At 36.5% G+C, this 136,748-nt stretch overlaps 22 protein-coding genes, 1 long non-coding RNA gene and 1 other non-coding gene across 36 annotated transcripts in view; 10 read left to right on the plus strand and 14 right to left on the minus strand.

Moving 5' to 3' along the window:
• Positions 1 to 1,993, plus strand: part of LOC125214935 (DUF581 family protein, putative (DUF581)) — a 2,551-nt gene extending 558 nt beyond the window's left edge. Inside the window, exons 2-3 of the mRNA XM_089067516.1 lie at positions 445 to 1,458; positions 1,554 to 1,993. Coding sequence (XP_088923642.1) covers positions 494 to 1,458; positions 1,554 to 1,656 — 1,068 coding nt within the window. The 5' untranslated portion in view covers positions 445 to 493 and the 3' untranslated portion in view covers positions 1,657 to 1,993. The remainder of the gene's footprint in view (positions 1 to 444; positions 1,459 to 1,553) is intronic.
• A 1,688-nt stretch (positions 1,994 to 3,681) lies between these two features.
• On the minus strand, positions 3,682 to 7,905 carry LOC125214922 (uncharacterized). Of its 3 annotated transcripts, XM_048116153.2 has the most exons (4): positions 7,695 to 7,905; positions 7,520 to 7,583; positions 3,992 to 7,117; positions 3,682 to 3,880 (listed from the first exon to the last, which is right to left on the minus strand). In XM_048116153.2, the coding sequence occupies exon 3, from the start codon at positions 7,077 to 7,079 to the stop codon at positions 3,993 to 3,995; it is 3,087 nt and encodes a 1,028-aa protein (XP_047972110.2). In that variant the 5' UTR covers positions 7,080 to 7,117; positions 7,520 to 7,583; positions 7,695 to 7,905; the 3' UTR covers positions 3,682 to 3,880; position 3,992. The 3 variants fall into 3 exon arrangements, with proteins under 3 accessions (XP_047972110.2, XP_088923579.1, XP_088923578.1); XM_089067453.1 differs by having other exon boundaries at positions 3,682 to 7,082; XM_089067452.1 differs by having other exon boundaries at positions 3,682 to 7,117; positions 7,695 to 7,904.
• A 1,428-nt stretch (positions 7,906 to 9,333) lies between these two features.
• On the minus strand, positions 9,334 to 13,928 carry LOC125209047 (CHY-type/CTCHY-type/RING-type Zinc finger protein). Of its 3 annotated transcripts, none has more exons than XM_048108634.2 (12): positions 13,591 to 13,928; positions 12,082 to 12,336; positions 11,914 to 12,001; positions 11,626 to 11,685; positions 11,453 to 11,485; positions 10,826 to 10,903; positions 10,636 to 10,679; positions 10,348 to 10,388; positions 10,172 to 10,254; positions 9,998 to 10,089; positions 9,806 to 9,917; positions 9,334 to 9,643 (listed from the first exon to the last, which is right to left on the minus strand). In XM_048108634.2, the coding sequence occupies exons 2-12, from the start codon at positions 12,300 to 12,302 to the stop codon at positions 9,524 to 9,526; spliced, it is 972 nt and encodes a 323-aa protein (XP_047964591.2). In that variant the 5' UTR covers positions 12,303 to 12,336; positions 13,591 to 13,928; the 3' UTR covers positions 9,334 to 9,523. The 3 variants fall into 3 exon arrangements, with proteins under 3 accessions (XP_047964591.2, XP_047964589.2, XP_047964590.2); XM_048108632.2 differs by having other exon boundaries at positions 12,082 to 12,356; positions 13,591 to 13,927; XM_048108633.2 differs by having other exon boundaries at positions 12,082 to 12,518; positions 13,591 to 13,927.
• A 1,154-nt stretch (positions 13,929 to 15,082) lies between these two features.
• LOC125214938 (uncharacterized) lies at positions 15,083 to 21,097 on the minus strand. 5 transcript variants are annotated; one of them, XR_016137209.1, is made up of 9 exons: positions 20,909 to 21,097; positions 20,678 to 20,752; positions 20,178 to 20,449; positions 19,433 to 20,093; positions 18,562 to 18,764; positions 18,226 to 18,470; positions 17,419 to 18,129; positions 16,234 to 16,880; positions 15,083 to 16,086 (listed from the first exon to the last, which is right to left on the minus strand). XR_016137209.1 is itself a non-coding variant. In XM_048116176.2 (8 exons), the coding sequence occupies exons 2-7, from the start codon at positions 20,696 to 20,698 to the stop codon at positions 17,438 to 17,440; spliced, it is 2,094 nt and encodes a 697-aa protein (XP_047972133.2). In that variant the 5' UTR covers positions 20,699 to 20,752; positions 20,909 to 21,097; the 3' UTR covers positions 15,083 to 16,880; positions 17,419 to 17,437. The 5 variants fall into 5 exon arrangements, 2 of the variants coding, with proteins under 2 accessions (XP_047972133.2, XP_088924912.1); XR_016137210.1 differs by having other exon boundaries at positions 15,083 to 16,880; positions 17,363 to 18,129; XR_016137208.1 differs by having other exon boundaries at positions 15,083 to 16,880; positions 17,325 to 18,129.
• LOC125210988 (Leucine-rich repeat (LRR) family protein) lies at positions 15,318 to 17,098 on the plus strand. The gene has a single exon (XM_048110656.2). It carries the CDS (start codon positions 15,318 to 15,320, stop codon positions 16,815 to 16,817), a length of 1,500 nt encoding a protein of 499 aa, XP_047966613.2. The 3' UTR covers positions 16,818 to 17,098.
• A 5,397-nt stretch (positions 21,098 to 26,494) lies between the features above and the next one.
• Positions 26,495 to 28,180, plus strand: MOT1 (molybdate transporter 1). The gene has a single exon (XM_048112306.2). The coding sequence runs from the start codon at positions 26,515 to 26,517 to the stop codon at positions 27,907 to 27,909; it is 1,395 nt and encodes a 464-aa protein (XP_047968263.2). The 5' UTR covers positions 26,495 to 26,514; the 3' UTR covers positions 27,910 to 28,180.
• Positions 28,181 to 28,255: 75 nt separating this feature from the next.
• Positions 28,256 to 28,866, minus strand: LOC125212211 (uncharacterized). Its single transcript, XM_048112307.2, has 2 exons — positions 28,582 to 28,866; positions 28,256 to 28,422 (listed from the first exon to the last, which is right to left on the minus strand). The coding sequence occupies exons 1-2, from the start codon at positions 28,832 to 28,834 to the stop codon at positions 28,352 to 28,354; spliced, it is 324 nt and encodes a 107-aa protein (XP_047968264.2). The 5' UTR covers positions 28,835 to 28,866; the 3' UTR covers positions 28,256 to 28,351.
• Positions 28,867 to 29,876: 1,010 nt separating this feature from the next.
• LOC148929958 (uncharacterized) lies at positions 29,877 to 36,614 on the minus strand. Of its 2 annotated transcripts, none has more exons than XM_089068033.1 (5): positions 36,463 to 36,614; positions 33,706 to 36,266; positions 31,797 to 33,536; positions 30,997 to 31,246; positions 29,877 to 30,900 (listed from the first exon to the last, which is right to left on the minus strand). In XM_089068033.1, exons 2-5 carry the CDS (start codon positions 36,202 to 36,204, stop codon positions 30,374 to 30,376), a joined length of 5,016 nt encoding a protein of 1,671 aa, XP_088924159.1. In that variant the 5' UTR covers positions 36,205 to 36,266; positions 36,463 to 36,614; the 3' UTR covers positions 29,877 to 30,373. The 2 variants fall into 2 exon arrangements, with proteins under 2 accessions (XP_088924159.1, XP_088924160.1); XM_089068034.1 differs by lacking the exon at positions 29,877 to 30,900 and adding an exon at positions 31,479 to 31,530 and having other exon boundaries at positions 31,155 to 31,246.
• A 1,925-nt stretch (positions 36,615 to 38,539) lies between these two features.
• Positions 38,540 to 40,202, minus strand: LOC125208962 (large ribosomal subunit protein uL5-like). 2 transcript variants are annotated; one of them, XM_048108508.2, is made up of 5 exons: positions 40,065 to 40,202; positions 39,847 to 39,954; positions 39,713 to 39,755; positions 39,173 to 39,368; positions 38,540 to 38,925 (listed from the first exon to the last, which is right to left on the minus strand). In XM_048108508.2, exons 1-5 carry the CDS (start codon positions 40,065 to 40,067, stop codon positions 38,727 to 38,729), a joined length of 549 nt encoding a protein of 182 aa, XP_047964465.1. In that variant the 5' UTR covers positions 40,068 to 40,202; the 3' UTR covers positions 38,540 to 38,726. The 2 variants fall into 2 exon arrangements, with proteins under 2 accessions (XP_047964465.1, XP_047964464.1); XM_048108507.2 differs by lacking the exon at positions 40,065 to 40,202 and having other exon boundaries at positions 39,847 to 39,963.
• A 2,219-nt stretch (positions 40,203 to 42,421) lies between these two features.
• LOC125210955 (syntaxin-32-like) lies at positions 42,422 to 45,212 on the plus strand. Its single transcript, XM_048110606.2, has 5 exons — positions 42,422 to 42,889; positions 43,748 to 43,992; positions 44,087 to 44,262; positions 44,517 to 44,720; positions 44,843 to 45,212. The coding sequence occupies exons 1-5, from the start codon at positions 42,658 to 42,660 to the stop codon at positions 45,000 to 45,002; spliced, it is 1,017 nt and encodes a 338-aa protein (XP_047966563.2). The 5' UTR covers positions 42,422 to 42,657; the 3' UTR covers positions 45,003 to 45,212.
• Positions 45,213 to 45,411: 199 nt separating this feature from the next.
• On the plus strand, positions 45,412 to 48,847 carry LOC125210956 (uncharacterized). Its single transcript, XM_048110607.2, has 4 exons — positions 45,412 to 45,732; positions 45,851 to 46,272; positions 47,730 to 47,982; positions 48,191 to 48,847. Exons 2-4 carry the CDS (start codon positions 45,952 to 45,954, stop codon positions 48,565 to 48,567), a joined length of 951 nt encoding a protein of 316 aa, XP_047966564.2. The 5' UTR covers positions 45,412 to 45,732; positions 45,851 to 45,951; the 3' UTR covers positions 48,568 to 48,847.
• A 1,228-nt stretch (positions 48,848 to 50,075) lies between these two features.
• LOC148929959 (expansin-like B1) lies at positions 50,076 to 51,637 on the minus strand. Its single transcript, XM_089066247.1, has 5 exons — positions 51,271 to 51,637; positions 51,052 to 51,158; positions 50,788 to 50,969; positions 50,540 to 50,672; positions 50,076 to 50,448 (listed from the first exon to the last, which is right to left on the minus strand). Exons 1-5 carry the CDS (start codon positions 51,407 to 51,409, stop codon positions 50,245 to 50,247), a joined length of 765 nt encoding a protein of 254 aa, XP_088922373.1. The 5' UTR covers positions 51,410 to 51,637; the 3' UTR covers positions 50,076 to 50,244.
• A 1,195-nt stretch (positions 51,638 to 52,832) lies between these two features.
• On the plus strand, positions 52,833 to 57,646 carry LOC148929960 (uncharacterized). Its single transcript, XM_089066943.1, has 12 exons — positions 52,833 to 52,993; positions 53,152 to 53,371; positions 54,281 to 54,481; positions 54,562 to 54,632; positions 54,720 to 54,867; positions 55,149 to 55,727; positions 55,872 to 56,252; positions 56,331 to 56,406; positions 56,484 to 56,547; positions 56,762 to 56,879; positions 57,088 to 57,204; positions 57,297 to 57,646. Exons 1-12 carry the CDS (start codon positions 52,884 to 52,886, stop codon positions 57,360 to 57,362), a joined length of 2,151 nt encoding a protein of 716 aa, XP_088923069.1. The 5' UTR covers positions 52,833 to 52,883; the 3' UTR covers positions 57,363 to 57,646.
• Positions 57,647 to 57,675: 29 nt separating this feature from the next.
• LOC125216103 (uncharacterized) lies at positions 57,676 to 62,559 on the minus strand. 3 transcript variants are annotated; one of them, XM_089066941.1, is made up of 6 exons: positions 62,413 to 62,559; positions 60,935 to 61,830; positions 59,731 to 60,793; positions 59,532 to 59,652; positions 58,654 to 58,713; positions 57,676 to 58,581 (listed from the first exon to the last, which is right to left on the minus strand). In XM_089066941.1, exons 2-6 carry the CDS (start codon positions 61,743 to 61,745, stop codon positions 57,844 to 57,846), a joined length of 2,793 nt encoding a protein of 930 aa, XP_088923067.1. In that variant the 5' UTR covers positions 61,746 to 61,830; positions 62,413 to 62,559; the 3' UTR covers positions 57,676 to 57,843. The 3 variants fall into 3 exon arrangements, with proteins under 3 accessions (XP_088923067.1, XP_088923066.1, XP_088923068.1); XM_089066940.1 differs by having other exon boundaries at positions 59,731 to 61,830; XM_089066942.1 differs by lacking the exon at positions 62,413 to 62,559 and having other exon boundaries at positions 59,731 to 61,507; positions 61,641 to 61,803.
• Positions 62,560 to 62,998: 439 nt separating this feature from the next.
• Positions 62,999 to 66,286, minus strand: LOC125216105 (C3H4 type zinc finger protein). Its single transcript, XM_048117730.2, has 5 exons — positions 66,119 to 66,286; positions 64,756 to 65,547; positions 63,969 to 64,094; positions 63,584 to 63,869; positions 62,999 to 63,444 (listed from the first exon to the last, which is right to left on the minus strand). The coding sequence occupies exons 2-5, from the start codon at positions 65,409 to 65,411 to the stop codon at positions 63,235 to 63,237; spliced, it is 1,278 nt and encodes a 425-aa protein (XP_047973687.1). The 5' UTR covers positions 65,412 to 65,547; positions 66,119 to 66,286; the 3' UTR covers positions 62,999 to 63,234.
• Positions 66,287 to 67,865: 1,579 nt separating this feature from the next.
• LOC125216104 (serine/threonine protein phosphatase 2A 57 kDa regulatory subunit B' kappa isoform-like) lies at positions 67,866 to 70,756 on the plus strand. Its single transcript, XM_048117729.2, has 2 exons — positions 67,866 to 69,814; positions 70,108 to 70,756. Exons 1-2 carry the CDS (start codon positions 68,699 to 68,701, stop codon positions 70,444 to 70,446), a joined length of 1,455 nt encoding a protein of 484 aa, XP_047973686.2. The 5' UTR covers positions 67,866 to 68,698; the 3' UTR covers positions 70,447 to 70,756.
• A 514-nt stretch (positions 70,757 to 71,270) lies between these two features.
• Positions 71,271 to 75,926, minus strand: LOC125212642 (cyclin-A2-1-like). Its single transcript, XM_048112858.2, has 12 exons — positions 75,745 to 75,926; positions 74,469 to 74,815; positions 74,077 to 74,353; positions 73,570 to 73,703; positions 73,293 to 73,385; positions 72,957 to 73,090; positions 72,634 to 72,709; positions 72,327 to 72,403; positions 72,197 to 72,230; positions 71,964 to 72,113; positions 71,743 to 71,877; positions 71,271 to 71,660 (listed from the first exon to the last, which is right to left on the minus strand). The coding sequence occupies exons 2-12, from the start codon at positions 74,769 to 74,771 to the stop codon at positions 71,607 to 71,609; spliced, it is 1,467 nt and encodes a 488-aa protein (XP_047968815.2). The 5' UTR covers positions 74,772 to 74,815; positions 75,745 to 75,926; the 3' UTR covers positions 71,271 to 71,606.
• A 4,337-nt stretch (positions 75,927 to 80,263) lies between these two features.
• Positions 80,264 to 82,475, minus strand: LOC125216471 (uncharacterized). Its single transcript, XR_007175421.2, has 2 exons — positions 81,735 to 82,475; positions 80,264 to 80,649 (listed from the first exon to the last, which is right to left on the minus strand). It is a non-coding gene; the product is annotated as an uncharacterized LOC125216471 (long non-coding RNA).
• A 2,663-nt stretch (positions 82,476 to 85,138) lies between these two features.
• LOC125217224 (U11 spliceosomal RNA) lies at positions 85,139 to 85,266 on the plus strand. The gene has a single exon (XR_007175642.1). It is a non-coding gene; the product is annotated as a U11 spliceosomal RNA (small nuclear RNA).
• A 4,616-nt stretch (positions 85,267 to 89,882) lies between these two features.
• On the plus strand, positions 89,883 to 94,205 carry TIFY8 (TIFY domain protein 8). Its single transcript, XM_048110534.2, has 5 exons — positions 89,883 to 90,366; positions 91,490 to 91,677; positions 91,814 to 92,268; positions 92,348 to 92,435; positions 93,684 to 94,205. The coding sequence occupies exons 1-5, from the start codon at positions 90,165 to 90,167 to the stop codon at positions 93,885 to 93,887; spliced, it is 1,137 nt and encodes a 378-aa protein (XP_047966491.1). The 5' UTR covers positions 89,883 to 90,164; the 3' UTR covers positions 93,888 to 94,205.
• A 5,952-nt stretch (positions 94,206 to 100,157) lies between these two features.
• Positions 100,158 to 102,382, plus strand: LOC125216049 (gibberellin 3-beta-dioxygenase 1-like). The gene is made up of 2 exons (XM_048117656.2): positions 100,158 to 100,741; positions 101,668 to 102,382. The coding sequence occupies exons 1-2, from the start codon at positions 100,239 to 100,241 to the stop codon at positions 102,227 to 102,229; spliced, it is 1,065 nt and encodes a 354-aa protein (XP_047973613.1). The 5' UTR covers positions 100,158 to 100,238; the 3' UTR covers positions 102,230 to 102,382.
• A 1,066-nt stretch (positions 102,383 to 103,448) lies between these two features.
• LOC125212333 (paramyosin-like protein) lies at positions 103,449 to 107,807 on the minus strand. The gene is made up of 9 exons (XM_048112466.2): positions 107,656 to 107,807; positions 107,130 to 107,234; positions 106,723 to 106,899; positions 106,222 to 106,301; positions 106,077 to 106,116; positions 105,863 to 105,970; positions 105,036 to 105,116; positions 104,103 to 104,225; positions 103,449 to 103,624 (listed from the first exon to the last, which is right to left on the minus strand). The coding sequence occupies exons 1-9, from the start codon at positions 107,668 to 107,670 to the stop codon at positions 103,565 to 103,567; spliced, it is 789 nt and encodes a 262-aa protein (XP_047968423.1). The 5' UTR covers positions 107,671 to 107,807; the 3' UTR covers positions 103,449 to 103,564.
• Positions 107,808 to 111,306: 3,499 nt separating this feature from the next.
• On the minus strand, positions 111,307 to 117,078 carry LUG (transcriptional corepressor LEUNIG). Its single transcript, XM_048114491.2, has 19 exons — positions 116,836 to 117,078; positions 116,442 to 116,556; positions 115,885 to 115,982; positions 115,697 to 115,806; positions 114,991 to 115,449; positions 114,826 to 114,914; positions 114,675 to 114,753; positions 114,519 to 114,594; positions 114,285 to 114,334; positions 113,861 to 114,169; positions 113,579 to 113,776; positions 113,179 to 113,424; positions 112,964 to 113,099; positions 112,743 to 112,852; positions 112,490 to 112,639; positions 112,260 to 112,415; positions 112,020 to 112,136; positions 111,743 to 111,949; positions 111,307 to 111,657 (listed from the first exon to the last, which is right to left on the minus strand). The coding sequence occupies exons 2-19, from the start codon at positions 116,471 to 116,473 to the stop codon at positions 111,514 to 111,516; spliced, it is 2,766 nt and encodes a 921-aa protein (XP_047970448.1). The 5' UTR covers positions 116,474 to 116,556; positions 116,836 to 117,078; the 3' UTR covers positions 111,307 to 111,513.
• Positions 117,079 to 123,987: 6,909 nt separating this feature from the next.
• Positions 123,988 to 127,056, minus strand: LOC125214754 (auxin efflux carrier component 7-like). Its single transcript, XM_048115893.2, has 6 exons — positions 125,655 to 127,056; positions 125,208 to 125,520; positions 125,039 to 125,124; positions 124,744 to 124,901; positions 124,588 to 124,664; positions 123,988 to 124,498 (listed from the first exon to the last, which is right to left on the minus strand). The coding sequence occupies exons 1-6, from the start codon at positions 126,907 to 126,909 to the stop codon at positions 124,432 to 124,434; spliced, it is 1,956 nt and encodes a 651-aa protein (XP_047971850.1). The 5' UTR covers positions 126,910 to 127,056; the 3' UTR covers positions 123,988 to 124,431.
• Positions 127,057 to 136,748: the final 9,692 nt, after the last annotated feature.

Genomic DNA, 136,748 nt, shown 5'->3' on the forward strand with positions numbered 1-136,748 from the left:
CATTTGGATTCATTTTCTTTCTTTGACTCCTCATTACTGTATCTGATTATCAAGTTGACTCTCTCTTTTTCTCTATTATTTCTCACTATTTGTCTGACTTAGTATTTTCTGGGTGAACTGTTGATTATTTTTAATTCAAATCAATAAATCATTGTTCTATTTGATTCTGGAAATATCCATTATCTTGAGCTAAAGTCTATTTAAATTCCTTTATTTTTCTAGTTTTGATATTTAAAAATTGTGCCGATTGATTGGTAATTTAAACTGAGTTAGGGTTGTTGTCTTCTTGCCATTATTATTTGTTTGTTGGGTTGATCCTACAATGCAGCTTTTGATTATCATATTATAATTTCCTGTTGTATTTCTGTCTTGGTTTAATGCTGCATTTATTTATTCATTCGAGAATGGACTAATTTGAGGTGGATTCTTGAAATGTGGATACAGGGAGTTGGTCATTTGGTGCATTTGGGAGGTCTAATTTTTTTTCACAAAAATGCTGAGGAAGAGAACTAGATCACAGCAAAAAGTTGATTCTACATCGGAGTCGTATTTCCCCTCTGATGGATCAAATCAGAAACATAAAGATACCTCCCTTTTGAAGGTTCCTGGCTTGTTTGTGGGATTCAATGCTAAGAGCTCAGATTCTGATGCAGTAAGAAGCCCCACATCGACGTTAGATTTTAGGATTTTTTCGAGTTTAGGCAATCCCTTTAGGTGTCTAAAAGCACAGAACGAGTGCCACCACAAGAGCTGGGACTGTACCAAAGTAGGTCTAAGCATTATAGATTCCCTCGACCATGAGCTTAATCAGAGTGTTACTCGAACATCTGATAATAAGAATATTCTTTTTGGGAGACAGATGAGTGTTAGAAGTCCAACTTTTTGTAGTTCTTTGGAGGCACCTAAGTCACTGCCTAAAGATGTTGCTATTTTTGCTAAGCCAGCCAATGCCCAGAAGCGCGATTCTGATGTTGTGTTTGAGATTGGGGAGGTCCCGTTCAAGCACGAGGAGGGTTCTGGAAGCATCCGTGCTCGTTCAGTGGATTCTGGAAGGTATGGATCTCACCTGACAGATTTCAGAAACCTCAAGTCCAAGCTTGGGTCCGGCAGCTTTGGTGCTGAGAACTCTGTTCATTCAGAGTCTGGAGGAGCTGGCGTGAGCCCTAAATTAGGCAACCTAAGTGGGGAGAGGCTGAGTCGGGCTGCTCCACCGGGAAATAGTTTTATTAGTTCCATTCCCGCGAGTGAGATTGAGCTGTCTGAGGATTATACCTGTGTTAGGACTCATGGCCCCAACCCTAAGGTTACACATATCTTTGGTGACTGCATTTTAGAATGTCACAATGATTTTTTGAAGAACAGCGAAGACGTTCTTCCTCCTTATCCATCCGAGGATTTCTTGAAATTCTGTTTTTCTTGCAAGAAGAGGTTGGATGGTGAAGATATCTTCATGTATAGGTTAGCCAGCCTCAACATTCCTTACCATCTTTGCGTTTCTTGTTGGTTATATCTGCATTGCATGATTTTGATGAACCGCATGATGTTTTGTGCAGAGGCGAGAAGGCATTTTGCAGCTCAGCTTGCCGCTCACAGGAGATGGAGATTGATGAGGAGCTGGAGGAAACCAACAACCACTCGTCTGAAAACCTTTTCTAGCAGCAGCTTGTTCGTGTGGAAACACTGTGGCCATGAATGATTAAACTGCAGCGCAGGTGCTCTTGTCCGTATCTGTAACTTTAGAGCTGTTTCTGTATTTGTTTGCGGCCTTGGATGATCATCGAGCACGTGTGGCCTCGTGCTGGATCGTGTTTAATCTCTCATGGTGATAGTATTTGTGCAAGAAGCTCTTTTGGACTGGAATTTTTCTGTAATAGGAGAAGAAAAGCTGTATTTTGGTGATGTTGTCAAGGGTAGTAGCCCTGTGTGGCTCCCCCAATTTTATCACCTGCCTGATGAATTTTGAATCCATATAAATGGCTTTTCTGATCATAAATTTTGAATTTTACAAACTGTGATGGTTTTTTTCTATTGAATTTTGTGAACTCTCTGCACCTAAATACATCTCACTTTCGGCTAGCAACTAATGACGTAATTCCCTAATTTTGGGTGGTTGTTATATATAGGTTTTAAAAATAAATATAGTACTAGACGCCTGATAGGGTGTCACCACCCCTTAAAATAACATCATACCACTATTTCTAGCTAATCATTTGTACACGTGGACGAATAATAAGCTGCCAAATGACAAAAAAAAAGTTGAAAAACTCGGCTAGCAATTTATTGCTCTTTATACAACAATTTTTCTTGTCCAGCAATATCCAACACGCTATACAACTATCTATAGATTGTTGCGTAGTGTTTGTAATATTGTTGTGTAACGTTTATAATATGACTGTATATATGGTGTCACGGTGTGTGTCACTTTAAGAAGTGTTGTCATTTTAATACAAACCTATGATACTATAAATTATTTCTTATTTAAAATAATCATTTTGTCATGGATTTTAGATGGAATTATTTACTGTACAGCTGTACCCCTTCCGTTCCAAGATAATTGAGATATTTTTGGGGCAAAAGATTTTAAAATATTGATATTTAAAACTAAATTTCGGTAAAGATTTTGCATTCAACTACATCATTTCAATTACATTTTATTATAAAATTAATAGAGTATGTTCATTAATTTTTTTCACTCATAAAAGTTAAATTCTATAACAAAAATGGACTACTAATAAAGAAGAAATTTTAGCTAGGCGATGCGTGTGGTCACCCCATCTCTTATCTCCAACAATATTTTATCTCTGTGTTTTACCATCATTAATCCAAACAATTCTTCTCAAACATTATTTCGGTCTCCTGTATTACTGTTAGCAATACAATTTACTAGACTAGGAGATGGGGATCAAATTTACGAGGCAGCACATGAAAGAAAACGACTTGTTTAAATAATGTAAATAAGGTTGGTACAACTCTTAACATTATTACATGCTACTATTATTGTTGTATTCTTGACCAGGAACTTGACTCGAGTTATCAGAATTTACCTTCTTGCCCCTCAAGTTGCACAATTTTGGCTAGAATTAATTCTACCAATTAATGGAGTACTATAATTTAATCATGCAGTGGGAATTCTATCTCATGGATATAAGGTACGTGTGATATATAGGAAGGCGTGGGCAGAGAAATAAATGAGCAACTACTTCGATGAATTGACTAATACTACTTCACCCGTCCACAAAATAATTGTCATATTTGGTCATTAATGTAGTAGTACTATTATTTTTTTTTTTCTTTTGGGACAAATGAATCACATACTCACCTAATGCATTATAATTCACTTTTTCCTCAACTTTTATTCACATTTCTTAAAATCTTCATTGAGTCAAAGTTGAACTATAAATCGTGGAGGGGGATGTGTATATGTCTATTTTGACTCACCAACTCACTTTATACTGTTTCAGCACACACTGACATACATATACGATTATATGAAATACACACATATGCATGTATTTTCATTTTTCAAGACAATATGATCAGCTCAGGTTGCAAAAATTAGCTTGAAATGTGACAAAATTATCTTAGAATGAAAGCAAAACTAAAACCGAGAGAAACCTAAGATTTATGCATATTTTCAGTTATGGCTTCAACTCTTCAAGCAAAATGCTTAAAAACAGGTGCTAATCATCAAACCTTAAGCAAGGTATTTGCGCCATGCATCAAAATGTACAATGTTTACAGAGGATTCAGTATTTGAGACCATAACTATGCATCAAAATGTACAATGCTTACAGAGAATTCATGCTGCCAAAGTCCTTCGATCTTCCGAGAATGTACATCCTACAAGTCAGGTAGCGTAGCCAAGCACATAAAAATTGTGCTGCAGTTAGGTATAGGCAATTCATTCATTTAGAACTTGGAGCCACAAACACATGTTAGCAACATAGAAATCGAAGAAAGATATAGGCATGAACAGCATAATCCCAAACACCTTAGTATAACCTGCCGGTACACCCTGCAGCACCGCAGTAACAGTTCTTCACCTTGACGTTTCCCGCAGAGTCGCGGATCTGACCCAGAGAGTAGTTGTAACAATAGGTGAGCTCCTGGAGAGGCGGAATGTTCTCCATCGCGAAAAGCATCACATGGGGCATTCTCTTGTCTTTATTGTCATAAATCACATTTTGCGCCCATAGGTTGGGTGCACAGCTGTGATTAATGAACCTCCCAACATTCCCATATGTCAATGCATCAACTGTGAAACCTCCTCCTTTAACCTCAGCAACTGTTTCATCATCATCAGAATTGGTGGGGGAAGAATCTTGAAGATTCTGGCCGATGTCAAAGAGATACTCATCATTGCCAATTCTTTTCTCAGCTTCTTTATCTTCAAGAAGTTCTCCTGCGTACTCACATATGAAGCTTCCGGAAGGTATAGAAGTCAGGGCCCTCACACCCCAGCCTCTCCACTCTGTCTTGAAGATCTCGAGCTGAAACTTGATGCCGCGTTGTGTGGCCCTATTGTAGCAGGAAGGGGGGCATTTACAATGAGGACCACACTCGTATACTAGAGTCTTAGTTTCAACTAGAGCGCCATTATGATTGTATGGGATTGCGCCCCCATTTCTATCTGCACATGCACATTTTTCCATGGCAGAACATCGCCCGACACAATTGCAACCTTCTGGGGGGACTGGATGGTACCAATCAGGGTACATCATCTTTGAGATGTAGTTGAATGGAGGCGGTTTTCCATTGTCTATATTGTTCACCGCGCAAATAGGAATGCGCTCTTTTCCATAAGAAATGTCAGCGACACACACTCCTAGGCGGGTCTTGCACTTACTCGACTTCTTCAATTCTTTCCAAGCAAGATCAGGCTGACCAGGGTTCCTCCTCAGATCAAACATAAAAACCTTCTTACCATGTGGCCCTTTTTCTGTAAAGCAATCTGTCACAGTGTATAGGCCATCATAAACATAAGTAGTGACCAATTTAGGCTTGGAATCCAGAGGGTCAACATATTTCATTTCTCTCCAACCGCGAACAACACGCACTGGTGTCTTTGTATCAATACAATTCTTTAAAGCCAAATTCCCCCCTCTGAGCTTCTGATCCTCAGGTTGTTTAGACTTACTGTTACCAACGACATTTCCACCTTGCCCACTGTATCTTAAAACATCAGCATTCTCCACGTCATCGTTATAAGCACCGGAAGTAACTATACTGGTAGCAAGTAGAAGTTCATTAACCTTCATACTATCTATACCAGACTGGAATGGGAAGTGAATGCCAACAACAGCAAGCTCCACTCTGTATTGAAATTCGTCGCCCACTTCAACACCCGGAACTGCTCCAATCCTTTTAGTTGTATTTACGTATTTTTTGTTCCTCTTGAGCGCCGTTGCAGCCTTTAGATCAATCCTATTTTTGCCTTTTCGGCCCTGCAGCTTTGATCTTCCTTCCTCTCCTCCAGTCGGGTTCGCTTCTTCTTCTTCTTCTAGTTGCAAGAGCTTTCTACAAGTAACATTGAACAACCGAAGAGTTTCTCTCACTCTGTTACGGTCATCACCACGAGAAGAATTCTTGGGACCAAAGCGAGGGCCAAAGCGAGGGAAGTTTATTTCATATTCTTTTAGGTTGCGGCTGGAAGAAAAAGTTGTAGCAGAATCTCCATCATGACCACCATCATCTTTAAGTGTCAAAGAACCAGACCCGTTAATTATATCATTGAACATACGAACCTTTTTCTTCTTCTTAGAAGACAAGCCCGGAGATTTAATTTCAGGTTTACTTTTTCTGGCAACAGCATTGCCCTTCTGTTGCCAAAACAAAATATGCTTCCTCTTTTTTGCTCCACTTGTCCCTCCATGTGAGTTAGATATTGTTGTCTCCTTCTTCCCCCTTACACCATGAACAACCTTCCTATCAACATCATCCTTTGAGCCATCTGGGCTGCTTATAGCAGCTTTTGATTTCCTCCATGAGCCAAGTGGAGCAGCAATCAAACCATGTACAAGCTCCCTGTTTAAGTCATTCCTGGAGCTAAAATCACTAGGTGGAGTTATATCTTTATCATTTCTATCTGGTGAAAAAGTGGCAATTTCTTTCCCAACTGAAGCTCTGGCATCCTCAATCCTGATATTCACCATTGCCTTAGACATAGTATATGATCCTGTGGACGCTCCATTTGTTTCAGTGATGTCGTGCTCTAAATCTCTGCTGTACTCTTCAAATTCCATCACGCCCCCTTCTGCTGTGGCCACTGTCATTTCTCCTAGCAATCCCCTTCCCGCGTTAGCATCCAATGTTTCGCTTTCTTCAATTTCAACACGAACATTGTGAAGCCCATCAAGACATTCATCAAAGGTCCTGAGCATCTCACTTGTTATCTCCATCTCTGAGACATCGGTCAGCATAATTGGTTCTGGCATCAATTCTGGGGTAGCCATCCTCTTTTCTTCCTCAATCAATGTAGAAACATATATGCCACATTGTGGAGGGAAATCGCGAACAGCAGATACTCTTCTAGGACGGTATTTGTCTTTGTGCTGAATACTACCACAAATGGCAGAAGATTCCCGAGGACCACCTAAGGACTTATCCACCTCAACACTAGAGTTCTGAAATGAAGCTACACCATGATCCTCCTTTAACTCTTCCACCACTAGTTGAGATCCAGAATGATCAAGAGTATCTATGTTCTTCACAATGTCAACTCCAACAAGATCTGGTTCTAGCATCGCTTCCTGAACTTCATCTGTGAGGCCGTGTATTATCGTTTTTTCCCCATTTCCCACATTCTCATTTGCCTTTTCGATTAGTTTATCAAACATCATAGCCAGGCGTACGTCTATGCTACTGCTTGCGGCACCTAGAACCTCTCTACTCCCAGCCACCTCACCAGTAAAACTTTCTTCTGATCTCGAATTCACTGGCACTGCATTGGGCCCACACCCAGGCGGAAAATCACGGATCGCAGATACTTTCCTGGGCTTATATTTAGGCATAAAACCATTCTCCAAGGGCCGCTTATATGAGACCTCATTAGACAAGCCACCATTTGTAAATGAAATCATTCTCTGAGGTCAATAGCTACAAGAAGTCAAGTTCGAACCTGAAAATTTAGATAGAAATTTTTACAATGACACAGTAAAACTAAGACTGGAACCCCCATACAGCAGACACGCCCCAAAAGGAATAATAGTAAAGAAGAAATTGCTAGGTTTGCTAAAAAAATTAGGGATCACTTGAACAACAGATATACAAAAATATTCTTCCATCTACCAAAACACGCGTCCACAGAACAACATATACCAACTTTAGAACATAAATTTAGGGCAAAAATTGCAAAAGCTAAAAAAAATGAAAAAAATGGTGACTCCTAAGTCCTAAACGCAACCGCAACACGGTAACAATGAAAAACGGGAAAATAAACAAGTAACCGACAAGACGCACAATGATCAAAACACGAATCCAGACGTGCAACCACACATACAAAACAAGCATGCAGAAATACCTGAAGCAGTCTCTCCGATCAATCGAATGCGAACGCGAATCGCAGGAATCGGTCACCGCAGAAGCTGCATTAACGCAACAAACATTATTTTCCAGAAATCAGCAACAAATCAACGCGAATTGCAGATACAGAAATCGCAAAAAAATATAAAATGAAACCGATAACTTAATACTACCAAGGAGTCGTCGTCGCCGCCGCGGTGGAGATACCGGAGCCTTCGGAGTCCTGCTTCAGGTGACCATGGTGCATACATACACACAGAGTAGTGGCGGATGATTGTCTGTGAAGGATTGGGAATTGAAGAAATCTGCAGCGAGCAGAGAGTGTGCGAGTGGAAAGGAAAATGGAAGTTTGGGTAGTGGAGCAGTGCAAAGGGTGTGAAATGACAGTTTTAGCCCTTCTATTTTGGGGGAACGTTGTCTTTGGCTGGCGCCGACGCGATTCTGAGACGGATAGTGGGCGAATTACCGAATTTAGGCTCGTGACACAAGGATCCAAGGTTCGGGTCGTTTGTCTCATTCCATTATCTTATTTTAAAATTAAACTGTGATTCACAAACTTTTATTTAAATGGTAAAATATGAGAGGAAAAGAAAAAACATTACTCACTAGTCTAATTTTGATAGACAAACAAAACAAAGCAAGATAACTTTTTTGGGGGGCGTAGGAATATATAATTGTCATCCAAAATAGTTATGGAGCAATATGCAAGACAGGAAGAATATCTATCATTCTTGTTTTATAAAAAATTATTATCAATAATGGTGCCTCGTATGTTCTAATAATGAGTTGAACATACTACAATTTATTATCTAATCAATTGAGTTGTTATTGATTGACATGTCACGTGAGTATAATTCTTGTTGAGTTCATTGTATTCCATTTGTATCATTATTACACTTTGCGTTGTTGGATAAATATATAAATTTTTTTCATTTTGGATAAATAGATTTTATTATTTAATTAAATTATTACACTGACATAATAATAATTACGGGAAAGAAAAAGTAAATACTGTGTAAATATATTGGGGATGATTTATGAAACATGAGATTTTTTGGATAAAGAGGAAAGCATGACAAATTATCTAACCGAACGGGGAAATGGATACGTGGCATGTTTTGAAAAAAAAAGAAGAGGAAACGTGGCGAAAATGTTCCTAATTATAATTCTTTAATTACATCCCCCCACATGAAGCAGGTGCAGTTGAACCCACTGAATATAGCAAATTTCCATTTTTCATTTTTATACTGTACACAACAAAACCCACGAATGCAACAAATTTCCCACTTTCAATTTTATATACAACAAATTGGAAACATATTACTCCTATTTCAATAATATCTTTAAAACTTCCTAACCTAACTAATATCATCACTGCTAGAAGAGCGAGGTTTAATGATTGAAAAGCGATCGTATAAATGATCATTAATTTAACGATCGAATTTCGATCATTAAACTATTTATCAAAATCAATCAAAATCACCAAATCATTAATATACTTAATTTTGATGTAATGATCACTAACTTGTCAGTCATGGAAAATGATCATTAATTTAACGATCGAATATAACTATTTTATTTATGCATTTTTAATTCATATTCAGTCGTTAATTTACATAAAATTCATTGTTAACCTCCAATTTTTTAGTGCGTAGGCGTTAGAATTGCAAAAAAAAACTCATTCAACAGTGGCCTAATGGTACAATATGAAAACTTGCTACTGTTTTTTTTCATCACAAATCTGAGTTGTATCAACAATATTATCCCATGTGGTTTGCAAAAAAACGAGATTTACCTAGAACAATGCCATCCAAAACCAAAAAACTCATGAACACATTTATTGAAATACTACTAAAAAACACGCTTATTGAGATGGGAAGAGAAGAATAGTAAGGAAGATAGACACAAACACATTATGCACTCAGCATCCAACTACAAGATGAGCTGAGAAAACAAAAAGAATATTAGGATTTGTTTACTTAAATTACTGTAGAAGTTATTTCTATCTGCCAAGGCCTCTTGTTTGCCGGGTGTTGTAAGATTTGCAGTCGTTGCATTTCTGGCCGACAACGTGATATTTCACTTCAGAGTTACTTCCACAGTCATTGCAAAGAATCCAAACCTGTAGTTGAAGGACCATCATTCAAATTATGCATGCTTCAAGCTCAAGCTTGAATGTGTGTGTGGGTGTGTAGCTTCTCCCACATGCTTATTAAAGTTGAATGTGTAGCTTGACTGTGTGTGTGAGTGTGTCTGTGTGTGCAAGAGGGAGGGAATTGGAGACCATCTTATCTTCGTAATATGGTGGCATAGGAGTAGCTGCAATCTCCAAGTCATACTTCTCCCACACTTTCGACATATTGCGAACTGACTTTGAACAGATGGGGCAAGCGTACCTGTCACGGAATTATGCCAGTTTACATAGTGTATGAAACAAAGAAGAAATTAGCCACACACTTCGATATTGATCACTCACCGATAGTAATCCTGCATTTGTTCCAAGCATGTTCGATGTATGGTGTGCCCGCATGGCATAGAAACTACATCGTTTCTCGACTCAAACAGATACTGTATGGGATGGTACTTCACATCAGTTGGGCTATTCTATTACAAGGGTGTTTGAAAAAGAGGAATATAGTGAAGTTAGAACCTCAAAGCAAACAGGACAGTTTTGGTGCATTGCCCTCTCAATGCATGGGTGGCTGCTTTTCAAAAGCATGGAATAGCAGCATTCTGAGTCACACATAAAATATCAGAATCAAGACGTGAGATACACACAAATTAGCTTCTAATCAGTGTATAAACAAAAAAAGAGAGACAACTTACCACATTTATTGCAATGAAAGAAATTATTGGAGCCTCCGACCCTACAATAGTGTTCTATCCAAGCATGAGTAAATGTCATGAAAAGCCAAACAAGTCATTTCTACCAGATTATAAGTCTACATATAGATCAGAATGATCAGTTGGCAAAGAACTTGACTTATGGTGTTTGTTACATTAACATATTTTTTATGAGAGAACAACTTTCGAGTAGAAGCTGAAATCTACCACTAAAGAAACTTAAGGCAAACCAAAGAGTGTAATTGAATACTGTAAAGAAATGTAATGTACCTGCAAATACCACAGCCATCACAATGATACTGGTCTTTAGATATCTGCAAATTGAGAGATATTGCATTGTCAACCACCCATCACATGTTTACAGATGTGCAGTTTCACAAAATTATGTGCAAAATATTTCGGTGATTCAAACCATTCAACAAAAGCTCAGCATGCAATCAAGAAGGTACTTATAACTCACATCATCATCATACAGCTTGCAAGTTCCACAATAGTATCTTCCCATGCACACCCCACAATTTCTGCAAACTTGTTGAGCCTAAGAGTAACACCCCAAATCAGCAAAATAAGAGATTGATGCCATGGTCAAACCCAAAACTCCATAAAACACATCAAGAAAAATTGACTTTTAAGATCATTTGCCATCATACTAGAGCTAAAACATTATTAATACAGGCAACCTCCACAACTGATAAGGCTAATCTTGCCTAGCTCATTTGAACTGGACACACATGAACCATTTGTAAGTGCAGACAAGACTATGCATCGCTAACTTTCCCAGACACATTTTTTTATATTATGTTTTGAACTATATACATATATATGTGTGAGATCAGAGCTTACGATAAAATAACTGTACTCTGTCTAAGAGACAGAACAGTTCTAGCAGTGGTGATTATATATATGTGTGAGATCAGAGCTTACGATATAAAAAAACTGTACTCAGTCTAAGAGACAGACCAGTTCTAGCAGTGGTGATTTGTTGCAGGTAATGTGGAGGTTTCCAAATTCTTGTCCAGGCTTACCCTATTGATAGCTGTATAGACATGGAGATGCATGTATATAAAGAAAAATGAGTAAAACTAACCTCCTGTTCAGTGTGACAAAGCGCGCATATGACCTGCGTGACATAAAACGATGGTTTTTAGAGGATTATCAGGAATAACTAGAAAGAGGGGCGCACAAAATGAAAAGGATAGAAAACTGGATATAGCTTAGGAAGAAACTGAAAGACAAATCCTCCAGATTAAGCTGGCGTACCTTCATAATTAAGTGGCGAGTGATATCATGCCTGAGCTTTTGGTCAACGCAAATATTGTTCTGTTGCCAGAATGTAAATAACTAAGCATCAATTTCCAATCCTCAACAGAGAGTATATCAAATCAAACAAGGAAAATCCCTCTCACGTCCACCCTATCTTAGAGGCTGAGTTGATGAGTAGATGCTTCAATTATGTCTAGATACACTAAAATATTCTGCCCCCATCTGACATGCTTAAGATATAAGCTCAGACAAGCAGGGAAAACCTTAGAAAAGAATGACTCATACCTTTGCCTCATTGTGACAGTGATGGCAATCAAATATCTCATTGCAACAAGGTGCTCTGATTTGACACCTCCGACGATAATGGGAACAACTGCCAGTATACAAACATGAGCACATAATCAATAAGGGAAGAACAAACCAGAGTAAGGTACACAAAGCTAGAAGCCATACCCATAGTTCAGGTATCCTTTATTGTATGTTTCGGTGCTAGCAACTTCTTCATCACATATTCCTCCAGTAGGAATTTGCTCTTCATGTGAAGACTCCAAAGGTGATTCACAAACCTCAATGCAATTTGTAACCACACTATCTCCAGCCAACCCTTTTTCTGTGAAGTTGGACTCAACTTGTAGACTGCTCGAAAGATCGTGATTAACAGCAACAGACACCATTGGAATGTGGTATGAAAATAGGAATATCTAGCAGCTATGCAATACACCAAAAACCTGCATTAAGAAATCAATGCCTAAATCTATTCATGCATTTCTAATATAGCTGCCCTCCAATGAGGAACACCTCTAGACAATGAAGCTTATCTTTTGCATTCACTGCATATCGACTCAATCAGCAACAATAAATCCAAGGTTAAAGGCTCCATTCATAAAAACCTAAATGAGCGATTCATCCACGTAAGCAAACATACAAGAAAGGTAACAAACAAATCAAGCATTCCCAAACTTCAAAGCTTTGTAGCTACCTATGATGACTATTGCATGGAATTTGATTCTTGACGTGCAAACACTGTTGGCACGAAATTTGAGAATTTTATGCATTTCATATGCATCATCTTCTCCCAAACCAAATTTCTAGCCAAAATATTCTTTTAACCATTCCAAATAAATCCTAATATATTCTCATAGTGACATTCTTACCGAACTATCTGAGCAAGCGGCACTAGAATCAGGACAGAAACAACCCAACTAAAGAAAAGAATAGCATATATCACCTATCTAGGAGTTGAGTCACCCTGTCTCATATCCAGACAGACATATCACTATAATCGAATGATAATGCGAGGAACACTATTTGGAATCAAGTTGTTTGTATTTGGATGGAGCACAAAATTCCCATAAAGAATGACAACCGCTAGTGTGTTAACATTAATTCAGTCCAAAAGGTGAGAAGTGGACAAAATGTTCAGTGTCCACGGAGAGAGTTGCTAGGTGAAAAAGCACTTTCCAACTTCACTCCTCGACAAGAAAACAACCAAATATAAATAAGACCACCGAAAAACTTGCAGCCAGCAAAAAGGTTCCCCCATTCAGATACCCTCAAATTATTACGGACGTCATTTTCCACATTAAACTTATCGCTGTCGCAAACTAAGCAATAAATAAGTATTTATAACTTCAATTTAGCGCTGAAACAGTGATTTAGTTGAGCTGTCGACATCTAACCACTGGTTTATCTTAATCAAACGGCTAAGGCTTAGATTCTCATCTCCATCGTCGCATATATAAAAAAATGCACTGAGAATAATATCACTCATTTAAATATTAAAAAAAACCTCACGAACACTCGAGCAATATTTCTGACAGAGAATTCACTACGATAGAAGAAAAAAAGAACAAAAATGAGCGCAAAGCTACCAAAAATTAAGAACACGATAAAAACATGAACGGAACCAAAATATACAAACGGAAAAACGAAATCAACATTAACACATTCAGGAAAACGAACTTTAGAAAGCGATACTCCTTGGCGGCAATGAATTCCTCCCGCCAAAATCTCCAGCAGCCTACACAGAGAGATCAGAGACTGGAGCAGAAATACAAGCAAAAATCACACAATGCAGATATTAAGACGCGGATCACAGCAAGCTTCTTTCATGTATGAGGAAGTAGCTTAACGAGGTCGAGAATTTTGAGAGCACGAATCTAAGAGAGAGAGAGGGGAAAAAAGTTGCGTTGTGATTTTCACATCGGAGGTGTCAATATCTGAATCAGGGGCATAGGAGGCGACCGCCGACCCGAGGAAGTTAGTTGAGCGATTGTGACAGCTCTGCGTCAATTTACATTACTGCCCCTGTAGTCGCTTGCCAGACTGCCGGATATTAATTTTTTGAAGGAGAAGATATTAATGTATTGAGATCAGCTTATCTTACAACTTTTAATAATATTAAGTTGAATATATTCTAATAAAAATAATGTACGTACATTAGTTTTCATACATATTGCGGGAAATATATTGTATTTTATTTGATAGATTGTATTGCTAATTAGTAGTATGTGTTGTTAATATAAGTATAGTATGGATAAAAGAAAAAAAAATTGTATAAGAAAACGACATAGAAACAAATGTTCAAGAGTATATACTGGACTGTATATGTAACAGATGAGCTAGTTTAGTTTCATTCTCAACGAAAATTAAGTTTGTCTTTTTTATTTTCTTAGCATTGTGTTGGCCAACAATTTCTCCATATTAGGTTAATTCTATAGTAATATTCTTACCATCACTCTAAGTTTCATGCGATAATATAAAATTGGGCAAAATGTTAGAAAAAATATAATAATTTGATTAATTTTTTATAATCCCGCAATTTTTTAAACGACTAATTATATCATAATTTTGACCTGTTTTTCAATTATCCCATCATATTATAATTTTGACATGAGTATAATATTATAAACGATTTAAACGTAGAAATTTATCCAACACGTTCACACTTGCTTTGCATGGAAATAGTGTGATTTGCAAAAAATAACAATTGAATAAGCAGAGTATTTTACACAATAAGAATTATTATGACTAATTCAATGTGACTAATTAATTGCCAATATAGTGCAAATTCATGTCAACGGTACTGCGATTTGGCAGACAATTAGATCTGTCTAACAGGATATCGAGTATTGGGTACATGATAATATATCATGTGCCGGATGTCCAATAGGACATTGAGTATTAGGTATCTGATATCCAATATATCGGGTGTTGGGTACCCGGTACAATTTCTGGATCGAGTTCAGGTTTTTGGATTTTGGGATCGAGTTTCAGAAAAATTCAGGACCCGGTTGGGCCAGTGTTAAGAGAAAAAACATGTTAAAATTTAAATCTAAATCGCTTAACTAATGAATATAATTACACATATAAACAATTTCTATGATGAGAGGAGAAATATACAAACTGAATGCTATTTTGCAGGCGCTCAATGACTAAGTACTGACACATTCCCTAATAAAAACATACTAATAGCATATGAAATCCATTAAACAAATATATTTGTGGTGGACATTACAGCAAAAGGCAAACATAGAGTAACAAAATGCACAAAAATCTCATCTAAACTAACTTGTTAGCAACAGAACAATCAAAATTCATGCTCCATCTCAGTTATTCACAACAGCAGATCTACATCAAAGCCCCACTCAATGCAGCTCCAAAACTCATAACTGAACAATCACAACACAATGAAGGGAGATGCTTACCATTTTCGTCGTTTTCATGCCTCGAAAATCTTGTTTCTCTGCACCATATTTCTCCTCCCCAACGTCTCCACCTCGGTGGAGACTGACAAATATCATGCCCCCATTGCAGCAAACGACGATCCTCACCAACAGAGCCGGCTCCAGTCCTACGAGGGAGAACGTCTAGCAGTTGAGCCCGAGGTCGAGATTGAGAACCCTAGGTTGCGGAATGGCTACATTGCATTGCAAGCTTGGAAAGAATCCATGCTCTCTGATCCAAAGAACATCACTGCCAACTGGGTCGGAAAAGACGTATGTAACTACACCGGTGTGTTCTGTTGGCCCACGCCTGAGTATCCACACGAGCTCACGGTTGCGGGCATTGATCTCAACCACGGAGACATCGCGGGGAGCCTCCCCAATGAGCTGGGCCTGCTGTATGATCTTGCTATGGTTCACATAAACTCGAATAGATTTTGTGGGGCGATTCCCAAAGGTTTTGTCAACATGAAGCGCCTCTACGAGCTGGATCTCAGCAACAATCGCTTTGCAGGCAAGTTTCCTCAGGTTTTAGTCCAGCTACCAAGCCTGAGGTACCTAGACATTCGTTTCAACGAATTCGAAGGCGAGCTCCCAAGGAAACTCTTTGAGATAGATCTTGATGCTATATTTGTCAACAACAACAGATTTTCCTCCGCCTTACCTGACAACATCGGCAAGTCACGCGTCTCTGTCATCGTCCTGGCTAACAACAATTTCGGCGGATGTATTCCTGCAGGTTTAGGTGAGATGGGAGAAACGTTGAACGAACTGATTCTCATAAACACTGGTATATCATCGTGTTTCCCAAGTGAAATCTCTAAGCTGAAGAACTTGACCGTGTTAGATTTGAGCGAAAACAAGATCGTCGGTCCATTACCTAATAGTATCGGGGAAATGAACAGCTTAGAACAGCTGAATCTGGCACACAACATGATGTCTGGAAAGATTGGTGATCGGTTATGTGAACTTCCGAATTTGGTGAACTTTGAATACGGTTTCAATTTCTTCTCCAATGAGTCTTCTTCATGCCCAAAACTGCACAAGTTTGATGATGGAATGAATTGTTTAAAAGACAGGCCAAACCAAAGATCTTCATTGGAGTGTCAAAGGTTCTTGGCTCGGACGGTTGATTGTAGCAGCTACAAATGTAATCATTCTGACCCAGAAACACCACCAAAGGTGCTGCCTTGCCCGCCCCGACAACCACCCCCAATGTCTCCAACCCCTGCTGAGCCATCTCCATCCCCATCTCCATCTCCATCTCCATCTCCATCTCCATCTCCTCAGCCCTCCGTTTCTCCTCCACCTACCATGCCACAGCCCGTGCCACCACCACAACCATCATCACCACCACAAGTTCAGCCTGACATCCCTCCTAGCCCAACCTCACCTCCTGCTCCAAACTCTACAACACCATTGTGTCCGTGTCAACAACCATCAAATCCACCACCGAAGCCTTGATTACCTCCATTTTCAGACTCCACACATTCCCCGAGACAATGAGATTTAATCTTCAGATCGTTCCTGCACATCAAGTGGAGTATGAAACAGTGTTAGATACAATTCAAACACAAGGTTCCAGCATCTCATTGTACAAAAGCTGATCAGGGAACTTATAGAAGATGATGAAAAAGGTAAAAAGAAAAAGAAGGTTTTTTCAGTTGTTCAAGTAATAATGTAATTTTATGAGCTTCTACCTTTGAATAATGTAAAGTTATGTTCAGCGAATGCGACAGTTGCAATTTTCAGAGTCATTGTCTTCTCCAGCCATTTTATTTCTCATGTAAAACTATAAATCAACATTCATATGAATCACAATGTTGAGTTTTGGTTTATAATAGTAGTTCCTTATTATCAATGTGAAGCATAGAGCAAAAGCACCCTGGTGAAAATTTTATGATCAGGCAATATCAGCAATTACAGCAAGTAGACATACACATCTAAAAGACCAAGGTTTCATTAAGATACCATTTAAAAGCTAGAATCTACCAAAGGGGGAATCACACATTTTACGCTTCAGTTTCAGCCAAAAATTTATGGAATTGGAACTTGGAAGCAAGACCTGCATAATTTAATCCAGATCAATTGATCCGTGGCAAAGGCTGAATATTTTCTGCCAATATGGAGTTTGTCCCTGAAGACACTGGCTGTAACAACCCACTATTCGACAAATCCTCCAAGATTTTGATGTCTTGTTTCATGCGATTCACGAGTGAAATTGCATGTCCAAGAACTAGAGGGTCATCTGGAAGATTCTGTAGCAGGCTAAGCAAGGTTTGCCTATAAACTTGAGCGGACAATAACGGCCTCGCAATCTGCCGAGTACGGCAGTAAACTGCCACCTTGATTGTGTGTTTGCACATATTACCCTCCATTGACCAGGAGCAATCACACAGCCCGAACTCAGAACCAGGATTCCATAACGTATAAGCCATGCTACTATCTGCCTGAGACGCAACTTTTGCAAACTGGAGATTTTCCTCATCCAGCAGGACATCCATATCCGAGATATGCTCTGCCTGATACCATGGGTTGGTTAAACTGAATCTATCCCTTAGATTTTCAAAATACCCCGTATCCACTATATATGTGTCGAACCAGTAGAAGGAGTGAAATTGGGTTGTCAACGCGTGAATCAACAAGTCATTTCTGTGTGACTTTTCCACCAACAGAGAGAGGACCCTCGATTTTAATCGCAGGTGATAGGATTCTATTGAAGCATAATGCTCTAATCCTGCCACTGGGAGAGTCCTGACACAATTGAACCATAAATCTGCAACATAACATTATCATATTGTAGTCTGCATTCCATGATTAAGAGCAAGGAACAAGTATCCTCGTCTAACAGAATAATTAGGAAAAACTGTACCTAATTTTGGCAGCCATTTACTTCTGAAATACTCTACAAATTCAGACTGATCAACATATATTTGCAGGAACTCTTCAACCGCAACTGCAGTGCTCGACACATTCCCTGTGCAATACAATATCCGGCCTAGGTGCTTAAACATCTCTCTTTGAGCATCAAAATTGTGACAGTGTTTTAATAGGCTTTTAAGCCAACCACGACGAACATGCCAGAGGCACAATAGAATTCGACATTGGAAAGCTTCACTGAGAGAATAAATTGCAGAGTTAGATGATGGATGATACTACATCAACTTCTACAATAGAATGGCATAACAATTCCATATTAACCACATACCGAATAACTGAGAGCTGAAGAGAGGGATCATCCACTATAATTGCATGAGGTCTCCAGCTTGTGTCCTTGCCACGTAGTCTCTCAACGAGGGACAGCATCCATTTGTGCGTATTACTATTACCATGAGAAGAGGAAGTAATAATCCAGGCAACTGGAACGGCATTATGTGACGAATCGAATGCCAGTAGAGAGCATAAAGTATCCTGCACAAGTCCAAAGATATGGTAAAAGTCAAAAGAGTGAGGTAAATTAACAAAAACTCTAATTTGAAAAACTCAAGATAATGCTTTCATCATTAAGGTACCAAAATAAGTACTGAATCTAATAGCATATGCAAGCGTATTGTTAATTTCTATCTCGCTGTTTGAAGTTTTTGTCTACCTAACAAATGATATGTAAATAAGATACACAAACACCCAATTATATGAGGAAACCAAAGAATAAACCCCAAAACACAAAAAAGAAAACAATGTTGAATACTCCATCTATATATCAAAGTCCAAGCAAAACATAATAGAAATTCTACACAAAAAGAAAACAATGTTGAATACTCCAAATATCAAAGTGCAGGCAAAACATAATAGCAATTCTACACAAAAAGAAAACAATGTTGAATACTCCATATATCAAAGTGCAAGCAAAACATTATCTAACCCCTATTTGTATCCAACGGAAAATTGAGGTATACCTTACAAGTTCATACCCAATATTAATGTTTTCACATGGTAAATCGACAGAACTTGAAGAATCGTGTATTTGCTTTTAAATGAGTGATTCTAAGAAAATTTTGTAAAGGTCCAAATTAGAACTACTTGGGGTGACACTCTATCCTTTACCGGATAAACAAGGAAAGTAACAAATCATACAGAACCTTAAGTCTCTTAGATCCAGATGCAGTATGAAAAGCTATGGATCCACTATGTCCATAGCGAAGCATCTGCTGCAGCTGCCAATCGGTTTGTAACCCTAATACAAAAGTTTCAGAACCAGAACTCTCCTCGAAGTAAAACACATGCTTATGGTGGCGTTGTACCCACATCTTCACACTGCATTCAACATTGGAATGCAACTCATGGGAGGCATTGCGTATAAGCCTTTCCATATTACGGACATCATTGCGTGTCAGGAAATCATCACGGATATGGGGACCCCCATGCCTCTGCACCTCTTCCATGTGATGCTGGACTATTGTATCCAAGGATACTCCAACATGAAGCATGGCCATCACCTTTTGACGAAGTTCCTCTGATATTCGAGGAGCATACATAGCTCTAGTTCCCACAGATTCTTGATCAAGTATCCCATGGCAGGGAGCTCCTGTTTTATCCACATGATTCCTCTGATTGTATATGATGAGAGCAAGTAGAGGCCGGGTGTATAAACGTTTAACAGTGAAGTGACAAAGACATCCCCGCATCATGTGCCTTCTCCCTGGCCTACTTCCCTTACCCGAAGCAGGTTTGATGCTTGAGTTTTCACCTACATGAGGTTCGACATCCCTGTAGTCTTCAGGACCATAAGAGCACCAATACCTAGACACAGAAATAGTCAATACCTCTACAATCTCTAATGTGATATCAAATTAAGCAATACAAAGTAGTACTCTACTTACATACAATGTATACTCAAGATAGCCATCGACTCTTGGTCTGCTAAGACTCCCCTCGGGTCTCTTCCTTCTTGATTCGACACGAAAGCTAGCAGGGCAGTCAGCATTGCTGGATTCACCTTTCACAAAATCATCCACTCTAGAAAAGGGAATCAGTGCAATATCATCACCACCTTGTCGACCACCTTCGACTTTAAACCAATTGATATGAGCTGCAGAAAACTCGGAATAAGGAGGATCTTGAACCGGTAGGTTTAGTATGTCTTCCATCCTCGCCATCTAACACAATTGAATGAATTGTAGAAATACAAGCAAGTAAGCATTCATCAAAATGCTATGTAACATCAATAAACAAGCTATGATTTTTCTCTATATAGTTCAATTTTAACAGGACTAATGTTGATTCAACAGTTAAACACTGAAATTAGCATAAAGATGGCATGATGAACAATTTTTTTTAAAAATAGATTAAAAAAAAAGCAGACAAAGAGTGGAGAGTGATTGTACCTTTGCTTCATCACCCTTCATCCTTTCCCCCTCCACGCTTATGTTCGTTGATTGAATTCAAGCAATCTGTATTTTCTGCAAACAAGGTACGAAACTTAACCTTATCATTCAAGGCTGTGAAAATTACTGGATTTTCAACGCTTATCTTCGGTGATTGAATTAAAAATTCTGTGTTTTCTGCAGAGAGCGAGATGCCAAACTTCAACTCGGCATTCAATGCTGTGAACTTACCGGAATTTCAAAGCTTAGCTGATTGACTTAAAAAAGTTGTGTATTTTCTGCAAAGTGAGGTTACAAAACTTCAACTTGACATTCGAGGATGCAAAATCACTGGATTTTCAATGATTCAATTATCACAAACTTCAAAGTGTTTTGTTTTCTCGGGTTTTTGCTATTTTATTTTGCTCCCCTCTTTTTTCCATTTTTCATTTTCAATGCCATTCATATACTCTTTTTTTTTTCTTTCTTTCTTTTTCCTGTCAGACAAATACACTCTCTTCGTTCTATAGTAATAGAAACATTTCATTTTGTACACTTATTTTGAAAAAATAATTATAAATGGTTCAAATGGAGAAAAAATGAAGTAAAAGAGATAATATTATAGATAAGACTTTTCTCTACATTATTCTCTCTTTTTTTACTTTTTCTCCACTTTAACTATTTATAATTATTTATTCAAAACGAGTGCGCAAAATGAAATGCCTCTATTACTATGGAACGGAGGAAGTAGTATATTAAATCTATGGATAAAGAGATTTTCATGATTTGGTTTTCAAAAAATATTTACTGTAATTAGAACATTTATCAAAATTAGTTTTTAATAAATGTTTTCATATCTTTCATACTTACTATTTTTGTATCAAAACAGTACTATTACTAGTATTAAAATTCATATCAGTATTAAAATTCATACTGCTATTTACTAGTAGTATTAAAATTAGTTTTCATGGATGGACGCAGTGTCATGGAGAATTTTGTCTGGCTAAATAGATTTTTCATGATTTTATTTTCTATTTGATTTACGAATTAAATTATCAACATGGCCCGTAATAGATTCTCAATTCGGATGGGCATGGACTGATTTTCTTGTTTGATGAATTGTTTTAAGCCACTAACAAATTACTCCCTCTGTCCCGACTAAGATGACACATTGCTTAGCCGGCACGAGATTTTATGAGTTATTGGTTAAAGTGTTTAATTGAAGAAATAGAAGGTGAGTGTAAGTATTAAAGTAGAGAGATAAAAAAAGAATGATATTTTAATAGAAGTGAGAAAAAATGGTTGAGTGTATTAATTGGAGAGATAAAATTACCAAAAAATGAAATGTGTCATCTTAGTTGGGACAAACTAAAAAGGAAAACATGTCATCTTGAGCGGGACGGAGGGAGTAGTACATTAACCATTACTTTATGCCGATTGAAATTTCGACTTGGCTAACACTATTAAATTATGCCGATTGAAATTTCGACTTAGGCCAACACTATCAAAGTGTAATTGCATTCATCTAGAAAAATATATATAGATTTTCACGATACAAAAACTGGAAATAATTTTACAAAAAAAAGTTAAGTACTCTTTTCGATACTTATTATTTTCTATCTTATTTTATTTTTTCTTCACTTTAACTATTTATTTTATTATTATTTTTAAAAAAAGCGAATGTAAAAATGAAATGTCTATATTGAGGCGGAACAGACCATCAATTCATACGTAGCTTTCTCTCAGTCATAACTCGTAATAGAGGGAACAGATTAATTTTGGGCTTCTATTCTAATGAGACTATAGAGTTAAAAGAATGGGCCATTATTTTGATCCAATAATCACCATATGGATATAAAAAGAAAAAAAAGAATGGGGAGAAGGGAGGAGATATAAATGAATTTATGGTCCAACCCAATTTTGATACACAATTTTGAGAGCAAAGAAGAAAATATTTCCATAAAAAGAGAGAAAAATACAGAAAAAGGAAAAATTTATTCACTTCGAAAGTAAATGGGAATTAAAGGGAGTAGTTGCCACTTTTCTATTTTTGTTTGACATTGTTTTCAATTTAGGAACACTTTTAATTTAAACACTCACAAACACTGTTAGATTCAGTTATACTTATGGATTTTAATTGCAACTTTAGAAATCATTCCTAAAATAAAAAAAGGTCAGCTTTGAGTATTTGAAAATTAGAAAGAAAAAAAAGCATACAAACAATTATTAATATCGTAAATATAGTGGTGATATTGGAGTTATTAGTTATAAATGGCGTGTGGTTTTGAAGTATAAGCATGATCATCAATAGTGGGCTAATTATTCCAAAGAACATTGTACAGAAGATTATGCTCTATGCCTCATTAAGAGGCTATTACTCAATCTTTTCACAAACGGCCCCTCAAACTTTTTAGGGGTACTGTGTACATATATTTGGCCCCTCTTCATTATTCTATGTTTATTCTCTCTCTTGCTCATATTTTATTTTTCATATAAAATTGCTCATATAAAATTTTATTTGTCATATAAAATTGAAGTCAAACGTATATTTAACTTACAAAGTCAAATTTGACTGACGTATAAATATTCTATCCGCATAAAACACGAGTGAACGCAGAAGACGCTGTTCGGGAGATGATGACATGAAAACAACCAAAGACAAGCAACCCCTCCAAGCTACATGTGCATCAAAAAACATCTCATAAAGTAGGATTGAAAAGGAGTAAATTTTAGAAAATAAAAAACATATTGGAAGAAAATTCCGATTATATAACATAAATATAAATAAAGAAAAGGAAACGTTCTATAAATTCTTTCTAGAATAGTGAAAACATGAAAGAAAAATCTATAAATATTTTCATGATAAATTTAACTTAGGTGGTAATGTTCGTAGATAAAAAATTGTGTTGATGAGATCAAGTCATTAATTTCAAACATATCAGCTATAAATAATTCGGGTTTAGCTATAGTGAAAGCACTATCCAAATGGCCCAATAAGCATCTACAACATTTATGATTCAACGATAGTTAAGATAGTACCTTACTTTGTGTTTGTGCTTCAATATTAGATTAACTCAAAAGAAAGAATACATTAAAGTGCAAATTAATTTATAAATACAAACTGAAATCTAACCTCTCTCGAAATCTCCACATTTGACCGCAAATTGATGCCTGAGAAATTGTGCTCACCAAATGTGATCGTAAGAATCTCATAATTAAAGAGAAAGTTAAACGATCGCAGGAGCTTGGAAAGGATTTAATTACTTTTTTTTTAATTAGTATTTTTATTTAACTTAATTTTATATAAGGATGAAATATCATAATATTGGCCAAATTTGTTCAAATCAAAGTGTTTCGAGGGTGCAAAACAAATTTTTTTTGTACCAGTGGAAAAAACACGGTTTACCTTACGGAATAAGTGCACCGATGTATCTATACTATGCACTCGCTATTAGACATATTACACACCCAGTGAATATTAGTACTTTTAAACTTATAGCCTGAAATTGTTATTCACAATTTTATTTTTGATGTTTTTAACTTTTGTTTTGCAGATTTTAAACTCCCAAGTGGAGTTATATTACGTGTCAAATCAATTACAAATATTGTATTTTGGGAGAAGTTTATTTGGGAAACTTTTGAATAAAATGTTGTGTTGATTTACATTTGAATTCATATGCAACTATATATTTGCATTACAGTGTACTATCATTTTTTTCTCATTGATTCAAGCTAATAATAAAATCATGAATCTCATTAGTTTATTTTTTTTAACTTTGGTTAGGGATTATAATCAATGGCTAACTAATTAATAATTCAAAAATAAGATCAATTGTTAGTCATTAAATAAAAAGATCTAATGATTAAAATAATGACAAGTGTCTCAAATTCTAAATTTAAATAATTAGTAAATAAATTTAAAGGTATTAACATCAATTCTCTCTCATTAAAATCATCTCAAAACTTTAAATTAACATAATTCTCTTGATTTAAATTATTTTTTTTGCAAAAAATATACTCCCCTCGTCCCACATTTGGAGTCACATTTAGTTACGACATGAGTTTTAAGGAATTGGTGGAGTATATAATTAATGAAGTGAGATGATGGAGTGTGTAATAAATGAATTGAGATGATGAAGTGTGTAATAAATGAAGGAAGTTGGTTGAAGGTGTGTCCCTTTTTGACTTTTTGATTTTTGATTTTTGTTTGGTTTATTTTAATGTAGATAATGACATTTTGATGAACAGTGGGGTAAAATTGTATGACCAAATATAGAAAATTCTAAATGTCACTCTAAAACTGAGACGGACTTTTATGGCAAAATGTGACTCCAAAACTGGGACAGAGGGGGTATCAAATTAAAGGTAATTTTATAAGGATTCCAATGAGATCTCAATTACATATATTCCAACGTCGGATGATAAAATTTGATAATTTATATTTTAATTTTTTGTATATGTTGATAAACAGATTTTATCAACAAATGCACAAAGAAATCTCAATATAGTGTATTTAAATCTAGTGTATGTAAAATATTAATAAAATTGTGTTGATATCCCCACGTCATATTATTGATATTTGTAATACATTATGTTAATATAAAAATTATCATATGATAACATAATGATGATATTACCCGTTGATATTTGATGTTATAAGCATTAGAAGAGGACCTTTTACTGGTAATAATTTTTTTACTACTAATTGGGTGCATATAGGCCTGTCAAAATGGATATCGGATATTGGATACCCGATATCCAAACCCGAAAAAATCGGGTAATTGGATACCCGAAACCCGATTTTTCGGATTTCGGATCGGGATCGGGTAGTGAAAATTTGGATTATCGGGTATACCCGAATTATCCGATTTGTTTTTTAAAATTAATAAATTATGATTTTATTCTAATTAAATGTAATTATCTTTCTTAATTATAGTACATTTTAGTAAATAATTAGCGTAGGTCCCAAAATTCATAAGGCCTCCCTCTCCTTCCCCTCTCCTGCTCTTCTCTCTCGCCTACGCCTCCCTCCGCCGCCGCCGCCCGCCGCCGTGTCGTCTCCTCTCCCAGCGCCGCGTGCTCTCCTCCCGGTCGCCGCCCTCCATTTCTTCTGCCATCCGCGACTGCCAAAGCCATGGAAGACGCCGGAATAGTAGGATCCCGTCACTGCCTCTTTGGCTCTTATTGACAGTGTATTAAATCCCCAGGTCAAATAAAAGTTGCTGCCATCTCCACATTATTTGAGTTGGGTTTCTTAGATTATGTTTGAAGAGAAAATTTAATGTCTTGAGAATTACAATAAGTTTATAATTCAAAGCCTTAATTCTAAAACACACTAAAAATGGTGTATTGATTCTAAAAACACAAGAAAATTGGATCTTCATTCTAAATCAGAAGAAAAATGGTGTCTGGATTCTGAACACTAAAGAAAAAGGTGTCTTGATTTTGTATAGTTTAATTTCTTATAGTACATATATTTAATATCCAACTAACAGTAAAAATAATATGTATATGGAAGAGGGTGAGGATTCAACTTTGTATTAAATTTGTCAATCGGGATAAATAAGAATATTAAATAAATTCCTAAAGTTTGTAACTAATTTTTTTTTAAAATCAAAATCACAATCGGGATTGGATACCCGATTTTTCGGGACTGGATACCCGAGTCGGGTATCCGGGTATCCGAAATCAAATTCGGATCGGGTATCGGGTATTGATTTTTGAGAATTTCGGGATCGGGTACCCGAAAATTTCGGATCGGGTATCCACGGGTACCCGATTTGACAGGCCTAGGTGCATATATACACATGTCATCGTTTCACATGCAAAATTCAAGCACCTCACTGCAACTGACAACAATGGAGTCGCAGCCCCAAAACTCCGGCGCCGGCGCCACCTCTCCATCCCCATCCCCATCTCACCTCGCGCAAAAACTCCGCCGCAACCTAGAATTCCCATCAAAATGGGGCGAGCTCAACGGCGCCATGGGCGACCTCGGCACCTACATACCCATCATCCTAGCCCTAACCCTCTCCCAAAACCTCGACCTCGGCACCACCCTCATCTTCACCGGCCTCTACAACTTCCTCACCGGCGCCCTCTACGGCGTCCCCATGCCCGTCCAGCCGATGAAATCCATCGCCGCCGTCGCCATCTCCAACCCCTCCTTCGCCATCCCCGAAGTCATGGCCGCCGGCATCCTCACCTCCGCCGCCCTCCTCCTCCTCGGCGCCACCGGCCTCATGCACCTCGCCTACAACCTCATCCCCCTCGCCGTCGTCCGCGGCATCCAGCTCGCCCAGGGCCTCTCCTTCGCCATCACCGCCGTCAAATACATCAAATCCGAGCAAAACTTCGCCAAATCCAAATCCGCCGGCGACCGCCCCTGGCTCGGCCTCGACGGCCTCATCCTCGCCCTCGCCTGCGCCTCCTTCATCCTCCTCATCAACGGCTCCGGCGACCAAACCGAAACAGAAACAGAAACCAACCAAATCGACGGAATCGAAATCGAAATCGATCGGCCAAATCGAAGGAGAAGTAGAAAATTCCTAAAATTCATCACATCGATTCCATCCGCATTCCTAATTTTTTTGTTAGGGCTAATCCTCGCCATCGCGAGAGGACCTCAAGCAATCAATCACTTCAAATTCGGGCCGTCGAAAATCAGTGTAATCAAAATCTCGAAGCATTCATGGAAGGAAGGGTTCATAAAAGGCACAATTCCACAGCTTCCGTTATCGATCCTCAACTCCGTGATCGCCGTTTGCAAGCTCTCCACCGATCTCTTCCCGGAAAAGGACGTCTCGGCGACGTCGGTGTCGATCACCGTCGGTCTAATGAACCTGACCGGGTGCTGGTTCGGGGCAATGCCGTGCTGCCACGGGGCGGGCGGGCTGGCCGGGCAGTATAAATTCGGGGGCCGGTCAGGGGGCTGCGTGGCGCTGCTAGGGGTGGCTAAGTTGGTGCTAGGGTTGGCTTTGGGAGGCTCGTTGGTGAAGGTTTTGGTGCAGTTTCCTGTGGGAGTGTTGGGGGTTTTGTTGCTCTTTGCTGGGATTGAGCTTGCCATGTGTGCTAGGGATATGAGCACGAAGAGCGAGGCGCTGGTGATGCTCGTCTGCACCGCGGTGTCGTTGGTCGGGTCGAGCGCGGCGCTAGGGTTCTTGTGTGGGATGGTGGTGCATTTGTTGCTCCGGGTGAGGAGGGCGGGGGAGGTGAAGTCGTGCTCGGAGTTTTGGTTTGATCGGAACGTATAGTATTCATGATTAGCCCAAATCGATAAAAAAGAATAACGTACTTCCTCTGTCCCGTAAGCGTGTGTACACTCTGGTTCAATACGACGTATTTTAATAAATTTTAAGGTGAGTGTGTATTGTAAATGAAGACCGAGACTGTATAGTGGTGGACCATTTGTTGTAAAATTGTGAGTATGCTTGGAAAGTGGGGGTTAGAAGTATATAGTTGAAATAGTGTACAAAGTTAGTGTACGCACACATCTATGGAGTGTACTGAATGACGAATTGTTTATATTCTTGTGGGACGAATTAGAGACTTATTGCTAGAATATGGATATGTAAGATGAAATTGGGAAAAATGCAAGAGTAGTAAAGTAGTGGACTACTATTTCATTGCAAGATGAAGAATCATCAATCACAACAGCCAACCATTTTTCATCAAATTAAGGCAGCCAAAAATTATTCATGGAGCTACTACACTGTCACGGCAGAAATCAGTACACCTACCAAAGCATTCCTCCAATTTTGGACCATCTGCAATAAATCAACAATCACATGAGAGAAAGAAATAGTATAACATCAAAACAAAACAAAACAGGAGAACTCATTTCAAATGACTATAAACCACACATCAGTTGGCCAATCGCAACTGATACGAGATATTAGAGTTCGTAACAGAGACAGAGTAGCGACCAGTGATAAGTTGCCTGCATTGTCTGAGGGAGCAACGACGGCGACAGTAGTAGGCATAATCAGTAGGAGTAGAAGGAATGCAGGCCCTGAGACATGAAAATTTACAAGCAAGCTTCTGAGATAGAGTCATGGTGTTTCTTCCTTGTATGAAGCACTTGTTGTAGCACCCACCCCAGCAGCTGTACAATCTCTGTGCATCCACACCAGTTCCCAGCACCATCAAAATCAAGACGACTACGACGGCCAACTTCATCTTCTTCTTTTTTTGCTGCAGAGTGCAGAAGATGGGAGCTCTATATATAAGGCCACAACATTAATTAGTAGACTTTATTTGGACTTGTAAATTGAATTCACGTTGCTTTGACTCATGTAGTAATTTACTAAATGCTCAAAACATCTACTTTCTGATTAGGTAGAAGTTACGTGATTTAATGAGAAGGGAAAAGGACCATTATTTTTTTTATACTTTTCTTGGGTTTTTTTGTTACACCATAAGTCAACTGATTTATTGCATTGCAGCTATGAGATTCACGAACTGCTACTCGCTCGGTTTGCAAATAGAAGTCTCGTTTTTTAATTTTGGTCCGTCCGCGAATAGGAGACTTGGTTCATAATTCACATCCCACTATATCATTCCACTCATTTAATATTAATTCTCTATATACAAGTGTGATTCATATTCCACTAATGGCATGTTTGGTCATTTTTGTTCATGGATTTCCATCGCTAGATGAGTTATCACCCCTACCAAACATGGTCTAACTTTCTTCTATTAATTTCTTTTAATATTTATTAAAATCCGTACTGAAAAGAAATGAGACTCCTATTCGTAAACTGAGTTAGTATACATTTTTTGCTCAAAAGTCAAATCTTATAGTAGTACTACTACTACATAATTAGTGTTACTCACTAAGTAAAACATAAATGCAAGAAAAAATAAATTTATGTACAACTCGTCTCAGACAGGCCCGGTCCAGCCCACTTAACTAAAGAGATGGTAGAAGTGTTGTCCTCTCTTTATTGGTAAATTTTCACTTAGGTTTCTTAGGCAACGCCAAAGTTAAAGAATTGAGTAAAAAATTGTACTAGAATATTGATGCACTTGATGAAATATTGCAGCAAATATAAACTATAGTTACTTGATTGGAAAGATAAAATTAAAAAAACATGATAAAAATACACATTTTAAATCATATAGTCTACCCACCAAACTGATTTTATTGCTTAAATTCATAAAATAAAACCTTTTTATCGGGACCAACACGACAATTTTGATGGATCACATCTCGTAACCATAGTGCAATCAACAGTGTATTATTTTGGGCCACTAACTCCTTCAATATTCAGCACTAAAGCCTAATTCTAAAGGTTAATAATTTCAGTAGAAATTAGAAAACCATGAAGAGGGCAAAAAAGGCAACAAAATTATGTACAGTGATTGAATACTAGAATTCCAGGCGCCTCTTGCATCATTTTGGCTGGAAAAAAAAAAGGAAGCATGCGTCTACCAAAACTGCCCTTGAGTCCTTGACAGTGAGGATATGATGGAGCCGGAGAGACCTTTTTGTATCAGACTAGGCAGAGGTGACAGGTCGCCATCTACAAATTCTTGCCCAGCCATCACGCTACAAAGACTTTTTATACTATGGACAAAGTATCGAAACTCACTTATCGGAAAGCCGCGGCTTTCTATGCACCCACAGCGGAGATGGAGACGATGAGGATCGTGCCCTCTCAGCTGATGGGAGAGTTATTCTCCTCGACCGGAACAAGAACCACGCCGTCTTCTTTCCTAATTTATGTCGATCGAGTCGCCATCAAAGGGCTCTTTGACGGCCTCTGCATTCATCAGAGCAACCACAGCTTTCTGGACAGCTGTGTCAGCTCTGTGGAACAGCTTCTGAGCCTTTTCCCTCTTGAGCCTGGCCATTTTATGCGCGAGCTGCGCTGCGCCACATGCATCACGTACCCGGAACTCGGGAAGATCGTAACTATCAGGTCCTTCGAGGAAATAAGGCCTCTGACTGGGTGATTCGGGCACACCCGTGTTCCATTGCTGGCTCGCGTTTCTCTTCCCTGTTGACCTGGGGGTGTAGGGGATCATCATCTGCTGATTGCTATAAGAGGGGTATGATCCGAGCTTCCTTGATTTGTTCTTATAAAACTTTGGGCTGCCTGACGGTCCGGTGCTCAAGTAGAAATGTGCATCTCGTGGAGACAGTACCCTCGTTGATGGTGAAACATCGGAATAGTCGTGATGGAGACTGCTTGCGTACAACATCTTCTCATCTCCAAAAACATGGCCATTGGATCTCCTCCCTGCCATGATAGAGTGTTAATAGGTAACAAAAAGGACAATGGTAGTATTATTAATAAACATCGATACAATTACAACAGGAAAGAAGTGAATACTACCATATATAAAACCGTCCTGGTCTGCCAAGGAAGCATGATGCTGTCCAGAAACTGGAAGTCTCCTGTGAGACCGTTGTTTGGAACCCTTATTGGGAACCTCCAAGCCCCGTGGTCTTAAGCAAAATGCAAACATGGGTGGTTTTTCAGGAGGAACCTTCCCCTGACTACCAGCAGAAAAGGCATATAATCCAGGAGAAACCTTGTGCTCCCAATCTTTCAGCTGTTGTTGATACCTCTCCCAAAGTGGAGGCTGAGTACAAAACAATAGCAGCAATGAGTCAAGGAGCAACAATACGAAAGACTATATGCATACATGACAGATGACATCGCTCGTATATAACAGCTCTGAGGCTGCTATGAACAACTACACCATATATTTGACCATTTAAGTCTGTAGCTTTAATTATGTCAAAGTTTGCTCGACAGGCTTGGGAAAATAACAAGAGCCGCACTCAGTTATATAATTATTTCCAGATCCCTACCTAATGTCATGGGTTTAATCAGATACATGATCCAAGAGCTCTATATATTCGCCTGAAGAGACAAGGTACCAACAAACAATAAAATCTATGAGATCAACTTAAAGCATGCATGTCACAGAGGATTATATTTCTAAAAGAAGTCGTTCATTGATGCTTTATTCTCCTTTCCAGAAACACAACTAAAATGCATTTGAAAAGTCATTCATGCTATAAATGAGAAATTATTTAACAGTCTAGTGTATTAGATATGACAGTTTTTAACAGACGATATGTAATGCTAGAAATTCTACAATTTGATTAACTGAGTTTTTGACAGACCTGCAGATGTCTTATTAAAGACATGCCAATTTTCTCCCTCTTCTCCCTCCAGTATTGATGTATAACTTTCGCAGCCCCGGTTGACCCCATTCCAGTCAGAAGCTTTTCAATTTCTTCATCTGTGAAGTTCAACCGATGCTGAGAATAGGAAACTTTTTCAAACATGTCTATCGCCTTCTCCAAGGACTCCTCAGATATCTCATCATGTTTGTCAGCGCGACTATTGTGTGCCATCAACCACTGTTCATCATCACTATCCATGTCATATAAAATATGCAAAGGATCCATTGCCATTTCTACATCACTTTGGACTTGTCGGAAATACTTTATAGGATTCCGAACAAAAGGAACTTCATTTCCATGATCATCACTCTCCTCAACCAGACGTACTCCAGGGATGGGGATATTCTTTACGGATGCTGCACGGATATTCCTATCGTGGCATTCCTCATGCATCTCCTTGAAAAGCATCCACTGGCTCCGGTTGGGAAACTCCAGTACCCAGTCCTTCCCTCCTTTCCACATCATAGCATGTGAGTAGCGGTTGGTAGACCCAGGCTGTAAAATGTGTTTAACCTTATAGGAATATTTTGTAACCCCAGAAAGTTTGACAGCCAATCTCCATTCATTATGTTCATCAACTTCCAAAACAATATGTGCCCCACATTCTCTCCATCCTTTGTCCCCAATGGTGACTAGAACATTTGCAACACATGTAAGCAACTCCACATTTTTCCGGTTGTTAACAGAACCGTCAGATATCCTCTTGAGGCTAGCTTTCCTAATTCGTTTGCAAGGTAGAGATTTTGTGCTTGGTGATTTTTGCTTTTCACTAAGATCACAACCTACAAAAGGCAATGTGTATTGAACTTGAGTGCGTGGCCTCTTTGGTCCATTACTGAATCCATTGGGCTTGAAGTTTGGGCTTCCGTCAGGCCAAACTGTGGGTTTATGTGGAGAAGAAACTGAGTTGCTTCCACCATGCTGCCACGAACTTCTGAAGCCAATAGTGTTGGGTGTATGAATAAAGCCGTCATGCACATTCCAATCCATATCAGAGACCTGCCCTGATTCAGAAGAAGGAATTTCAATTCTCATGCCACCTGGTGTGGAATCGCTCCTGGGGTCAGGTGTTTGAGATGTGATGGAAGTTGGCATAGATGGAAGTATGTGTACATCAATCAGTTGAAGCGCTTCTTTCCTAGGCTCATGCTGACATGATTGACTAATAGTTTCGGATGCATTTCCAGCAAATTCTTTGAAACATCCACCCCTTCCATCATTATCTGGTTTCCCCGCCTGTATTTTCTTAGAGGAACCAGTGTTCTCAGCAGCATTGCTTGCCAAGACAACACTCATTCCTGGAGCTCGTTGAAATCCATTCAGACCAGGAGCTTCTGCATCTATTTTTCTGATTTGATTACCAATGGTGCCATCTTGAAAAGCACTGGATCTCGGCTTAAATCGAGCACATTCTGCACCTGGTTGACAAATATCATCGGAACTTTCTGAAGAACAAAGAGCACTCTGATGTTGGAGATTAACCCAAGCAAAGCTATGTTCCATAAGTAGCTGGAGATGTAGAGCGAGAAAGAAAGTTGGTGCAGCAGAAAAGGAGAGAGCAAATTGAGGCACTTTTCCAAGCTTTGTAGCAAGACTAAAGGCAGATTGAGTCATCCTTTTATTACGGGCTTCTCGGGTAACACCCATTGGCAAAATGCCAGGCACATATTTGAAACCCTGGAAGTTAAAGAAGGAAAACCATTACTATTAAATAACAGAGGAATGGTGACTTCCAGGCCCCAGTATCTAGCTATTACATTCGCAGTTGTGGAGAAAAATTAGGGAAATAAACCATTATTTCAAAAGTATAAATAGAAAATAAATACTAAGTAAGATGAGAGAATACCTCATTGGAAGAGTGTTTTAAACCATTACAAAGTTTTTGAGACTGGAAATTCCTGCGTTCAAGTTCCTTAATGTTATCGTACGTGCACTCTGAGATGGAAAGTTGTTTAATGAGTAAACAATGTTGCAGAATCTCTGAGTCCAGGTAAAGCCATCTTGAACTTCTTAGCTTGGAGAAACTGTAAAATGCAAATACATGCTGCTTCCTTGCATCTTGAGAACTAGAAAGTTGGAACCTTATTGAGGTTGCAGGTAATTTCATATCATCATTCCACTTTTCATCAAATTGACTAAAGACAATCAAGATCTGGAAGATCAAGGTTACTGCCTGCTTCAGGCAGCCTTCATATAAGAGAAATCTCATGCCAAAATTAGTATCAATAAAAAGTATTTCCAGGACAACAGCAGGAGAGCTAGCCACCAACACCCCATGTTGAAGCATAAATATGTCATGAAGTAGTGAAAAGTTCCCTAATTCAAATAAAGTCTCTAGACATGGTAATACAGGTAGGCATATCTCGAATTTGAATTGCTCATATTCCAGCGAAACATCTTTTACTCTTAATTTGCCTTGACCATCAAACGACCATAGTCGCTTGCCAGATCCTCCTTTAGTAGGCCGCAAACCAACACTAACAGGTGAAAGTGGCGGTACAACCCATGCAGAAGTTCTACACACTCTGACATCTCTAGACACAGAATTACCTCCTTCACTTGACTTACGGTATTTCTTCCTGACATAAACCATGTGTTTCTCAATTTGGGATGTGTGTGTGCTCCTTGGTAGAGAACTATTACCCCTTTGGCCATCAAGTAAGCTATCCACTGATGCAGATTCACGATCTGGATTATTCATAAATATTGTTGAGTCAACTACATCACTATTTGAGTTGTTAGTTTTCTCGGAGGACAATGAAGAGATCAAAGGAAGGTGGTTCGTTGGGGTCTTCTGTCTCTTCGGTGATTTTGGTGAAGTTTTGGAACGTTCAGATTGACTGGCAAGCCATGACGCAATGGGTTTAGAATCAAGAGGGTCCCTTGTACAGCTATCATCACCAGCTGATGGAGCTGTTTGTCCACTATGTAAATCTTTGACCCTTCTTCGCTTTCGAGTTCTCGAATTGTCAGGAACCTCACCAGGGAGAAGCAGCAGCTTAAATTTCTCATCCAGGAGATTAACAATTTCCTCCTCCCGGTCATCATACTTTATGCGATGATGCATAGTTTCCGAATTGTAATCATATACAAGGCCATAGTACCAACTCTCATCCAACGGCCAAAATATTTTTATCCTCCGGTTCAAAACCCAATATGGGTCCAAGTCTTGGGCAAGAATTTCATAGAAATGGCGCCGTTTCCTTGAGACGCCTTTCCCGGCACTCTCTCTCCTGGGTCTAAGAGTTCTGCTCTTATCATCAGCTGATGCAGACGGCTCATCAGCAAATGACTTAGCCCGTCGGGTAAAAGAATCCCGAGCAGATGAAGATGAAATCAACAATCCATTGGCCTTTTGAGATGCAGAAGACTTCTTCAATGAGAAGCCAGTACAGCTTGGGTCAAACCGTGAGGATAGCATCCTTGCAGCATTCTGCTCCAGATTCTCCTCATCATCATCATCCTCATCCACAAAATCAGCAAAGCGCCTATCTGATGAACTACCCATAGAAGGCTGAGACTTCTTAGCTTTGGCCTCTGCACCACCTCTACCTTTGCTGAGTACTACATCCTTTTTCTTCTGACCGTTACTCTGCTTTCTTTTACGCAGTGGAACTCTATTATTTACAACTGGATCACATTCTTTCTCTGTATGGCAAGCTGAACCAGACTCGCCATTCCTGTCATCTTCAACTTCTTCAGCTCCCATCTGCTGCTTTAATTTCACGTTTGAACCACTGGACTTCACTGCGGGTTTTGAATCAGACTTCTGCTTTAATTTTGAATTTGAACCATTTATCTTTCTCTTGGATCTCACAGTTGAAAGACGATCATTACTCGAGGAAGGTGTTGTTACCGCAGCTAATCGGTCAATAGGGGCCTCCCCATCCTCAGATTTAGAAACTTCAGCCTTGACTTCTCCTGCAGACTCAGCAGAATCAGAACATCTGGTCGGCTTAGAACCTTGATCACTTTTCAACCTTTTCCTCCCAACAAAACCCCTTGGACGCTTTGGGATATTAAAAGAACTTCCATTATTCCCAAGAGGCAACTGTAGACCTTCACTGGTTCCCTTCAATTTTTGTCGAAATTCTAGCTCTGGTTTCACACCATTTAAACTCACCTTCCTACGTCTCTTAGCATCACTCTCAAAACTACTCAGAGGAACCTCCTTCCTACTCTTCCTTTTTTTCTTTTTAACATTTTCCCCATCATTTTCATCACAAACTTTCTTCTTACTATTCCTTACTTCAGAAAACTTGGGTTCATAGAGGCTCTTGAGATCTAATGAACGGTTTTTCTTAGAAATTTCAACGCCACCAGACTTTTTTTTGCTGCTTTCCATCAATAATCCCTCAATTTAATCAAGTATACACAATCTCCTGTGTTTTCATGTCCCACTTAGATCTGCCACAAATTTCAGACGAAAAGAAAAAGGAAAATATCCATGAATAATCTATCAAACTCTGTTGTATTACACCAAAAGGCAATTCATTTATCAAAATATGCCGATTTGATAACCAGACTAGGAAAAAGCACGAAAATGAATGCACAGATTATACATGCAAGTATGTATCCGGCGACATATAGACATGAACTGTACCTATAATCAGAATTACGGCGCCCACGCCATTAGAGAAGTGGAGATCGAGCATGAAAGAGTTCTAATTCGAAAGGAATTGAGAGAATGGGGAAAAGGAGAAATTTCCAGCTTTGATTTGAAGCCCTAATTTGATTCACTGCTCTTTTTTGTCTATTTTGTTTTTTCCCCAAAACCTTTCCCTTTTTTCTAAAAATAAAATTATTAATTTTATTTTTTCCGGAAAGAGAAGGGAAAAATTTTAGGGTTTGTAAGGTTTTGCAATTAAGTGGAAATTATATTATTCAAGAGTTCCACGTGACCATATATACAACGTTGATTCTTAATTTTGACTGCTGAGATCAAGAAGTTGGTGTTGCAGGGTAATAAATAATGTACCAAATTTTTTGATCAAAATCCAGTTGTTGAGGCCTTTGTTTGTACGCGTTGACGAATAACTTGTTCGATGTTTAAACTCTAGAAAATGTTGACGTGGTTGTAGAAAATTTCTTTGAAAATTGTGAATGACATAATTAACCTTTGGAAGAGGCGAAATTACGATGATCAATACCGTTGTGGTTTCAAATTGAGGAAGTTAATGACGCGCCAATTTACATGTCTGGCCCCACGAGCTCGACAGTATTTAAAACTCTGCTTGCTCCTTCTAGTTAAATGAATTTCATGCTATTCGCTAACTAATCCGTGTTTTATAAAATCAATATTCCATTTATTTACAAAAAATAATTTGTCATTTTATTATTTTCATCCATCAGAATTAATCTCATACTAAAAACAAAAAGTTATTTCTAATTTATTGCTCATCTTTTACCTATCTCCCATAAAATTACATATTTTTTATCTTCTTTTCTATATTTTACCAAAATTACATATTTTTTTATCTTCTTTTCTATATTTTACCAATTTCATAATTTCATATAGTTTACCAGTTTCATATTACTACTAAAACTCATGCTCTCTGATTATTTTTTCATGGACATCAAGAAAGGAATATATAATAATAATAATAATAATAATAATAATAGAATTACACTTCAACATTTTTTTATATTTCATAAAACCCTAAGATGAAATGGAAGTTTTATTTATGGACGAAGGGTAGCATTATAAATTTATATTATAGTCACACTGATGTATACGAATTAAGAGCAATAGCAACAGGCGGCCCAGCCATCGGCAAGCGATTTAGCGGTTGGCTGGGCGCCTATTGCATGAGCCCAACCGAAAAGAGGAGAGAGAAAAGACGAGAGCTCAGGTTTGGGCGGTGGGCTAGGCAGTCTCTCGGCGCCTATTGCGCACCGAGCACCGCCTAGCCGCATTTCTTTGTTATTATTATTATTTCCTATATATATACACATATATATATATATATGGCCCGTTGCACTTCATTTTATTTTATTGATGATGTATGTTCGAACTTTCTCCGAATTTTGTCTGATTTTTTATTTCTATTTGTTAAGGCAAGGCATTTTAGGATAGGATTTGGCTAATGCTCTTCCAGTCTTCCTATTGGTATGGCTCTAAGTATTAGTAACTTGTATGGAAATCTTCCAATGCATATAATCCTACATTTCAGATTCACCTTTTAATATTTATCGCTAAAAAGAAGAATAACTATAGTTACACCAATCATGCAGCACACTGCTTTATTTACCAATTACTATAACTGAGACTGAGAGTTACTACATCCTTTCCACAATAAAAATTACATTTATACCATTTCGATTTCTGTCATAATAAAAGCCACGTTTTACTTTTATCATAAATAGATTCTACATTTCACTTACTTCACCCACATTTTACTATAAATTCAATATAAAAAAATTAAGACTCATATTCCATTAACTTTTTCATACCACCATTCTTTACCTTTCTTAAATTTCTTAAATAGGAGGGAAGGGAGGTTTTAATTAAAGATATAAATCCATAATATTCGAGACCTAAATCCGACTATTCTATTAAAAATTGAACTCTCAAAAACAAAATTTTCGCTAAGAAAAGACAACCAAATTTTCAATTAAAAGTAAAAACAATAGCTTCATTTTGTTGATATCCAACAAAATACTAAATTACTATAGTTAAATGACATAAAACCAATCTTGATATTAATCATTACCAACATCCATAAGCATATCAAACACCACCAGTAATGAAATTTAAGACACAATTTCAATCTTAACATGAAGCAAGACCTGTCTGTTGATAAAATTCTACAAAACTTTTAGCAAAAAAAGGTGAAACAAATGAAACCATAAAAGATAATGATCAGTTTAAGCTCCAATGTTAGATGCCTTGTTCAGGATCACACCTTCATATTTCACCTGGAACCACTTCATCGCGTCCTCCTTGGTGACACGGTGTTGGATTCCAACACGGGACTTGCACCTACGGCGACGACCCACGCGATAACCAGGGCGCTCCAAGACTACATAGAAGTCCATACCATAGATACCAGTAGATGGATCATACCTATAAATTATCAATGCAACATGTTAGGAATCTTCATTTTTCAATACAGTATATACAAACAAGCAACTAGATGATGTATCACAAAAATACAAACACCAATATGCAAATTGACAGCGAATCTATAACCAAATTTAAAGTGAATCTACTACTATAAGCCTAGAAAACATAAAACTTTAGACTACATAAGTGTAGTCTAAATGGAAGGCTTTGCTAAAAGAAGATAAGTTCACATCACAGATTTGCTTACTTAATTCCAAGATCGATGTGCTCCTGAATACCGAAACCAAAGCATCCGGTTTCACTGAAGTTCCTCCTCAACAGTTCATATTCCTTGACCTTCAAGCCACTCTCGAGGAGTTGCATTGCCTTGTCACCTCTCACAGTAACATAGCAAGCAATTTTTTCATTCCTCCTAATCCCAAAAGATCGAACAGTGTATCTTGCTACAAATTACGAAAGATAACTCAATCAGAGTCGCAAACATTTCAATTTGATCATTTGCTTAAGCTTCAATCTATACAAATAAGATTCTTGTCAAACATATTCAGATGTGTACTACTACAAATACAATATTCTATTTATTGTATCAACATGATTTAATAAGTGGGGGTCAAAACTACTCTAGAAATGGAGATGTATTCAGTGAATTAATAGATTTATTGGTTCTGCGCAGAATGCTTTAAATTTCTATACCAAAACAATCAGTAAAACATAAACATAAAACTGAAGAATTCATGCGTCTTAAAACATAAAAAAAATTAGAAATTAAAATATGATTGAAAGATACCCTTGGAGAAAACAGGAGATTGACCGCTGAGTTGCTCCAACACCTGGTACAGAAAATGAAACCAGTGAGCTCAGAAACATCAAATTGTTGAAAAAATCAAAGCTCCGGCGGCGGGAGCTCAATGTGCTCGGTACCTTAGCAGCTCTGGTGAGACGATCTCCGCTCTCTCCGACGGAGATGTTGAGCACCAGCTTCTGCACCTTGATCTCCCTCATCGGGTTCGACAATTTCTTCTCTGAAGCCTGCAACATAGCAAATACGCGAGAGATTAGACATATCGATGGAGCCTCCAACGCGATGACAAAAATACGATGGATTAAACATGTCTACAACGCAGAAATACGGGACGCACCATTGGATAATCGTCGATGGCGGAGAGGCACGGCGGCAGCGAGATTTAATGAGAGAGACTGAACTCCAACCCTAAAAATATAGGGTTTTCTTGAGTGGGCTGGATCTCAGCTTCTAGGCCCATCTGAATATATATTGTGGGCAGTCCATTAATTTCTAATCGGTCATGCTAAAATTTTGGTTTTGTACTATCTCATTTGACTACTCAAGCTAAAATCTAAAAGAAGGGAGTAGTAAATATTATATTGAATATTAGGTAATTTTTATTCTTATAAAAGTAAAGGCATGGCATCGGAAAAAATCAATGTCTAAAACATTTTTAAGAGGATTTCAAATAAGTGGGTACATAAAATAGTTGCACATATAACCCCACCGGGTTCTAAGTCAATCCTACTTGCTATGAGTTGATTAGATGTGGACTAATTTGGTTAAAGTTTCGTCGAGCTAAATTTGTGTGTTGTCTTAGGATATTTTGTTAAACCTTCGATGAAAATGTTGAGTACCGGCTTTTATAAGTAGGTAAAATTACGTTTCAAGGAATAAAAAGGAATCGCATATGAAACGTTTACGATAACTGTTTTTTTACGAGGTCACATGAGAATGTACTGAGTCTTTTTATTTTTAGCATCTTTCACTGTTACTTTATGAAGCACTCATCATTCTTGTATTTAATAAATGTCATGCTGCTTCATGTTTTCTTATTTGTTTTTCTTAAAATACACACTTATGCATGATTTTTTTTTTACAGTAATAAATACTAATAAATCCTTCGTCCGAATCGTAATAAAATTACCCCCGCTTTTGTTGTGTAAAATCTAAAAAATATGCGATGTGTGGTAACCCTTGTTATTAATCAGTATCCTGGGTATTGCACCCGTTTGGTTGATATGGGTTGATGTGAAAAAATCTACTCTTATTTATATTTATATTCTAAAGTTGTAATAAAAAATAATATCTTTTTTCATACTATTCGGTGGAGTCTAATCACATTGTCTACTTTTCACATTCCTTTGAATCACAATTTTTCTTCCATTTTTGTCCCCAAAAATTCTACAAAACCTTTAACTTTTTTGTTGCATATCCACCTCAAATGAATAACAACTTTGGACCAAACATCCCCACAGTGATGCACAACTCCATAATTTCTTATATTGATTGGAGTCTGATCCAATCTATGTAAATCCATCATTGATTTACTGTGATTGATTACTCAAACTATTGAATCGTTTCAAATGAATCAAGCTTTCGTCGAAATTGACACTTAACACTATACTTTGCTCTTTTATATTTTGATTTTTCGCTTCCGAACTCTACGTGCAATCCGTAAAGTTCCTGATCGCTAAGCCTGGTAGATGCATAACACAACGGATGAAACTTGAGTGGTCTTCAATGAGTTCATATACTATGTCCAAGTGAATATATTACTAATAAATGCAAAATACTAGTACAATACATGACTAGAAAAAAAAAATATAGTTGACGCCTATTAATCTGTATTACACATGTTTGATAAGTTAGTAATATCAAGATAGAGAATTATATATGGACATTTCTAATTGTTTGATATCATAGTTAAGTTTAACTCAAAGTCTAATATAAGACCATGGCCCTATCTAATTTTACCAAAATTATAACATTAACCTTGTTTATGTATCTCACCAATTTGTCAAGTTAAGCCATGTTATTTAATATACAATACAAATTTAGATAATTTCTTTTCTATCAAACAATAACGGAAAAAAATCATATCTTTGCATATCTTAACATGAAGCTCGTATTTCTTATCTTGTTTTACATATCTTCTCATGTCCCATCTTTTGTATCAAACGAGTCCTTACTATATGATATTATTACACGCTATAATCAAAGTTCGTTATATTTTTATTTTGGAAAATCTACCGGGGTTATGGAAAAATTAAAATCAAGACACATTGACAGATTTTTTGAGCAACGCTTAAGATATTCGAAAAAATTGTAATTGTTTATTTTATTTCAAAATCATTGCGCAAAACTATAATGCGTGTAAATTTGATGCATTTAAAAATTTAAATATTAAGACTTCATAGTTTACGCCCGTAAATTTTTCAATATTTTTTGGAAAATTGTCTCCACTCACATTTTTCATTTTAAAAAATAAAAATCGTCTATTATAGAAAAGTTATTTATATTCAATTTATATGCAATCTAACAATGTCTTTTTTAAGTTTGAGAATTTTTAAGTGAACAAGCAATATTATAAAGCATGAAAATTGGATTCGATCAAACGAAGAAGAGTTGCTACTAATACGAATGATCATGATTTTAAAGTTATTCATAACATTTAAACAAATGGTGGAAAATAAAGGGAAGTAAACATATGTGGAAACGTCTACAAAATACGATATACACACATAATAAACAGCGTGATACACCTCAATCAATTTTGCCCTCTTCTCGTAGATCTAGGGCTTAGCAGATTTCGTCCATTTCAATAATTTCAGGGGTTTGAGATCCAGGCTAAAATTTCCGAATTCCTGTTTCTCGATCCCTAAACTTTGAATCCATCGGGATCAAGCATATATGTTATTGAGGTGTTGATAATTTGATCTGGCACAATGTCGGTGAAGAGCAATGCCTCGATTAGGGATCGTACGCAGGAGTTTTTAGGGATTGCGGAGAGGGCAAAGAAGTCAGTATCGTTGCAGAATGGCCCCAGCAGCAGCCGATCCAAGCGCGAGGACCCGCCGCGGTCGGCGGTGGCGATGCAATCGGAATTTAACCGGAGGGCATCCAAAATTGGGTTTGGGATTCATCAGACGTCGCAGAAGCTAGCTAAGCTGGCAAAGCGTGAGTGATTCAATTGTAGCTTATCCTGCTATTGTTTATCGAGAAATAGGCTGTTTTTGGTGAGCTGATGCTTTGCATTTACTGAATTTTAGAAGTTATTATCAGATGCATATGGACTGAATTGCATTTATAGTAATTATTTTGTTGTCTGTATGAAGTGTTTGGGATTTGATTTATCGTAAATTAGTAGCAGTTATGCATCTTAAATCCGATTTAGGAGGAGCTATCGAGCTAATAGATGTTGCAACGTGTTGTTTGTTGATTAACTAAATATGATCAAATGCTTGTTGGCGGTGTTTTTGTCTCTTTAATTTATCATATTATATGAGTTCTTCTGCAGATCATATGTTCAATCGTACAAGTTTGTATATATGCCCCTTGGTTTTTTTACTCCTTTTAGGAGCACGAGATCATTCGTATAATTGTAATGATTACTCTAGGTGCTTGAATAAGCAAACTCTAAGAGATCATAGTTTGTCTTTTCTTGGAGGATGGTTGTGTTCTTTTGGACAAAGATCCATGTATACGATAAAGGGTGTTTACACCTTTCGGGGGCGTGCGTGTTTTTTCAGTTATAGGATGGATAAATAAAAATAGTCCAAGCTAATCGTCCTTTTACTTTGATGGAATGATTGATTTTGAGATTGTTTGACCATCTCATCCTTCAAACTATGATCACACTTTAATCAATATATTCTATCATTCAAAATAAACAGTCTCTAGATGAATAAATATTGCATAGGCTAGTTTATCACATACATTGATGGTCAATGCTTGTCATTCTATGCTTTTTTTCCTGTGTCTGGTCTTTCGATTGGCATGCTTGAATTGATAATGTAATGTGTATATCTCTTACAGTGGCAAAGAGGACATCTGTGTTTGATGATCCTACCATGGAAATCCAGGAGCTTACTGCACTCATCAAGCAAGATATAACAGCTCTTAACTCTGCCGTAGTTGATCTACAGTTTCTCTCCAATTCACGCAATGAGAGCACCTGCAGTGACACCACAACTCATTCCACTACGGTTGTCGATGATCTAAAGAATCGTTTGATGAGCACCACAAAGGAGTTCAAGGAAGTTTTAACCATGCGAACAGAGGTGAATCCATATCTCAATGCTTTCACCACAACCTTTGTAATCCTGGCCTCCTGGATAGTTACTAACACAATTTGTGTTTCTTGGTCTTCAACAGAACCTCAAGGTTCATGACAACAGAAGGCAGTTGTTTTCGTCTTCTGCATCCAAGAGCCATGCAAATCCTTTTGTTCGCCAGCGTCCTTTGGCTGCAAAGGCTTCGACCAGTAACTCAGCTGCCACACCTCTTCCATGGTCTGACGGCACACAAACTTCATCCCAATTATTTCCCAAGTAAGAACACACAGTTCCAGCCAGTTGGTATCCCCACCACAGCCTACATTGAATTTTTTTTTTTGCCATATTCCCTCTTAAACTTTCTGCTGATTGAAATTGATAGTATTTGATAAATAGTTTTTCAAGGTCTTGAATGTGGATATAGTCAGATGCCATTTAGGACTTAATACTGAGCAGAAAAACTTGGAATTAACCGAGTTGCCTATGTATACACAGATTAGTTTACTTACACAGCTTATGTTTTGTAACAGGAATCAGGTCGATGGGGAGTCCCAGCCTTTGCTGCAGCAGCAACAAAATCAACAACAACAACAGCAAATTGTTCCCGTACAGGACAGCTACATGCAGAGTAGAGCTGAGGCTCTTCAAAATGTGGAGTCTACAATTCACGAGCTGGGAAGTATCTTCAATCAGTTGGCTACTCTTGTATCGCAGCAAGGAGAGATTGCTATCAGGTAGCTTTAGCATGAACTAAAAGCAGTCAATTATGCATTTAAATTTCTGATCATATTATCTACTAGCATTTATGAATGCATGCCTTGATGTCATTGTTCTCACGCGAACCCCATCTTAATAGGATCGATGAAAACATGGAAGACACACTGGCAAACGTGGAGGGAGCACAAGGTGCTCTGCTCAAGTACCTCAATAGCATCTCGTCGAATCGGTGGCTAATGATCAAGATATTCTTTGTGTTGATTTTCTTCCTCACGATATTCCTTTTCTTCGTGGCCTAGTGATGAGCCGTTTTATCTTCTCACACAGGAAGATAACTCATCGCCGTGTGTCTGCCGTATAATTTTCCAAAATGTTTTGTAGTAAAATTCTTTCTTTTGTATATCAGGAAACGCTATTTTTCATGAGCTTCGTATGTGTATTCTTACTATAAGGTGAAGTTCAAGAGAAGAACTTCGGTTTGAAGTGTAATGAAAAATTCTATATTTTAATTTTGTTTTTGTATGATAATGCTTTGTTGCTTCCACATATTTTTGCTGTGTTTCATTTATATTAATCTATTATTTTAATTTTCAATTACGAGTATTATAGATTAAATTAGAATTGAAAAAAGAGGCTAAAAAAACATGGATAGAATGAATTTCTTAAAGAAATGCAATCAAATAACAATTTGAATTTAGCAAGTTTTTAACTTCTGCATCCCTCTCTCACGTTATCTGCACCAGAAGCTCCTCCTTTTGTCGTCACCTCTCTCTTTCTCTCTCCATATTATATATATATTGTGTATCTATATATGTAACGCATTAACATACGGATATAGATGCACAACTACAATCGGCAGATAACGTAACGCATTTGACACACCAAACCCTAGAAGCTGCGCCTCTTGTCCTGTTCGAAACCCTATTTTTGTGTGAATCCTACATTTCGCAATCGCATTTTCGAGCTCATCGGACCTGTTGGATTAGGGAGAATAGCAATTGCGATTTATAATTGGGAAATTTGATATTCGTTCGTCTACACTCTGTTCGATTAATAAACTCACTTATAGTTTGGATTGTTTTTTTTCATTAGGATTTTATCAAATTGCGTGTTGTTTTGTTTTTTTCATTTGTTGTTCTGGAAGCAGTGATTGTTGATTGGTTTCGGGAAATCCAGTCCCGAAAATAATCGGCGATTTGTGACATCTGAGCTTGAGATTTTCGATCGGTCGCGAGGGTTTTTTGGAAAATGGTTGGAGGTGGGAATAGGAGGGATGAGGGATCGTTTACCGTGAGCAACACCAATGTTTTTGCGGCGCTGGAGACTTTGAAGAAGAAGAAGAAGTCTGATAAGGGGAGTAAGAGCAGTGGTGCTGCTTCTGGAAAATCAAAGAAAGGGGAGGAGAAGCCGGTTTACTGGGCTCCGGCACCTCTGACAGTGAAGTCGTGGGCGGATGTGGATGATGAGGACGACGATGATTACTATGCCACCACGGCTCCTCCCCAGGCGATGTGGGGTGGTTCTGGTGTGGAAAAAGTGGATGAAACTCAGAAACTAGATCATTTGGAGGTATAAGGCATGAGCTACATGGTGTTTTTTTGCTCACTATTATTTAATGGATGTCTATTTAGTAGTTTCGCCATTCATTGTTGCTAACTTCTATGCATCTTAATAATTTATGGTGATCAACGACTTGATGGTTTGCTATGTCTATGTTTTTATTGATCCTTTGGTGTTTTCTTAAATATGTGCTGCATTTAGCTTTATGCATAAACAAACACTTGTTCCAATTTAAATTTGCGCTTGTTGTATTATAAGGTTGAGAAATACCATTTCCTACATATGGTGATTCTTTGGTGTTTGTTGTCATTTTGTTGCTGCCACTTTCACTTTTGTCTAGTTAACAATGTGCTTGATAAACGACACACTTTACTAGCAGAGGTTTATTGTGAGAGCTTAGTTGTTGCCTGTCATTTATAACAAAATATTTGTTTGTTTAAATGTTTGCTTTGGTTTCCTTTTCTTTACTAGGCGTCCTTTGTCATTTTACAGTTAAGTTCTTGTTACCTACTTGATGATATTCATGTCAATGTCCCTCATTATTTTCTTTGCTGACTTCAAACGATTTCTGAATTCTTGCATGATCCCTTTTCCCCACACCTGCACAAAATGGTGTTTTTATCAGAGATGTATTATTTGAAGATTTGCAAATAATGATTTTGCCAATTGCATTTCAATTGTGCTTGTTTTCTCAATGAGAAGTTATCCTTTCTTCTAAGGAGTGGTTATTGTTGTGGCTTCTGTTTAATATGCAACTTGCCTGCTATGCTTCATCAACTTCATAATTTTCTTCTTTCTACTAAACTGATAATGCCAAAAGTGAGTGTAATATTGTATTTTCCCTTACGTTGTTATGTGATTTATGTATTTAGTTTGTTATAAAAAAAGTTGGACTGGCCTATCTGGTGTCACATGCATACAAGTGTTTTGGTCTATCATCCTTTCCTTTTGTTTTGTTAACATCTCCCCGATTCAATATTGGCCCTGTTCAGCATCATATAGGATGTATCTACAGGTTGGTTGTATAATGATCAAACAATCTCAGACTAGTAATTATCATTATTGATCAAAATTGTAGCTTTTCAGCATGTAGTTTTCTCTTGTTCTATTGTACTGTTTCAACCTGGGGTGTCTCTCTCTTGATATCTTTGTCAGTTGCACATTTATACTAATTGTAATGTAATGAATTGGGTTATGTCTCTTTCGTTATCCTTGTTACTTGCAAATTTCTACTGATTGCTTTTATGCTCTTGGCTCTTTCTGCCAAAGCTCATGTAGATATGTAATGGCTATTTGGAGATGTTACATGACTTCATAGGTTTGCAGAGTATGGTATTTGTTGCAAATAAGCATGTTGCTCATTGAGTTACGTTATATTGATTCCTTTTCTTCCTCTATTGTAATTGAGTTTGTGGTATGACTGTATTTTGTTTGGGACTTATCTCGATTTTCCATCCAAAATTTAGGAAAGTGAGAGTGAAGATGAGCTTCTTGATGAAGGTGATGATGATGTAGAAGAGGAGCCTGAACATGGAACAGAGGTCGGAGAACCTTCTGAACCTATAGTTGAAACACAGGTTGAACAATCTCCAGCACCTAGGGAGACAGAAAGACAGCTTTCCAAGAAGGAGAGAAGGAAGAAGGAGCTTGCTGAATTAGAGGCCATTTTAGCCGATTTTGGAGTAAACCCCAAAGAGAAAGCTGAAGATGAGACAAATGGTAATTGATGTGTCCTTATCACCTATGTGGAACTGCTGGTCTAAGCATGAAAATATTGTGTGCTACTGATGATTTTACTGGCTCTTCATTTTGTTATTTTGCATGCATTTTTGGAGCCTGTCACATAGTGTGTGTGGAAAAATAATGCACCTTCAGTTTGCCCCTCTTTTATTACTAGGAATACAAGTCTGATCTTGGTCTCTTGCAGATGTGAACAAAGACAGGAAAGAAGTGCAACTGAATGGAGTTGAAGAGAAGAAAGATAGTGCTGCACCTGCAGAATCCAAGAGCGCAAAGAAGAAGAAGAAGAAGGCCTCCAAAGAGGCGAAGGAACCTCAGGACCAACCCAATACCTCAGATGCTCCCCACGAACAAGACGAGACTGAACAAGTGGAGGGAGAATCTTCTGCTGTTGATGTGAAGGAGCGGCTCAAGAAAGTGGCTTCTGCTAAGAAAAAGAAATCGAACAAGGAGGTTGACTCTGCTGCAAGAGCTGTTGCCATGGAGGCTGCAGCACGCAGTGCAAAACTTGCAGCTGCCAAAAAGAAGGAGAAGAACCATTATAACCAGCAGCCAATCCGGTAAGGAAAAAGTCAGAGCTATGGAGCTCGGATCAAATGGAGATAGGTGGGCTTCTGTGGTTAATAAAACTCCGAGCTCTTGCCCTCTAGTTTTGCAGTAGACGAACTTCAATATAATTTTGCATTTTGAAACATGTTTTTTAGTTTTTTTTTTTTGTTTTTATATCGAGAAACCTTTTCAATTGGTACTTGCTTGTTAGAACAGATGTATCATACAATACCTCTTCTCTTCTTGCTGTGTATCTACTTCTGAGTCTTGATGAATGCTGAAATTTTCTGATGAATTTCTTGCTGTTTAGGCATTTGGCCTCTCTCACACACAAAGCAGGAATTATTGGTAGGTTGATAATAGATCAGTGGCTAGTGGCTAGAAAAGGTTGCATTCACTATGGCCAAAATGTAGAATTGCAAAAGCTGCACTCTTAGAACAAGCGGATTTCTTTTCTTTTTTAGGTAATAATAAAAAATTATAACCACCAATATTATACTACTAAAACATCATTCGATTGTGAGCAATTCTCACGACTCTCAATTGCCCTTCATCTGCGAGACCATTTGCGAGAGAATGCCATTCCTCCTAATATCTTCATTTACAACACAATAATCAGAGCAATGCTCATTAGAGGAATGTTCTGGGAAATTATCAATCTGTTTAAGGACATGATGAAGGTTCTTATAAACTATTGAAAGAAGCAGTTAAAGAGTTGGATGAAGGGTTTCCTTCAAGCTATACAAATAATAGAGTTCGATATGTTTGGCAAATTTTCTTGAAAATGGAAGATACTAATAGAGAATACAGAATGCCTGATGAAAATGGGTTCCATCTCTTCATCATGTGACTGCTGATGCTCTTTCCGGGGAGGTGTTTGGGCTGGAGATGTCTTCATTGCAGTCTGCAATAGGTAATCCTCATTTCTTTGTAGAAAATAAACACTCAAGAGTGACTGTTGTATGTTCTCAAATGCATGGTTTGGTTGGGGTTCAATAAAAAGTTAATTTTAGAGAAGCAAGTAAAAAACTAATAACTGTAATCCACAGAAGCCAATATTTTGAATATTCTTGTTACATCGAATTGTTCTAAGTTGTTTTTTGTGGATTCTGTGATATTATTGTTGAAGATTACGCATTTTAATTTAAATTCCATGAAGAAAGTAAATTCCATAAGGCTACCTCTAATATAACCAGTGCCTTATATCCTTGTAATATAACCTACTTGGTTGAGTCACACCTTGTTATTGCTTCCCAAATGAAAAAGTCATTGTTGATGATCTTTTCGATGTAATTTGCTTATAATTGTTTTTTTACCTTGAGTGATTGGTTGGTTAGAACTAGATAGCCACCTTTCAAGTGTTAGGTTGTCCTAGCATCAAAACTCCAATTTTTTCGCTGTTGTGCACTTAGTAGTTTACTTTGTTGTTATGGACAATAGTAAGAACGTGAAAAAGGGATGTTGGTAATTAGTTTATCTTGAAGAACTTGACAGACATATCCAATTGCACATTAAATGTTTATCTTATAAGGCATAATATCCTTCTACTTTTACCACTCATATATAAAATAAATCCAATACATAGATAAATTGACAACTTATTTTTTGATTCCTACTTGAACAATAGAATCCATTTGAAGGCCTAAAACCAATAACATTTCAACATATAAAGAGTAATTGACGGTTGATGGATCAAGTAATAACTTGTGCTCCAGAGTCATATATGTCTCCTGCTTTCCAGTTATCGGGTATGTCATTGACCGGAACTATCCATTTCTCGTCCCCGCTTTCATCACTTAAGAGCATCCTTACTGAAAGTGGTCCACTCGGTGGCGAGGTAACTGTCCATACTGCTCCATAACTCCGATCCAATAGTTTGCACGTGTAACTTTGTGTCTGTATATAAAACACCAAGTTATGTTTTCAATGATATATTCAGTGTTTTAAAACCTTTCTTTGCAGTGAAAATCAGAGTACTTAAAGGTACCTCACACAGTTGCACTGCAGTTATGTCTTCCTTGCCTTGCTGATACCAAATTACAAATGCCAGATAATGTGGGTTGCTACTGCTTTCGTCTATCTCAATCGTAATATTTTTGTTCGGATAGCTGCATGTAACCCTGTGCATTTACATAAATGAGATATTAGCACCATCTTCCAATTGTGTGTGCATACCGAGAGTCGAGATACATGAAACTCGACATGATATATCCGCTTGAGGCTTTGTAAACTTACCGTCTATATTCAATATCTACGACACCCAATGCTAATAGAGATGCACCTGCATCCACGTTCTGAGCCATTCGGCCAAAAGCACGCCTGCTCATAATGAAGTCAGTATCATGGCTGGAACCGTGGTCCGTTATGACTACATTCACTCCTTTGTCCGAACAGTACTTGCCATTAGTACACCTAACCTGAAAAAATACGAGACATTTCACAATCGCGTTACTACTTGACAGAATATTCATGTTTGTTTCTCCTTGTGATGATATTTACCTGGTAGCAAGCACCACATCCTAATCCGTCTCGATATAGATCTGATACTGCAGCTACGTATCCATTGTTAATTGTCGCCCCAAATGCACCATAGCCACATCGTCCGGCTGCATTTTTTTTGTGCCAAATGCAATCAAGATTTAATAGGAAGTTTATGTTAATAAAATCATGTGTAGGTATCATTTTAGCAGTGCATGCATGTTTTCAGAGAAAACTCACTTTCTGTTCCTTTGTCATCAGAATTCGGGTAATAAGCAGCCCTCGACTGGGTGAAACAGTCTGCGCATGGGGCAGCATCCCCGAAGGATCCAAACAGGAGAAGGGTAGCTGTAAGAAGACCGAATACAAGTGCCATCATAGCCGTGTAGCAAAGGTTATAAAGATGTAAGGGATGAAGAAAGAAGACAAGCTCGAATATACGAATGGCTCTTCCAGCACTCGTATTTATAGGCGAACGCCATTCTTATCAAGTTGGTTAGACGTCAGAATTTGACAAAGAAACCTCGAGGGGAAGGAATCCCACTACAGTTTTCATCTACCAAAGTGGTAAGATTTTCTACAAGCTCTGGTAAAGATTTCAATTCTTATTCATGGAATGTCAAATTTCTGACTGAGATTTGTAAGAGTTCTTGATGTAATCATTACAAATTACGTCAAATGCATTGCATTAACAACTATATTTCGGTTAGACTTTGTTTGTATATATCCATTTGTTCAAATTCTGTTTTTGTTAAATATATGTAATTTTATTCATTTTTTTAAATTAAACATTATATACGAAGGAACCAAGCAGGCTTCATTAGTGGAATGTGACCAAATCTGTCTCATTTTGAAGAAAAACCATTATATTGGGACGTTGATAGGACAGAAATAGAAGTTTGGTGTCTTTGCACTATCAGAAAATGCCGTTAGCATCTTTCCAAAAAAAGAAGTCAAATCTATATTTGGCTTAGAAAATGGGAGTAATTCATTTGATCACAATATGTCAAATGTTTGAACTTTTCAAAAATGGCAGTTTCAAATCTAGGGGATCTCCTTTGTAGATTTGCCTCGGCTATTATTTTATTGGGGAAGACATTGGGCTTTTATTAAAGTGTTGGGCCATTAATTTATGTTGTTTATGCAATTTATTGGTTTCTTGGCCCTAGCCTACTCTCATATACTCTATTTTCTCTAGTCTGTATACACGATTTAATTCTGCATTTATGTAGTTTTATGAATCTAATCCCATATTTACGTTATTTTTGGGAAGGAACAAGTCTCTATAGTAATTTTTATATATTGTTTAAGAAAACATTATAATATACTACTATATGTTACATAGATTTATTTACTATTTATAATAATTTTGATATGTATTTTGTGTATGACTGATATCTTAGCTGTAAAAGTAAGACAAAATTTCAAGAAAATTGACAACGAGACTATTTTTCTCTGACATGACAATCTTCAAAAATAGTTATCATCTAGTATCCCGTAAAATTATAAAAATATTATATATAAAATTAAAATATTGTATTATATCTTGTTACATGAAATAGGCATATATTACTAAATTTCACAACTCAGTATCGATAAGCTAGAATCTTGAAGCAGGCAACATTAAAGATTCATCTGCATATGAAAGGAGCAGAAAATGAATATTCTCTCTCATTTTTTAAATACATGTCAACATTTTCTAGATAATATGACAACATTTTGTTGACAGTTGAATACTACAACTACTACTATATATTTAGTACCACATGGACAACCCAACATCACCTCATAACTCTGGTGTTTTCAACATCCTTTGAGTTATTTCCCTTTCTTCATCAAAACTCCACCAAACAATGGGATCGCTTCCCGCTGTCGAAGACCGTTTATGGTATCCGACCGCTCGTCGCGATGACTCTGTGGCCGACAATTACCACGGAGTCACGGTTCGCGATCCTTATCGATGGTAATTAATAATGTATACATATTTTGTTTGAAAGTTTGTAGCAAACGTTAAAGATCCGTTTGCTAGGATAGATAACTCCGAGTTATCTAACAATATGTTCTGCTTTATCTATCTTCTCTATTAAACTATTCGTAAGTATTAATTGGTGTACGTGATAGGCTGGAAGATGGTGATAGTGAGGAGACAAAAGAATTTGTGGAAGAGCAGAATAAATTGATGGAAAGCGTGCTTTCAAAATGCGAAACCAGGCAAAATCTTAGTGAAAAGTTAACACAAGTGTATGATTTCCCAAGATATGATGCTCCGTTTAGGGCCGGAGATCATTATTTTTACTTTCATAACTCCGGTCTACAGGCGCAAAGGGTCCTATACATCCAGGTTCGTCCATAAAATAATATCGTATTTTGCTACTTTGGGCATCCATATGTAAAATTATACACTGAATATTTTTTTTTTCATTTTGTATATGAGTTTCAAAATACGCTACTAAATTATTATAATCATATTTCATTATAAAACTAGTACACTATCCGCTAAAAGCCTAAAATTGTCTTATTTTTCAATATGTGGTGCATCCATCAAAATTAGTATGATTTCTATTTGTGGAAATTTCTCACCACTTTTTTTTCAATTATTTCTTAATTATACTTTAAATTACTAATTGCATTATGGAGTACTACTATTTTTGTGGTTAAAGAAGTACATAAATTGAGACGCATTCAAAAAATTATCAATTATTTCTTAATTATACTTTAAATTACTAATTGCATTATGGAGTACTACTATTTTTGTGGTTAAAGAAGTACATAAATTGAGACGCATTCAAAAATTTAAATTGTACGACATTGCATAAACTTTTGAGACTCATTCAAAATTTTAAATTGTAGATGACTTTGCGTATACTTTTCCCAACTTCCCCTGACATTCTAAAAATCTACAATAAGTCAAATTAAATATTTAAACTGTACGTGGATGACATCATTTTGCTTATACAACCGTTGAAAGACATATTTGAAACCAGGTCTTAATAAAAAATGTACATTCCTAAAATAAAAAATAGTTATGCTACACACGCAACAAGACCCATTCAATTAATTGTTGGCTTCAAATAGTATTTTAACTTTGTCTCATTGTTATAGTCTCATGTATTTTAGAAGAGCATTAATATTTTAAGTAAATATATCTAACTATACTTTTAAACGTATAGGTGTACAGTGTACTATACAATTATTTTCACTATTAATATGATGATTGAATTTAGAATTGACTGTACATTTTTGTAAATAGGATAATGTGGATGGAGAAGCAGAGGTTTTAATTGATCCAAACACATTTAGTGAGGATGGCACTGTAGCTTTGAATGGATTTCAAGTTAGTGTGGATGCTCAATACATAGCATATGGCATTACTCACAGTGGAAGTGATTGGGTTACTATCAAAGTCATGCAAATCCAAGACAAGATACTACAGCCTGATACTCTTTTTTGGGTAACAATAGTGACAATTAAGTACTATAATAACTTACATGTTTCCTATTCTTGATTTTGCTAAAAATATGTTTGTGACAGGTTAAATTTTCTGGTATTAGTTGGACTCATGACAGTAAAGGTTTCTTCTACTCGCGGTATCCAACGCCCGCGTAAGTGAAACCTATGCTTGTGTTGTGTTTTGTTTATTACTCCGGAAAAAAGATTTAGTGATCATTTGTTAACATACGTATTAATAGGGATGGTGGCGCAGAGACGAATGCGAATCTAAATCATCAACTCTATTATCACTTCATCGGTACTGATCAATCCGAAGACATACTATGCTGGAGTGATCCACACAATCCCAAGCATATGCACTCGGCCTCGGTCACTGAGGATGGAAAGGTGCGTTGTCGCGTTTCTGCAGCATTAGCCCCTAATGTCATGTTTAATTGTTAGTATGCCTTAAGCTATGTTTCCGTTTTGGGTCTTAATAGTTATATTGGGCCTAGCCCGTCTTGTGTGCCTATTTATATAAAAGTAGGACGTATAACACTGTAATCTGAAAACTATCTTGAATAAACGTTGGTGAACTACAAAAATCTGTGTTTCTTTACGTTTCTATTTGTATCGATTACACAATTGTTCTATTATGTCATAACATTAACACTTATATTTTGGCGCAGTATGTTCTTCTCTACAACTTCAAGGATTGCAATCCGACCAACACGCTTTACTACTGCGACGTCTCAGCGCTAAGAAACGGCCTCAATGGATTATTATTACCCTTTGTCAAACTTGTTGACACATTTGATGCTGTTTATGACTATGTAGCGAATGATGGTCTGATCTTCACGTTCCACACGACCAAGGATGCCCCGAGATACAAGCTGGTTCGGGTTGATGTCAGGGATCCGAGTTGCTGGAGGGATGTCGTTGGAGAAGACGCGAAAGATGTGCTTCAGTCTGCTGTGGCTGTGAACCGGACGCAGATTCTGGTGAGCTATTTGAGTGATGTGAAGAATGTGTTGCAGCTCAGGGATTTGGAGACGGGTCGCCTTTTGCACCGCCTGCCCCTTGACATCGGGACAGTGTATAGAATCTCGGCGCGGCGCAAGGACTCCATCGCGTTTGTTGGCTTCACTAGTTTTGTCGTCCCGGGGATTATATATACGTGCAACCTCCAATCCGACGTCCCTGAGATGAAGATCCTTAGAGAAATTGTTGTGCCGGGCTTTGATAGGAGCCAATTTCATGTCACACAAGTAAATATTACTCCTTCTGTTTCTTGTTAATTTAGTAACTTTTTTCATTTTGAGGCGTTTCAATGGTAATTGAGTCATTTATATTTTAGGCGAAAGTACTGCATTATTCTGTCTTACTTTATTCTATCTAAACTATGTGTTAAGGTTTTCTACCCGAGTAAAGATGGGACGAAGATACCCATGTTTATCGTGGGGAGAAAGGGGATGCGGCTGGATGGATCGCACCCGTGTTTGCTATACGGATACGGAGGATTCAACACGAGCCTCACTCCAAGTTTCAACGTAAGCCGCAGTGTGATTGCGAAACACTTGGGAGTGGTGTTGTGCGTTGCGAATATACGAGGAGGGGGAGAATACGGAGAAGAATGGCACAAAGCCGGTACACTTTCGAAGAAACAGAACGTGTTCGACGACTTCATATCAGCGGCCGAGTACCTCATCTCCGCCGGTTATACACACTCCACGAAGCTCTGCATCGAAGGCGGCAGCAACGGCGGCCTTCTTGTTGGGGCATGTATTAATCAGGTTTGTTTAGCTTCCAACATTTGTTTTAATGCATCTTGTTGTTTGGACATGAATGAAACATGGTTGAATTGCTTGCAGAGACCTGATTTGTTTGCTTGCGCTCTTCCTCATGTTGGCGTTATGGATATGCTCAGGTTTCACAAGTTTACTATTGGTGAGGTTCTTGGAATTTTTTTTCTTTTCTTTTATGCTCTGATAGCTTCAATCATTTACTTTATTCTCCGAAAATAGGGCATGCGTGGACGTCAGATTTCGGATGTTCGGATAATGAGGAGGAGTTCCACTGGTTACTCAAGTATGCCTCATTAATTACGTACAAATAGCTAGAAAAATGGTCGAATTCCGCAATTTATAATAAAATCCAAAACTTTTTTTTACTTATTTTTAAAATTGTGGAATGAACCAGAATTTAACGAAATTTTGCCAATTTGCCCTTTAATTTAATATTCATGTATGTATAGTGGACTGATAAATTGGATGACCGAATATATTTGTGGTGTTGGGGTTAGGTACTCTCCGTTGCATAATGTGAGGAGTAATACTTTGAGCCAATATCCTGCAATGATGGTGTTGACGGCGGACCATGATGACAGAGTTGTGCCGTTGCACTCGCTCAAGTTTCTTGCGGTCAGTGCTACCTTGTTAATGAAATCGACATGAAATAGTAATTTGATCGCTATGTTTGGTAGAATAGATAAATCGAAGATTAATGAGTTATTTTGACTCAACCACAATTTGTAGCATAGTAAACTTAAGATAGTGACTCTAATAGTCTACTAGACTATATCTCACCTACCAAAGAATCCTAAAAGGTAGAGATGATTTTGGTGTGCAGACAATGCAGCATGTCCTGTGCAATAGTGTCGGCAAAGCTAGTCGTCAGACAAATCCAATCATTGGACGCATAGAACGTAAGGCGGGACATGGAGCCGGAAAGCCAACAAGGAAATTGGTATATTATTTTTTCAATTAGCCAAATTTCGTGATATAAGTGGCCAAGTTCTTTGATTTACCAAGTTTGTTTTTCGACGATGTTTGTTTCAGATTGCTGAAGCTGCAGATAAATACAGCTTCATGGCCAAGATGGTGGGTGCATCGTGGATGGACTAAGTCCCAGTATATATAGCTTGATAGTTTCTTATCTTTTCCATAATCGTCTATGTAAACGAATATCATAACTCATCATATATGAATAGTTTTTGCTAATTCTCATCCAATGATCTCTCCAAATATCCAAGGAATAGGATTATATGTATAGAGGAAGTAATATATAGTAGTAGTACTAGTACCAAATTTAGGCGATAGGAGTAGGATTTAAAGATGGTATAAAATGATGCCATGCATTAATACTATATACTAAAAAAATACTACTACTATTACTAAAAAACGATGACATATGTAAAAAATTGATTTTTCTCCTGAATGAAATGAAAATTGAAATGTATTGAATCAACTCTTTGTTATGATTTCGTCTTCTAATTGATGGCTACTAAATACCATTTCACTGAAACTACTACGGAAGAACGAAGAACAAGTGAGGTTAAGAAAAAAAAAAAACCATCAAAATTTATCTACGAAAACGAAAAGCTAACTAGTACTGCCTCCATCTCGAGCCAGCTTGGTAGCCACCCGGTGACGCATGGTGTCCCAGCCGCGTCGTAGGAGGCGTACGGTTATCACCAGGATGTTGCAAGTGCATCGGCAGGTGGCGCAACGGCGGTTGTGGGGCCTGCGGACGCCACTCCGGTATATCGTCGTCGTCGTCGCCGTCCCAAGGTTCAATCCCTAATCTCCTAGCATCTACAACCACACTCTTACTGGTCCCATCTTGCCCATATTTCTTGATAAGCTCTCTCACATCCTCTACCGGTCTTGTAGCCCTTTTCGAGAAGTGAAGTGAATTACAAGGTGCAACACGGGCAAAGTCCCTGGAGGAGAAGTTGAATTCAGGTAAATCATCGTCGTCCTTCGCTGCCACACCGGGGCCGAACCCGGGCGGGATGTCATTGTCATCGTCCTCGCCCGGCGGTGGGTGCTGGGGTTGCCTAGTTAGGGTATTAGTGGGGGCACCAAAGGGTTGCTTTTTCAAGCTGTGTTTTTGGTGAGACGATGATTTAGGTGATATTATGTTGCTTATATGAGCTCTTCTCCATACAACTACACCAATTAGTCCGTTTTCAAAGGATTCTTCGGTCGCTGGATGCTCCCGGAGTATATGCTTGTTCAACATCTCGAACATTCTAGAAGCTGGCGGGCACAGGTAGAGCTCGACTCCTGCGACTGGCTCAGCGTACCCCAACCTCTCGTCGCTTATGTATGAGCTCACAGCCTGCACCAGAAAATCGTCATCTGCATAATATCCAACAGCACTCTAGACAGAAAAGAGGGGAGAGAGAGTTACCTCAGAGAGGTTAGAACGCTGCTCCTCGGATGATTTGTCCCTCAAAATGAAGTGGAGAACCTGCAGAGAGAGAGGATGATTTAGTTAGTAAGCAGTTTAGCATTTCAATTGTGCACAAGAAGATAAAGCAACATTACAATAGCACATTTGTTCTGCAACTTATGATACTACATCTGGAAATACAGCTGATTTTGTGTCGTACAGTTACAGTTAATTTATACAATTCCTCATTTAGCAAATTCATTGCTATATTTAAACAGCCTAGACAATCAAGTTATGTACCAAAACGACATGAAATAGAACAGGGCAGGGCAGCAACTCTCTGAATTTTCCCCAGAAAAAGTCACTTGCTACACAGAATCAATTGAAATCAACTGCCACTTTACAAAACCCAATATTCCACAAGTGGCAAGTGCCATATTACATGTTCATCAACGTTCAAGAATCCATATCCTGATTTCTTAATACAGATAATCAGTTCATCAATCAAATCTTGAACACAGCCAATTAAATCAACTTCAAACAAAGAGCAACCTGCATTTAACCGATGATTTTTACCCCTGTGGGGCTGCTGTTTAATGTTTATGTTAAAGGTGATTATAACTGGCAATTGTTGTGGAATCTATACAGCTAAGGTAAATTTTTTTTTTCAAGACTAACAAAATAGTAGTATGAAAGAATTTCCCACTGGGAAAACATGTGACAAAACATTGATATATATTGGAGAATATTTTGTCACTACTGCTTTTATACATCCAAACTAGTACAACTAGATAAAGATTAAGGTAATTAAGCATCAGTGCTGGGAGGCCACAAAGCCTTCTTTGCAGCCAAAAAGCCGATACCCAGCAGCGTTTGAGGGGGCAAGAATTATATACCATGACTGCACGTGTCCACGACATGGGGAGTTCTTGGATAAATTTTTCAAATGCATCGAGTCTAACTCTGCCCTTGATCTCAAGAGAGGCAGGCCATTCCTTTGTTGATGTCTTCTCACCACTGTTAATTATGAAGCTAAAGATCAGAGCAAATATATTGAAATGTTAGATTGTGGTTTACTACCTCAATTATGCATACCTGTAAAACAGCCCACCAACAATGACTGAGGATGATGTGTTGAGCTGAAGGAGACCATTCCAGACCAAATCAGCATTCCGTACATCACTAGGACAAACTGTTTCTTTCACAGGACTAACACTCAAATCCTTCCTCATGTCAGGTTTCTCGACAAAAGAAGCCTTTTTGGTGCTAGCATCTTTATGTACATCTGACGCTTGATTAGAAGCCCTAAGGTTGCTAGATCGTTTTGGGCTTTCTCTAGATGGATCATATGGTACAGGAGACTTCTTCCCTGCATCTCCAGATAGATCCTCAAATGGAGGTTCTGTATTCAGGGACTCCATAAACTCATCTAACGAAACGATTGGAGGCAAGTCAGCATCCTTCAGTTCATCCACCATCATTCCTTGCATTGGATCAGTTTCATCTGTCTGAATAATCAGGCTGCCCGTGAAATCCTGGCCTTCTGAACTGCTCGCTTGGCCTGCAACCTTCTCTTTATCTTTAACACTAGCCCCGGAAGGAGATTGAGATTCGACAGCCTTTTTCCTGTGAGGTTGTGTTAACAAAGAACTCCCAGCAGATACCTCTGCAGCAATGAGATCATCATGCTCCACCTCTACCTGAAACTCACCCTTGTGTGTTTTCCTGACCAAACGTCTTATATCAACCTCAGTATCAGGTAAAACTTTCATCTGTGCCAACTCTTCTGCTTTTGCCATACGCCACTCTGTTAACTCCTTAGAAGCAAGATCTTCAGCTGACATTGAGCACAACCTTTCCGGAGATATTTTGCCAGACATGACTCTTTCTCTGAGTTCTAGATTGTTACGATCTTTGAGGTTGAACAAAAGAGACCTGCCTTTCTCTCTATATTTTTTGTTCACATCACCAAATAATTTAAACAGCTCAGCTTCAATTTTGAAAGCCAAGTCTTCTGGTGTCAAAGTTTCAACCCCTCCTTTGTGCCCCAGAGCATCCTCTTTCAAAGACTTTTCAGAATGCTGACTTTCCTTACCCTCTTCCATATGCATATCAAAATTAAATGCCCAAGAAAGCCCATTGCCCTGCAAAAGATCATCTTTAGCAAAGAAGTTATCGCCAAATGGAACATCCTCATCAGGTAAACTGTACTGAAACACCTTAGAACCACTGGTTTTGTTAAGTGTAGTCAATTCATTTGAAGGGAAAACTTCTGTGGAACGAGAAACAGGAACCTGACCTCCCTCACTAGAAGCGGAGAAATGAGAATCCCGGGAGTCCATGGGATTATCTGCATCCCTCTGGTTTTTCTCAGTTAGCAAGGCATTCGCCTGGTTCTGACAAGCCAAAGCCAATGCTGCAGCCAAAGATTCCCTCATTTTGGACCTTACTCCTTCTGATGAATCCAAATGAGCCTTGGATGCTGATTTGATTTGAGCAGTTTGCCTCTTTCCAGTTTGCCCCCGCTGTTGTAAGCCAGACTTTCCGGACAGAGAGTCATTCCGCATCATTTTCTTGATAGGTTGAGCAGGTGTAACTGGAGAGCTCAATCGAGACTGTGATTGTGCAGTTTTCTTTTGATGTGCTGAAGGCTGCATAAATCCAGGGAAATTAGCATCAGATCCCACATGTGCTGGCCGCTTGTGAGGCTGTGCCAACTGCTGAGAAGTAGCACTGTTTGCCAAAGGTTCTGCCTCGGCCTTCCGTTTAAATGGGAATGAAGCCTTCTGTGCAGCTATGCTTTTTGGCGAACTTGCATGCTTGGGACCTAGATGGTTTGACGTCCAAACTTGGTTTGATCCCATACTAACACCTGAAGATTCATTTAACCCCAACATATTATTCGACATCATTGGAGTAGTGAACCCAGAGCTGGAGAATGACTCTAACAGACCACTTTGATCTGCTGGTACATATAAATGGTGTGATTCAGGAATGCTTGATACCTGGCCCACCATTTTCACAGGAAATTCCAGAGAGCTAGAACTATGCTCCATCTGAACCAACTGCCTACCTGAGATTGGGTACTCGGAAACCAAATTGTTGGACATGATGCACCAACGTTGAAGAACATAAGCAAAAACCACAAATAAAGATGTAACTGATTTGTTGATACTGTTGATACTCCAAATCGACCTGCACATGCAATAGCATGTGTCTTAGTAAGAGTCCATAGTCGACCACATGCACATTGTATTCAATAAATCACAACCAGAAAAGCAATCTAGTGAATCAAGATACTACCTAAATAATGAAAATTAGAACATTAAAAAAGAGAAGAAAAAAAAATCAATCAATGAAAGAAAGAAAACATAGGAGTAGCTAATTTTAAGAAAACAAGAAACCGACTAAAATCAAACGCAACGCGTGACCTGAACATGCGGAAACACGAATGGGAAATGCTACGAATCTGAACCACCTAATGAGCCCTAATATTATATTCATGGCCGAGAAATATACTCATGTCTTACTACACTGGAATCAGTTGTCATTGGATTTGTTTAATTAAGCCAAGAATGAATTCGATTTAAGCCAAAACTGAGAACAAAAGATTCATTAGTTTTTTTAGAACCCTATCCCTACATTAACAACCGACGGAAAAAACCCCAAATTCAAATCAATCTTCGTAGATATCGACCGACTGATATGCATAAAAAGATAGGCATTTTCAGGCACATGCATAAAAATGGGATAGAAATCATAGAATTAGAGCATTACCTAATGGAGGTAGAAAATGCGAATCTACGAATGAAGACGACGAAACAGCTGAGTGATGGATATAAGCATTTCTTCGCAAGTACAGAGGTGTGCGTGATTGTGTGTATGCGCGCTGAGAGATAAAAGAAGCCCTAAAAAGAATGGCAAGTATGTTTCATATGTTTGCCATTTATGGTAATCGAGAAAGCGCTAATTTGTAGTCGAACTCGTGTTAGACGGTGTCACGTTATCCGTACAAATTTGAAGTTAAAGGAGTAACAATTACTGAAAAATGAAATTCATCCATCAGAAAAAAAAAATTATTAAAATAAAAAGATACTCCTACTATTAATTTTTTAAACTATTCAAAATGTAAAAAATGGTATAACTATTCAGTGTAATATTTTTATTAAATTTTTTTTATTTTTTAGGGTGAGGAAATCACACGTGGCAGCCTCAGGTTTGAAGTGTACAATCGTAATAATTTGCTAGTTAGCTTGATAAATGGAGTACTATTATTGCTTTTTATTTTTTTTCTAGAATTGTGAAATCATTACCCTTTCAATAATTTGGCAGTTTTTAGTATGTGAATGAACATGTATCCATATTACATTACAATTACATAAATTCATTTATCCCATCCTGAAATACATGGCAATATTCTTCACAATTCACAGTATACTAGGCAAAGAACACTTATAGATCAAACTACAACAGTAGAATTGTGATTTCGGCCCAAAAACCACAAGATAGGATTGCGGGCTCCTCATGATCGACTATGCACAGTTGGCGAACGAACAATTTGTAAGTTCGTCCGAGCTCTTTTTTTGCGTTTATTTTTCCTCACCGATACAGCATGGTGCTGTTTTGCAGGCTGGCAGTTGCTGCAGTGAGCGAGCTGAAAAGGGTATCACCAACCTCGGCTTTGCAGAGTGGGCACGTGGCGTTGATTTTCAGCCATTTATCCACGCAGTCCTTGTGGAAGAAATGAGCGCAAGGTAGCTCCTTGAGCTCGTCATTGTTGACATATTTCGCTAAGCAAATGCAACAAACCTGTTGAGGAGAGCATAATAATTCAAACAAAGGTCATATGCATTTGCAGATAACGTATCAACAACCAAATTGCTGATCAAGAGCGAGAGTTATGAGAAACTTAATCGCATTGTTTAAGATGGAGATATGTGAAGCTTACAGCATCCTCTCCTGATATTACGCGCTCTCTCTCCGTTCCAGCAGCCACTATCCCACCCTCGGTTGCATTAGAGCTATGTTCCTTACTGTTCTTGTTTTTCTTGATTTTATATTTATAGGTTGGGAGAGAGTTAATCGAATCTTGAGTAGCTCCACGGTTCTGAGTAAAATCTTCTCTGATGCCCAGGACTGATATTATACAGGGGAGGCAGCAGCAGATCGTAGCACACAGAATAAAAGGCATAGCATAACCGATACAGCTGAAGGTCAGAAACACTATGCACAACCTGCAAGTAGAAAAATTGCAAACCAATTGGCATCATTAGATAAGAAACATTTTCCATGCATACTGGCTCTAGCAAGTAAATATATTTCCCATGCAGTACCTGTATAAATTTGGAGCTTCAGCAGACGACGAGTGGCCTCCAAAAATCCATACATTTCCAACGACAAACCACACAGCAAAGAAGCAGTCCAAAGCTAGCTTTAAATATTCGACAAATACCTTAAGCCTGACACATTAAGCGCAGATATATTAGCTGCCTATGTGCAAGTACTTGAAATATCACAAGAAAGTTTTCATAAGACTCCTAGTTTCTACATAGAAAAAGTGACACAGCTTCCAAGAGTCAACATGTCTTCTTCTTACACTACAGGACTGGCAAAAAGATAACCCAACGCTACAACTATGTTGTGGAAGAAGCATGTGTAAACTGTAGTACTAATAGATTAGCTCGAATATCAGCAACATCAAGTGTAGAGTGTATGGCCCCACTAAACATTTCCAAAGAATGTTTTATCAAGTTTTATAAATAAGTTAAAAGCAGCTTCAATGTAAAGCCAGAATACCGTCCCCAACCAACAACCAGAAGAAAATACAAATAAAAATCAATAATTCCAGCATGTATCTTTAGCAACCCCAGCCCCAACCCTGATCTCCAATGAATAACAAAAATCTGTATGAACCAATCTTTGGGGGGGGGGGGGGGGACTAAAAGCCCACTCAACATAAGCTTCTCTATGACATTTTACCTAACTTTTCCTTTATCATGACAACCATATAAGGATCAGTAAACTTTTCCATAGCTGCTATGCAAAATCTTTGATCATGAAGATGACGAGTCAAAAGAAGCCACATAGCATTGCATTCATAAATGCTGAAATACCCATTACCTCGAATTCAGCAATTCATTACTTTGAGTGCTTCTAGTTGTTGTACCAGTTGTCCAGCTGTCTTCTCTGTTTATTGATCTCCTTGAGAAAGGAAGAGCAGAGTTATTGCTCAGGGAAGCATCTTGTCCGTTCTGAGATGAGTCCTGCTCTTGACTTTGATTACGATGTTTAAAACGCCAATATAGAAGAGGAAGTATTGCCAAACAGCCAGATGCATATCCAACAACCCATGTTCTCAAAGGGGCATGCGGTTTCTCACTTCTTGACAAGGAAAAGACAACAATAGCTGCTATAATTTGGCTGACTGTTAATATAAGCTCAACAGATATCCATAACCCGGAATTTAATGGACTTCTTTGTCGGTTGCGAGTACTTCCTCTTCGACTTAGTGAATTCCTTGAGATTGACCCACTGGCAGTAGAAGGTTGAGGCTGATAAAGGGGAACCCTAGAACTAGTAGATGGCAGGTCTTCACTTCTTTGCTGTTCCAAACCAGGTGATGGCCTCTCATGGGATGAATTAGATGAAGAAGCACTACCACTGCTTGTTATATCAATAACGTGTTCAGTATCACTGCGACTGTTAACTCCCTCCATCAACAAATCAGTTTCGTCAGTTAAAATTTTATGATGATGTCCCAGAATGGGAAAATCCATTCAAGTCTGCCAACCCTAGACAACACTCTGGAAACATGGGACAATGGCCTAGTAAAAACCTTCAGATCCTTTCCTACAATGCTGAAATTTAAGTAGCAGTAATATCTCCGAGCTTAAGGGCGTTGTTCGACCTTATCTGTTCACACCACATAAAGCATAAACATTAGAAGCTGACTCGTTCCATTCATTACACTCGTACACAAATTACATCTCTCAATCAAAACAAAGCCAAATAATCACCGCAGAAAAGCTTCTGGAGAAAGATTATATCCAAATAGCTCAAAGAACAACGCTTATACCTTCAAACTATACCGAATTAGAAGCAGAATTCCACAAACAGAAATAGAATTAGTCTACACAATTCCAGTTACCTAAAAAAGTTAAATTGAAACCAAAAAACCATCACACAAGCTAAAAACAACACCAAAAATACCAAAGAAATAGCAGAATTACTCCAATTTCCAACAACCCCAGCTAATTCCAACAACCCCAAATTGATATTTTTTGAACCATTAGATCGTTGACCATCTCCGCAATACCCGCCCACAGTCCAAACACATAGTAAACTCAAAATCAAAATCAAAACCGTGTAGAATTGGAGAAGTAAAACGAAGCCATTAATCAATTAACCATTCACGAATTAAAACATGTGCAAAACCTATGTACTAACACTAGCAACTAATCAAATTAACAATCTAATTACTCACCCGTACAAATCAACTCAAACTAGGGTTTGGCGAAGGCTGAGAATCAGAGTCAAATTTTCTGGTAGATGGAAGCTCCTTTTGTTGATGGGTCATTCAAGCTTCTTCAACAGTTGGATTTTTCCTATTTTCCAAATATTGGAATTATTTACATACGGAGTAGTATTTACGACTCTTTGGCTCATTTTTCTTCCTCATCTCTTTATAATAATTTTATGACGTCAGATTTTTCATATCTAATTATTTTTCTTATTTTGAGCCGTTCGATTTGGAAATTTTTTGAAAAAATGAGAAAGACTATTGTACCCCTGATTATGGTTAGGTGGGTAATTAGTAATTAATTATAGTACATTCTTAATGATCAACGTCAGTACGCACTTACTCCACTTTTACATGAAAAATATGATTAATCCTCATATTCTATATTTTGTTGTCTTAAATGTTTTCTCTGACCTATACATAAGTTAGTCTTGTTCTAAACAAGTTTTGCATTTATTATTTTTCTATTGTTTTTTCAGAAGATGATGAGAATTGAGAGCTTCTATCACGAAAATAGGTTGGTTTGCGATTTTAAAATTTAGAATTTTCATGTTATAGTTCGGGCTATCCATATCAATTTTCAGACCGGACGGGCAATCCGGATCACCTAATGAAATGTGAGTGAAATGAGTTAGTGGAAGGTGAGACCCTATTGCCATTTATGGTAAAAGTGAACCGAGACTCTTATTCGCGGACGGAGGGAGTAATATGTTTGTGAGGGGTGGAGAAGGAAATGGATTAGGGAATGCATTAGGTGATCCGGACCTACTTACGGGTTACTACATTTTTTATGAAAGAAAGATCATGTAAGTATATTTTTTGTATTTTTAAAATTTTAGCCTATTGATACATTTGTCTCCAAAATTTAGTTCATAACCTTAAATTCATAAGTAGGGAAATGTTCATATAAGATGGAGTTTGTACTAACTCTTGTAGTTAGTGTAGTAGGTATGACTCAATCTCATCCATTGATCTTATTTATATGAGATGGAGTTTGTTTCACATTTTATAACTACAACTTTAAATGCATATTCTGTGTTAAAGATGTACTATAAAATTGTATTTTTCATATTTGATCATAAAATAAAAAATTGTAGGTATATTGAAAAAAAATACTCCTACCTATCATTGAAGAAAAATGTGTATAGTTAAGAGATGTTTGGGTAGCGGATTGAAACTAACAATTTTGATTGATGATTACCATTTTTGTTTTGGAATCGAACATTCTCAATTTGAACTAGATCGGTCTTATCGGTTCTATTACTCCAATCTTGGTTCAAATATTTTTAAATTGACAATCATCGTGTAACTGCAAATTTTGAAATAACATGGTGAAGTAGTAATATAGTATCAACTTCCTAACAATCATGATATTTCAAGAGTGGCCTAATATGCAAGATACATGACACTATCTTCATAAATATGAAATGAACTATACCATATGACATTTTATCAATAGGTTGCCTATATATCCGGAGACACAAATTTCCAATGATAAAAGTTCCTTTTTTGAGAGCCCACAATCTTGGCACATGCCACATTTACAATTTCTTTAAATGAATTAAAATTCTTTCATTTTTTTAAAAGACTACTTATATTTAAATTATTGTGATTCTATAAAAAATCATTATTGAAATTATGAAAAAACGGAGTATGATAAAATATGCATCACAAAATTTGTAATAAAATGAAAAATAGGAAACATTTGATAAAAAAGAATGGACCAAAAGGCGAAATCCCATGTCGTGGTGATGGTGGATCTTCACTCTGAACCACTGTGAAAAAGCGCAAGCATCATCATTTCCATTTCTCATTTCCTTCCAATTCCCAATTTGTTTTCTTCCCTTCCATTTTGAATTCTTGAAACAAACAACCGCAAAAAAAAAAAAGAAAAATTGTGATGAAATTATTGACGACGCCCCTCTCTTTCTCAGCCCATCAATGGCAAATTTCCTAGGTTTTTGGCATCCACGAACACATACACCTTTATTGCACATATATCATAACACAATGTATATGTGTAACTGAAGATCCCAGCTTTTTCCCCCCTCTAATCATAATGTGTGTTTGTGGTTTTTGCAATTTTGTCCCCTCTCCTCAATTTGGGGAATCCTAGGTTTTTATCTGTTGATTTCTTCGGATTTTTTAGCCCTTGAAGGATTGATTCAGTTTCTCTCACTTTTGAATTATGGTTTCTGCTGCGGTGGGTTGTTCATTGGATTCTGGTTGGGTGCAGCTGAGGAATTCTGGGGGTGCATTGATGAATTTATAGCTATTTTGTTCAGAAATTGTGTAGAGATCTCGTATTTTTGTGTAGTTTATGCGATTGTTTAGGATATTTCTCAATTTAGGTTGGTTTTTTTCTCAGGTGCCCAAATTTTTTTTTAATCATCATTGGTTGTTATTATGTTTGTGGGTTAGGTTTTCTTTCATTCCCTATACTTTACTCCAAAATGCCTTTAATTTGAAGCACTAAAGTTTCAGTCTTTTTCCTTAGAGCTATATTCTTGAGCTTTTCCTTAGATAAATCCTCGAGAAGCCAGAATGTGGAAACAAATTCTTGGTAAGTTGCCTCGGAAATCCCAGAAATCAGATTCTGATTCTCCAAGAAGCCCTAGCCCGGGGCCGAATTCGTCATCTGCTGGCGGCCCTGCTGCGAAAAAAGCTTCGGCCGCAGTCTTCCCGGCCTGTGTGATTGCTGGAATCAAGCCGTTGCAAGCCTTCAAGGACGTTCCGACCTCGGAGAAGATGAATCTTTTCATAAGTAAGCTGAGCCTCTGCTGTGTAGTGTTTGATTTCACTGATCCCATGAAGAATGTTCAAGAAAAGGAGCTTAAACGAGCCACATTGCTCGAGCTGCTTGATTTTATATCGCAGTGCCCCCTGAAATTCACAGAGCCTGCGATTTTAGCTTCTTGCAAGATGTGCTCAGTTAACTTGTTTCGTGTTTTCCCACCAAGTATTCGGTCTAGTAGCTCGAATTCAGGTGAGAATGACAATGATGACGAGCCAACATTTGATCCGGCCTGGGCGCACTTACAGATGGTGTATGATTTCCTGCTCAAGTTTGTGACTTCGCCCTCTTTGGAAACTAAAGTCGCCAAGAAATATATCAATTGCGCCTTTATTCTGAAAATCATCGATTTGTTTGATTCAGAGGATCCCCGGGAAAGGGACTGTTTGAAGGCGATTCTTCATAGGGTATATGGGAAGTTCATGGTTCATCGGCCATTTATAAGGAAGTGTATGAGCAGTGTGTTCTACAGATTCGTGTTTGAGACGGAGAAACATAATGGGATTGCAGAGTTGTTAGAGATTTTTGGGAGTGTGATCACCGGATTCGCTCTGCCTCTAAAGGAGGAACACAAGATCTTTCTTTCAAGGGTACTGATTCCTCTGCACAAGCCAAAGTCATTGGCGGTTTACTTTCAGCAGCTGTCATATTGTGTGAGCCAGTTTATTGAGAAGGAGCCGAAGCTGGCTGGTTGTGTGATTAAGGGGCTTTTGAAATATTGGCCCGTCACGAATAGCCAGAAGGAGGTGATGTTTTTGGGTCAGTTGGAGGAGATTCTTGAAATAATTAACATGGCCGAGTTTCAAAAAGTCATGGTTCCTCTGTTTTGGCGTCTTGGTCACTGCATCAATAGCTACCATTTTCAGGTAAATGGTTTCCTTCATTGGCTTTTGGAGTTTAGCTCAACTTGTTAGAGGGATATCGATTGTTTTATTTGGTGTAGTTACTTATGCTTAATACTATTTGTTTCTAGTGCAAATCTTCAATTTGTGTAGACTATAAGACAAGTTTGCAGGAATTGCTTGTTTTGATCGAGATACGTTTTTGCTGGTCGGTGTATTTCACACGACGTTGTTTGCTCTTGAACCCTCGTTTATTTTCTTGAGAGCTTCTCTATTTTAGCAAGTTTCGTCTTTATACATCAATGGTGACTATGCAGGTAGCCGAAAGGGCTCTTTTCCTGTGGAACAACGATCAAGTGGTGAACCTAATCGCGCACAACCGGCAAGTCATTGTGCCAATAGTGTTCCCAGCTCTGGAAAGAAACGCAGAGCACCACTGGAACCAGGCTGTCCTGAACTTGACTCTAAACGTGAAACGGATGCTGGCAGAGATGGACGACACATTGATTGTGGCCTGCATTGCAAATTACAAGGAGGACCAAGCGCGTAAAAAGTCGGAGGTGGAGAGACGGAAGGAAGTGTGGGAGCGTCTGGAGAATGCCGCGAGTCTCCAGCCGGTGACGGGTAGGACTGCAGTTCTGGTAAGCTTGGTGTAGAGTCGGCGTTGATGATTCTGCTTGCCTTGGGGGTTTTTGTGGTGGGGGAAACCGAGAAGGAGCCGTGTCGGAATCGCTGTCGTTGGCATGGTAACGACGCCCAGCCTGTTGTTACAAACCCTAATCAGAATCTGCTGTTTCAATGTTTAAATGTCTATTTCTCTTCCCCAGAAAGGGCATGGGAAGGGTCTCTGCCTTAGTTCATATTTTTGCTGAACTAACTGTTGTTTGTTAGTCATTTTCTTTTCACTTTGTTTCTTGTTTTCCTACCTTTTTTTGGCCAACTTAATTATAATTATTATCTTGTATATCTCTCAACTCATCTATAACCTCTCTCTCTCATACAACCCATCTCCAAAATTATTAAACTCGGGGCCCATTTATGAGACAGATCTGTTGCAAAATAACAGTTAAATTGAATTTTAACTTTTAATCATATAATGAATAATTGATGAACAAATTTTTATTTCAAACTAGTACTAGTACTAAATTCATTTTCTCCTCGAATCTTGTACTTATATAGTGAATATAATGAAAAAAATGTAGTATTCAACCTTAAATATCAAAGACCTGTATGAAAAAAAATCAGTAGAGGTTTAAATTATTTGATGTAACATGGCTTGGAGTCTTGGACTATGAAATTTCAGGAGATGGAATGGGTTAGATATAACATACGTTAAAATTTAGTGCAAAGATAAAATTTATAAACCCAAAGATCACACCACCGATCCTAAAATTTTAGTTTGGAGATGAGAGAGAGAAGTAAAATTTATTAGGAATAACTTACCACCATAGATGTAATGACGAAGATGTTGATCGACAGATTCAAGAAGCAAGAAAATACAGCTAAGTTGTTTTTTAGCTAAGTTACCAGAATTCTCACAACCAACTCAAAAAAAAAAAAAAAGATGAGAAACATTATGTGCTTTTATAAAATAGTAGTAGCTCCACATTACATTCATGCCGTTACAAAAGCCTTTCTGGAAGCACCAGAGTTGATTGGTTACAAAATCAATGGGTGGGATTAACAGATGCTGCAAGATGTACAAGTAAAGAATGGGGACGGCGTCCATTAGTGTCCACTTATCTGCTGGGGGTGGCTGGTCTTCACCAAGTCAGCTGGTTGCAGTAAATATTATCACTAGACGAGGCTGTTATGTTTAGAATAGCGACTCAACAGATTTTGGTGACCGCAGAGTAGAGACGCATTTGAACTGTCACAAAACAACACGTTAGATGAATGCAAAAAACTGCAACTTAACTTGTTTGTGGATAGAAGGATTCTGTCTTGGTTACCTTAGGTTGCTTGTACTTGTCACGGATGGAGTTGAGCATGCTTCCTTTTGTGTTTAGCTGCAAGTCTTGCAATTCTAGAACTGTGTTTTTCAGCTCTGATGCCTTGTGCCTCGTGTAGTGCTCCAGAGTCGGGTTCTGCAAGAGGTGATTTTATTGGTTTTTGATAGTTGAACTCGAAAATGGGAGGAATGAGAGGATTGAGTGGCGTTAGGAATACGAACCCATGGATTTTCCGACTGATCCAGAGTCCATCTAGCTAGGAATATGGCAGAGGCGGCGGTTAGGGATGGAAGGTATTTGAGGAAACCGTACTCGATGAGAGTTAGTTCTGCTAAGTAATTTGCCAGGAATTCCAGCTCTACAGAAGGAACCTGAGAAATGGGAGCAGTTTTGTCAAGTCGAAGTAACTTCTTTCGATAGAAACGAGCAACTACTTCAGAGGCTTTTTATCTACCTTATAAGAAGCTTGTGCTGCTTGAATAAACCTCCTTCAGTTAACAAGCACATGAAAAGTTAAAGAGAGTCAGCGCTCGGTGTGAAATTAAAACAGGTAGAGATTGCTGAGTTAAAGATGCCGCGCATACCTGAGGAACTTCTTGGGAGTGGGCACGGATATTTGGAATCTCAAGAGGTTCAGAACACGGCTTTCCATTTTCACTACCTGTCAATGCATATCTACCAATTTAGCATATGCAGAATGAGAGATTTTGGTAGTTAACTTAAAACTTAAAATTAGAATAGTTTAGGACTGCTATGCTATTATCAAATTTTGGTACACGAGCAACATCTTTCCTAAGTATTGTAAAAGGAAGCACTAAGATAAAATTAACAATAGAGAAAATGATTCAATAGCTAAAGATGGAAATGGTTGTTTTTAAGAGAAATGAGCACCTCTTCCTTTTTGTACGTGTTGTCGGTGATAAAGCAAAATTCATCCACGCGAGGTGCACAAATTTCTTCGTACTTCCTACAGGATAATCAGCAGTAAATATATCAGTATACAAAGTTGACAAAACAGGAGAAAAATCTCCTGCTTACTAAACTCACTATCTTGATATAATTGAAGAAAACTGATCTAAAGACCACCAACACTTTTTAATATGAGTGGTGCATAGAAAAGAAAATGAAATATGGTTGCATGTAACAAAAAACAAACCATACAGTTTGTTGTATTTTTTTTCCTTGTAGTAAATAGAAAATGGTGAACAACTTACGATGAAATTAGCATGCATGTTACACCAAGAAGTTGCAACTTTTGCTTCTCAATATAATTCTCAGACAGGTATCTATCTATAAGATTTACAGTGAGGTAGAGAGTATCAGGAACCAGCGCATATTCTTCCGAAACCTGAGAAAGAGGAAGTATAAATAAAATGTAAGACTACAAAAGGGATTGATGTGTAAAATCTGATTGTATATTCTGTGAAATTGTAATAAACATCTAACCGATCCTACATAGAGTTCATATGGGAAAATCTTTAGCAAGTCAAAGGAAAGATGGTGGTAGTATATAGATAAGAGCTCAGCTGGTCTAAGAGTAAGCAAACTACCTCAACAAGCCAATCAATCAAAATACCCCGCATGCCCTTGGTGATGTCCAGCTGCAACTTTTCCATGTAATCTGGTGAAGGCTTTCGATCAACCTGAAAGAACAAACATAATTAATAATGGATAAAAGAAGTTTGCACATAATTCATCATAATCAACTAGTACTTGTGAAAGCAATATCACGCAAGACCTCTGATAATCCCATGCTGAGCCACACACATATTCAGATAAAAGAAGAAACAAATTAAGGCTTATAGCATTTAGAAAGTCTGCACAAACCTGTCTTGCAAATAAACTAGTATATATATCAGCTGCATAGAGGCTACACATCTGCGGATCCCTGTGTCTTGAATCTATATCAATAACTCCCCTTTCTTCCAAGCTCTCCTCTTTTATGCAAAGCGCACCTACACCTGCATGGTCAGCCAAAAAATGTCAAGTGTGGAGTCAAAAGTAGCTAGGAGAACATAATATGGTCATCTAGTTAACTTTAAACTAGAATGGATTTCTATAACCTCTATGCAGTTAAATTTGCACCTTATGGCAAGTATTGAGCACCATAATGAATACACAGAATTCCATGGGTTAAATGATCAAACTACTTAAACACCTGCAGTTTCAGCTAACTTTATCTTCAGTTATTTTAATTTGATCTTTTCCAAGTGCCTTGCTTCAAGAATCTCTTGAGTATTGAATATAAGTACCAATCCCATCAATTGCAGTGACTAAAATCCAAGCTATGTAACATTCCAGAGTTGAATTTAGAATCTAGGTACAAAATCTAACCTCTATCAGATGGACCCCGTAATGGAAAAATTTTGATGTCTATCTTCAGAGGAACCAAATCTGCTGCAGCTGACACTTCTTCATTTGTAATTTCAGTTGGTTCAGTTGGCAAGTCTACAGCAGGAAAAATATCCTGGGATCCCTCCGCCTTAACCTCGTGTATCTCATCCACAATGTTTTCAACTTTAACTTCCACACCCTCGGATTTTTTAGCCAAACAAGCAGGTTCCACCTTTCCCTTGTTCTGTAAAGATCCTTTTCCATCCTGACTAATAGGCTGATAATGTCCAATGCAATGACTTATGAGACAGTATTCCACAAATATTGAATAGAGAAGAAAATGATAAAGTGAAATATGAGAGGTGGAGAACCTCCGGTGGTATCGTTCTCACCTGATCTTTCGCTGCATTAATGCAGTTTATGTACAATTTTCCACAGTTGACATTTGTTACATCCTTAAGAACAGCCCTTTTCTTATGCGGGCGACAAGCGGCCAAACTCTCTGCTGGTTTGTCAGGTGCAGCTCTTTTCAAGCTTGCTCGTGAGACCCGTTTGTCATCTTGTTTTGCTCTAGGATATAGTGGTGGCAATCCACTTGATGAGCCTAATAATTTCGCTCGTGCTCTTGTGACTCTTGCAGTAGGCTCCCCAAGATTGGATGACCTATTCTCGTCATTCATGACTGCATGCTTCATTGAATAAGAGTCTCTGGAACCAAATTAGCATGCCTTCATGATTGCTGCAAGGATTACAAAGAATGCATGTTAAAAACAAGCTAAATCTCCTTTCAAACGTAGCCTATCAATAAAAGCACTGTCCAAAATTCAAATATTTCATCAGATTAGCATTTGGCCCTTTATTCCTTTGCTCATGCCTTTTAATTCTGAGCTTTTATTCAGTTTGAGAAATTACGATCAGCATTGAAGTAAATTAAACTTGTTTTAACTTGAAGTCATACACCTTTAATCATTAGTACATGCTTAAGAAACGAACCCATCTCTTGGTAATCGGCAATAAGGGTCACATTTGTTAATGATTACAAGTAAGGTACGCAAATTCAAACTTTACCAAAATTAAAGTCAATGTCAGTTCAAATTGCAAATGGGAAAGCAAGAAATGCAACATGGCTATCAATTTTCAAAATGTTACGGTCACTTTCTCGATTCATCAAATCACATAGCAAATCTGTTAAAAAAAAGTAAAAATACTAATTCTAACTAAATTTCAGTAGAATCTGTTCATTTCAACTAAACACTAATAACCCAACACATTGTGATAATGTTTCCTATTTTCCCCAAATCTTCAAATATAAGTTCCTTATTTCACTCACATTGCCATTTTTTTTTTTTTAAAAAGACATATTACAAACACAAAATGAGCTACAAAATTAGCGAAAACAAAGCTCCTCAAAGCGCAAGCTAATACCAGAAACGCAAAACTGAAAATCGAGCCTCCAACTCAGATCTATGCAAAATACTTCAAATTTTCAAAATCAGAGCAGAAAAATGCTCGAAAAAAAAATGAGCAACAACATTTTCATTTCAAAATCAAACAAAACTCATAAACACAGCAACACTCACACAAAGCAAAAACATCAGCACAAAAAATATAAATAAACACAAAAAAATGCATAAATTCCGTGAACACCGAGAAAAAACAGAGACGAACACAGAAAATCGGAGGACCAAGCTCGCTACTGCAGCTACAGAGCTTTGTAGAGCAGCGTTAGCCTCTCGAATTGAGCAGATCGGTCATCAAGCGAAATGCGTCGATACAGAAATTCAAAATGTATGTATAGGTTTAGTGAGCTCGTTGAGTGAGTGTGGAGGAAAGGGAGAAGTGCGTGTAATGTGTGTGAGGATATTTATAATGAGGAGCGTTGCATAAGAGCGGGCTGAGGCATAGTTCAAAACCTCTGAATTTCCAAATAATACAATTCCGCTACCTCCACTCCTGATTTTTGCTACGGCCACGTCCTCTTCGATTTCATGGTTTACTTTCTATTTTGAATTAACCCAATTTGGTCAAATATTTAGTCCCTGAAATACCTTAACAAGAAAAACAAATAAAAAATAAAAATGGAAATAAATGGTAGGAATGTATCACTAATTAAATACGTGTACTAATGGTATGGAAGGAATGTATCACCTTTTCAATTTAGGTATGTATGTTATTCAATCAATCATCGAGAGGATTTGATTTTTTTAACCCATTCGTCCCGTAAAATTTATCACGTATTTTTAATAATGTCCGTCTCACAATTTGGTCATATTTTACTTTTATCCGGTGGAACCAATATTTTCACATAATATATAAAAATAAAATTTATATTTCACATATTTTTTAATTCATTATTTGAATTATTTCTTAAAATCGTGTTGGATCAAAATGTGACAGATGAAGTAATTTTTTAGATCCGTGGCGAAGGAAGTAATGTTTGGAAATGACGGCTAGAGAAATATCTAATTTGTCATTTTCAAAAAATATTAGATTTTTGGGCCTAAATTTCATTTATTTTGGACACCAAGGAAAAATTGATTGGTTTACTATTCTAGTATTTTCTATTTTATTAATGGGATATTGGTACTTAATATTATGGAACTTTCAAAAAGTTGGTTTTTTTCCACGAATTTTGAAATTAACAAATAATATCACAAACTTTATCCGAGCTTGTTATTTCACACCAATGACAAAATTCCGGCTAATAATATCATGATACGGATTTTTTTTGTAAAAAAAATTCTCGACAACAATTTCGAGAGTTTCAAGATTTTCAATTTTTGGGAATAGTTTTTCTTGAAGCACACCCTCCAAATTTGTTCTTCAATCTATTAATATAGCCGAAATTTTTTTATTGGTGGTAAATAACAAACTCAATGTAAAGTTAGTGATTTTATTTGTCAATTTCAAAGTTCGTGGGAAAAACCTAATTTTTTAAAAGTTCCATAATATTAGGTGTCAATATCCCTTTACTAATTGAGTGTTATTTTAAATTTTGTCCTTGCTTTGTGGGTGTTAATTTTGCATTGGATTTTATTATTGATTTTGAAGGCTTAGTATTTTGGATCAATATTTTTATACTATTGGTTTTAGGTTTTAGGATTTATTGTTTTGTTGCTATGTTGTTTTTACATATATGTAATTAGTTCTTTAAAATTTAAAATGGTTGAAACACTCAAATTTCAAAATGTTAGGGCTACTTTTTCGATTTACAGCTGCTCATACCACATAGCAAACATGCAACACGAGAAGTAAAAAAATTTATATTTAAATTTCAGTAGAATCTCTTTGAAAATGTTAGGGTTATTTTCTCGATTTACAATTGCTCAAATCACATAGCAAATATGCGACATAACTCATGAGAAAAAATTCATCTTTATATAAATTTCAGTAGAATCTCTTCATTTCGACTGTACAACCTTAATCCAGTCTCATTATGGAATAATTTCCTAAATCTCCCTGAATCTTCGAATATAGATTTCGTATTTCACTAATATTGTCATTTTGCTCTTTTTCAAAATACAAAAAGACCATAAGAAACGACTGACATTTTATAAATACAAAATGAGCTACTCAAAGATAAAATAAATCTTATAATAATCATTTTATAGCAATATGAGTTTTATTGTGAAGTTGATAAAAAAAAGAGGGAGAGATAAAATGAATAAGAATGCAATCAATTTATAGCAATTTTATGAAATCCCAAGTTTATTTTATCCATCGGATCATAATCATATAGCAACATGATTTAATTTTTTAAGCTCCATTTTCTAGTAGTTTTTGAATTTTTGAGTAGCATTTTCTAGTAGTTTATGAATTTTGGAGTGACATTTCTAATAGTTACTAGATTATTTTGGGGGCCAATTTTTTTTTCAAATGTTTACTAAGGTTAATATCTCTATTCATGTCATAGAAATGGATTGATTCAAGGGGTGAGATTGGAAGGAACTTTAGCACCATCAACAATACTTACAGTATTTTTGAATTTTATATGCTCCCAGTCTCTTATTTGAATATTCTAGTATTTTTTTATGGTGCAATACTTTAGTGAATTATTTTTATCACAAAATCGACATTGTTAATCTATACTATTACTTTATTTTTTGTCATATTTTATTATATTTATTACTTTTCCTATTATATTTTATCTCATATGAAAAAAAACACCCCAAAGTTAACTTGAATTTCCTTTGATCAAATAGTGAATGAAACAATGAAACATAAGTAGCAAATGAATTTTAAAAATAAATAGTTATTAAAATAATGAGAATGAAGCAACGGGGTAAGGCGTCATTTGAATAGTTTAAAATTTGGGCGAAACTTCGAGATCTACGAAATGAAGTAAAACTAGAAATTTGAGGGGCACTCTAATTTATTTGAACGGTGTTGACCAAACAGGTCGCTGTCGCTTTACAGCGCATCACTATACTTTAACAAAACAATAATAAATTAATATTGAGGATATTATATTATTATCACAAACTCAATAAATTCCTGTATCCAACTTTTGCAGTGAAGGTTTGTTTTATTGGGGAGAGTATAAAAATAATTATAACCCCTTATTTTAATTAAAATATTTAATATCTGGGCCAGACTATTGAGCAAAGTGGATCACCACAATTCCTTTGATATTTTATTTAATCTGGACCATTTCTGACAACGTAGCATGTTAATGTACTAGTCTTAAATTACTCTATATATGTACGCAACAAGTATAAATAAAACGTTGAATTTATTTATATTTTATTTGGCGAAGACCAAAGACCAAATTTAAATTTCACATGATTAGAAGTAATTAAATTTATTTGGACACGTGGAGGTTTGTGATTTGGATAGAGAGAGAGCGTCAAATTGGTCTTTAAATATTAGTCATCATAGTTGTTAGAATGTGTTTTTGGACAAGTAAAGTTTGGCTACATATATCAAAAGTTACTAGTGTTAGTTTATTACTAAAATACAGAAAATGTAGTTATTGGTGGTGTATTTGTCAAAAAAAAAGTAGTAATAAAATTAATATAAAAGCACTGTTTCCAAATATTCAAGTAATAATGATTGTAGCAAATCAAACCAATTCAAATTTCGTAAAGTACATTAACTATTCAAGTATATAAATGCATTCTACTAATTGCCATCTACACTAGGTAAATTGTCGTGCATGTGCTGGATAATGTATAGTATATGAATTAATAGTGAGTGGGTGGTGGAAATTTTATTCAGAAATAAATATGACAGCTGCTATTTTTACCCTAAACAATATAATTATATAAGTACTACTTACTTTCGTATTTGTCATTTCTTAAGTAAACACGTGTAAATGGAAAATATAGTGCTTATTTCTATCAATTTAAAATGTTTTATTAGCTTTAAAATGTGCTATTCCAAAAAGTTACAAAGATCTACTCTCTATATTCACGAAAATTAGCTACAATTTTCTTTTTAATTGGACCATGAAAAAATTGTTAAGTAGATATCTAAATCTGCGTACAATGCGGCAGTTTGTATTGGACAAGTAGTAGTAGAGTGTATTATTTTGAGATTTGATGTTTTGAAAAGTGCATCCTCAATCTAAGTCAAACGTCATTATCATTTATCAGATTATAATTAATGCCAATTTAAGAAACATAGTAGGCATACATAGATGCAATAATGCACCGCTAAATACAGTAGAGCAGCATAATTATACATATATAATACTTGCATTAATTAATGTTTCATAATAGTTGTTATCGATTAAATTGTTCAATCATTTGATTTGTAGTATTAGACCTACTTACATATTCACACATAGATGCAACTTTCCCGATAGCCTAAAAAAAGGCGATAATTATAGTTGGAATATTTACTGTACTACATAATGTTAGTGGTACTGAAATACAACTGGAAATTTCACATATTCTCAATTTTATATTAATTCCATATGTATTTAATTTTTTTTTTTATGGATATAACTCCCCTCCTACTATTATTTAAACAATGACTTTTCGCTGAGTTATGCAAGTCTCGTAACTTTTTTAATTTTTGCAGCTGTCCAACAATGGTCAAAATTGAAATGAATATGACATACATATCATATGACAACAAAATAAAGTTATTGTGGATAAAATTGAAACATTACATTTTGAATGTTGATTAAATAGATACCAATCAAATGACAATTGTGAATATATAAGCCCAAGAAACCAATAAATTGCATAACAACTTAATTAATAAAAGCCCAATATGCCTTCCCCAATAGAATAAAATGCTAACACCATCAATATATGGAGTATGTACATGTGATATGTATTAGGAGAATATAAAGTTGTGATGGCATCAAAAGAACCAAAGCTGAGGCAAATCTACAAAGAAAAAAACTAAAAAAACATGTTCAAAATGCAAAATTATATTCGAAGTTCGTCTACTGCAAAACTAGAGGGCAAGAGCTCGGAGTTTTATTAACCACAGAAACCCATCTATCTCCATTTGATCCGAGCTCCATAACCACACCTCTGACTTTCTTCTTACCGGATTGGCTGGTGGTTATAATGGTTCTTCATCACCTTCATCAAGGAGCTCATCTTCACTCTCACTTTCCTAAATTTTGGATGGAAAATCGAGATAAGTCCCAAACAAAATTTAGTCATACCACAAACTCAATTCCATTAGAGGAAGAAAAGGAATCAATATAACATAACTCAATGAGCAACATGCTTATTTGCAACAAATACCATACTCTGCAAACCTATGAAGTCATGTGACATCTCTAAATGCCATTACATATATCCACAGATGATCTCTTGCAGCAAGAGCCAAGAGCATAATAGCAATCAGTAGAAATTTGCAAGTAACAAGGATAACGAACGAGACACAACCCAATTGATTACATTACAATTAGTATAAATGTGCAACTGACAATGATATGAAGAGAGAGACACCCCAGATTGAAACAGTACAATAGAACAAGAGAAAACTACATGCTGAAAAGCTACAATTTTGATCAATAATGATAATTACTAGTCTGAGATTGTTTGATCATTATACAACCAACATGTAGATACATCCTATATGATGCTGAACAGGGAGAATATTGAATCGGGGAGATGTTAACAAAACAAAAGGAAAGGATGATAGACCAAAACACTTGTATGCATGTGACACCAGATAGGCCAGTCCAACTTTTTTTTATAACAAACTAAATACATAAATCACATAACAACGTAAGGGAAAATACAATATTACACTCACTTTTGGCATTATCAGTTCAGTAGGAAGAAGAAAATTATGAAGTTGATGAAGCATAGCAGTCAAGTTGCATATTAAACAGAAGTCACAACAATAACCATTCCTTAGAAGAAAGGATAACTTCTCGTGTTGAGAAAACAAGCACAATTGAAATGCAATTGGCAAAATCATTATTTGCAAATCTTCAAAGAATACATCTCTGATAAAAAAACACCATTTTGTGCAGGTGTGGGGAAAAGGGATCATGCAAGAATTCAGAAATCGTTTGAAGTCAGCAAAGAAAATAATGAGGGACATTGACATGAATATTATCAAGTAGGTAACAAGACTTAACTGTAAAATGACAAAAGATGCCCAGTAAAGAAAAGGAAACCAAAGCAAACATTTAAGCAAACAAACATTTTCATATTAAACACCATAGTGCTCATGCCTTATACCTCCAAATGATCTAGTTTCTGAGTTTCATCCACTTTTTCCACACCAGAACCACCCCACATCGCATGGGGAGGAGCCGTGGTGGCATAGTAATCATCGTCGTCCTCATCATCCACATCCGCCCACGTCTTCACTGTCAGAGGTGCCGGAGCCCAGTACACCGGCTTCTCCTCCCCTTTCTTTGATCTTCCTCAAAGTCTCCAGCGCCGCAAAAACATTGGTGTTGCTCACGGTAAACGATCCCTCATCCCTCCTATCCCCACCTCCAACCATTTTCCAAAAAACCCTCGCGAACCATCGAAAATCTCAAGCTCAGATGTCACAAATCGCCGATTATTATCCCATATCGAAGTAAGGGAGTAAGGGTTGAAGTGGAACACACAGTATAAATACCTAGTTAGGAATCTTTCATTATATAAAGTGGCAGTTTTTGGGAGTCAATTTTGGCGGGAAAATGGGAGTGTATATGGAAAAGTTTTTAGATTTATGTGTATGAAGTCTACAGAAATAGATGTTGTCTTCTTTGCAAAAGTAAATTTCACATAGAACAGTGTGTAGCCAAGAGATGGTACATATTCCAAAAAGTAAAAAAGCTGGCAATCTTGAGAAAAAAGTTTGCACGCCACACTTTCAATTTGCCCAACAACTTCTAGGAGAGCAAATTGAGCAATACTGAAATATTTTTCTATAAATACCGAGCAAAACTAACAGAACTCCATTAACGAAAAATTCTCTCTCTAAGTTGATTTTCTCTTCCTTTCAGTTGAATGAAAGGCCCTACAATGTTTTGTTTTTTTGGAATTGATATTGTGAATTGGTAGGTTGTATCAACATTATTAGGAATTTCTTAGGTTTGATGTTTCACATTGTTGTAAAGATACAATTCACCTAAGTACGTAGTAGTATTTCTTACTCCCCTTTTTTACTTTAGATAATTCTTTATTAGTGCTGTGGTGGAGACTGGAGAAATGGATTGGAGAAAATTTTGGAACAATTCTCCTGATGCCTCCACGCAAGAAAATCTAGAAAGGTAATTAAGACTGTCTCGAGCGCCACCGCGCCAAGTATAAACTACTTGGACTGGTGAGAACTCATACGGGAGCAGATGATAAATCATATAAATGCCTATCACAATAATTAAGAAGTTGCAATCGGAGTTAAGTTCGGCATCGATTTGCTCGCCGTTGCCGGAGAGGTTCTGAAATTGAGTATTCCAAAAATCGGCCCTCTTTTTCTCCCAGTATTGGAGAAATTCCTCTTCGTTCTCTCTCTCATTAAAGCGAACCTCTTGAAATAAGCATTAAAGGTGAAGGTTTTTAAGAAATCGTTTGAGGCTTGAGCATTTCTGAATCCACGCCATGTGACAGGGCTGTGAAGCAGGTGGGCGACGGAAGGTTAGCTGGCGTGGCTGGCTGGATCGGCTATCAGGACGTTTAGTGAGGAGCTGAAGGCGTGGTTGGTGTGGAAGCGATGCGTGTTGCGCCGATCGAGAGAGAAAGAAATGTGGTGCCACTTTCATATAGGGTTACTTTAAATGAGACTTAGTTTTGGGCTTTGATATTATCAACTATTTAAGCCGTGTAATTTGTAAATAGCACGTACTATATATTTATTTAAAGTGCTAGAGGCAGTATATTTAGTACGTAGTGGAGATTGGTTTAATTTTTGAGGTTTCACAAATTTTTGTAATACTTAGTGAAGTGTTCTGTAAATATATTTTACTTTCTTATTGGAGATTCTGGGAAAAGATTTGCTCATCTAATGCATATCTATAAAATTGTATCTATATCAAATGGGAATCATTATGAATATTTTAAACTGCTTACTTAGTTGCATATCCGTCAAATTTAATGTTAATTTAATCATATGATTTTACTTACCGAGGAAAAGGTTTTTTTCTTTGTATTGCTAATAATATTAATGTTGTTCCAAAATATTAATAATTTAATAATAAAATTATAAATTTGGAAGCTTAAGAATTAAAACAAAAATATATAATTCTTAAAGAATATATAATTCTTAAAATTAAAATTAAAATAATAAAAATCATCGTTATTTATACACATATCATCAAATTTTAATATATTTGATCATATACTACATCTCCACATAGTGACATTTTTCCTTTTTTTTAGTGACAGCCGGATTCTTAAGTCACATAATTAATGTCACATTTTTCGCATCTCCACATAGTCACATTTTTCCTTTTTTTTTTAGTGACAGTCGGATTCTTAAGTCAAATAATTAATGTCACATTTTTCGTTTTAGGTTGTATCACAAAAGATGTCACATTTTTTTAAAAAAAACACCCCATGTTAATATAAATATATTATATTTTTCTCCACTTTACAAATAAAATACTCCCTCCGTCCATAAAAAATAGAGCACAATTAGTGCATCCCCATCTGTGCTCTTAGCTAAGAGCACGGAAGTGGGCCTGGACCCACTTTTACTCCTTGTCATTAGCTAAGAGCACGACACCCACATCCGTGCTCTTATCTAAGGCCAAGCTCAAGGGTCTCACCATTCTATTATTCAATTTAAATAAAAACATTTCCACAATATTAAAATACATTAAAAATACCCGAAATACTATTACAAATTATAAAATAATTAAAATTTACATAATTAAAATCCTAAAAATTAAAAATTACATATTAAAATCCTAAAAATTAAAAATTGCATAACTAAAAAGTATGAATGAGAAATAATTTGATGTGAAAAGTGGATGATGAATGTGTGTATTTATAGATGATTTTGGGATATAAAAAAAATCACAAAAATCCAAAAAAAAGTCAAAAAAATGGCTCTATTTTTTGGGAACCCAAAAATATATTTTTTTTCAATTTTTGGTATTATTTCGAATTATTTATGATTTTTTTTTTAAAAAAAAGAAAAATTGAATTTGTTAACGGCTAAGCCGTTGGCCAATCAAATCGTGCCACGTAGAGCTGCTCAGCGGCACAGACGGACAACGCCTGCTCAGCGGCACGGACGGACGGCGGTAAGAGTACCGCTGCAGATGCTCTTACCATTTTTTGATGTCTACAAAAAATAGAGCACATTCATTTATGGAAAGTTTTCAACAAATAATAATCCTACACATCATTCCACAAAAACTACTTCTCAATTACCTTTTCTCCCTTCTCTCTTACTTTACCAATTCTAAATTAAAACCCGTGCCATACACAAATTTTTCTATTTTATTGTGGATGAAGGGTGTAACATTTTCTAAAATGACATCATGTTATCATCCAAACATCTTTTATGCGACGAAGGATGAGACGAAGGAGTATATACAAATTTGATTTTTAAAGCGCACATAACACTAATATTGTTTCTCATTTTATGTGAGAACTAATTTGACCCGTGCATAGCACGGGTGATAACACTAGTTGTGGAAAAATAAAAGGGTCGGTTGGCTAAATATGCCATGCTAGCCCAAGTTCGGTTAGTGCTGTATGGAAATCAAGACATATATGGCTGACATCATTTTTGGAAACTTCTAGGGTTGGCTCCATGGCCGACCTTTCTATTAATTAAACATTTTTTTTGTTTTCTCATTCAACATGAACGCGGTTAATCATTCACGTTCGGATACTCCTTCTCACTCTTTCCTCTTTCCAATCCACCCTGTTTGATGCAGATAGTTGTATCCCTTCTCACTCTTTCCAATCCACCCTGTTTGATGCAGATAGTTTCATGAGCAGATAGATTCACACTGGAGCAGATGATGGATTTGCTTAGTCCGAGCATACTGGATACTCCGCCAATATCCAGTACACGACCGGATATTGCATATGCAGTTGGAGCAATGAGTTAGTTCATGCATTCACTACAAGAGGAGGCATTGGGAAGCTGTGTTAAAAATTGTCAAATACTCCCTCCGTCCCAGATAATTCGTCCCAGTATTCCATTTTAATCTGTCCCACATAATTTGTCTCACTTCACTTTTATCATTTTTGGTAGTGGACCCCATATTCCACTAACTCATTCCTACTCACATTTTATTATAAAACTACTTTAAAAGTAGGACCCACATCCCACCAACTTTTTCAACTCACTTTCCATTAGATTTCTTAAAACCCGTGCCCGGTCAAAGTAGGACGAATTATCCGGGACGGAGGGAGTACTTGAAGGGAACAACGAGCATGGACTTATGTTCAAAAAGCATGGTCACATGGAGATACACGACTTCACGGCTTCGAAGTATTGGTAGATAATAGAGAATTGTTGCATTTGGGAATTCCAAAGATATTGGATATTATGATAGTGTAGTGATAAAATGCAAACTTATATATTGTACAAACTCTAAATTTTTAGTGTCAACACAGAGTAAAATTTCAATATTTTGGCGTCAACACAATGTTACCATGATGTCAACCGTTGACACTGTGTTGATATTTTCTATTGTTGGTATTTTGTCATCTGTTGACATTTTTTAATGGTACAGATCATAGTTTGGAATTTGTAACATATTTAGAGTTTGCATTTGATAACATTGATACTAGAAATATAAATGTAAGATCTTGAGGCAATCCAAAATACTAGAGTTTTTATGTTTGTATGAAATTTGTACTGGAACGGGATTATTTATTCGATTTATTAAATAAATCGAGTAAGGAGTGTGATATACCGGATTCAAGATTGATGATAAGTCTAGTGGAGAACATTCGATGATTGAATGCAATTTGCAAAAGAAAATTCTGAGGCCAAGAACATTTGGTTTGACACGAGTTTTAATGCATACTTGGCAAAAGTAAGAGAGAGATAGAAAAAAAAAAGTTTTTAAAATATTGTTAATGGAGAATGAGACTCATCTCGTTAAAGAGAATGAGTTTCTACAATTAGAAAATTCATCTTTTCAAGGACGAATTAAAAGAAAAAGAGTTAATATTTTTTAGGTACGGCGAGAGAACTCCTCACTACTCCTATTTAACTTATGATTTATGATTATGATGAAATTTGTATAAATTGATGCTTAGTGAAGTGGGCATGATTTGGACTGGACCACAAAGACAAGAAGCTACGACTTTTTTTTTTGTTGGCCGGAGTTAAGGTTTTATTGTTTCATTATTGAGATGTGAAGAATAATTATTTATCGGGCCCATTTTCTGATCATGGGCATGTTTCATAATTTGAGCAGGGACATTTTCAGCACTCATTTCTATATTTATATCATAGCAGTAATAAAAATGTGGCTCATTTTGTTTTTGTCATTGTTTGGTTGTAGATGTTAAATCTAATTATTGCTTGAGTGTCCAATAATTTGATTTTAGTTTGAAATAATTGAAAATGAGAAGTCAAGAGCTTTAAAGAGAAAAAATTGATGTGACGAATAATTTGTCAACATGAAAGGGCAATGGCCCCATTGATTAGCCAAGATCAAATTTTTATCGAACATGGATTGATGCTTGAATACTTGATTGTGGCATGTCAATATACGTACAAACGTATTTAAGTGTAAATCACTTTTAATGCATAATTTATAATGTAGTCATTTATGTTGTAGTAGCTTAGTAAGTCTAAATCTAATGTAATAATATAGTGATAATTATTTATGCATTTTTCTTTTCTTTTTTGAAATATTGCACTCACATTTTATTAAAAAAAAATCCATATTTCATCATCCACTTCCACTCCTTTTCTTTCATTATTTCTCAATTGTATTGAATTAAAGCAAAACTTTAAATTGTGGAATGAATAAATACTAAATCTGAATAATTAGTGTTTAAGATTTAAGTATTCGTATATGCGTGAGCATTCAAAATTTCAAACAACTAACTTCATCCATAAAATGTAGAAAATGAAGGCCTATGTATGAAAACGACGGCTGAGTAATGGGCTGATTGAAAAAGAAGGGAACTAAGATAGAGAAAATGTGCAGTCAACATTCTATGGAACTAAGGGTATCCACAATGGTGGTCTTTTTGTGTATGTCCAAGCCACTATTTCTTGGGTATGTCCAACAAATTTGGTCCTGCCCATGAAAACTTGGCCACCACAATGATGGCCCATCGGGCCACCAATTAAAATTATTTTTAACATTTTTTTATTATATTTTAATTTTAACTATCAAAAATATTATTTGCATATAATAATTAAAACACATAGAAATAATTAAAATAAATAAAAATTATAACAAAATTTTCGCTGTATTATTATAAAATGGAAAATTATACAACGAAAATTTTTGATACAACGCGAACAACAAAGAGAACCCCTATCACGCTGAACCCCGAAGTAGTCTTCCATCAACCGCTGGTCGGCTCCGGCATGGTCACGGTTGATATACCGGCGACGGTATCTCGGCCGAGGGATGGCCGCCACCGCCGCCAAAGCCGCCTCCTCCTCGTCGGCTTCAGCTTGCACCGTTGCAATGAGTTCTTCGAACTCCTCATCGATCGCTCGTTGAAAATTTCCATCGTCGGAATCCATGTTTTGAAACTAAATTGAAATCAATTGGAAAGAGTGGAGTTTGGTTTGGGGTAAAAAAATGGAGAAGAAAGGATGAATATATAAAAAATTTTGAAAAAAAAATTAAAATTAAAATTAAAATCGATGGCCAAGGGTCGCGGCTCTCGGCCCCTGCAGTGGTGGGCCGAGCTGCGTGCCCAAGAGCCTCGGCCTGGCCGAGAGCTCGGCTCTCTCTCATCCACCCCACATGGCCCCGTCCACCTCTCGGCTCAGTAGTGGGGGGCCGTGCCCTGCCCAAGCCCGGGCCAAGGGCCGCGGCCCTCCCACTGTGGACGCTCTAAACACACACACATACACTATATGACGAAGAGAGAGAGGTAGATACACACACTAACATTAGTGTGTGTGTATGTGTGAGAGAGAGAGACAGAGAGAGTGAGTGAGTGTGTGGGGAAGGAATTTTATAGCACACTCTTTCTCTATATTATTGATAATTTGTTAGTATTATTCGAGGTTTTGAGTAAGTCCATAATATATATTCGAGATCTCCCGATTTGAATCTTTAATTTAAAAATACAAATTTGGTATATATACTTTCCAGATTTATTTTATATATAAACCATAAATTCGATGACTGTAAGTCCAGTAATAAATACAACTACTCCATAATTTATTGCCTTGTCATTATTAAAATCCGAGGAGTGAAGCTCACTAAATTTTGTCACCATTCGGTTTAATATTAAAAATAACATTGGCCACTCAAACTCCAACATGCTCCATAATTAAAGTTGTTATTACATGAAATGATGAACGATGGGACTTTTCACAAGTTCAATGATATATCCTTTGATTGTTAATTTCATTTTATTTTTCCAATATAAGAGGGGAGGAGTAATTTATATTCCCTCCCTCCGTCCCGGATAATTCAGATAACTTTGACCGAGCACGGGTTTCAAGAATTTTAATAAAAAAGTGGATTAAAAAAATTAATGGAGTGTGGATCCTACCTCTATATATTAATTTTACAATAAAATATGAGTAAGAATGAGGTAATAGAATATGAGATCCACTACTAAAAATGGTAAAAATGAAGTAAGGCAAATTATGTAGGACGAACAAATAGAAAATTGGGACGAATTATCCGTGGGAGTAATTGAATTCTTGGATAGGAGATTAAATTATTTAAAAAATTCACGTGATTTCCCCAACACAATCATTGTAGAAAAGATTCAGGGCCTACTGCATTCCCCAAAAGGCCCCTTTATAATTTTTTTTTTCATTTTCAAATTTCCAAATTTGACAATAAAAAGTCTATCCATCAAAATTAATCTCATTTTTATTATTCTTTGTAATTCACAAAATCAGTCTTATTTTAATTTATAGAATTTTTTCACTATTTTTTCTTTCTGGTTCCTATTTTACTCAATTTTCTTGTTTTATCTCTGATTATATGCATTTTTTTTCTTTATTTCTCCTATTTTACAAATTGCATACTACTACCACATCCAACATCTATAAGTATATTTTTAATTTGAATATTAATTTGAAGTAATGCTATTTAATTTAAATTTCTACTTTTCATACTACTCTTGTTAGAATAAAAAATATTCTAATTATAAATACTGTATTAACTAATTTTGAACATTTATCTTTAAATATTAGTGGGAATTAATATTACTACAAATAAGTTTAGTTGTAGACACAGAAGATATTGTTAACAATAGAAGAAAGCACATCTGTATCTGTGAAATGCCAGAAAAATACTTTTCCTTATTCAAAAAAAATGGAAAAAGAAAGTAAAGCTCAACAATTCTCTCTCTTTCTCTTTTCACGAAATTCGTGCTCCCTTCAAGTGTTTCACTCCTTTCCTCGCTAAAGAATTCACCTTTCTCGAAACCCATCAACCACAGCCACAATCCCATTGAAATTTCCACTAGCTTGAGCTCCGGGCTTCATCGTGAAATGCTAAAAATACAATCTTTACTTCAGATGCGGCATATATAGCCTAGCCCTCAATGGCTCATGCTCACAGCAACTCTAAAAATAACAGAGCAGCTGCTGCTGTTAGTGCCGGCGGCGAAAGCGAAGTGAAGCCCACAACTTTTCATGATTTTCTTGGCGATAAGGGACAGCCCCAAGATTCTGCTCCGCCGCCGGCCGGGGGTGTCCGGCCGGCACCGGAAGTGTCGCCGTCCGCCACTTCTGATCTGGGCTCTGGTGAGAAGAAAGTTTTACTTAATACCCATTTTTTGTTTTTACCTTTGTGTGGGAACTGGAAAATTTAGTTAGTTGTTTGGAGGCAAGCATGCTTTGAATTCTACGAGTTTTGGTTAGTGTATTGTATGTGTGTGATGCTGTGAGTGTGTGTGCGTTGGATTTTCATTTGGAACATTATATAGACTATAGTAGTGGAGTAGCTTTTATGCTTACATTTCAAGTTTCAGTTTGTAGTTAACTTTGGGTAGGTATGTTTGTAGTAGTCTTTGAATTATGCATCTCTCTCTTTTTTGTGATATTTGCTTTGAGAGTGGAGTTATTTTGTTTTGTTTTGTGTGAGTTCATTGGTGGAGTAGTTCATTGTGCATCTCCTTTTGTTGTATGGAGTTTTACATTTGGACAACAGTTTCTTATGGTTTAAAACTCAACTTTTATGTGTGTCAATAATTTGTGTTTTGTTGTGTTTCTTTCCTTGTGAAATTAGCATATGGAAGCACTTGAAAAATTGAAATTAAATTGAATGGTGTTCCTACTTTGATGTTTCTATAATGCCATGATTGTTGATGACTACTCGAAGAAATTGTTGTTTGATAGTTTTGTTCATCAATCATGTTAGAAAGATATATTTGTGCTATTTTATCTCGAATTTGTTTGGGCCGGTGTATAGAGTGAGTGTGATCTGGATTTTCACTCACAAGATGATAAACGGACTTTATGTTTCTGTTTCAAGTTTAATTTGGAGTTAACTTAGGGTAAATCCACTTGTTGAAGTCTTGAATTATGCAGCTCCCTTTTTTTGTGAATTTGGTTATTTTGAGAGTGGAGTGGTTTCGTGTGTGAGGTCATTGGTGGAGTAGTTCATTGGGCTACTTATTTTGGTATATATTGCATTTGTACAACTGTTTTTATGGTATTATAGGAAAAAAGCTTTGCTCCACTTTAAAAGTGTCCATTAGCATGTGTTTGTGCACTGTGTTTATTGGATTTCTTTCCGTGAACTTAGCATGCGGAAGAACTTGAATAAATCGAATGGTCTTCATTTTTGGTGTTCTATGATGTCATGCTTCTTGATGACTACTTGAAAAGATTGCTGTTTGATGGTTTTTTTCATCAATAATGTTAGAAAGACATGTTAGCAATCACTTGGAAGGAATACCGTTTTATGGATCAAGAGGCGATGTTGTTGGGCCTGAAAATAGTAATAGGTTCATGAACAACAAACGAAGCAACTCTGATTCTTTCATGATGTCGTCAAGGGATAAATTTCCACAAGGGCCTACTGATTCGCAAGACAGCCAGCTCTTAACTAAGGTTTGTTCCTTTCATCTTCTCTTTTTCGCCACAATCAGTTTACACATATAACAAGTTTGCAGTCTAATGATGGCTGAGGCTAATTTTCGTGTGGTTCACAGCATACTCTAATATTGGGAGTTTTGTTCTATATCAGCTGCTACGCTATTCAGGGGGCGAGCGGCCTAAACGCCCACATGATGAGGAGGCTTCCTTTGGTATGCATCAAATGAGGCCACTTTCAGCCTCTTTTATATCTCAGACTTCAACCGGTGGTGGTAGAACTGATAACAATCCTTCCAAATGGGATAGAGCAACAATGCTAAACCCTGGGACAGCAATGCAATATCCTCCACGTACTGGACAGGTCATGCCGTTTAGCTACCATGCTCAGGCGAATAGGTTTAAAGAAACAAACATCGGTCCTTCTCTAATGTCACAAACGGCTGCTGATGAAGGATCACGGACTGGAATCAAAGGATCCGGACTTTTGAGCTCGGTCAATGCAGCTGGTGCTATCTCCGGGAGACAGCCTGCAGGGGTACTCATACGAAGTGGTAAAAGTAAATCCGGCACTTGCATTTCCGAACCGGAATCTTCTACTACGCCCAGGTTAGTAGTTCAGGACTCAGGTTCTATTTATCTATCGAGCCAAGGTCGATAAACTATGATTTGATTGATCTCATGACAGCCGGCGTGGAACAGAATCTGCTGGTCGTCAAATGACAATATTTTATGGAGGTCAAGCGCACGTTTTTGACAATGTTCATCCAAATAAGGTGCCTTTATATGCTTCTTGGGAGCTAATCATGCCTTGAGACTATTGTTAAACTTCTATTGCAGTATTTGAGAAAAGTGGGCTACTTTTGTTTTGTTTGATTCTTTGACGGAGAATGTTGTCAACCTTAGAACTTGATTTTTCTATTCAAGTGAAGATGGATCATAAATTTTATTGCCAATAGAAATTGAAACATATAACTATAACACATGTACATGTTTATACCAGAATTATGAAAATTTGGTAGAGAAATTGGTTTATGAGATAAGATTATTTTGTGGTGTGATAGACTTGCATTGGGGATGTTGACGAAGAGAGCTGAACTGTATGTTGTAATGGTAATATGATCGAGCAAGGGGCATTTCTCAGTATGAAATCAACAGAATCGATAAATGATGTCATGCAATAAAGTCTCTTTCACTCTCTAATCTTGATCAGCCTAATATATTACTCTCTGGCCTGTGTAATGAACTCCTCTTCTCTGAACTTGTAAGTGTCAAGAAGCATTTTCTTGAATAATTTTTAGTGAAAACTAGTCCCTAGATTGATATGGTTGCTCTACCGTCTCTAGTTTAGCGTCACTTTTTAGATAACTCATATTTAGGGTCCATCATGTTTGCCTTTATGGCTCATAAGGGAGTGAAAACCTATGACTTTGTCGCATAACTGAAATGATGAACATCTCATTACATTTTTTCTCATGGCTATTGGTAGCTTAAAACAAGGAAAACATAAAAAGTAGACAAGATAGAAGTCCTCTTGTCCGAGAAAAGATTTAGACACCGATGACTGCTTTAGAGATCACAATGCCTCTCTGTACTTGTTTACGTTTCAACTTTCAAGAAAGAGTCAAAAGAAAGTATGACACTGGAGAAGTGTTTCAAGAGATAGAATTCACTATCTGACATTTTCTGCTCGCTTGCTAGCCTCAAACTACTTTGGTTCCAATTGTTAGAATATTTACACTCCGTATTAGTACTAATGCTGTCTAGCTTGCCGTTGATGAGAATGAATGGCCGATGAAGTTGGTTTTTGGCGCTCGTTCATTCTCCTCTAGATGATCTAGCCTTTTATGAGACCCTTTCTTGTTTCTGTTGCATGCGTAGTCTTTCTCTTCAACAAGAACACCGGGCGCCATGTCAGCACTGTTCAGAACAGTCTCATTTTGTTGCACATTAGAGACTTTGTTATTATCATCCATTTATGTTTTTTGCAGTTCTTGAGTTTTGTTTCTTGTGATCCACATCAGGCGGACGTGATAATGGCGTTGGCCGGATCAAACGGAGGATCTTGGTCGACAACCTACACGCCCAACTCAGCAGTCAGGCCATCAACCGGAGAAAACCGCCTACCTAGCAGCAACAGTGACGTCGGCATTGCTATGCTGAGGGAGCTGCACGGTGGCCCATCAGACAAAGGTGACACCCACCGCGGTTTTGCATCAGCCGACTGAGCGAGTCTTCCAGAACGTCACATATTTTTCGTCTCAATCGGTACGGAAACTTCTAGAGGGATCCATCACCCAAGAATCTGGGGGGGAATCTCATCAAAATTTCTTGCATTTGGTTTGATGATGGAATCTAGGAGGAGGAGAAGCTGAGTTTGAGGTTTATGTTTGATTTGTTGATTGATTGATTTAAGTTTGAAGACAATCAGTCATATTGCATCATTAGCTATGTAACTATTGCAACTTCATTTAGACTTCACATTTTTAGTGAAGGAAAAAAATGTTTTAGCAAATTAATTAGAAAATTTATCACCAGTTTTTACATGGACTGAGTCTAATTTTGTTGTACACCCAAATAAAATAAAATGAAATAAATTAAATGCTAGGTGACTTAATTTTTATCACTCTTCTTAGTATAATATTTTGCATTTTAGTTTGTGTGTATTATGTTTTTTTTAATTATAAGATTAAAAGCATTCTCAAAGACCTTGAGGCCCATACTATCACCATGAGATAAGTCTTTAGTTTTAAGCCCAAAATATAGAAGAAATAAGTTAATGTATTGCCAAATCAGTAAATTAAAGGGTGCATAGCCTTCAATTTCTTATTCAAATAAAACAATGCAGGAATTCATTTTCTTATTTAAGTTGGCAAATAAATATAACAAATGGCAATATAATTTGCATACTTACAAAATAGTAGACAAATAATTTAGATAATTTGATTAATGACCTTTTTGTCTTTGCCGACACACTTCGATTTTTAATTGTGGGATTGACTAAGCAAGTGCTATGCTCATTCATACATATATTTTTTGTCATCGAATGAGAAATGGCCCAATATATAGTGAAATCATTATTTTGTACACTTAGATTACATTTTAAATCACGAAATAGTAATTTAAATTTCTAGATGAAATAAGGAAATAAACTAAAATAACTACGTAATTGATTGAATCAAATTAAATTAATTCAGCAAGTCCAATTGTTTTTCAGCAAAATAAAAATAAAAATATATACGTAACATGATGCCGATTTCACCAATTTTAACTTATTTACCATAATAAACTTTCCTCCTCTTCTTTTAATATAAATAACACAGGTCATGAATTTAAAGTTGAATCAATCCACCAACATTATAATCACGATGATTATATGAAATGATTCACCACATGCTTTTAATTTTTTTTCTTAAAAATGAGAAATTGAATTCAATAATCAGCCAATCAGTCACTAGTCAATGAGCACAATGAATCTAAACGCAATATATAGGAATTAGGATTGGATATTGCAACTTTTCTTAAATAGAACAACTGAAAATAAGTAATTATCTTGAAAAGAAAAGCAATTATATTAAAAATTAATATTTAATTCATATATTTAAAAATTGCAATATTCTAAAACTCGATTCGTCGATTGTTAGATAATGGGGTTGGAATATAATATTGTTAGACAGGCCATGCCACTACACTTTCTACATGGCACTGTTTTTATATTTGTCGTATTTGAATCCAAATTTAGCCTATGTGCATCACACCAACCAATTAAAATTTAGACTATGTGGATGCACACCAACCAAATAAAATTTAGCCTATGTGCATCACACCAACCTTTATCCATTTTTTTGTAGGGTAACAATATATGTGTGAATAAATACACTTTCATACTAGATCACATCCCAAAATATTTTATAATTATTCACATTATGTAAATACATACATATTGGATTTTAAACCAAACATATGGATATGGTTAATTAATTAGATATGTGTCTTGGATTCTTGAGCTTACAAACGTTTTCCTTCTATTCTGGGTGAATAGTATTTTAATACTTTAATTATTGTTATTAGTTTTACATTTGCTCCAACTTTTTTTATAATTTATTATGAAATTCAACATTAGTTATATGATGACAAATCATGTAGATTGAATCGTTATTAATATATAATGACACTAAGCATTAGTTACAGGGTGACGAATCGTGCGAGTTGAGTCCTTATAGGATCAACTTGATAACAAGCAAGACCGACTTGTTAAGGAAATTTTCAACCGACACGAATCCGACCTACTATTTTCAAACCCGAACATGACATGAACTCGTTAACGACAAAATATAATTTGTTTGACACGACACAATAACAGCCCGAATGTGATTTACGCATTAAAACCTGATGTTACACGATAAAAACCTGATTTACATTATTAAAACATGATTTTTACACGATAAAACCTGATTTACATGATTTAGACCTAATTTATATGAACTTAGAGAATAAAATTAAAGTATTTACTGATAAACTCGTAGTTTAGCAAGTGTTTAGGATGTTTGAAAGTGTTTAATTGAGTGTTATGTGTCACATTACTTGAGTTTTCTTCTATGATCCCCTACTTTAGTGTTTTGATAAGTTTGTCGAGTTTTTGTAGTCAAAACAGGTGGAAACGGACGAAATAGTAGCCAAAGATCGAGCCGGGCGATTGACTGCAGCAAATCAGGCGTTTATGTACAGAAGGCCGGGCGTTTGGCTCCTCAGGCCGGGCGTATTCACTGTGATCGTGCGTTTTTATATGGGAAAACGCCCGGGTCGGGCGTTTTGAGCGAGCTGCGGTTTTAAGAAGAACGTCCGATCGGGCGTTTTGTTACTCAAAAATCGCCCGGCCGGGTGATTTACTCGTAAGCTGATTTAATTCTAATTTTCGCCCCGGGTATAAAAGGGACCTAGGGTTTCGACTCCAGCATACTTTCCACACGCCCCAGAAGCAGTTTCCACGTTTGAGAGCAGATTGAAGCGACAAAGAGTTCGATTCATCAACAAGTTTGAAGACGAAGACGATTTGCCTATTCAATTCACCTTTGGGAGTATCTCTATTAGTTTTCCTATGTTCAATTCACTTTCTATGGATTTCTCTTGTGAATTTGCTTTGAATATGAGTAGCTAAATCATTTGTAGAGTTTTGGTGAAGACTACAATGAATACTTTTGATTAATTCGAGGACTTTTGATTACCTTTGCTCTTGTGATTTCTTTGTATCGTTCTTGTGCTTTTTCAATCCAATTGCTTAGCTACCAATTGAGTTTGTTGACCTAGTTATGAGTAATCGAGAGATACCTAATTAGGATTGATAAAAGAATGAACAACACCTAGGTAATTTGCATTCGAGAGAAGGAATTCTAGAGTGAGGGCTTGAGCCTTTTGTTTTAAGGAGTTAATTGTGAAATATTAGAAGGAAACTTCAATATTAATGGTTAATCAACTGGTTAAGTGCACTCGAGAGAGGGCTTAGTCTAGACTAGCGGCCTTCCTAGTAATCCTAGAGACTTCAAATGGGTAATCGAAGTTGTTGAGTTGTTCACATCGTGTTCGTTGTAGTTGGATCCAAGGCTCTACCTTGTTCTCTTATTTGAAACTCGTCTTTTGTTGCGTGCTTTTATCTTGTTTATGTTTAATTGTTTTTCAAAATCAAAACCAACTTTTCCGGATTTTCTAGATAGTAGTCAAAATCGGTTCGTGGTACTTGAGTTGCACAATTTGTCTCTGTGGATACGATACCCTACTTGCTTATTGCTACACTAGCCCCGTACACTTGCGGGTAATTCTCGTGTTTAAAATAATTCGAGTCAAGTTTTTGGCGCCGTTGCCGGGGACAATTTTGTGTTTTTAGCTTAATATCGTGGTAAAGATAGAGATTACTACTCTAGATTTTATTGCTTTAATTTTTGTTTTTATTTTTGAGCTCTCAGATCTGTGTTGTATTTTTCAGGTTGTATGCAAACACGCTCTAAGGGTTTACCTTTAGAGCCTATCGATCTTGAAATCGAAGCATCCAACAGAAGGAGAAACGCTTTGAAGAGGCTAACCAGCGGATCCGAGTTTCTTCTCCGGTCCAGAGACGGTCACCTTCACCAGTTCAAGAACCACCGTCACCTACTCCGTCACCAGTTCACTCTCCTATTCAGTTTGAGCCACATCCTCCTTTTCTGATGGACGGGGGAAACAATGGGAATAACAACCTACCACCTCCTCTAACGAATGCTCAACTTCAAGAGCAACTCGCATCATTGCAGAGGCGGTTAGATCAAGGGCAGAATGGGATACCAGTGCAGAATATGTTTGCCTATAATGGGGTGTCAAATCCAGCAATTGTTAGCAACAACGTGGATGCTAACAACTTCGAGCTCAGGAGGGGGCTGCTTCAGATGGTAGAGAATAATGTTTTTAGAGGCCGATCCACGGAGGATCCTAACAAACATATCACCAAGTTCATACAGATCTGCAATACGACGAAAATCAATGGAGTTTCAGATGAACAGATCAGATTGAGGGCATTTCCTTTTTCTCTAGAAGATGACGCCCGGGATTGGCTGGAAAATCTGGAGCCCAACTCCATCCGTACGTGGAATGCATTGGTGGCCAAATTCTTAGCAAAATACTACCCTCCGAGTGAAGCTTTGAATAGGCAATCAACGATTTTAGCATTTGAGATGACTCCTCAAGAGAGTATCCGAGGAGCGTGGGAAAGGTTCAAGGGCCTTTTGAAACGGTGTCCTAATCATGGTTTGAGTCCAACCCATCAAGTCCTCGCATTCTACAAGGGGTGTTTGCCTGATGCAAAGAGCGAGCTTAACTGGAGCGCTGGGGGATCACTAATAAAGATCGGTGAGGCGGCAGCAATGGAGGTGATCGAGAGAGTTGCCTCGAATGATGGAGGCTGGACTAATGAAAGGAGCAAGGTGCACAGAATAGCTTTGCCTCAGAGGTCAGTCCCGACAGCAGTTTGCGAATCAATTGGAGCTCATCCACAAGAAGCTAGATCTTATGGGAATGGGATCATCGGTGCAAGAGAATCTAGAAGGTGTAGAAGATGTTAACTACATACACCAAGGGGCAACAGATACTATAACAACTCCCGCCCCAATCAAGGGGGTGGAGGTTTCAACCACTTGGGAATAAGCCACATCCCAACCTCTCCTATGTGAACCCCAACAACGCATTGCAGTCACCTTCCGGGGTTTACAGTGTCTCAAGGAATGATCAATGAGCCTTTTGTTTTAAGGAGTTAATTGTGAAATATTACAAGGAAACTTCAATATTAATGGTTAATCAACTGGTTAAGTGCACTCGAGAGAGGGTTTAGTCTAGACTAGCGGCTTTCCTAGTAATCCTAGAGACTCAAATGGGTAATCGAAGTTGTTGAGTTGTTCACATCGTGTTCGTTGTAGTTGGATCCAAGGCTCTACCTTGTTCTCTTATTTGAAACTCGTCTTTTGTTGCGTGCTTTTATTTTGTTTATGTTTAATTGTTTTTCAAAATCAAAACTAACCTTTCTGGATTTTCTAGATAGTAGTCAAAATCGGTTCGTGGTACTTGAGTTGCACAATTTGTCTCCGTGGATACGATACCCGTACTTACTTATTGCTACAGTAGCCCCGTACACTGGCGAGTAATTCTCGTGTTTAAAATAATTCGAGTCAACAAACCCAACTCAATAAAAAGTTATTGGATTTCTAACGGGTCAATCTCATAGGAACACCAATCCAATGACTTTATCAAAAACCTAGTGCATATTCGTTTCGAAAATTGTCCTACTTTAATACTCCGTATATGTATTTAATTATCTATTGCATATATCATGGTTGTCGAGCATGAAAGACCAACACTTTCATAAAAATTAAAGAAAAACTTTAATGTGTGCATCTGTATTCATAATATTGATAATACTTAATTATGGAATTAGAAATTAATTATATTCCTCAATGCTCACCTATCGGTTAATATAACTTTCATTCAATGATTCCATAGACCTAATTAGTAAGATGCTTAAAATGTCTACTGACTTAAATTATACTAATGCGTCTTAGAGTGTGATTATAGTTTGCTTTTTTTTATATATTAGTATAATTTATTATACTATATGTGAAACAAATTAATTATCCATTTGATCACGAGTATATATAGATAAAGAAGGGTCGGTCATAAAAATAGCATTAAATTAATGTAATATTGCGCACACTTAATGTTTACAATAAATTCAAATTTACATTTACAAATTAAAATACCACAACTCCAATTTTTGCTACACCAAAATGTCCTAAACGTTAATGCATTGGAATGTGGTCATCACAGATTCGCAATCACACAAAATTCCAAAACCACTACACGACAACACCCAGTCCACAGCCGTCCAAACGCCACGTGTCCAACAAATCACAAATCCAAAAAACCAAATCTAAATCATCATTCCTTCTCCACTTTTCTCCCCCCTAAACAAATTCCCAAATTTATCACACTCACACAACAATGGTGACATAAACCTATAAAATGGCATCTCATTTCCAACCCTAACAACCCACACCTTAAAAATGACCACATCTCTCTCAAACGCCTACAAAGACACCAACATCCATCTCAATGACATAATCCCACTCGATTTCGGGTCAATCCTGCAACTTCCTGAGTCCCACGTCTGGACAGACGATGACGACTCAGGTAATGACCATCGCACGTGGCTGACGCGCCAGCCACGTGCGGAACCAGCATCCCCTCCGGTCATCGACCTGCGGGCCCCAGACGCAGTGGGGCTCGTGGGAGATGCGTGCCGGAGGTGGGGGGTGTTCCAGGTGACGAACCACGAGGTCCCGCGGGACCTCGTGGAGGACGTCGAGGCGCATGCCCAGAGGCTCTTCGAGCTTCCGACCTACCAGAAGCTGAAGGCGCTCCGGGCCCAGAACGGGGTGACCGGGTACGGTGTCGCCCGGATTTCTCCTTTCTTCCCAAAATCAATGTGGCATGAAGGCTTTACTATTATGGGGTCAGCCATGGAGCATGCCAAGCTGCTTTGGCCCCATCAATATGAAGAGTTTTGGTATGTTCATGCACTATTACTGTATTTTATATATAATGTTTATTTTAAGTTTACACTGTTTGGTGTTTCCATAATTAACATTTTTTGCTTTATTAATTTGCAGTTTTACAGACAAGATTGGGTTAGGTTTTCCTCACAAAATATATGTATTGTGTAAAATATTTGGATTGTGTACTATTTTGTTTATGAATTGAGTAATGCCGCAAAACCCATTAATACACTAATAAAATTACAAAGAAATGAAATTATTTGGTTGTTTTTTTCAAAGTTAAATTTTGTTTTGTTAATGGAGTGTTTGACGTAGAGTTTGCATCTAAATAAACGTAAATATGTGTGTTTTTTTTCAAATGCAACACAAATTGGTTGGGGGTGTGATTGATGGATTGGATCTAAATGGGATCTTAATCATTGGATTATCATATTTTTTAATCCTCGAAAATCGGACTTCACCAAATTATATGATTTCCCTTCTTCCTGGAGTCATGTTCTTGTGTATAAGAATATGCATTTGAGCATCTTTTAATTTAAAGATTTGATAATATGTCAGAGAATTTTATTTTTTAAGAATCGGAATATTTAATATATTCTCTCCTTTTGTTATTAGAATCTTATTTAGATTATTATTCTAACTGCTTTTCATTTTGTCTGTGTTCTTCAAGAATCGCACTACAAATAATTTAATTTTATGTACGACAAATATCACGTCCTTACCACCATTGAAGGCTAGCCATATCATCATACATACCACTTTTCAAGTCCACTTTTAAAAAAAATGTTTTTTTATGAAAAAGTGAATATATCTATAAAAGTCTAGCAACCCATAAAAGGCATGCCAAAATTGAAACAATAGCTCATCCTAATTTTAATTGCTAATATGAATTGTTATCAAATAAATTCGAGACTGAAATTGGTACTTATTTGTACAGTGATGCAATGGACAAGTACCAGAAGAAGATGAAATCACTAGCCTACAACATCTTGCTCATCATGCTCAAGGCATTGGGAGTGGACGAAGAAGATCATGAAAAACTTTCATCGTCATTTCTCTATCAATCAGATGGTGCATTGCAACTCAATTCGTACCCTAGTTGCCCAAACCCTAGCCAGGCGATCGGCCTAGCACCACACACCGATTCATTACTACTAACTATCTTGCATCAGAACGACACCAATGGCCTCCAAATCATGCAAGAGGGGGTCGGATGGGTTCCAATCCGACCAACCCCAGGAGCCCTAGTCGTCAACATTGGTGACCTCATGCACATTTTGTCCAACGCGACTTTCAACAATATGTACCATCGTGTTGTCCCAAATGAGACGAGCCATAGATTTACCATGGCATACTTCTATGGCCCTCCGGCTGATTCTGTGCTGGCCCCGCTGCCTAAGCTACCCGGGCCATCCTGGTTCCGAGCCGTCACGGTTAAGGAGTACATTGGCCTCAAGAACAAGCATCTTGAAAAAGCTCTTTCTTTTATTCAAACTTGATTATTAATTTGGATTCATGCTAGTGGTTTGAAAATTAATTTGTCATTCGATTTGATTGACTAGGTTTTTTTTAGAAAAATTGATATTGTGGTCACATTTTATTTATTATAAGGTTGCTAATTATATGTTGAACTAATTTAGCAGTTTAAACAACACCTCATTTTGTATTTTGTAACAAGTATTGCATGAAACTCGTGCATTTCTCTTTTTACCAAGAAAAGAGCTAGCAAGCTAGAAATTGGCATCAATTTGATATGATTTGTAGAACTATGTAAAGTAAATTGTCAAAAAATGGTCAATGCTTGTTGTATTTATTTTTAGCTTGATTGTGATATTGATTTTAAAAATCCAAAAATCTATATATGCATTTTTTGTCACTTAGGAAACTTTCATGAATCATGTGCTGGTCCCAAAACTTCTCCCCATTCTAGTAGGGTTCTGTCAATTACTTCATAATTAAGTCCATTTAATTTGTTTATCACCTTTGGAGAGATTAGAAAATTCAGTGACCAATTTTAATTTAACATACATACACAAAGATTACCTATCTGGCTCTCTTCTTTATTTAGGTTTATGTATTTGCTTATAAATGCGCCACATGTTAATAATCAATATATTTATGGCTTGCCAACCTTTTAACATTTGGAGAGTGTATTAAAATTTGAGACTATATATTAATTATTTAATGAACATTATTGTTGAGAATGATATACTTTTTAAATATTACTTGCGATATCTAAGAGTGACGTCTTATTGTGTTTGATTCACTTAATCAGCTGCCTAAATGGAAATTAAATAGACTAACAATCTACAACAAACACACAAAAAAACAAACCTAGTGGCTACCCACAAGCGTAGATGATAATGCTTAAGTAGTGACAAATTTTTTGAGGAATTAATTAGCTGCGATTACGTACTCAAATCGATTTAATTAATCTTCAGTACTAATAGTTCCAAAATTGATCACTTTAGTCTTTTTAGCTTTGTCTTCACACTACCAAACTATTGAGAAAAACATGGGGTGGATTGGCTTCTTCTAAACCACTAGTCAACATCAACTCAACTGAAACAAAAACATTTCAAGATTATAGTAATTTTTTCAAAGAGAAACCATCTTTTTCTTTCCTCATTAATGTAAGAATAGGGATATTTGGCTGCATTAGGCTTTTTTAAGTCATCATCAATCATTAAAAAGACAATAAATATAGTCCATCCTCTCTACACAAACAAACAATGGTGTGATAATATTGAAATGTAAAGATCATTTAGTTAAACTATAAAATCAAAATGTTATCATATTCAAAAATGTGCTTAAGTATACAGAGGGAAAATGATTTATGATATCCTGTGTTCATGCATTTGAGATCGAAGCCTTTCGTTCCTTGCGCATTCTTCCTGAAAATGTATATTGGTGTAGCATAAATAAACACTGATCAAAACTAAGTGGAGAATTCGACATCAAAGCTAGTCGAAAAAAAGGAAACTGGTCAACATAAGACAAAAGAGTTGCTTTAGAGTCATCAAAGCAATAGAGAGTGCAATGGGGAGCATTAAAAACATGCTATGTTATCCAAACAGAAGAATCATTGACTAATTGCTTATAAGGGGGAGCATTAAAAACATGCTATGTTATCCAAACAGAAGAATCATTGACTAATTGCTTATGAGATATGGATAACGTTTTTTGATCATTTGCGTGTATATCTTTGACTGAGTAGGTATAGTGAGCACACTATGCCAAAAAAATTTCGAACCGATCTTGAACTATACGACAATGTTGGGAACTCTGATAATCTAAAATGAAAAGGGTACGAACTAGATATAATCAAGGGTCTCTTAGTTTAGGAGGTGAAAATTTGGAGGAATATAATACCTGGAAAAGCTTCACGAGAGAAGAGCTCCGTCTTTGCTCTGAAATTGCAGCGGTGTACTTTTCTTTAATAGAATTGCAAGACTTTTGTTCTAATTCATGTGTCAATTGCACCTTCTCAAGTTTCTGTAACATTAGGGCATGCGGATATCACTAGAAAGCAGTGAGTAATTAGGCGAACTAACTGTTGTGAACACCAGAAACCAAGGAACATTGGAAGGTGAAAAGGGAAAAGGGAAACGACACCATCTCAACAAATTCATACCCAATTTTCACATTAGCAAGTTATGTTGTGTTCAAAGGTTAACTGTTGATTAGAGTTGAGGTTTAGAACTTTAATTTTGTAAAAGTTGTGATCATGAACGGAAACAGACAGCAGATTTTAGATGATAACAAGCAACATGAAACATTTGTCACTCTATAGATCAAGTTTATGGCTATTGAAACTGATAAAGAGATTTTAGTTTCACAAGTTCTGACAGAAGGGTGAGTCTGGTGACACTACTATTTGCATCTACAGTTACCATTTTATGAGTTCCCACTACTCACTCTTTGTTATAAGATGAATTTCCTTAAGTGAACAAAAATACACATTCGAGTTTGGGATATTATTATTCTCAAGAGTACATATCCTAATTTTCAACAACTAAAGCCCATAAGCAGAACACTCTCTTAATCTGTCATTTCATTCCAAGTAAATCAAACACGTCTCAAAATAAAATGTCTAATCAAGTTATCGACTCAACTGGTCAAACTTTCCAGCTCTCACTTTTCCAAATTCATCTATATACTCTGCATGAACCTTCTCAAAGCATTTTTCTAAAATATACTTTCCCAAGATAGTAGTGGATGGAATGAAATCTTCAAGATGCTAGTTAAAGTTATATGGTTAGATTAATTTCAGTTTTTGTAGAAATGCACGTACAAAATGGATACCTGTTGAGTCCCGTTTAAAATTCCTTCCAGGGAGTTCGTGAGTTTTATCCTTCCATCAGCACTAGTAATAGCATTTTGGAACTACAAGGGCAAACATATAATAAATGTGAGTGGCACCATCACAATTCAACTACAAACTTTACGTAAAGAAAAGCTAATGGGGACATAATTTCAGTAAAGAGATTAAAGGTATGTTGTTCACATGCTATTTCCTTTCATCTAAAAGCCTACCGCACATTTCAAACATTCCAAAATTTTCCTATTCAATCAGCATTTTGATGGGTTAAAGCTTGATTTTAAAAACTGTTTACTATCTCTGACATCCAACCTGTAGGTCCTCCCTCCATAGCAATACTCCTTATAGATAAATGAGATAGTGGAACACCTACGTCTGTAGTTTAGTAACACTAGCCATTGCCAGTGCATTAACAGATAGTGGGTCACAGACTCACATCCTTTAATAACATTGGATTCTAGGTAACTTCAACTTCAATTGTGAGCACAATTTGTGAAACTTCTTGATGACTTCTGTAGTTCTGTAAACACCACATGTATGGACATGTTGAGTATTTATAAAGGGAACTAATAGCATGTTAAACTGAACTTGGTCTCAGTAAGTAGTAGCAAATGAGGGGGAAACTGACTGAATGAGGTCATTTTTAAAACATATGGCGACTTTCAGAGAGGCAATTTACTAGAAGTAATAGCAGATTCAACATGACAAATGTACCAATCACAATGAAAATGAATCAAGCAAATTATTAAGACCAAGCACAAAATGGGATGCTGAGGGAAAACAAAAGATGAACTAATTCTACAAGCTTTACCTGCAAATTAATTGAATTCAACAAGGATGTTTCTTTGAGCATCAAATCTTTAATCTCCAATAAAGCATTATATGTATCATAGTGCTTCCGTGTTTGTCGGAGCGTTTTCTACGGAAAAAAACAAAACAAATCTATGTGCAGTTCAGCCTTATATATAAGCAATAACACAGAGAATATAAATGCTCATGATAGTTTCAAAATGCCAACTCTTTACCTGAATTTGAGTGTTGAGTTCAGAAAGTCGAAGTTCGTACCTGAATCATTAATCAGAAGTTCAAACAAAACGATGGAAACTAAGCAAGTAAGAATTTTGTGGGGTTAATTTCAGAAGTGGTAGAAAGAGATGCTTAGGAGGGTACTGTATTAGTTCAGCCTGTGATGGTACTTCATCAAGCTGCCTCTTTAGTGACACAATCGCTCTTAGTTTTGTGGCGAGTTCCTATAATTGACACCGAGAGAGAGCATCAATTAGAGCGTTTAAGCTGAATGCTTACCAGCACTCAGTTAAGTAGAACAGAAAAACATAAATAAAATACGAGTTAAATGAAGGCAGAATTAGCAGAAGACGAGATCACAAAATTAGAAGCAAAGCAGAGTAAATGAGGAAAAAATTCACAGGCTCAAATCTAAAAGATCACCCAGTTTAGAGTGGGAGAAATAACTAGTAAAATCTCCCACTGCTCAAAAGAAATAAAGCATTCAAAATGTCAGATTGACAAAAATTGTCTCCAACTGAAAGAAAAAAAATAGGAATACAACAATTTTCATTGAGATTACCCAAAGACAAGAAATATGCTAAAGCATTGCTCATGAAATATCCATCTATTACTTGTGGTAGGCGGAAAGGCTTTACGTCTAACCTTCTTTACCGACTCAAGTCTCTCACTGGAGTCTTGAAAAGAATGGTGAAATGCATCAGAATGTTCATAATTTGCACCACTATTCAACATCTTATCAAGTTCATCAACCTCCTTCTGCAATCTTGAGCAGTCTGAACTGCATTGGGACTGGAAATCTAATTCTTGTTTCTCAAGCTCCTAAGAAACAAAAGTAAAAGTCAGCCATAGATAACAATCTGCCCCAGCAATGAAACTGCTGCAAAGGAAGTGATGAGACTTCTGCAGAAATGTGATAGTTCCGTATCATTTAACTCAACATATTGCATAAAAAAGGATTATAACAAGCTTCCGCTCGGGGATATGAACTTTGTGATCATTAACCAATAATTAGAGATGAAGATAAGCACATGATGAAGAGGTGAAATGACCTTCATAGACCCCAAAAGTGAAATCAGTCTCCATCCAATTGAATTAGGGCACTCTTTATCGATTTTTTCGCGTAGAATTCGCACTTCCTCCATAACATCCTCCTCCTGTTCATCCCAATAATAAGCAAAACACAATCACGATTTAATAATTTAACCACATTCTGCAATACTTGCCATCTAATTCTAGCGCTACAGCAGCAAATACATACAAAGGCCCAAATTCTTCAAATGGAGTTTATGAACTACATTTTCCTGTATGCTAAGCATAGATCAACGATCACAACTAAACAAGATAGAAATACAGCCTATTATTCACCGAATCAATCAATTCTCTACCGCTATAGCTGGAATTCTTCGAGTAACTTTCTTCTCCGACTAAATTAATCAAGTTCCCCACAACCGGATAATTCAAGTAGGCAAGTAAAAAATTCTAGAAACTGTACATGTTTGGATAAGCGTAAAATTCAATTGATCAATGAAAGAGATCTTCTTCGATGAATTGAGTAAACAAATTCATCAGAGTTACCTCGTCTTTTTCCATTGTTTGGATTTTGCAGCTGATGGAGGAAACCAGTTCCAACTTCCAAGCATATAAAAATTTAAATTATCATGAATTTATAAAAATTGTTTTAGTTTTTAGAAATTGATTAAAAAATGTCGTAAAAATGAATCGGGATTTAAAAAATTGACATTTTATTTTGGAGAAACAATTAAGGCGCTGTTTGGCAGATCTGCATTACTCTAATACAGTTGGCTGAATGCTGATTACAATTCGCTAAAATCGGAGTGTGATTAGTATATTAGTCAAACACGTCCTATATATTTTCAAACTGTCAATTAATGAATCTTCAAAATATTGAATACTATCATACTATTATTAAATCGAGTGATATCATAAAAATAAATTAAGTTCACCTTTTTTTGGAATGTGAAGACATAATATGGAATGTATATGCAATAGCTCCGTTTTGTACTAATGCATAATACTTATTATATTACTACTGCCATGTACTACTCCTATCAGCGCATGTTTAATATAGCAGATAACTCATTTAGGAATGAAATTGTATGAACGAAATGACATTTTGTTTGGTGCAATGTATTAGAGCTTATATGATATAATTAAGATTTGTGCTAGGCATAATATTATAAGGTGATATGCATAATTTCATAAATTATACTCCCTTCGTTCCACAAAGATAGTCCCACTTTGATCCGGCACGGATTTTAAGAAATGTAATGAAAAGTGAGTTGAAAAAGTTGGTGGAATGTGGGTCTTACTTTTAAAGTACTGTATTAGTTTTATAATAAAATGTGAGGAAGAATGAGTTGGTGGGATATGGGGTCCACTACCAAAAATAGTAAAAGTGAAATGAGACAAACTTTGTGGGACGAACGGAAATGAAAAAATGGGACAACCTTTGTGGGACGAAGGGAGTAATAATTAATATTTTTATTTTGTAAAGGATTGTTTTTTCCCCAACAAAATATTAGTAATAAGAATATGATACACTTTAATTATTATACTCCAAAAAAATCCTAATACTCCAAACACTTTAATCATTATACGTTAGTTTATGTTGTTTATTTATAATGTCATATGTCACCTTTCTCAATCAAGAGTCAAAGACACAACTGAGTGGCGGAGCCATAAATTTCATCATGAGGGTCCAAATTTAAACTTAAAAAAAATTACATAAATTAAATTATAAGGTTCAAAATATAAAAGTTAAATGCAATCACATCATAACATTTGTCTTCTATTCTTCATCTTTTGAAATCGCTGCATATTAAGTTCATTGGTAACTTTAACAAACACATCATTTTCCATATAAGGAACTAAGAAATCATTCAACTGATGAAGAATCAACGAAATTAAGTTTCTTGAAATAACGATCCATATGCCTATTAAAATAGTCAACACTGATTAAGTTTGCAAAATATAAATCATACACAAAAAAGGATAAAGTTCATCTTATGCTTCACAACTAAAAGAATAAAGAGTAAACAAAATATACAATATGCTCAAATCTAAAATGTTGCTGCCACTAATCAAATAGTGTAAAACTACTAATACATACACATCAAATTAAGAATAGGGGTTAAAGAATTTCAACACAGAACCGCCGTAGCCATTGACTTACATAAGCTATCTTCTTTCTCCCTATTTGAATTTTATGTGTAACAATTTAGAGCTTGAATATGATTATTTAGGTCTCGATTTACATAACTATTGCAGCCAAACAAAAAAACAACATATATAGAAAAATCAATTGAATTATATTTGAGTTTTAAAAAAACCTAGTTTTAGATAACCAGATTTCAGATTATGCTGCAGAAGAAGTAGAATTGCGGCAGAAGGAGAAAACTAATTAAGAGGAAACGATTTATGGAGTATAATTTTGCTGAAATCTATCTTTAATATTATATATATATTATAAATTATAATTAATATGAAATTGTAAAAATACTCCTAGATTTTTTTAAAATTAGTGGGGGGACCATGGGCCCCCTGGCCCCACCCTCCCTCCGCCCATCTCTATATGAATTTAGTATATCAATTTGTATTTCTTTTCTCTAAACAATATTCATATATACTTGTTAAATTATCAAAAGAGAAAAGGCACTTAACATTTAAAATTGAATATGCATAGTAGCATGAAAACTCTTTGAAAAAGGAAGAGGTATATTTGGCCAGCCATCATTCTCGTCAAAATTAATGATAATATTATATCACAACATGGAATAAAGTCACATTATTGACTATTTAATTATTATCCACAACTTGGAGGAAACGCAATGACACCTCTATTTAACTCAATTCCTCCACATAATTGTACTATCTCAATCATTTTATTCAGCTTAGTTTAGTTCCCTTATTGTATGTCTAAGTTTTTTGGGTAATTTTCTTTCTTCTCTTTGCTTCTTTCTTCTTTGATTTTTGTTATATTTTGGTTAAATCAAAGTATTGAAATTTAGGGGACAATGAAGATAATATCATTTGGTTCGCTCGTCGTTCATAATTTGGCTTTGATGCCTTTGATGACATATTTCATCTGAGTCCCCATTTTTTTCCTATCTTTTTAAGGAGAAATTCATCACATTTGTTTACAATTATGTTTTTATTTATGTACAACGATACACACACTCGAGATGACTCAAACTCTGGCTTGCTAGAGATGAAACCGTTTATCAAATGAGTCGAGTTTCAATATACATTTGGTTATAGTTTTTTGAGCTCTTCGTCCAGTTTTTAGTTCTTTAATGAGGAAAAATAGGTAGCGCCTATTTATAGGTGAATGTTTTGAGTGAAACTTACTTTTGTTATGATTTATGAGTTTTGTTTCAAAACAATTGAATTTTATCTTACGTTCAAGGAGTATATATTAGTATTAAAGTTTTGGACTTGACTTTTAAATTTGATCAATAACTAGTTCTTTTGAATTATAATCCCTCCATCAACCATTAAAATTTAATTCCGGTAGTAGATGATGAATTTCAATTGCAAAATCGATAAGAGAAAAAAAAAATAGTTAAGATATTTACAATTGAAAGCGAGTAAATATGAGAGGAAAAATATTGAAGAAAGAAAAAATAATAGTAATATCATATTATTAAACCCTAAAGACTCATTAGATACCATAACATAATTCACATTTTGACTAACTAAAAATAATTGGAGTATCATGCAAGTTCAAATTTGCATATCGTCATAACATCTATCTCCATTCTATAATTAGAAAAAAGTTTGAACTTTGAATCATATTATATTTACAAAAATTTCAAAATACATACATTTCACGATTATTATCCCTTAGTTTTAGATTTCACTTATTTTAGTAATCAAACATTTAAATGTATTTTAAAGAATTGAACTCTAGTATTGTTCTAAATGTTTTCTCAATTGTTACTCCACTACATTTAAAGAATTGAACTCTAGTATTGTTCTAAATGTTTTCACAATTGTTACTCCACTCGTCCCATAAAATAAACTTCGGGCACATCATCAAATAGATTAAATTTGACAGATGGCAAAAAAAAAAAAGTTAGATAATTTTTTTAAGAGAGACGTGTGAAATACAATCATACAAGTAGAAGTAGCCGTTGTTTTTTATATCGAAAAAATGAAGCTATTTTACATTAAAATGAAAGTGCATTGAAAAAAATTACTAAAAAATAGCAAGAAATGTTGTGAGAGACGAACCAACATAAACAGTAGAAATTTAGTGAGTAGCAAAAGCAACATAACAAATTAACAGTTAGTTCTAAACCTACCAAGTTTGTTTCCCATAACAACCTATCAAGAAAAGAAAAGAAAATTCAAAATAAAATCACAAAATCAGACAAAATACATCCATCCACAAAAGCTAAGCATTTCTGGTTCTCACTTCCACAGCTTCACAATCTTGTCGTGGCTGGCCGATGCAACCACGCCTGCCACCGAGGAGACGGCCAACGACGCGATCAACCCATCGTGGGCGGAGAGGGTCATCGTCTTGTTCTCAGTCATGTTCCATAGCTCTAGAGACTGTTATGTCACACAAACCGCAACATGGCCCCAGTCAATCTCAACGTTATGAGCAACAGCAATTTTAATGAGTCGAGTTAGTTACCTGATAACAGCCAATGACGAGCAACGAGGAGTAGGTGGGATGGAAAACGCAAGAGTGGAACTTGTTGCCGTTGCAGCTAAGCTCGTGCGCACACTCCCCTTCTTTCCCGGATCTCATCGACCAGACCCTCACGGAATCCTCACTTACGGATGCCAGGAGTTCTCCTGATGGGTCCCAGCAGACTGAATGGATAGGTTTCGTGTGGCCCTGTACTCAAGATTAGAACAAAGGTGAAAATGACGAACATGCAAGGAATTGTTCGACTCAAGGTATGTACCTTCAATGAATGCCGGCAGGCCTGTGTCTCTGCATCCAGTATTGACACGACATTTTCAGCGGCGGCTGCAAGATACCGTCCAAGTCGGGGCTGGAATCTTACTTGGGAAGTTCCACCCTAATCCAACCAGACGAGGGAGGTCAAGAAATTTTGTTGCATTGAATAAAGACACAACATTCGACTGTGAAGCAAAGACAAAGGCAAAGCGGAGAAAGAGGTTGTCGTTTCGCTGTAGGGTACCTTGAAAACTCGTGCACAGCTACCATTATTGATACTCCAGTATCTTATTTCGCCATCACCATCGCAGGAGCATATGAGATCTTCTTTGTTCGGGTGGAAGTCCAATGACATTACACCAGATGAATGCCCTGTAAAGGTCCGAAGAGAGTACGAAGGCTGCAATACGAAGATAGTCATAACAGAAATCTTAGTAGAAGACAAATTTTTTAAGAAGAATATATTCGACTAACATTTTCCACATCCCAGACACGGACAGTCTTGTCGAATGATGATGTGGCGAGGCGGGCCATGCTAGGGCTGAAGCGCACATCAGTAATAAGCGAAGTGTGTTCCTCGAGTGTAGTTTTTGGCTTCAAAGTGTCCGTGAACCATAAAACAGCCTGCACAATTAGTATGACTTGTTATCGCAGTGACAAAAACGATAACAGGTGCATATCGGTGCACAGCTAGTCATCTCAATCACGACTCAATTCCAATGAATACCTTCTTATCATGACCACCACTGGCAAGTAACTTCCCGTCTGATGAGAAGTGGCAACACACGACTTTACTTGTACTAGCACGAACAGAGCTGACCTCAGCAAATGTAAATCCTGAATATAGGACCAGAACATATTAATTTCCCAGAAGACGAATATCTTCCAAGCCTCATTCCTCAAGGGGACTCTATATAGTGAAAGCTGCATTGGAAACCTTTAACTTACCTTTGCCAACATCCATACCACGGCCAACTGCATCTCGTGGGTCGGCATCGTCATGGGATAAAAAAGACTCTACATTGTCTTCAACATCATCCACGAAACGATCCATGTCAGCTTGCCCGAGATCTTTATCGTCCCACTGTCGAACAAATAAATGAGAAACTTCAGGATCGAACAAACTTAATCCATAAAAACTAGGATGTGGCTACGGTTCTCACCAACTGGTTCGATGGTGATGTTAGGGTACCAGTGTTATCAGATCCAAACATCATCATAGGCTTCGAAGAACTACCGTTGTGTGGCATATTAGGCATTGACATCACATCCCCAGGTGTATGAGTAGAGGGCGTCGACGGAGCTGAACTAGGAGAAGGACCAGCCGTGTTTGCAGTTCCTGAGCTATTAGCAGGTCCAGAAGACGACACAGGCTGCTTTCGTTTTCTTCCAGTCTGGTTTTTAGAAGCCTTGAAACGAACGCATGAAAGACCGTGTTAATTCACTAACTCAACACTCATAACATGCACTTATTAAGCTCTGCATTCAGGCTTTGGTAAGAGATCACAGATTGATGCAGAAGAAACTACTATGAAGTACTATTTTAAAATTAAAATGACAGACCTGATCATTCCCTCTGAATGAATTCGACATGCTACCATCACCCGTAACACTTCCGCCACCCATAATTTTGTCTTGCTGGAGATTGTGATTAGAACTCTGAGGTTGCTGACCCGAGAGACTGTGCTGTGGATGTTGCTGTTGTAGCGTTTGGTTATTGCTTTGCTGCTGTTGCTGTTGTTGCATTTGTGCAATCTTCATCTATACAACAATAAAAAAATGCCATTACTTACCTGTTTCGAATAATGTGAAATGACCCAAGAAACAACTGTCAATGGTAGATACCTTCATCAAAATCTCCGGGTCTGTGCGAGGCAAAACCGCAGCTTGCAGTGGGGATCCAATATTAGGAACTACATCTCCGACTGAATTAGAGAGCGCATCTTTCCCCATAGACATACTTCGGTTATTCAGTAGCATCCTCAGCCTTCTGCTCTCTACATCATTGGCGGATGGTGAAGTCAGAGTCTGCTGTGCAAGCATAAGCTGCTGCTGGTGCTGAGGTGTCAGCATCTGTAGTTGATGAAAGGGTTGAGGACCCGGCATAAACGACTTTGGCTGCTGGAGAAGACCAGAACGAAGTTGATCAAGACCCTGCAAAGAAACAAACAGAACATAAGAAGAAGAGGATAGATAAGTATCCAACCTCGGCATAACATAAATTGCTTCAAAGGGAGTTTTACCAATGTGTCAGAACTAATGTACTTACAGTTAAAGGCCATCCTTTCAACGTCAAATTGTTACCACCTTGATTTGACCCTAAAACATGCAGAATAGTACTATTAGTTATAACACATATACGATCAATAATGGAGCTGGCATGTACAAACTCTGCTTGTGGTCTAGGATTTCGCCTTTTAGTTTCTTTAAAGTTTAAATGGCTTCACTAACAGAAATTCCCAAAAAATATTACTTGGAAGCAGGACGAACAATAAGAGCATACCAGGGATTCCAATCAGTGAGCCTTCAGAGCCAGCACCTCTTTGATTGAGCATAGGATTCATTTCAGTTTTGATTTCCTGGTGATGTGTATACATGCATAAAACAAAATTAAGATACAAGTAAAAAATCTAAACAAAGATGCAATGAATATACTGACCGGTGCAGACCCAGGAAATTGCTGGCTTCTTGCTTGCACTTGCGGAGATACTCCACCTGCAGAACTGTGCAGCATTTGCCTGAAACATAAATTTCACCACTGGTCAGAAAAGCATCAATAAGTAAAAGCATCCATATGATATTTATCATACCCAGACGGCTGGCCAGCTCCTGCAGCTGACTTCAAGATCGAAGCATGGTTAGGATCCAAAAGCTGGCCTACATTATCCCCAAATCTTTGCTGAAAGCAAATATCACAGTGTTAGAAACTGACTTCATAGTAGTGGTTCATTCTTAAGCCTGACATAGTCTTGTACCTTTAAGGCTGCATCGTCCAAGGAATCCCTCTGAACAGGGAGCTTTAATTTATCTTCGTACATCTTTGTTGCCAAAGCATTGGCAGTGCCAGGATTTTGCCTCATTAGAGGATCGTTTCCAACAATCCCATTAGTCGAACCATTCAAAAGGTGGCCACCCTCACGCCGTTGCTGCTGCTGCTGCTGCTGCTGATGTGCCTGCTGCTGTTGTTGTTGCTGCTGCTGTTGCTGCTGTTGTTGTTGTTGCTGCTGCTGCTGTTGTTGTTGATGTTGCTGTTGCTGATGTTGCTGTTGCTGCTGTTGTTGTTGCTGTTGTTGCTGATGTTGTTGTTGCTGTTGCTGAGCCTGCCTCTGCAATAAAAGCTGCTGCATCTGCAGTTGCTGCTGTTGTTGATGTTGGTGTTGCGACTGCGGTGGCTGCTGCTGCTGCTGTTGCTCCCTCACCTTCATTGACTGAGTCTGATTTATTCGGGAAAAAAATCATAAGATTTCAACCACAAGAGAGATATTCATCATGAAAAGAACTATCTAACTCTTGATAACCATGCAATAACAACTATTAAGCACTAAATTAGTAAAAACTAAAAAGTCAAAAACAATAAATAGGTGCTTATATTACAAGAAAACCAACAGACTCAAAACGGAGTATCATCATATTGTTTAGGGGCTACTCCTATAACACTGTTGTACTGAGTTAGTAGCTAACCTCGATATAAGATGCAGCAACCTCAGAATGCTTCTCATTTGTCCTGGCAATAAAAATATCCCAAAAGACAGACCACCACTCGAAGAGAAAACCACCAGGAGCATCGATAGCTGAAGCAAGCAAAAAATAAATAATTAGAATCTCTACATAAAACAAAACATGCTACATTAGGCGTGATGTGTACAGACCAACAGGATCGGATGATACTTTTCCTTCGGTTTGGAAAGACTGAGCAGTCTTCTTCAAATCCCTCTTCACTAAATAATCGTGAATATAGACATCCAACCTGAAAACAACCAGAGTCAAGAAACAACTTTAAAATGCACACCTTTACTCGAAGCATACACAAACCATAAAAATCAAAGCACATGCATTAAACAAGGGTCAACTATGATTCTGTAACCAAGAATGTAGGCCAGAAATGACAGAATTCAACCATGAGAATAGCTACATATCCAAAACAAAAAAACACATAAACGATAATCATCATCTTCAGCCTACACCACAAATGAAAACCCTATTATTAGGGGAATCTAAATTCATCCTGCCTAACCCCAAAATAAGAGCATACATACTTTCCAAGACTACACAACTTCCCTAAACCAACTGACCTAGTAAAACAACCTGAAAAATCAGAAACCCTTCACGAAAACAGCAAGAACAATACGATGAAGTAGGAACATAAACCACCAAAAAGAACAACTTTCAGGCAAAAAGTAGTACCGAAAAGTGAACAAAAACTCACATTTTATCAGCTTCCCAGTTGGTTTGAGACATTTTTCCGCAGCCCAGTAGAGCAGGACACAAATGTCAGATCCTCAGGAAACAATCTTTCCTTCAATTTCTCCCTCCTCTATCATCTGAAACAAATAGTATTGCATCAAACCCCAATTCAAAATAACCCCAATTACGATAAAAATTCAATCTTTTATCACTTCCTCCCAAGATGTACAAAATTTGAATACCGAGGGTTAAAATACACCCAACCAACTGAGTTCCAACCACGAAATCTTAATAGAAGTGCAAAATAAGCTCCAGAAAACCAAATTAGAACTATTAACACACACTAAAAGGTTGAAAAAAACGCACATCCGCGAATATAATTATCTCTTGAAAAGAAGATAAACACAGATTATTACCTATAAACGCCATAACAAAATAAGAAGAAGAAAACAAGAAGAACCCTCTTCTTCTTCTCTCTTTCTTTATTTTCCCTTTATATTCTCTCGCTGTTTTTTAGGGGAATGAAATGAAATTGAAGAGAGCAGCAGTGGAAGTAGCTGTAGCTGTTCGGTTTTGCAGAAAACTAAGAAGAAATTCTCTTTTTATTTCGGATTTAGCTTTGTTGGTGGGATTGAAGAGGGGCTGTTGCAGATATCATAATGGCTATCGGACATGAATTTACTCGCGAGACCCTTTCAGTTTCTCGAATTTACTGTTTTGACCAATGGTTGCAGAAGAGGCCAGTATTGAATTGACCATTATAGCCCTGTGGGGCGCCGAGGGGCTGGAGGGTGCGGGGGTGAGAATGTCATTTTATTTAGTCTTTTGCTTTTGGAACAGGCTTTCGACTGGGGGGCTCGTATTTTGTCATATTTATTTTCTAACCCTTTCAGCTTTGGTAATCTCGCATTCCTTCATTCTTTTCTAGATTGTCGTAGTTTTATTCTAGTATGTGATTTACGTTTTTACCCTTTGGTGTTTGTCAGGTTAAGTTGCAGGAGTTGGGTATTTCTTTTCCTTCTTTTTCTCGGTACAAGATCATTCGCAACGAGGTGCTTATTGAACACGAACACGAAGTTGCATAGTCCTAATAAGACAATCATTTTCACTATTTGAGCACACTCTTTTTGGGTCAACCCAAAACTACATATAGTATGCTTTAGTTTTTTTAAAGCAAAATCACTTAATTTATTTTTTTCTATTTATAAATACTTTCATTATCACTTTCTCAAGCTTTCACACTGTCCTTATTTTTCTCCCATAATATGAAGTTAAATTCTTTTTTCAGTTTAATGTATTGTTTGATAATTATGTCATTGTGTTGGATAGAAATTATCGACCAACTTATATACACCCCACGAAAACTCAACACAATCGCTGCAATATTTAAGCTTCGGTGACTTAAGTGGTCGGATATACCATTCAATATAGATGCCCTACTGAACTTCGTAACTGTTTACTAATTATGTAAATTAGAATAATTAGTATATTCTTTGGTTGTTTTAATGTAATTTTAAATATATTCTTTCATTTGTAAATCAATTTCATTAGAATTCAATATCTTTGTAGCTACGTGATGGAACAATATCACTGAATTGGTGAATTCAAATGATACCCATTAAAATTTGTAATTATTTAATTGTTTCAATTATAAAATTTTCGTTGTTTTATTGTGATTTTAGTAGTTTTGTTCATTTGTAAATCAATTTAATTATAATTAGTGAATAATAATGAATTAAACAATAAGATAAATAGGAAATACGAAAAGTATGCCAATAATATCAATCCTTAGTGCCTAATGATTGTGAATAATGATAAAGGTTGTGCAAATAATGTAGTGCTAAAGATATTTGTGTTCGAGCTATTGATGCCCAAATAAATCATTTTTTAAAATAAATTTAATCAGTTTATAAGTTTATATATGTAATTCCCGAAACACCCTCATTGATCTCGACTCGAACAAAATAGATAATGTCATATTTCTTGACTCGAGTTTGTAGTCATATCTAATTTGTTTTTTCTATTGCATTAATTAGGTTTTCTAATACATTTGACCGTTCATGTTATATTTATTTTGCAACAGTTATATAAAAGTTGAATTTGTCACCACAGTTGTGATATAATTAAAGTTACCCTTTATCAAAAAAATTTGATTGTTTCCATCAAATAAACTAGACCACTAAAACTAAAACAATAATTTATCAAATATGCTCCTCTTATTGCAAGTGTGGGTCATTCTGAATTTCTAAATCATAAAAATATAAAGTTTGGGAAGAGCAAATAATTAAATCAATCCGTTAAACCTCTCACGAATTTCAAAGGTATTACTTGTTTGCATCAACTTTGCCCTTTTAAATGCACATATATAAATTTTCTTTAAAAATAATAAAAATCATGAATATCAAATTGTTTGTTTATTTTCGAAACTAGAAATATTAGCTCTTGTGTACTGGTCAAACTAGTACTACAAGAAATAGAAAATAAAACTACAAGGCTAACGTCACAGACTATGGTGGAAATAATTAGTAATTACTCCATAGTTTCATTTAGTTAAATTAATAAAAGAAATATCTCAAGACTCAAATCTTTTTGTATATTTGACTTATTAATACATATGTCAATTTTACAGTTGGTTGATTATTGTACTATATATGTAAATGAATCTAGTCGGATTAGTAGCCCAAAGAAAGAGTCCGTAAAACAACAAGAAGAAACATGAAATTTCAAAGGAAAAAGAATTGACAATATTATGGAATTCCACCACACGGAGTCTAATCTAATAAAACAAGAGAAGAAACATGGAATTTCAAAGGAAAAAGAATTGGCAATATTAGGGAATTCCATCACACGAAGTCTAACCGAAATACCGAATAAAATATTCCATTCATCTACCAAATACTGTCACACTTATACTTGTCACATAATATAACAATTAATAGAAGAAGTTAATATAATCTAGGTCACACTTTTATATACTACACTTGTAATACCAATGTGAGTTGAATAAGTTAGTAAATTATGAATGATAGTATTTTTTAAAAATAGTGAAAACGGAAGTATATTTTATGATAAGCATTTACTTTTTAGCTAAATCAGATATTCTATAATGGACGGGGGAACATTTAAGAAAAGAATGTGTAGTTTTCTTGGGTTAATGGCAATGCCATATTGCCATATATGTAATGTGTTAACCATACTATAAAGAGATGATGCTTAATCCACTCTTTTTTTTTGTGATACAGTTTCGCTGTTGCAGAAAATAGACAAATGGGCCTATAAAATCCATTAATCTACATTTCTAATGTTTTTCCCTTCATAATCTAAGGCCGAGTATACACACAACTATTTAAATAAAACTGAGTTTGAAAAATACATTATTGAATCTATCCCTAGCACAAACTATTTAATTACCCAACCCCAAACATCTCGTTTACCTCAAGCCCACACAAATTTGGGCTAAAATTATCTTTTGGGTTAATAATTTGGACCTAAAATGTAAACACCCATTTAATAATTTGATAGGCATAACAAAATCTAAGGAGAGATCGAGCTTCTAGTAGTGAATGGTTTTATCAATACAGTTAGATTCATATTTTCAAAGGCCCAAGATTATTTATATGGACTTGGGCCATTGTAGCAAAGGTGCAAAAATTTTCACAATTTTTTGTTTTGTGTTTTAATGCTTCTGAAATACATTTATTTTAGAGGACTAACATAGAAAAAAAATTACTCTAGTGCGTGCACGGTGTCCTCCTCCACCGCCGTTTCCCTCATCTCCTCCTCCTCCTCCTCCATCTGCACGCTCACGAGAGACCACCTCATTAAAATACTACTACTACTAAATATTACCAATTCGAATTTAATTTTTGAGGAATTAAATAGATACTAGTATAATTATAAATATTCAATCAATATAAGTTATGAGATAAGAAATGAAATAGTACTAGTACTATAATTTAATAAAAAAGCGTAACGCAACAAAAGGGCCCATAGGTTGGGTGAGATGTGCATATACCAAGATGTGAATGAAAGCTGTATGATCATAAATTGAATTTGTGACATGCAACTTTTTCCCTCTATTTTCCTTATCAAACCCACCTTTAGTGGTCCAAATTAGACCATCACACCACCCCATGTCCGCCTTTCACCCTACACACTCTCTCTCATCTTTCTCTCTCTATATATACATACATATGCTATTGCCATCTTTGGTTTTAGGCTTTTACAAAATACTAATGAAATATCACATATTCATCATCTTGGCCACGGCTTAAATGTAATTGGTCCAAAAACACTTCTTCCATCATAAATTTGAGGGCTACTAATATTTTTTAAATTACCACCGTGTCACTATAATGACATGCATGTGTGTAACATTGATCATCTCAAGCGATATCCCAAGAATATAACGAAAAAGACACTTTTGGTATATAATGATATTTCGAAAAAAATAAAATTTGCCACTAGGCAAAATAATGATCGTATATACTTACATCATAAAAAAATTGCCATATATGCTTGTATATAAGTTAGTCTACCTCTATCTATTAGTGTTACATCATTCTTTATTACACTCTCAACACCTACTATAATTAATTCATTTCCCTTTATAACCAAAAAATAACAAATGCAATCTCCTCGTACTTTTATTAATTCGTCTAATTTACTCTTTTTAAATTAATTATTTTATCCTTTCTTAATTTAGTAGTACTATCTCTTTTTTCACATTCAATTAACAAAAATCTCTGAGCTCAAAAGAAATTTCTTTTCATGTGTATATTTCTATGTTACACACTCAATTAATATATTAAACACACGTGGTGTACGATTTTAGACTCGATATAAATCTATAATAAATATACAACCCAAAAAGTTTTTGGTTAATCACATGTCCAGCTTATTCTTTTATAGTTCAAGATTAAATTTTTTAGATTCAACTTTAGAAAAAGAAGCAATGTGGGGACTCCCCCTCTCTCTCAATGCAATGCTTCAATTGCCCATACATATTTCTTGCCTAATTCGATAGTCTTTACCATAATATGGAGACAGAGCCATGGAGTAGTTAATTTCAATACTTTTACTTTTTTATATTTAGGGGGCGGCCCCCACTACATAGCAAAAATCCACTAAAACTCTGCCAAATTTATTTGTGACACCAACTTGGAACCCTATCCTCTCAATAATGCATGGTTTGTGACATTTTCAATCAATGAATTCTAGAAAAAAGAATAGAGGAAAACCCTAATTAAGAAAATAATACACATGAACATGACATGGGCATCCACATGAGGTGAGGCCACCTTTGTCTATAGCCGGTAAGTGTACGGGCGAGGAAACAGCTGGTGCGGTGGTGGTGGTCTAAGACGGCGACGACGACGATGGACACATGCATGCATCCATGCGCATAGCTTGTCGCCATGCATTCATTCATCCGACCCACATGCACTCAAACACACATACACAAATTATCAATATCATGTAGTGGAAATTAATTTTTTTAGATTTTTAGGTTGTTGTTACTTGTCTCTTCTCCTACATGTGTGTGTGTGTATAAGTTGCTTCAATTGTTTAAATTATATGATAATTCCATAATAAACATATATTTGAATCATTTATTAATTTTATTATTGATTAATCATACCAATTTTGAACACTAGGAACTATCTAATTTGATGTGTACTTTTTTTTTGTTTCTAGATGTATCCTCTTGTCGACAACTAGATGACTAATGTCTTGTCTCATCCCAACGGTCAGTGTATTAAACGGTAGGGGACTAGCCAAATAGTTTGCTTCATTCACATGGTCAGTGGATCGAACCCTTGAGCTCATGGTTGGTTAAATTTGATGTGTACTTTGTTTTGTAAGTAGTGCTAGGCACACTCGTAGATATATACGTACATATGCGATGAGTTATCCAGAACTTTTGGTTTGAGGATGCAAATTTATGATGTATAATTACATAACTCAAAAACAAAACAAGAAATGTACATTATGATATACACTCAAAACATAATGTTGAACAAGAAAATATCCCCAATTATAATGTTCATTAAATTCTCTCAATCCAAGTTTGGATTGATAATTGATCATATATAAAATTAAGAATACCTAATTAAATTTGTCAAGTCAAGTTAATTAACGAAGATTAGTCTAATCTAACTGGAGGTTTAATTGCATTATGTTCTAACTCCATTGTAGTTTCCAACAAAGCATCAATCGAAACTCAAATAGTAAATTAGATTAATGATTTGCAAATTGTGTGAGAGATAAAGCAAAATGTAGAGACATTGAGAGGGACCATATTGTCTGTAAAGCACAAGGACAAACAAAAGACAGTCGAAAATGGTAGTGAGTAAACTCAGACTAAAACAACTCACTAACGTTTGAGCCAAGAATTGACATAACAAAATACACACACACAACAAACACAGCACAAACATATATAACAACTATCCAGTGTTCTTTGTCTATATATGTATGCTGTCACGCCTTCTTGCATTTAATGTATGTATATGTACACATACAGTACCAAGTAACATGCAATGTGCCCCAATCAAATAAAATGTGGGGGAAAAAGGGTTTCGATTGAGTTTATTTTTCTACAATTATTGTGAAAGAACACTATGTATTCGAACCGTAGCACTTGTACTTTTGTGAAATGGGGAACAATCTCGACATTTAGTTATGGTACAAAAAAAGTTGCGCCTTTTTCATTAAGTAAAATGCTCGGGGCCATAAAAATGGCGAGCGGGAAAGTTCGAAGCATACAAAATCGTCGAAGAAAGCAAACATTGTAAAACCAACAATAAAAATAATACTAGCACCTAATCTAACACAAGTATTTCTCAGAGTGCAAACATTTTCCCACGTACTACTAAATTCATTCTTAATCAATAGTCTAGTCGAAGTTTGTCATTTTTGCTCGACCATAAAAATTAATCGCTTTATAATTTTGACGAATTTCTTTATTTAATGAGACGTCTGATTCTCCATATTAAACATACCTATAATCACTTGCTCTATATTTCTATGATATTTTATCGATTTTGCATTAAAAGTCAGATCGAAGAAAAAAGATTAGGAATTGTTGAGGCACCACCATGATCACCTTATGGGCTATGGCCATAGACCACTCAATAGCAAAGGGGCACACAAGGTAGGATTGTGGAACATCAATTCCCCCAAAGAGGAATTCCCTTTTTCATTTGCTTTTCTTTCTTAATTTATTACGTACTATTATTATTACATGATTGCACAAATTAGCTAATTAAGGCATGACACATGAACTCTCTAATGCTCGAAATTTTTCCGAAGTGTTAATTCTTACAACAATTATGAACTATAGTCGATTTGAATTTCGAAAATATACTATAGTAGATCAAATTGCGCTTTATTACACGATATAGTAATTATTACCGAGTATTAATATTATAAATGATAAACGTGAGATGCTTTACACAAAGTGGAAAGTTCACTATAGATCTGAAAAGTTTAACTTTATTCGAAGATAGGATATCAAACAGGACAACATATGATTACCATCTTATGGAAGTAATTAACACGCCAAATATTGGAATAATTATCATTAGTCATCCTAAAAGTAATTTACACCGTGTCAAATAAACGACAAAACACAAACACAGCAAAAGTAATTGCCCTAAACAAAACAGTAAAATAATGATCAAAACAAATGGAAACGCTACAGGAAAAGAACTATTCTTCTCCCCTTCCACAAAACGATAAATTACAAAAAAATATTAACAAACCAAAAAAGAGAGATTAAAAATTGAAATCCCATTGCAAAAAGACGAGACTAAGATAATAATTTAGGTTATCTCTGCCTTCTTTAATCCCCCTGTTTTCCTCTGCATTTGCGCCCCCTCCGCAGCCGACCAATCACCGCATTTCCCTCCATTTCCACTTCGGATTTATACCAGGAAGCAGGGGATCATCATCCAAGTCAAAAATTATATGAAACGACACCGTTTGTTTGTTCCTCCTCGATTAAAATCTTATAGTCCTAGGAGAATATAGTAGACCAGAGTGATTGGGAGGGCGATCAGCATTCCGAAAATGACCCTGAACAAGATTAACCCAAATCCAAGATTAATCACCCACTAATTAGCAACATTTAACTTAATTGTGAGAGTGTGATTCGATTGACTTACGCAGTGCTGAGAATTGCTGGATGAACATTGTACTCTTTGGCAAAAACAAACGGAACTATTCCTTGTGGAAGCGCAGCCTATTTCAAATTTCCAATTTTCAATTTTCAATTCTACATGTTAATTTACAATTGAGGATGTGATGAATGATGCGCTAACCTGCACAATCGCGACGTGGAGAAGGCTGCCGCGGAGGCCGACGGCGATGGAGGCTGCGGCCATGACGGCGGGGCCGGTCAGAAACCGCACGGCCATGGCGAAGGTCGCCACCGAGTTACCGCAGGCGATTATCTTAGGCTGAAGGGCCATGAACAGACCTGTTGATTATAAATCAAAATCAAATCAAAATCAATTTGCAACCATACAAGGGCCCATACACAGCTCTCAATTAATTAGGCCCCTTTTGGGATAAACACTACATTTTGATCCAGTGAATTTGAGTAATAGTAGTAACCTAAGCTGAACATGGCCATGCCGAGGCCGGCGTCAGAGAGGATGGCGATCGACCCTTCCACGATTTTAGGCATGTGCACATCCCACCTGAAAATCAAATTAGGGTTCATCAATCTTCAATTGGAATTTGAGGGAGTAATACATTGAAATTGATTGGTTGTAAATTAGACCTGTAAGCGACCAAAGACCAAATGAGGCCAATGAGGCTGGAGTAGGTGTTGGGGTTTCTGATGAGCTTGCGCCAGACCATAATCAAGATGAGACGTGTCATCACGCTAGCGGGCGGCATGTGTTTGTTGGTGGCGGCGGCGCCTGCAGCGGCGGCCTTGGGGTCGAGCTCGGTGGTGGAGCTGGACCCCAGCTTCGACAGCCTGTGGGGAACGTCTTTTTCTCTCATCACATGATGATGATCATCTCCGTGATCTCTCTCTCCTCGCCCGAAGCTGAAGTCTTCCCCAACGAACTCCCCACCTTGCGGAACGGCTTCAATGCATAAAAAAATACCAACACAGACATATCATCAAACACCTTGCTGACATAGATAGATAAAAATAGAAATTAAATAAACATTTCCAGTAATTCACGCTTGAAATTGAATAGCACCAAAATTGATTCACCTTTGGTCTCCCCATTTTGGGGATTATCGGTGACCAATAGCCTGATTTCCTTCGCGCCTTGATCCGACCTCCCGGATTGCTCGGAAGCGCCGAAATCGTTCCCGCCGAAGACGTGGAGGCCGCCGCCGCCGCCGACCTCGGACACCGGCGACGCGCTCGAGCTCCATACGAACATATGAAGCTCTTTCGCGTCGTGATTGTTAGCCTTGTTATTGAGTGGTTGGTGGTGAGATTTCGCGGATTTAGGCATGGCGGAGGCGATTTCGGGATTGGGAGCAGGGTAAGAAGTTGGAACCGCGGGCTGCGGCGGATAGTATCCGAATCTAGGAGAAGTCATCAGCCCTCCCGGCGCGCAATTCTCTTCGAAATTGGAGGGGCGCGGCGTCGGCCCTCTCGACGACTGCACCGAGCACATATCACCGACATTGAAATTCGACAGCCTTCCGGTGTCGGAGTTGCCGAAATTCGACAATCTCCCTCCGAACCCCATCATCGAGTAGAAATCGGAGTGGTTGAAATTGGAGGTCCTCGGCGTCGGATTCCGCGACGAGCTCAAGCTGTAAATCTCCGCGCCGGTCAGATTCGACGGCCGCGGCGTAATGCCGGAGAACGACCGCCGCGACGCGCTGGATTTCCTCACCCTGACGTGCAGCTTCCCGTCGCCGCCGATCTCCGCGTCGGTCTCGAGGAAATCCTGCCCGTCGAGAGAGACGACGTCGGATTCCACCTTGAAGGAGACAATCGACGCCGCAGTCTCCGGAAACTGCTCCATAATCAGCATCTTCGCGCCGCGGTACTCGAAGAGGAAGAGGAGGAGCGTGTACCAGATGATGCACTGCAGCACGACCACCTGCACCATCAAATCCCCAGCGTACTCGCCGTACATCGCGATCAGCAGCGGAATCCCCATCACCAGCGTGTTCGGAAGCGTGGAGAGCGAAAAAATCGTTATCGACCACTCCAGGCTGCCGTTGCTGGTGAGATTCGCCCACAGCGACAGCACCACCAGCATCACGATCTTCTGCAGCGTATCCGCCGCGATGAATCGGAAATTCATCGTGTAGATATCGTTTTTAGAGATGAAATGGAACGACAGCAGCGGAACCGCGAAGATTGCGACGAATCGGTTGATTCCGGAGCACTGATCCGGCGTGAAGATCTTCCACCACCGCACGCTGCCGTAGGCGAGGATCATCGCCACGTAGAGCGGAATCACCGCCGTTAGCACAACGTAGAGATCGTGCCATGTAATCATCTCTCTCTCTCTTACTCACTCTCACTCGCTACTGCTGCAGTGTGTTGAACTTGAGAGGAATGAATCTCTGCCAAACCCAATGAGGAAAAGGGAATTGGTACTTGTAGAGAGAGAAACTGCGAGTGGGAGAGAGAAAGCGAATACAGAGGAAATATGAGGAATTTGTGTGTGTTTATATATAGGTGGAATATTATTCAAAAGAGTCATGCTTTATTATTTCTTTTTCAGTAAAAGAAAAAACATAGAGTTGTCCTTTATTTATTTTTAATTTTTAATTAACAGCTGATCACTTCCTCTACTGTAAAGAAAGTCAAAAGTAACGATTTACAGATATGGTTAGTTTACTTTACACTTAGGTGCATCAGTATTGTATAAATAATTGATCCACATATAAAGTTGCCTGCGTTTCCAATTCAAAATTAGTATTTTTGTCCATCAGAATATTTTAATTCACTTATTAGTATTGTTATGCCATATATTAATCAAATATTTCTCTATAAAACAAAGGTAATATATATAAAGATTTTAATGCTAAATAAAATCAATATTTCTTATTCTTCAATCAAAATTTATAAAAATGTTCTTTGTATGATCAACCCCATTATGACCGTATGAATAATTTTAGTATGTGTTCAAGTCCATTTCACATTATCCTCTGGTTTTTGTTGGAAATAAGATTTTATAATTTTATTAGAGGCTAGAATCTAGGCTACAATTAATGAATTATGTAAAATTAAATTAACAAGATACTTACTAGAATTAGAATATATCTACCACATATAGTTAGAACTGGAGGTATAAATGATTTTAGAGCATTCCCAATGCTCTCCCTAAAAACTCTCTAATTTCTCCCTAACTCCTGCCACATCAGCGCCAAAATTTATCCCCAGTTTTTAGCCAACTTTTAGTCAACTGTTCCAATGGTTTCTCCCTTATTTCTCCCTTATTTTGGAAAAAAAAATAAAATAAAACGCCGAAAAATCGCCTAATCGCGCCTACAGTGGGCGCCGATGATTCGCCGATAAATCGGCGATGAAAGGGGAGTTGGCGTTAATTCTACCGAAACACTCCCAACGGTCGGCGATAACTCGGCGATTTTCGGCGAAAAAATCGCCGAGTGTTATCGCCGGACCATTGGGAATGCTCTTATAACAATTTAATTAGAAAAATTCATTCAAGCCACTTTCGGTGTTTTATTTTCTGCATTCTATTTTCGATCAGTTTTTATGTCTCATTCTCACTATTAAATTTATTATACTATATAACAAAAATACAAAATACTTATAATAAAGTGAAACTTCATTGACATTTATTAAAAATCCGAAGCACTAATTATGATTACCAATTCATGGAATACACAAAACACAAATTATATGCAAAAAGATAAAATAAGAAAACGTCCTAGTTAAACATAATGAATCCTAATTATTAAAATTACAGTACAAACAATTAAATTGAAATTATATAAATTATTAAGAGTAAGCCACTAAAAATTAGTACTCGGAATAAAGTGACTAAAAGTGACTGAAGTCACCATATGGTGTGATTAATTTTACATGTGGTTTGCACGTAAACGTGGCTTAGTTTGGTGTCTTAGATAAACTTAATATCCGGTCCAAATATATTCATTTTATTTAGGCAATAAATATTACAATAGAAATAATGATATCAATAATATTTTTTGAGTGATCAATTAAAATAAATAAATAAATAAAACAAAATAAACGATAACCGTGATCACAAGCCTCACATGTAGTACTAGCATGGGAATATATAAGTTACGCTAATATTTATCTTATTTAGCCATTTAGGTATGTCCAAAACTACACTTCACTTAAAATCATGAATATTTTTCAATTGTAATTATTTATGCAGATAAAGTAGCAATATGCATATATAATTTCCTGATTTCATGGGATATACATGTAACATGTCATTTAAATTTGTTTAGCAGATGTTACTTGTCTATCATAACGGGATAAAGGGAGCACCAATCATTCATTATCTTTTTAAATGTATAATTACTTAAACATTGATTAATTAATACATGTATGTCCAACACTTCCTTATTTTGATAAGGAATTCAAGCTATTATTGTTTTTAATTCATGTCCGTTGGAATGTTGTAATCTAAAAAATAATTTATTTAGTATTTTGATTTTCTAAGGCCATTGGTAATACAAAATTTTACTAGATTGGGGTCAACAAGTGATTAATCCTCGCACAACATTTTTTTTTCTATCACAAGTATATGCTATATTTATTCACCCAATTTTCACTTGTAAAAGATTTTGATATAATGTCATTAATGCTTTGGTTTCATTCCATTAATCAAACTCACATTCAGAAATTATTCTTGCAGATGGTGTTCTAAGTTAATAGTGGAGAATGGATTATTATTAGGGTCGTTGTGGTCATGGGACATTTCAGCGTAACCATAAATTATCAGGCCAAGGTAACATGTGTACATGGAGATAACTTTGATTTTGTTTTTCTGTTACACCACGTGTATAATTTCTAGGAGTTAGAGCATCTCCAATGGCTTTAGGCCAGCCACTCTCAATCTCTGCCACGTCATCACCACCTGCCACATCATTATTTTACTCAAATAGGCTAGCCTAAGGCCAGCCATAGGCTAGCTGCAATAAAAATAACTCAAAAACAATTACATTTACGAAATTAAACACAAAATACAGAATTAAATTTACGACACATACACGGGAAAAATTCGTTAATTTTATTTAAATAAAAAAAAGTACATTAACTAAAAAAAATTACATAATAAAAAAAAATTCGGGCTTCCACACACGAGCCACCGCCCCACTCTACTCCTCACTAATTTATTAAAAAAATACATTAAAAAATATTAGTATGCCTTGAATCTGTTATAGTTTGCCGCTAGGCGAACAGGGGTCTCGCTGACTGGGCCTAGCCCGTCATCTAGAATCGCGTTTATATAGTTTTTCAAAAATTATATAAAAAAAATTAAAAAAATAGCGCTGGCCGATCGCTCGCCGATCGGCCAGCCACAATGGCGGCCAGCGCATCGGCCAGCGCTCGCCTATTCTCTCGCCGATTTTGCGCTGGCCGATTCCAATAGTTCGGCTAGCGACGCGAATCGGCTAGCCGGTGGGCTAGCCGCTATTGGAGATGCTCTTATGTTCTAGATAGTCCGCCGTTAGAATGAAAATTTGGTTATTACATGATAGATACAATGTTTTTTACTGCTTTAGTTCCTTTTTGTATCCGGGCATTGCCGCTTTCTTTAGGAGAAAAAATATTCTTAATTTCAATATGTTTTTTTATTTTCAAGATATACATTTAGGGTTCTAACCCCCACTTTTTATAAAAATCAAAATGTTTTGGTCAAATATAGAAATATTAAACAAAATCGTCAGAAATTAACCCAATCATTTCAATAATCAATAATGGGAGTACAATTTTTTAGTGCACGTGAACCTCATATTTTCTTCGCCACATTTCATTTTAAATCCAAACGCATCTTATAGAGAAATACAAGTGGTCTAATAAACTTAAAAACCTATTTATAGAATTATTATCCGATTAAAGATTATGTCACTCGAAATAGACTACACTAAGATATGAATAATCCTACAAAAAAAATGTCACAACATAAATAGTGATTAGTATGTGTTCTAAATTATAGTAGTAATTGAGTGTCAAACATAATCTCCCATTCTATCTATTTATTCAATAATCGAGCCAATTTAAGTCAGAGAAAATGACTTGGGGTTGTTGTATGTAAAGAATTTGGTGGTGACTCGTGAAATGCATTTAAAAATATAAAATACGTGAGAATGGGGTTGTTGTATGTAAAGAATTTCACGTGCGTTCTACGTGATTAGCTGGTCCACACAGTGCGATGCGACTTGCTATACTTGATTAAAGCCCAAACATTTTATCACTAACATTATTTAGGAATTATGGTTAAATTAATACTCCAAAGGGAAGAGATAAATGTTTCCATTGTGTTTTTATAATAGTAGTAGTATGATTTACGACAATTAATTTTCTAATAATTATTTTTTATATCAGATGAAACTATTATTGGTATCTAAGCATCGACGCAAGTGCAGAAGGCTTGTGTCCCTACCAATATCTTTTTTATTAATATTATTAGTTTTGTCAAAAATTGCTTAATACTATATTAAGTTTTTATTAAATTGATGTTATTAAAGATTAAATTGTTATAGCTAGGTTGAAGGATTGTGAAGAATTAGGTTATGCTTGAACAAGTGAAAGAACTAAATTTTTTTTGCTTAAGAGATGAATTTGAGAGAAAAAAGAAAATGCTAAAAGCAATTTTTACATTAAATATAATTAACATATATATTCGTAATAAATAGACTTAATGGTACTTCTACTAACATTTTTTTTCTGCGTCCGTCCATGAATGCTCATTGCCTACAAATGCTTCATTATTATTTGTATCCATCTAGCTATTCTAATTCGTCTTAAATAATTCGATGACAATGCAATATTCCTACTAATTAATTTTGTTTACATGGAAAGCTAAAACATGATCTAATGTGCTTGCGTAGAACCAGAGCTTGCTCCACTTTTCACAGCTTTTGTCACTTATCTTTTACCAAGATAATTATTCACCAACAATTGTATTATGTTTAATATGAATGTATACATCTTATGTCAGAAAATGAAGATAGACAGACTGGTATATATGTCCGACAATACTTGTACTTATTTTATGTTAATTACAATTAACATCACCAAAAAAACTCAGTTGAAATGACATGAGGATTGACAATTGAAATGAAATAGAATTGTATCTTATTATTTGTTTTGTCTCCAAATCACTAGAAAAAAACCCATCTTGATTAAGACAAAGGTCCAAAAAAGTAAAACATCCACTAATTACAAATAACCAAGATGAAGAAATAGAATTTCGATGGTAAAATACATACTACTAGTATGTCACAATCCAATCATATCATGAATATAACAAAGTAAATGATCAATGGAGTGACATTTCGATGATACTACCTTTTTTCTTTGTGGTTTCCCTACCCACCACCATTAACCTCCTTTTCCTTAGTCTTTACCTAAAATAATGTTTTGTTTGGATCGTAGCTGAAATAAGAGACCTTTTTTCAAAAAATAAATTATTTCCCAATTTTAAAAAATTAAGCTTGCTGTTCAACCCATAATCATAATTAGAGAATAAAATCTCGTGTGGATTATAAATTTATAATTTAACAAACTTTGCGTTACCACATGTTTGGTGGGTCAAAGTAATAATTTTTTTTATTTAGTTACTAAAATAAATGCGACGAACTAATCTAATCATTGCTAGTCGATCTCCGCAGGTATTAATAATATAAGCGTGTAAATTAAAATTACTTATAAAAAAACATTCGTTTTTGTTTTCTTTAGTGGATTGAAAGATATGTTAGGATTCGTGATACTTGTAAGAGATATACTATCACTTAATCTCTTAGAAGATATTTGCCAGATTTGTATGTATATCAATGAAAGCCTGTTTTATTAGAGAAAAAAAGGCGAATTTCCAATAAAAAAAATTTGTCTCAGCCCCATATTGTATATAAAGCATGTTCGGCCCATTGCTCCCCTTTGTAGTTTTGTAAATTTACTACTAGTATTTCATTCTAATTTCATGATTATTTTAAAATTCCGATAAAACTCAACATAATTATATATCATATATGATTCTCGACATGATTCTAATTAATCCCTTTTTTTTATGTTTTGTTTTGACATAATTTTTTAATGGAGTAGTACTTTTTAAAAGGGATTTTTAAAACAAATATCCACAAACGTACTCAGTTTCACGTTAAAATATGAGCCTTTATTTTCATTAGTTTTCAGGTTAGCCCAATTAAGGCCTCGACCCAATTATATTAGATAAAAGTTCAAAATTCTTATGTTAATGTTGAATTTAGCCCAATAAAGGCCTCAGCCCAATAATTGCTATTGGATTTCGGCCCATCACTAGAAATTATGATGTACACACATATATGGAACTTTAATTTAATAAAAAAATGACTTTAATATAAAGTTTATTCAAATTATACGTAAATTGATACATAAAATACCTTGCAATGTACCAAATTCGTTTAAAAGCTACAAGCTTGAAGAAATTCAAGAAAAAATAGACTTTACGTGAGTTTTTTCTGCATATTTCCGAATTCGTTGTATCGCCGTCGGGTGTACCCCTTGTTGCCATGTGTATACACTATAGTATCTTGCGGTTGAGATCAAATATTTTAAAATTTGAAATTCTCCCAAAATGTGTATTGTAGCATAGTAATAAAATAAAAATAAAATAAGAAAATGAGATATTGTGTGAAAAGGATGTGACAATCCTAGGAGTTGTCTCTCTAGTAAAAGGCAGCAGAGGTACTATTAGGTACACATACTCTGATATTCATATAGAAGCACACATCGATCCCTCCTTTGTGAGGCAGTCAATACATTGCAGTTGGTAAAGCTACATTCCACTGCTCTTCTAAATTGTGGACCCAATTCTCCTTACAAACAAAATGGAATTTCAATTTTCCCTTCCCCCATTCTGCCTTCTTGTGGGCCCTACCCAAAAACACGCGGCAGCTAGTCTCGTTGGATATCGTTATGAAAAAGCACTTATCAATGATCTGAATCACGTAAAAAATACATTTTCGTATAAAATTTAGAAAGCATAGCATGATGTAGTGCTAATTTTTTTTATGCGGCTGTCCTGGCTAGTCCTGGATCTCGCCTAGGCCCAACTCGATTGCGAAAAAACACCACTATTCCGTAAATTTACAAATAAAGTGAGTAACTATAATTAAATTTATGTATGTACAACATAGATGACAAAATCGTATCGACATAAAAAGAAGAAAGAAGAAGAAGAAACCCTAATGGAAGAATCAAATTTGGGGGCTGAAATGAAAGACAGAAGAAATTGACAGGAAATAGATACAATGAGGATTTGTCGTCTGAGAAATGCATGCATGGCAAAATGGCATGCATGCCACTCACTGCCCAACTACTGTTTTCTTGATTAGTATGACTCATTCTACACACACTTTTCCACACAATTTAACATATTTTCACACACACATCCTAGCTAGGTGGGGTTGTGCGGGGTCGGCTGATAACGGACTCGCCCAATTAATTTGAGAAAATTATGTTAAATTCAGTTTTTCGAGCTATTGTTGATCTCGAATATTACTCTAATTTAGCATAAGTTCAGTAAGTATGTTTTGTATACGAGGTATTTAATTTGATTTTATGTATAGTAAACTTGCCTATATATAATTATGTGCTTATGTATATTAATTGTTTTTCCAGAGTATATGTAAATAAATTTGAACTAATTTTTTACTAGTAATTGTTCTAACGACCAGAAAAATAAAATTAGAACTCATTTTATTTATGAATTCTAGTCTCTTTCATGACATTCAGTTTGTACTTATGCAAATTAATTGTATTTCCGGCGTATATATAAATAAAATTTGAACTAATTTTTTACTAGTAATTGTTCTAACGACCAAAAAAAAAATTGGACTCATTTTATGATTAACTTCAAGTCTCTTTCATGACATTCAGTTTATGCAATCCTGAATCCTCCTTTTATAAATGGTGGGTTTCTCCACAACTTTTTCTGAGGCAAATAGAAAGGCATTAATTCGTTTATTGTTGGTTTTATGTTGATATTCATACGTAAGCAGGAATCAACCTGACAATTTAGTAAGTGGGGGGTTATCAAAAAATCAGAATAATAACTCCTGCCAATAAATTATCCAGTCAAATTCCAAATCTTAGAATGATTTTCTCTCGTTCAATATTCGAATTCAATACTCTATATAGGCCAAAATTAAGACAGCACTATTAAATCAAGAAAACTATCGCTCAGGGCACTCATACCCAGATCAATTAATTTCATTTGTCTTCAATTTAATATATATATATATATATATATATATATATATATATTTATTCATTATGTAATTTGAATATATAACTAAAATATTTTAAAATTAGTTGAGATTTTGCATAGATGGGATTATGAAAATCCCAATAACAATATTACTAATTTCCATTTTTATTTGTTGTAAAAAAAAATTCACAGTTCACTTTTTCTTATTTTTAGTGGACTCATATTCGATTAACTCATTCTCACTCATGTTTTATTATCTCATAAAACTAGTACTCCATCCGTTCCATTAGAAATGAAATATTTCTTTTTTATCACGAATTTTTATGTAGGATTGTTTTGTACTGAGTTAAAGAGTAGAGAATAAAGTAAGAGAAATATAAATGTAGAGATGGTTTTATTTTTATTTTTAATGAGACAACCCAAAAAGAAAAATATTTTATTTTTAATGGAACATAAAAAGTATATAAAAGTAGGACTCATATTCTAGTAACTTTTTCAATCCACTTTTTATTACATTTCTTAAAATTCATGCAGAGTTAAATGGTGATAAATTATTAGAAACGGTGAGAGTACTTTTATTTAACAACCAAAGTTAATTAAAACCATCAAAATGATGGACAAAAATTCGAATTTCGCTATGAGTGCCATTAACAAAATTACTACCGCCTATGTAAAATCAAATTCACCTCATGTAGTAAAAAATAATTTTTTAGTAAAATAAATAGAGTAAAACGTAACTAGCAGTCAACAAATTCTGTGAAGAATTTTTTTATAGGATTTAGAAATGGAAAGCAAGAAAAAGTAGTGTGGAGTAGTAGTAGAGAAAAAAAGATGTCAGTGAAGTGAAAGGCAAAAGGGTTTTGACATCAACCTAGACTAGAGGGAAATACAGGACGACGTCAGATCAGGTGCTTTGCTACACATTATTTAATAAACATTATTTTCCTATTTATAAATTAATTTTCTAAATGTATTAAATAAAGTTAATAGTATAAAAATAAATAAAAGTACAAATGCGAGAGGTGAAATGAGATGGGTAAAAAAAGGGCAATTTAATTGATGAATTAATAATTGGAGTTGAATTTTTTTTACAGAAGGGAGAGAGAGACCCTCGTGCAATGATGTGAGGACAGTAGAAGAAATGGCGGTCAGTAAAAAATGTCAGAGAGTGACGCTTGTAATAAGGCGTGCTGTGGAAGCGTGTCATCTCACACCATTTCTATTTTCTCACATTCAATTCTCCAACCTCCCCTCTTCATTTGCTCTCACGTCATTCCATAGGATGTCCACTATAGTTGGCCGGGCCAAGCTATAAAACGTGGCCAAGTCATAAAATCGTGGCCGGGCCAGCAACGCTCATGTTTTACCACCAACGCCCATGTTTTACACTACAGTGGACATGCCCAAGTCACCAAATAATTTATTTTTTTCATTTTGTGTATAATTTAATTAAAAACGGGTATATTTATAGAATTTGTGTAGGAATGAGGTAAAAAAATGTGTATACTTATAGAATTTAAAAAAAAATAAAAAAAATATGGAGAGCCGCGGCTCGTGGCCAATACAATAGGAGGGCCACGGCTCCCGCCCAAGAGCCGCGGCCGGGCCACGATCTCCACCCCCCACCCCCCCCCCCCCCCCCCCCCCGCTGCGGCTGCCCACCCCAGTCACTATAGGGAGCCGTGGCGCTCGCGGCTCCCCTATAGTGGACACTCTTATACACCTTATTTTTTACCTTTCGTTGAGTCAGAGTCACATTTCACTTTTCTTTTAAATAAGTAGACCTCACATTTCACCAATCAATTCTACTCACATTTTATTACTATAATACTAATATATACAAGTGAGACTCGTAATCAGCTAACTTATTCAATCTATTTTTCTTTATATTTCTTAAAACTCGTGCCCGTACGAAATGT

This window comes from Salvia hispanica, chromosome 3 (genome assembly GCF_029641045.1).
Source record: "Salvia hispanica isolate PSC_SH4W2 chromosome 3, Shi_PSC_v1, whole genome shotgun sequence".
In the NCBI taxonomy this organism is placed as follows: domain Eukaryota; kingdom Viridiplantae; phylum Streptophyta; class Magnoliopsida; order Lamiales; family Lamiaceae; genus Salvia; species Salvia hispanica.

Excerpts from the sequence above, each read along its gene's own strand:
- MOT1 (XM_048112306.2), top strand. The coding sequence starts at position 26,515 with ATGGAGTCGCAGCCCCAAAACTCCGGCGCCGGCGCCACCTCTCCATCC.
- LOC125216105 (XM_048117730.2), bottom strand. The coding sequence starts at position 65,411 with ATGGATTTTCCCATTCTGGGACATCATCATAAAATTTTAACTGACGAA. Across the intron at positions 64,095-64,755 it reads AATGAATTGCTGAATTCGAG|GCTTAAGGTATTTGTCGAAT; the intron begins GTAATGGGTATT and ends TTAATGTGTCAG. Across the intron at positions 63,870-63,968 it reads GAAGCTCCAAATTTATACAG|GTTGTGCATAGTGTTTCTGA; the intron begins GTACTGCATGGG and ends TTCTACTTGCAG.
- LOC125214922 (XM_089067453.1), bottom strand. The coding sequence starts at position 7,079 with ATGATTTCATTTACAAATGGTGGCTTGTCTAATGAGGTCTCATATAAG.
- LUG (XM_048114491.2), bottom strand. The coding sequence starts at position 116,473 with ATGTCTCAAACCAACTGGGAAGCTGATAAAAT. Across the intron at positions 112,416-112,489 it reads GTGTCTGGGATGTGGAAAAT|CCTTCGTACTCTCTTCGGAC; the intron begins GTTAGTCGAATA and ends TTCGTATTGCAG. Across the intron at positions 111,950-112,019 it reads CCTGCCGGCATTCATTGAAG|GGCCACACGAAACCTATCCA; the intron begins GTACATACCTTG and ends TCTTGAGTACAG.
- LOC125216049 (XM_048117656.2), top strand. The coding sequence starts at position 100,239 with ATGACCACATCTCTCTCAAACGCCTACAAAGACACCAACATCCATCTC. Across the intron at positions 100,742-101,667 it reads CATCAATATGAAGAGTTTTG|TGATGCAATGGACAAGTACC; the intron begins GTATGTTCATGC and ends TTATTTGTACAG.
- LOC125214938 (XM_048116176.2), bottom strand. The coding sequence starts at position 20,698 with ATGAAGGGTGATGAAGCAAAG. Across the intron at positions 18,765-19,432 it reads CTGGATCTAAGAGACTTAAG|GATACTTTATGCTCTCTACT; the intron begins GTTCTGTATGAT and ends GGACTTGTGCAG. Across the intron at positions 18,130-18,225 it reads TAAATGGCTGCCAAAATTAG|ATTTATGGTTCAATTGTGTC; the intron begins GTACAGTTTTTC and ends GTTATGTTGCAG.
- LOC125210956 (XM_048110607.2), top strand. The coding sequence starts at position 45,952 with ATGGTTGGAGGTGGGAATAGGAGGGATGAGGGATCGTTTACCGTGAGC. Across the intron at positions 46,273-47,729 it reads AGAAACTAGATCATTTGGAG|GAAAGTGAGAGTGAAGATGA; the intron begins GTATAAGGCATG and ends TCCAAAATTTAG. Across the intron at positions 47,983-48,190 it reads AGCTGAAGATGAGACAAATG|ATGTGAACAAAGACAGGAAA; the intron begins GTAATTGATGTG and ends GGTCTCTTGCAG.
- LOC148929959 (XM_089066247.1), bottom strand. The coding sequence starts at position 51,409 with ATGATGGCACTTGTATTCGGTCTTCTTACAGCTACCCTTCTCCTGTTT. Across the intron at positions 51,159-51,270 it reads TGATGACAAAGGAACAGAAA|CCGGACGATGTGGCTATGGT; the intron begins GTGAGTTTTCTC and ends AAAAAAATGCAG. Across the intron at positions 50,970-51,051 it reads GATGTGGTGCTTGCTACCAG|GTTAGGTGTACTAATGGCAA; the intron begins GTAAATATCATC and ends GTATTTTTTCAG.
- LOC125214754 (XM_048115893.2), bottom strand. The coding sequence starts at position 126,909 with ATGATTACATGGCACGATCTCTACGTTGTGCTAACGGCGGTGATTCCG. Across the intron at positions 125,125-125,207 it reads TGGTCTTTGGTCGCTTACAG|GTGGGATGTGCACATGCCTA; the intron begins GTCTAATTTACA and ends TTTGATTTTCAG. Across the intron at positions 124,902-125,038 it reads CATGGCCATGTTCAGCTTAG|GTCTGTTCATGGCCCTTCAG; the intron begins GTTACTACTATT and ends TATAATCAACAG.
- LOC125210955 (XM_048110606.2), top strand. The coding sequence starts at position 42,658 with ATGTCGGTGAAGAGCAATGCCTCGATTAGGGATCGTACGCAGGAGTTT. Across the intron at positions 44,263-44,516 it reads TCATCCCAATTATTTCCCAA|GAATCAGGTCGATGGGGAGT; the intron begins GTAAGAACACAC and ends GTTTTGTAACAG. Across the intron at positions 44,721-44,842 it reads CAAGGAGAGATTGCTATCAG|GATCGATGAAAACATGGAAG; the intron begins GTAGCTTTAGCA and ends CCATCTTAATAG.
- LOC125212642 (XM_048112858.2), bottom strand. The coding sequence starts at position 74,771 with ATGAAGCATGCAGTCATGAATGACGAGAATAGGTCATCCAATCTTGGG. Across the intron at positions 74,354-74,468 it reads TTAATGCAGCGAAAGATCAG|CCTATTAGTCAGGATGGAAA; the intron begins GTGAGAACGATA and ends GGACATTATCAG. Across the intron at positions 72,404-72,633 it reads ACACGTACAAAAAGGAAGAG|GTAGTGAAAATGGAAAGCCG; the intron begins GTGCTCATTTCT and ends ATGCATTGACAG.
- TIFY8 (XM_048110534.2), top strand. The coding sequence starts at position 90,165 with ATGGCTCATGCTCACAGCAACTCTAAAAATAACAGAGCAGCTGCTGCT. Across the intron at positions 92,269-92,347 it reads GAATCTTCTACTACGCCCAG|CCGGCGTGGAACAGAATCTG; the intron begins GTTAGTAGTTCA and ends ATCTCATGACAG. Across the intron at positions 92,436-93,683 it reads ACAATGTTCATCCAAATAAG|GCGGACGTGATAATGGCGTT; the intron begins GTGCCTTTATAT and ends GATCCACATCAG.
- LOC125209047 (XM_048108634.2), bottom strand. The coding sequence starts at position 12,302 with ATGGTGTCTGTTGCTGTTAATCACGATCTTTCGAGCAGTCTACAAGTT. Across the intron at positions 12,002-12,081 it reads AAAGGATACCTGAACTATGG|TTGTTCCCATTATCGTCGGA; the intron begins GTATGGCTTCTA and ends GTATACTGGCAG. Across the intron at positions 9,644-9,805 it reads CATATTACGAAGATAAGATG|GTTTGGATTCTTTGCAATGA; the intron begins GTCTCCAATTCC and ends CTTCAACTACAG.
- LOC148929960 (XM_089066943.1), top strand. The coding sequence starts at position 52,884 with ATGGGATCGCTTCCCGCTGTCGAAGACCGTTTATGGTATCCGACCGCT. Across the intron at positions 53,372-54,280 it reads AAAGGGTCCTATACATCCAG|GATAATGTGGATGGAGAAGC; the intron begins GTTCGTCCATAA and ends TTTTGTAAATAG. Across the intron at positions 54,482-54,561 it reads AGCCTGATACTCTTTTTTGG|GTTAAATTTTCTGGTATTAG; the intron begins GTAACAATAGTG and ends TGTTTGTGACAG.
- LOC125216104 (XM_048117729.2), top strand. The coding sequence starts at position 68,699 with ATGTGGAAACAAATTCTTGGTAAGTTGCCTCGGAAATCCCAGAAATCA. Across the intron at positions 69,815-70,107 it reads TCAATAGCTACCATTTTCAG|GTAGCCGAAAGGGCTCTTTT; the intron begins GTAAATGGTTTC and ends GTGACTATGCAG.
- LOC125210988 (XM_048110656.2), top strand. The coding sequence starts at position 15,318 with ATGAAGGGAGATGCTTACCATTTTCGTCGTTTTCATGCCTCGAAAATC.
- LOC125216103 (XM_089066940.1), bottom strand. The coding sequence starts at position 61,745 with ATGTCCAACAATTTGGTTTCCGAGTACCCAATCTCAGGTAGGCAGTTG. Across the intron at positions 59,653-59,730 it reads GTTGGTGGGCTGTTTTACAG|TGGTGAGAAGACATCAACAA; the intron begins GTATGCATAATT and ends CATAATTAACAG. Across the intron at positions 58,582-58,653 it reads AGCGTTCTAACCTCTCTGAG|GCTGTGAGCTCATACATAAG; the intron begins GTAACTCTCTCT and ends TTTCTGGTGCAG.
- LOC125212211 (XM_048112307.2), bottom strand. The coding sequence starts at position 28,834 with ATGAAGTTGGCCGTCGTAGTCGTCTTGATTTTGATGGTGCTGGGAACT. Across the intron at positions 28,423-28,581 it reads ATGCAGGCAACTTATCACTG|ATGGTCCAAAATTGGAGGAA; the intron begins GTCGCTACTCTG and ends GATTTATTGCAG.
- LOC125212333 (XM_048112466.2), bottom strand. Across the intron at positions 106,900-107,129 it reads CACTTTTGGGGTCTATGAAG|GAGCTTGAGAAACAAGAATT; the intron begins GTCATTTCACCT and ends TTTGTTTCTTAG. Across the intron at positions 106,117-106,221 it reads TCACAGGCTGAACTAATACA|GTACGAACTTCGACTTTCTG; the intron begins GTACCCTCCTAA and ends TTAATGATTCAG.
- LOC125208962 (XM_048108507.2), bottom strand. The coding sequence starts at position 39,963 with ATGTTGCAGGCTTCAGAGAAGAAATTGTCGAACCCGATGAGGGAGATC. Across the intron at positions 39,369-39,712 it reads ATCTCCTGTTTTCTCCAAGG|CAAGATACACTGTTCGATCT; the intron begins GTATCTTTCAAT and ends CGTAATTTGTAG. Across the intron at positions 38,926-39,172 it reads CACATCGATCTTGGAATTAA|GTATGATCCATCTACTGGTA; the intron begins GTAAGCAAATCT and ends GATAATTTATAG.
- LOC148929958 (XM_089068033.1), bottom strand. The coding sequence starts at position 36,204 with ATGGAAAGCAGCAAAAAAAAGTCTGGTGGCGTTGAAATTTCTAAGAAA. Across the intron at positions 31,247-31,796 it reads CTTTAATAAGACATCTGCAG|CCTCCACTTTGGGAGAGGTA; the intron begins GTCTGTCAAAAA and ends TTTTGTACTCAG. Across the intron at positions 30,901-30,996 it reads CCAGGACGGTTTTATATATG|GGAGGAGATCCAATGGCCAT; the intron begins GTAGTATTCACT and ends CTATCATGGCAG.